This window comes from Lepisosteus oculatus, chromosome 19 (assembly GCF_040954835.1).
Source record: "Lepisosteus oculatus isolate fLepOcu1 chromosome 19, fLepOcu1.hap2, whole genome shotgun sequence".
Taxonomy (NCBI): Eukaryota; Metazoa; Chordata; class Actinopteri; order Semionotiformes; family Lepisosteidae; genus Lepisosteus; species Lepisosteus oculatus.
Genome location: NC_090714.1, coordinates 6,188,856 through 6,333,034, shown reverse-complemented (window position 1 = coordinate 6,333,034; position 144,179 = coordinate 6,188,856). Strand labels below are relative to the sequence as shown.

The following is a 144,179-nucleotide window of genomic DNA, read 5'->3' as shown; positions in this document are numbered from 1 at the left end:
TTGATTGCCTGCCCTCGGGCCCTGACTTTTCCGAGAGAGAAAAGAATCTTAAGAATAAACTTTTTGAGAGGCTGGGGGAACTCTGTCTTCTCATACCTATCAGTAATTCACACATGAATTCCATCCACTCCCAGAATGCCACTTATGGTCTAGTGATAGACAAGAAAACCAGCTCTTCCTACCTAGACATGAGCCAGAAGGGTCATAAGAGGGCCTCAATGAAAGGGATCATTTAAAACAGCCAATCAACCCTAGCCAATTCATCGCTGGCAGGTGGAAGCAAATGGTAATGTGTAATATCATGTAACGTTGCTTTATTAGCCCTATACAATTTCTTGAATTAGGAATTTTCACATCCCCCAGCTTGCTCTCCATGAGACACAGACAGGAGAGAGAAGTTTGGGGTCAGAGCACAGGGTCAGCCATTGCACAGCGCCCCTGGAGCACTTGGGGTAAAGGGCCTTGCTCAGGGGCCCCACGGAGTAGGATTCCTCTGCCGGCTGCGGGATTTTGAACCGGCAACCTTCCAGTCACATCAGGATCAGGATTATCAGGTGTCTGGATCGGTCAGGGACCACCCAGGGGAACATCAGGAGAACGCTGAACTCCGATCATCAAAGAGAAGCTGCCGATTGGCAGTCGCGGTATAAAATCAGGAAACACGAGAGGCAGTGGTAAATTTGGCCAAAGCAAGAATTATTAACACAGATATGCCAGCCATTGTTGTCAATCTGCCGGTTTGGTAGCTGTTGTGGGCATCTCCCTGCAGTGAAGTCAACATTGTTGATTAGTTGACAACAGGCTAAGCAGCTGCATCTGTGCTGACATGATTTGAGCAAAGGCTCATGTACAGTATGATAGCGACTGGGATCGGGTATTATACTTAAATGTTGATGAATCAAGGCATTTTTGTTGAGCATGATTTAGCTCAGGGTGGTGGCCTCTAACTTGCAACATTAAGGCAGCAATGGTCCAGCTTGGGTATATGATCAGAGTTTATCTCCAGCACACTCAAGTTAATCAAAGAAAAAGGCTTATTAAGCTACAGCATACTCTAATTTCATCAGCGTTTTTGTGTCTGCGGGTTTATTCGCGACAACTAAATTGGCAAATAACCCCGAGGTACAAATCAGGTCAGGCTCTTATGATATCTAGCTGAGCGACTGGCTGGTGGAAAGGTGAAATATTTAATTGAAAAGGGGGGGTGTGCCTTGAAGGAAATCTGGGGAGATTAAGATATCTCCATCTTCTGCATGATGCAAAACGAAAATTATGTCAGGGATGATGGATGAGTTATGGAAATGCTCCAAAAAAGGGGGAAGGAAGAAAAACAGCATCAAAACCAAGTCTTATTCCCCTGTTTTCAAAAGGCAATCCGGTCCAGATGCTCTATGGCCCTCATAAATATTAGCTGCTGTTGCTTGTTTCCTTATAATGGGGAAACACCAGTTTTACCAGTGAAGATTCATTCTGACATTATCACTTGTGACAGGGTTAACTAAATATACAGTATATGCAAAGTGCAAACCACTCAATAAGTGCAAAATGAGTGAGGTGTGTGCATACCCATTATATAATATACATCACCTAGGTTTTTAATTTGATGCTGTAATCGTCCTTCTTAATTTTGTCTGCAACACCCTATGGTTGTGGAAGGTCTGGAAAGAGAATGATATATACTTTATCCACAAAACACATTTCTTTGGAGCCTTTGTGAAGACAGTTGGAGTTTCTGTTAAGGTGTTTAGAAAGGGCTCGACTTATTCCCATGAACGCTGTGATCTTCTCGATCTTTGTGATCAGCGGTCCAAACCCCTTTTAAAGAGGACTGTATGTCTCTCGTTCCTTTGGGATTTTTTTCCCCTCTGACTTCTGGGTGGTTCAACCAGTGAAGGCCTATGGGCCTGATGTCCTGGGTTCAAAAACAGGTCACGTCACCTGCCTACTGAGATCTGACTTAGCTGGGCGGAGCGGTGACACTGTGGCTAAGGTTGCTGGTTCAAATCCCAACACCTAATCCGTTGGACCCCTGAGCAAGGCCCTTAACCCCCACTGCTCCAGGGGCACTGTAGAAATGGCTGACCCTGTGCTCTGACCCCAAGCTTCTCTCCCTGTCTGTGTGTCTCATGGAGAGCAAGCTGGGGTCTGCAAAAAGACAAATTCCCAATACAAGAAACTGTACATGGCCAATAAAGTGATCTCTTATCTTATTGTGATCAGTCTCCAGTGGAATAGACACAACTGGCAGAACACCATTAAGTGCTGGGATTAATCAGATAGGCTCTTGTGACCTTGCCAGGCTTGCAGTGATGTCAATGAGAAACACCCCGATCCTCCAGTCTGCACTAACTCTCTTCTAATGCAGTGCGGTAGCCTGCAACATGTCGAATGTCAAATGGTTATGCAGACGAAAGTGTCAGAGAAGCATGGTGACACACCTCTTTCTTTCCTGAGCAGTGACGCCGAACAGATGCTGGCCGGTGTCACGGCGAGCCGATCACCTCAAGGCACCCGTTCCGATCCCTCTCTCGCACACCCCTGGGTGTGGCCTGCCAGGACGGAGCTGGGAGAAACGGAGGATGAGATGAAAGGAAGCAGTAGGTCCTGTCAGGAGGCGTCAGCTGGGCTGTCCGTCATTGCGCTGACCTGGAGGGACAGCAGAGGCGATCAGACTCACTCCCGCACACGATGCTGCTCGGGCAGGGTATGAATGAATGGATGAGCGGAGGTGTGCACAGAGGTGCCACGCCTGCCTAAGTGTTTCTTCGAAATCTCCTCCAGCGGCTTCCTGAAACATCCCAGAGACGTTTTTGCCTAATGTCAGGCATACTGTCTGATGTATTCTTTGCACAATCCTGTAAAGTAAATTGCACTATGCACATTGCACTTTATGGACCCTGTACCCTGGCAGAAATAATAATAATAATAATAATTGCTTACACTTATATAGCGCTTTTCTGGACACTCCACTCAAAGCGCTTTACAGGTAATGGGGACTCCCCTCCACCACCACCAATGTGCAGCATCCACCTGGATGATGCGACGGCAGCCATAGTGCGCCAGAACGCTCACCACACATCAGCTATCAGTGGGGAGGAGAGCAGAGTAATGAAGCCAATTCATAGAGGGGGATTATTAGGAGGCCATGATTAGTAAGGGCCAATTGGAAATTGTATACTGTATACTCAGAAATGAGTATCTGAATTGTCTATACCATTGTCTTGTCAGTATCTGTCTGTATTCGCACTGCAGACCTGGAGAACGATATCTTCTTCCTCTGTATACTTGTATATATGCTGGACTGACAAGTAACCTTGAACCTGAACATCCATCTGTAAAACCGTATGGAGTGCTGTTGTGAAAACTCTCTTTGTATGGAAACATCCAGTCTCATGAAAACAGTCCCCTCACCTCTTCAGAACTTCATTTCTATTATAACACACAGGGAATTTTTGTATATTTAGGTGGGGAGAGAAATGTAGAGGAATTTCAGAATTGATTAACCAGGCACCTGTCTGATACTGTAATTTAGGAAACAGCTTGGCCAAGATAATCAGATGCCCAGTTAGAAGTTTAAATGATGCCAGAGCTCAGTTGTTTATTTTCTGAAGAAATAAAAAGGTCAGGAAATTAAAATGACTAAAATTAAGTCATTTATAAAAAGCTAGCTGGTTTACAGTTTTAGGTATATGAGCAATCGGGTGTTATTTCTGAAAACGAATGATGGGTACTGCTGTATCTTAGGATTGTGATTGTGATCTTACAGAACTTTTTATAGAAACAGTAGCATGCTATGATTAGTGCAAAGTCAACGTGCAAACAACAAGAAGTATGATCTTTATTTTACAAGGAAGTATAGTTATTTTTTAAATATGAAATTTAGGGAGATGAGATATTGGACAAAGTGACTTAAGACACCCAGATAAAGATGTCACAGTGATACTTTGGTTTAGAGTTAGTGAAGCACGATCATTTCAACATTTATTTAGAGAGCATCTTTCACCTACAAGGCTTCATGGATCTTTGATTGACCTTTAAAGTTCAGTCCAGTGACAACTTCATAAGCAAGGTCATGATCAAGAGGTGGCTATTTGGTCCTTGTAGCTCGTCTGGTTGTTTGCAATTAGCTTTCTGAAAGAAGTCAGAGTACCTGCGTCCACAACATAGCTACGTAGACTGAAATCACACTCCCAACACTATTTGTGTAAAACACACCCATAGGCAGTACAGGTCAGCACAGCTTTCAAGAAAGTTTCGTTGAACGTTTTCAATATGACTTGTCCTTCAGCTACATAAAAATAAGGCCTTAAATGGATGGTAAAGCCTGTCTTTTCTGTTACCAACAGAAAATTCAAATTTCATGCTGCGTTGAGATCCAGTATCAATTCACGGGAGACTGTTAAGGTACCTAGTTGTCGGTATTGAAGTGCTCCAGTGGTCTCTCTGTGTAAGTCTTCCTTATGGACTCTTTCTGAGAAGTTTTGCAAAGGAGATACTTGTAAACTGTGAGGGAGAGTCAACTGCGCATGTTTGTGTTCTCAAAAGCAACAAACCCTCATTTCATCATCTCTTTAAAAGAAACACAGCGGCCCATCATTAACCCTAGAGACCCGCTCAGGTGATCTGCTCAAAAACATTTTTTAGCCAGCACTGCCATGTTAGAAATGAACGTCCCTCTACTGGGGCAGCCAGGACGCAGAGGGTATGGCTCCTCCGCTCTGTTGCCTGGCAACGGGGCTCACTAGGCCTCAGCTTGACCTTAGCTGTTGTCCAGCAAAGGTCAGTCAACAGGAAGGGCTGTAATGTGCCCGAATCCCACCTCTGCGGCTCTGAGCCTCAGCTGAGGGGCAGCACAGCGATGGGGAGGGCGGTGCGCTGGATGGTTTCAGCAACAAAGGGGCCTCCATCCAAGCAGGAGGAATTCGGGGAGACAGACGAGGCCCCGCCTCCTCCCCCTCGAGGGCCTTGAAAATACAAGCCCAAGTGTTGAGCACACCATATGTTCCCTCTTTCATGGCTAAACAACTCAAGAAGCGGCAGCAGAGTCTAACGGGTGTGTTCTTTTGTCTGTAGCACTTCGCATCCAGCTTCCCTCCCTGTAGACCATCAAGGTGTGGCTCTGTGCCTACTCAGGCCCCCCCATTCCCAGAGAGCGCTCCAAATGGGAGGAAAGGATCCAGAGTTTTCCAGCGCCACCGGGAAAACGTTTCCCCGTCAGGTCCAAAAAGGAACCGCTCCACAATAAGGTGGAATTGAAAGCCGGAATGAATGAAAGTATCGGCGTGGAGGTTAAAAATAGACAAGTGATATTTCAGAGGGCAAATGAAGGGCAGGATGAAACAGATGGGGTAGTTCTCTGGGACGAAGTCGGAATTTCCCCCCCCCCTCTGGGCTGGAAATTGACCATCACAGACAGCTGTGCTGTGGGCTTGCTGACACTGGACAGGACGTGACCCACACTGGATGCCTTTTGTGTTCCCCTGGTCCTGCGCTCGCACGGGGCCGGACTTCACTACTGCTGGTGGCGGCACTGTGCTCCTGTGTGCGGGGGGGACTAGTACCGAGCTGCCTCGGAAGTGCTCTCACTATCACCGATATTTTCTCCCTCAGTCACGGCCGTGCATTCTGTAGCAAAAGGAAAGGAAAACTGAAAAGACACCATTATGTCAGCATTTGTTTTTTCCCCAATCAGCAATCAAATGAAAACAAAATCTCTGCTGGTGTTCTTAAACAGAACAAAATCTACTCCAGCAGACAGACAGAACCATTTGCATGCATGAGAACTGCAAGCGTGACTTTTTCACAGCTCACAGAGCCCACAGACTTGCGGGTTGCAGGCTGGCGGACTGAATTAGTGGCACAGCTGATGTTAAGACCTGGAACTCACCGGTCCTAACCTTTTTTTCCTTAACCAATGGGCTTCCTAGCTTGTCTGCTGTCGACACCGGTCGCCTCTGATTCTACATGTGGGGAGCCCAGACATTTTGTCTCAGCCCCACTTCCCCAGAAACGCCACATGATTTTTAGGGCAGAATCCTAGATCATGCTAGATGGGACAGGAAAACCACAGTGTAAGGTTCTATTAAAAATGAAAAATCAGGAGAAAAATACTGATGTCACGGCATTGTAATAATAAAAGTCTGGTCAAATAAGGGAGCCTATTATCGTGACCGAAAAAGCCTATAGCCCCTGTGCCAAGTGCCAGATGTGGAGCAGACACAGCCAGCAACAGTGAAAATCAAGTGTTCCGTATTTTGATGACCCTGTTCAGTGGAATGATCCAGGAGCTTATTCATTATTTAAAGGAAATAAATGTGTCTGCTGCCCTCCCCAGCATCTCCTAAGTGCTCGTGCTATATTTCCATTTTGAAAATGTTTATTTTTACGTGATAAATGGAACAGCAATACAAGTTTTATGTGGTCAGCCATCAGTAAGTGGCCGGTAAACGCATTTCAAAGTTCTGCGCTTTTGCGACCTTCTTCTCTAACTGCGCTACAGTGGGCAGCGTGAACCCACAAAAAGATAAACAGTCCAAACCAGGTTAAACAAGGCTGAAGGAAAAGGTGTCGCAGAAACGTGCTTTCCAGTGCAAACGTTTATTGTTGGGAGGGAAAAATAATATTTTCCCTGATGGAAAAAAAAACCCAGATTAAACAGGATGTAAAAAGTATGTGATCACTCTTAAGTTAGATCAAAGCAATTGGGGGGGCAGCCCCCGTAGTGCAAGTGAAATAGACTGTTTTCCAGGGTGTGACATTGGATGCCCGTGGATAGAAATTCAGATCGGAGCAAGGAAGGAAAAAAAAACTCTCACTTCCTCCAAAGCACAATCACAAACTTATCACCGCCATTCTGAACTATTTAAGTTCTCAGGGCAGGGAAAAGCACCCTTTCTTCACTCTGTTCCCAGCCCACTTCATCCTTAATTACCTTCAGCACCTGGGCCAATTAAGCAATTAAGGATGGGGTCAGCAGCTGGGTCACTATTCTGCAGCATTCTGTCAGGAAAGAGCCTTGGCGACCCACCTCTGGTATAGGCAGAGACCTCTAGCCTCTGGAGTGGAGTGCACCAATAGAGATCTGCTCTCTTTATGCGCTCATCTGTTCTTACAAGCGACCTGATTATCAGCAGCAGGTCTCCCCACCTCGGTACATTGCAGGATAAGCAGAGGAAAAGCGGTAAAGAAATAAAGATGGCGTTCGACTTCCTGGAATGAACCGGGGGCCCGGATGTCTCTCTCTCCTCTCCTCCTGCCGCCCCTGACAGGCTGTTCCCCGGCCCTCTCCCTTGACTCATCACTGACCTGCTGCGGGATTGGATCTGCCAGGCCAATTGACCAAATCACTGATCTTTAAAAGCAGCTCCGGGTGGGGGGGGGTTGGGGGTGGGCTCCCGCGGAAACGCTAACGAGAGGCGACAGCTCCTAGGCGCTCGGGGCAACGACCAGCTCGGCTGTCGAGACCGGAGGAAGTCCGCCAGGCGCGCAGTGAGGCGAGGCCTGCTTTCTTGGTTGGGGGAGCGGGGTGGGGGAGTTCCTTGACTCCCCCCCCGTCCCCCCGTCCCTCCACCCCACAACAGCACGCCCCAGCACCACTACCCCCCACTTTCCCCCTGGGGGAGCCCAGAAAAGTGCCAGCGTGACCCCTGACATCGCTAGAACACAGTTTAGCTTCTGTCATTTGGATGAAAACCGTGACTCACTTTCTCCCGAATGGATGTGACAGGCCGGTAATGGACAGGACAAAAAGGGCATTTAGTGGGTATTAGTAAACATTAATAATTTAGAAGGACCAACCTGAAGAGACGTGGTGGCTGCCTGCCTGTCTTTTATGGTTTCCAACACAGAAATATAGGTGCTGTCAAACCTGACATGATCCCTGGGCAGTGTCTGCTGCCACCGGACGAGCCTGATGTCTTTAATTGAGGCAGTCTCTCTCCCTTCAGCCAGTGCTGTAAAAAACACGAATCTCAGGAGCTAACCAGCCCTGTGCTACCGGTTGTCTTCACAAGCCGTCATATCCTCAACGCACATTGTCGGAGTGGACCCACGAGCCCCAGGTTCATGACCTCAGATATCAATTTTCTCCAAGGCAAAAAGATGAGTTAAGCTTTCATCGATTTCCAAATCATTTCACCTGTGGGCCCAGGTTAGTTACTATGCCCCTAAAAACTGACAAATGTGAATGGAAAACACCCAAACACACTTCGTGAAAACACACTTGCTTTACACAAAGGACTGCGGGTGTCTGTATCTAAGCTGTAGTGAAGCAGATTCTGAGAGATTCTGTACTTCAAGAAATAGCGTAGGAAGATCTTACGATGAGCTGCCAGCAACACAAAACAGTCAGACTGTCCACATGCCTTCCACTTGTTAGCAACCTTTCCTATGTTCTTATGGGGTATTTCTGGCAGAAATAGTTCAAGTGGGTGGCTGCATCAGCATGCGTAGGCCGCAAAGGAACGAGTAAAGGTTTATTCCATGCCGAAAAGAGAAGAAAGGAAACACAACGTTTAGGCTGTGGAGCCTTATTCGGATGCGTAATAACTAACCTCAGCAGATCTGACACCAGAAGGCGGCTCCACAGCCGAAACGTTGTGTGTCCTTTCTTCTCTTTTCAGCATGGACTAAACCCATTACTCGTTTATTTGGCAGAAATGCAGACACAAAATAATACAAATACAATACAAAATGTCTCCAAAGCTTGTAGATGAAATATCTTTTCATGTTATTAGCAGTAGTAGCTTTATAAGACTAAACTGTCGGTGTAGCTCCTCCTCTTAATGCAACGGCTAAATTCACCTTATCCCAGCTTTCTGACAATTTCCCACAGAGCAGCTTGTTACTGACCAATTGTCATACATGTATAAATGTATGAGACCCACAGCTGTGAGGACAAGGAGCTCATGGGCTCAGGTATGACAGGGTAGATGACCTACCATTTCAAACTTCTAATTAATGGTGGGAATTCACAAATGGTTGCAGCAGTACCCTCTCGTTTTCATCCGAAACACAGAAGTTGAAGAACAAAATTAAGCGTTTGCCTTCTGCAGTCACGAAGCGACAATGTTGCTATTGACGGGCTGGAAAAGTCCCATAAATCCCAAGTTGCTTCACAACAGGCTCAGGAAAAGCTTCCTGGTATTAACAGGGTTAATGACTCCCCGCTTGTAACCAGCTCTCCCATCGCACTGCACTGGGAGAGACGTGAATTGTAATTAAAATTGGCACAATAGGGGTCTGAGGAGCTGGTGCTTTGCTGGTGGTCTCTCTGGCCTATTAGTGTCCTGCTATTGGCCTGTCAGGAATTTGTTGTACTGACAAAACAAGCCCTGTCAAATTAGCAAGCTGGGGATGTAAGAGAGAGCACCGGTGCTAATGTGGACACTAAGCGAGCCTGACAGCCCGGCGGTGTGCAAGCGAGAGCTGTAGGAGAGAAGTTGCTGTTCAGGGAGTCCGGCTGGAGCCCAGGAACTGTCAGCACCCAGCGTCCTAAAGAGGCTCATTAGAAGGCAGCTCAGCCACGACAAGGCCTGGGCGCAGACCGGGGGCCCTTCTAGGGAAACTGAGCCCGTTCCGAGACACCTCGAGCCAGGCCCATGACAGGCAGGCTGCCCAGGCCATCGCAGACCACAGCCAAGAGCAGTTTACAGGGACCTCAGATGCACAGCCCAGGCAGCATGTTTGTCATTGACTTGCTCTAATTGGTTGTTTTTGTTTGGAGTCTGCTGAGAATTCTGGGAAATTAATTCCCTCCGCTAATCTGTCCTTCAAGCAGGAGATGTATGAACCAGTTTTTTCCATACTTCGTGCTCTTGTCTCCCTGGTTACGGTCATCCTCGATGGGTCAGACTCCAGTCTCATTTGCTGCCTCCCTCTCTTCAGAAGATGCCTAAATGTGTGTTTGATTTTGAGATCGGCACTGAAGGGTAAGATGACATCCATCTATCCATTTTCTAACTCTTTCTTCCAATTCAGGGCTGGGGGGGGGAGCCGGAGCCTGGCCCGGTAAGCAGCGAACACAATGTGGGGTACACCCTGAATGGGACGTCAGTCCCTCACAGACACGGACACGCAAACATTCACACCAAGGCCAATTTTCCCAGAAGCCACCAGTATTAACCTACCAGTATGTTTCTGGGTTCATTTCAGGATCCGGTCCAGTCGGATAGTCAAGTTCCGCTCCTCTTCTGCCTGCGGAGCCGTACGAGGTGCGGCCCCGGTGCTTCAGCGCGTAGACACGTCCATGGGGGTGACGGTCTTCCTCTTGGCGTGCTCGGTGTAGTTGACGACGTCGCGGGCGACGTTCTCCGGGAACACCTCCAGCACCCTGCAGGTCTCCTCGTAGATCAGCCCGGAGATCCGCTTCACTCCGCCACGGCGAGCCAGGCGGCCAATCGTGGGCTTGGCGGTTCCCTGGATGTTGTCGGCAAGGACCTTCCCATGATGCTTTGCGCCTCCTTTTTCCAGGTCCCTTTCCGCCTTTGCCTCTGTCAGACATCTTCAAGCTCTTGCCCGTGAACATGACACAGCTGTTTTTAGACCGTGGGGGGAAAACAGAACTCAGAAGAACACAGGGAGAGAAGATAAACTCCAAACGGTTAGCTCCCCAGGTCTGGGATTGAACCCAGGGCCCCAGCACTGTGAGGTAGTGATGCTAAACACTGCAGCACTGTGGCAGCTGGTAGAAAAACAAGAGTTACAGGCAAGAGAAGTCTATTTGGCCCTTCTAACCTGTTAGTAGCTTTTAGATCCAAGGATTCTTGAAGGAATCCAGGATATTGGGTTGAACGGCATGGCTAGGTAGTTAGGAGTTTGTTCCTTTCTCCCACAACCCTTTAAGTGAAGAAGTTTCTCCTGCTCTCAGTTTTGAGCGCACATTTATAGTTTCTACTGTTGTTCTCTGGTTTGTACTTCAAAGTGGATTCTAAAGAAGTCAGCTAGGTTGACATTGTACTGCTGTATTTATGTACATGCACTATTTCCCTTAAACTAAGAAATCAAGAATATTTTACTACAGAATACATCTATCGGAGTACCGGTGTTGCTACTATGGTATGCTGTAGAGAATTCTACAGTCCAGGCAGAAATCGAGTTACTTTTACTATGTGGTCTGTGAAGGAAGCATGCCCAATCACCTTAATAAAGAACCTGAAAGGTTTTGCAAAGCCAGCAATCTCCATGTTATCATCTTATTACATAGGCACTGAATTTGAAGCATGCAATTTATTTAATCTTATTATTGATTTTTTATTTCCAAATACAAATTCCTCTAGAGGTATCTGCAAGAGTTTTTTTTAAGTGACCTATGAATAAAATCAGGTTAAAACTTCAGATGATCATTTTGGGCATGCAAAAGCACACATTGTTGCTGAATCAGACTTAGTTCCAACCACATGAAAAAATCCATTCCTGCAGTTTTCCAGAAAACCCAAATGGAGTAGGAATGTATTCTAAAAATGTATGAGAGTTCCCAAACACACTAAGCCGATACATCGAAGTGATATCATCTTAAAGAGGGTCAAACAGGACATAATGTACCTGTGTGAGTATTTCATTTCGCTGCCACCCATAAATATTGATAGTCCTTGATCATCCACTAAAACCTGGTCAGATTAAACCGTTCAAGGAGATCAACCACACACTTTGGAATGTTACTATAACTTATAAGCATCCATGAAGGTGTTAAGGTGGCTGCATAAAAGCCACATTCAAATGAATTTGTGATCAATTCTATTAATTGATGAGCTACGTGACGACAGCTTGTCTGAACTTTCTCATGGCAACAGCCAATCACCATAGAGAATCCCTGGCACAAAATACAAGGGTTGGACCAGTTTTGCCCCAGTAAATCCGCCATCATGTTGTAAAGCAGCACGATCCGGACTGCAGGAACCCAGCCCTGGAATGGAGTCCGGGATCAGGGCGACAGAGCCCCCCCAGCGCTCGTGCCCAGCTTGCACCAGCCACGCGACAGCAGAACCGCCTCCTCGGGCGCCGCGGTCCTTCCGGGGGGTCTGCGCCCGCCTTTCCTGCTGGGAGGGGGCTGGGACGGTGGTGGCTGTAGAGGTGGGCCGATTCGCCCGGTGCTGGGCAGGGCTCACCGGCTGGCCGACAGGAGTTGTGCCATCCTGCCTCTGCCAGTTGCTTCGGCTCAGAGGCTGATGCATTGTGGCAGCTCCCCCCTCAGAGCCCAGAGCCAGCCCCGAGCCACTGCAGATGATAGTTTTAATTGCTTGCAATCTTTTAGGCTAGTCCCTGCCAAGAGGGTGGAGAGTGTGTGTGTGGTGGTGGTGGTGGGGGGAGGTGTGTGTGTGTTTGGCTGCAGTGAAAGGCAGCTAAGGGCTTGGTGGACAGACTGTCCTAAACCAAAATGCCCTGGTTCTTTAAACGCTGAAATGAAAACACAGTCAATGAGAAACAAACAAAGGCACAGCTTGAGTGACTGGAAAACACAACGAAGGAAAGAGTTTTGCCCGAACGCATAGGTGACTGTCTCAGCCCAGTTCATTAGCTAGGAGAACCGCTTCCACACAGGGTCTAGAATCTTCCGATTCTCTTTCTTTTCCCCCTTGAGCCCCTTTTCTCTTCTTTGAGAGCTTGTAATCACGGAACATCATTTGGCAGCAGTGTGGAACTGGCCGGGGTGTCACACAGACGGATTACACGTTGTGCCCTGATGGCTCATGTCAATACAGTGTGCCTATCCAAGAGTTCCCTCATCGCCCACGAGTTAGGAAAACAGGGTCCTACATATTTTAAGAAAAAGAAATACCCACTATGCAGGCCCATTAATAAGATGCTTATTGAACCTTAAAGCCAGGCTACATCTATTCTGGAAGCAAAGAAATGTTTTCCCTTTCTATTACTTTTCATCCTGCAGTTTTAGCCCTCACTGGAACCGTATAATCCTGCCGTCTCCTCTCAGTGCGCGCTTTGTGTTTCCTGACTGAAAAGGGCTTTTCGTGAGGGCGCTATATAAAATAAGGTTTTTTTACAGCATTTTTCAACGAGCAGCGGCACACGACGCACGATGCCCGTTCCACGTTCGGAATCCGTATTCGAGAGGAGACACCCCGCCGGCCGGCTCACGGACAGAGCCGGGAGAGGTTTTGGGGAAGAACCAGGAGGGGGTCTGGGCTGACTCCGCTCTCCGAGGTGGAGTCACGGCCGCGAGGGAGTTTTCGGGAAACCGTTAGCGCGATGTTGGAATTTGCTGCTGGAGTCTTTGCTTTTCTCTCCCCGTCCCCTCCGCGGGACAAGAGTGGTGGCCCCGGGGTGTATTAGCCTCCGACATTCCCACAGCGCATAATCTCCATCCATTTAAAAATCTGTAATATTTAATCAGTGACGCGGGCCTCTCTTCCATGCCAGTGCTCAGATGTCGGGGGAGCCTTGGGGCTACTGAGGGGAATTTAGTGCTAAAAGCCACAGAGCAGCAAGTTAAAGTGCTTTTTGATGATGGAGCTGGGGGGGTGGAACAAACCTCTAAGGTTGGCGTGTTTACTTCTCTGAGCCCCCCGCCTTTTCGGGACACAGCCGCCCCCCGGTGCAACGAGAGGACTGGGAGCTGAGACACGAGAGAGTGTTTGGCGCTCTTGGGGGGGCGAAATGGCATTCACACTCAACGGTGGTTGCGAGTCATTGTGCACCTGGAACGCGTGCTCTTGTCGTGACTAGCCTTGGTCCACCTGTCTCCGATCAGCCCGCCTCTAATTACACCTGAACACTGGGCCCCGTCCTCCTGCTTCCCAGCGTGGAACTAACCTGCTCTTGCTCCTTGGCGCCTCTAACTGCTGCCCAGGGTTAATGACATCATAACTGTAGTAAAAATGCTGGTTGTTGTCATGGTCCCATTGGCTGATAAGCAACGTCCTCTTGAAGAACGTTCTTCATTTGCAATCTGAAATGAAAGACTCACATTCTAACAAAATTAGCACCTACTGAACGTACTACATTGGCTTTAATGTTTCTACACTGGCTCCCTGTGGAGTTCAGGGTGAGATTTCAAATTCTCCATCTAACATACTGTACAGGGCTTTGAAGACTGACCTCCAGACCAGGTTTGTGGTCCTCTTTCACCTCCTTGTCCTTCATGGAGTCTTCATTCTCTGCTCTGTGACCCAGAATCTTACAAAGGATATAAGGAACAGGGCATTTCGAAAACAAGACCCAGAAACCCTGCTTTCATACTTATGCTGTTACAGGTTAGTCTCTTTTTATATACAGGATGCTCCTATTGTGTGTGTGTCCATCCATTCATTTTCTACCTGCTTTATCCAATACTGTGTCAAGGGGGATACAGGAGCCTATCCCAGCAAGCAATGGGTGCAGGACACAACCTGGATGGGACACCAGGGCCAGTTTATCCAGAATCCGATTAACCAACCAGCATGTCTTTGGACTGTGGGAGGAAACTGAGGACACCCACATGAACATGGGGAGAACATGCAAACTCCAGGCAAACAGCACCCCAGGAATTGAACCAATGTTAGCCACAGCACCACACTGTGTATGAATGATTTCTCATCATTTTCTCTTATTTTTGTGAAGCGCTTTGAGGGGCCTTTTTCACATGAAAGGACCTAGAGAAAATAAAAATCATTGTTATATTCAAAAAGAGCACTCAGATTTGTCTTCTGGCAAACAGCCATAAATACATACAAGTTCAGAAACAGCAGTATTAGTTGGAGGCTACTTACTTCTGCAAAGTGTTATAACAACCTGTGAGATTTTCAAACCGTGACATGAAGAGTATAAAATGATAACTGAAGGGAGGGCATGTAACTGATGTAGTGAGATAGGGCTTTTTCTTTGAAAACATCTCTTTTCTTTTCTATTTATACTCTATTTTGTTTCACCTACAACACGAAACCAGGAATAGAGTTACGGCCCATCAGCTTAATCAACTAAGGGATAGTCTCCCGAACCTGACACCATACTCGAGTTCATCTTGTTCTCCTTCGGAAATTAAAAACCCTTCTGAAAAACCGCAGGGCATCTAACTTCTCTGGAAACACGGCAAACAATGTAGCATTTTTCCCCCACACTGCCAGGAAGCATCACAAATTAATGCAGAAAAGGGGAACCAGTTTTGGTCCATAGGTTCCTTTTCTTTCTGCCACCTCCCGGCCTGAATTCAGCGACATGTTCCTTGTGTCAAACTCGCACAAGCTCGACGCAAAAGGTCACTCTTCACACCGAGAGGTGTGAAAAAGAGGGAACTACAGGCTGTGAAGCCGGTGTGTGAGGGGGTGAGGTTGTCTCTCTGACATGGGGAAAAGTAAATAATTTTTGAAAGGCCGTGATTTTGTTTTTAAGTGTAACATTTGCGTTGCTAAGCGGTGGAACTGTCAGGCAGAGGCGTTCATAACATCCCCTGCTTCTTGATTCAGTCTGACTCTAATGGGAGCCACTGGTGAATTTTTCATGCAACCCAGAGGGGAAGACCTAGCATATTGTGGAGTTTATGCCATGAATTGTTGCCTAAAGACAGAAGGATTTTTTTTTTTCTTTAAGCTTTCCTCTTTACAGAAATTCCCAGAGCTGAGGGAACCAGAGCCGAGCACTGTCAAAACTTCGTTAAGAAGCAGCAGGCAGAATCACCCAAAGATTTTTAGGATTTTAAGAGTTGTGAAATGGAAGTCAAAACCGTATGTTTTTTTTAAAAAGAGCCAAATTGATATAGTGCTGGTTTGCACTACACAGAAAGGTCCACTTATTTCACTTGTCCAACAAACCTCAGCTCACTGGGGATAAGATCCTCAGATCAATTGATTACCAACAACCGAACAAGTTAGAGGGCTGGGTGGTCTCTCATTTGTCAGCTCTCTTAATATTCTGGAGTTTCTCGTGAGGTGTTTGCATCTGTTCTTGTGTTAAACCCTGCTTGCAGATTAAGGTAAAAGATGCTACGTAACAAAATACCGCCTTTTCACCTGTTTTTAATCGAAACAGGAATCTAAATTTCAAATGTGTATGTTTAGGGGTGAAAGGAAATTAAAAGGTGTACAAGGGTGCAATTATTAAAAATTTTAAAGAGATCTTGCACAATAATCACTAGGTTCGTTCAAGATCGCCATCACTGTGACCTGTGACCTCTGGTGAGACCACATGACTGCCACACGTGTGTAAGTCAAGAGACATGGTTTAGAATAGTTAACTACTTCGGGTATTCAAAAGGGATAAATAAAAAGCACATTTGTTGCTGGAGAGTGTAATAAAGAGAATGGGATGGAATACTCAAATATTTATCTGCCCTAGAAGGATTAAAACAATCAATGGTTCACAAATAATCTTTGCGGAGACTTGATTGGTACTTTCAGAATTCAGGAGGGATTTACAGTCTCAAATACACAGATCCTCTTTGTTGAAATGGGGATTACAAGGAATTAAAGAAGAATGTTTTTTTTTTTATTGAAAGACAGTGAATCCTTTCTGAACAGACATTGATGTTTACTCTGTAGACCAGAGATAACGTGCTCTAACTAGCTTTCCAACTCTGATTTTAGTTACATACAGTAATTATTTGAGCCAGCGCCGGGTTTATTCATGTCTTAGTCAGCTATGAACTGAACAATACCTATAAGAGCTGCAGGGCTCTACGTATTTAAAATTGCCCGTCCCTTTTTAAAGGTGCTTATGCTTCAGGATGTTTATCGTAATAACTGGATAATGTCCTTCAATCAATAAATTCCGGTGCTGGCATGATAGTTTACATGAAATTACCAGGCCTTGGATATTTAATCCATGCAGTTCTGATCATGCTTGGTATGCAGACCTCTGCCACTGCTGCTGAGGTTACCGAGTATGAGTGATACGATGCTCAAAATGTAAAAATGTCACACCGTGTTTACGGATGGGTGGCGAGCAGGCTGTGACCAGGAAGGGAATTTTCGCCAGAGAAGAGTTTACAGAATTAGCGTGCTTAGCTGTGCATTCCCCTTCTGTATTTTCAAGTGATTCACTTTTTAAATGAGTATTTCTTAGTGGAGGGCAAACATGCTTCAGCTTTTGTAAGAAAACATCTCGGAATAAAATGAAACAAACAATAATATTACAATTATAAAGCACCTTTAAATGTAGCGTCTACAGATTATTAGCAATTTGGCTGGTGTTTCATACTAAACCCACCCACAGACGTTATAGTGGCCTCTGGCTCACATAGAAATGTAGGTACTAATTTTTACAGCTGGGTATGCCAGTGCGATTGCGATTAAAACACTGCTCAAGGGCACAGTTACAATTATGGTTGCCTCGGACTTGAATTCATATCCCTGACCACTCCTTTCAGATACTCACTAGGGAAACATATAATAAATCTTCAGTATAATGATACTCGATAATAATGTGTCCTACGTTTCCTGTTCTCACGGTGAAGACTGAAACTTTTTACTGCGTATTCGGTATCATATTGTATATATTTGCAGTTTTCTTTTTGCGCTGCGCGTCCTTCGTTGTTTCAGCCAAGAGGACTAACAGAAGCATTCAATTCATACACGCTCTTTTTTTTTCCCCAGCGAACTTTGTGCAAGAAAGCTTAAAAAATATCCATCTGTTTTCATGCGTACACGACAGAACTGACTCCGATAGCTTGTAGCGGTGTCTTGCGCATGCAAATATGTTTTGCCTGGAAATCTATTTGGAGTTGCTGGAAGGGACCCAGAACGGGCATCCTTCTGTTTTCCCCCCACCGGCTTGTTAAGCTCCTACTTCGTGTCTTTCTCCTTTCGCGCGGAAGAGATTTTACCAGCTTTCACACGCAGAACTACCATCCACAGAGCCGCCCCGAAAAGACACCGCTCACTCTCCAGTACTATTTATAGTACAGTACCCTGTCTCACGGCCTGGTCAACCGCGGGTGGATATCCTCGGACCTCTTACGGGACCGTCCGAAATTTCCATCCATCCATTTTCTAACCCCATTTTCTAAGATTTCACTTCCTAACGTTGTATTAAGACATTTCTTTCTGATCATGTTTAGAGCCAAACTCTGAATGTCTCGTAATGTCTTTTCTTATTTCTTTACAATGCCTCACAAATCACACATTTTTTTGAAGTACTCGAAAACAAAGATATTTTGAAAAAAGGTTCCAATGTATTGGTACGGACAGTGCCAATAGCACGGAAGGCATCAGCAGAAAACGTAAAAAAATGTAAATGTGGGACGTGAGAACAAAATTAATCATTTAGTTATGAAGAAGTGATATCTAGGAATGTTTTCGGAAAATGTGGCAAAGCACAGTGCCGTTCCATGATAAAAACACAAGTGTAGGAGAGGTAGGCATGATACAAGGGATAGGAGATTATGTCAAAGGAAAGTAAATTAATATCAATCGATGGAAAATGTTGGAATGACGTTTTATAAACATTAAAGGCAGGTGCTAAATTATGAGACTTTACGGTATATTGCCAGTATATTGTTAAAGACATGGAAAGGAACTAATAACAGTTTTTTTAAGGCAAACCATCAGCTACAGTATACCCCATTACACATAATCGTCTGGATAAAGCAAATGCTTGGAAATTCTTGGGTACCCCGGTTTTGCAGAGAGACAGCCAGTGTTCCGCAGAAAGCTACAAGAGACATGTTGATTGTATTTTTCCCATCACGAAAAGCTTTTAACGTTACTGTCTGTGTTTAGAAAAGCAGACCAGGTACTAACACACTGAGGAAGCCGATCGTCTCTCTGGGCCTCGCTACAGGACGTGTCACTTTGCTGTTCAGCACAGGGACTATCGAGAAGGGTCTAGAAGGGTCATCTTCTTTTCGCCTTCCGTTTTCGTTGCTCAGAATTATGGCGACCAGCTGTTCGCTTTAGCAGTTTGCTCAACATACCAGGAGTCCGTGGAGTCACACAATGTCTCTCTCCCTGCGATGTGCTCTCCCAGTGCGTGCAGGGAATCCGTTCGCGATGCAGTGGCGTGTACCTGCCTGTAGGGGGGGGTTGGCAATGACGCACGTGTGTAGACGGCGCTCGGGTGAGAGGAACTCAGGAGGGTCGAGGGGCGAGAGGAGAGGATGGGCCCACAGTGGGCTACAGGGCCAGGGAATGTGGTGGCAGATGGCAGAAAGAGGTGGTACCACACAGTGAGTGGGCATTTAGACTAATTCATCGTAACATCAAAGAAGGTGGAACATTTGGCCACTAACCTGCCGTCAAAACACATTTCCATTCCCCTTCTTTCAAGACACACTCCACAGACGGCTGATGAATGATTTTTACTCGCTGAACTATTTTTAGAAACCCTTTTTTTCCCCGCAGGGAGGACTCGCTGCTGTTGTAGGTCTCTGTGGTAACGGGGATCGTTTTTTTTTTCCCCAAGAAAAGTACCGGGCGTTGGAAACGAGAGTCAAAAAGGTACAAAGGGCCAGCATTTCCCCCAGATTCCTCCTGTGTGTTTCTTTTCTACAGGAGTGAAGACGAACCTGGCAGATACACCAGCGAGAGGGGCGTGAGCACTGGAGCTTTCGCAATCTCTATTAGATCCAGCTGAATTGGGGGTGTTGAGGAGAAGACCCCTCACCTCCACATCTCGGACGACAACGTTCTGTTCACCAAGCGCGGAATCAAAGATGAACCTGAGCTGTGTGTTGCAGGAGCAAGTTTCTCCTGCGTCTTGGGGTTGCAGTCCTGCTCTTGGGACCCCCCAAAACCTGCTCGTTTTCACTGCAGCTGAGCTCTTGCTTAAATCCGTAGTTGAACCAACAAACTGCTTAGTTAGAACCTTTGCGAGATGTTTTTTTTACTCAAAGGCTGGAAATTTTAAGTTACTTACAGTAGTTCAATGGCGACACCTGACATGATTACGAACAGAGAAGAGAATTTAAATTAAACATGTTATTAGGTCTATTCGAGTTTAATGAATGAGTGTGCAGGTGGAACAAAACCTAACAGAGGTACAGGACCCCAGGGGCAGGACTGGGAACGCCTGATCCTCATCACACGTGAAACACATCTGAATACGTTTTCCTTACGGGTAATTAAAGGGTGGTCAAGTTAAATGCAATTAAGTCTTCAGTCTTTCGGGATACAAGGTTCCAGTTACATTAAAAATATACAGTAGGCTGGAAAAGCAGCAAAAAAGAAGCCCAGCAGTCACTATTGACCTTCTCGCCGACCACTAGCGCCGGCCTAAATATTTAAATAAAATGAATGTCTACTGCCCTCTAGTGGTCAGAATGAAGACCCTTTCGCAGTTGCGATAAAGTACAGTACTCCCTCGTTTTAACAGGAAGGGGTGTTTGTTATTACCGAATGTCCTTTAAGTCACAAATTACGTTTTTCAGCACCGCAACACGCTATTATGTGAGAAATAAATATCTGTATATTATTTCTTAATCTTTTGACTTATCTTTTTTAACGATTGGAATCCACACAGTCAATGACGGTAATTGTCTCATTGATTTAGAAAACTATGATCAAACATGAATGCAAAATTGCTGAATTGTAACATAATCATGCTATTTTAATTACATTAAGTTACTCCATTCAAATCTAAACATTAAAATTCATTAAAAATTAATTCATTAAAACAAAACATAATGTCACTACACTGTCATTTTGTTATTCTGCGATACTGATCATTCTCACGTGTTAAAAGACCGTGTTGTATAGGTTCTGTTAACGCACATAATTAAGCACCAATTTAAAACTAGAAACTGCAAAACATCTAGGCCGAGTGGCTCTTAAATTTCATTCAAATAATAAAACACATTACTGAGAAATGCCCAGAAAATAACCTGTTTATGGCACCGAGATATTAGACACACAGTTTTTAATATAGCTTTTCGGGTCACATAAAATGCATAAAAAGTCATGGCCTTACGCCTAGATAACGACAGACGACTAAATTTGCAAATATACATCATGTAAGAAGCTCAATTACAGATATTTTGGTAGAAAGTAAAATAAAACAGTCCTAAACATCTCCTTTTAAATAAACCCAGAAGAGATTACATACAACATAAAAATATATTTAAACATTGGTTATTTATAAGCAATTCAGCAATTCAAAAGTACTGCTTTGTAACTCTCTGAATAGCATTAGAAAATGATACATCACGCAACGTCGAGATGAAACCTTCCACAATTCTAAACAGAATATCTAATATAGAAAAAAGGCTTGTGACTGGACCTTCATAAACAGAGTGCTACAAAAAAGTCACAAACAGGACAGTACAGTTTTGGGCAATGAATGTCGAAACCATACAATTGCTTTAAAGCTTACCTTCAACAGCTTTAAATGAAAACAGCAGCTTCAGAGCTTGTTTTTGGATGACCAGAAACACCTGTGAAAAATTGCATTTAAAGCTCCACAAAAGGGTCTGCTTTGTCAACGTCTGCCTGCTGAAAACCCTCAACCAGATTTGTTCCAACCATCAAAAGAGACGATAAGATAACGTTACATCTGTACAGACTCTCTTTTATTACAGCCTTCTGTCCTTACTGCCATCTTGTCATTAGCAGAGGGAACCAGGCTTCAGCATAAAATATAGTGATATATTAGAATCCATCTATCCCTCAGTACCAACAAGGACACTGAGACAAGAGGATGCAAACCAGCTCTAAATAGAACAGTTCTGTGCTTTATAGAAGGGATGACATTCATTTGCAACATGTGTTTCATCACTATGTATTAATAAGTCTCCTGGTGAGACTGTCCAGAAACTAAGGGTCCTGTCCCAGCAGGATAATGCTTTTGGGGAGACTTTTGTGTATCATGTGGCTCTTTTTGACTTGGGAGTCTGTCTTTTCTTTATAGATTGTCATGGATCTCTACTGCAGATACCAAATTCATGAGGCCGAATTGATATGGCAGCCCTGGAGACTTAGGACTATCCCAAAGAGGTTTTTTAACATGCACAACTGTTGTCTTTGGGTGCAAAATAACTTCCAAAACCATGCTTCACAAAAAAAGACAACATAACGCTACTAATTCGGTGTTCTGACGCGATATCATTGATGACACTTACATGTAGCTGTAACCTCTTGGTTGCATCTTCTCCTACTGCTTCTCACCTCAGGTGAAATCTGAACAGTTTCTTCACAGGCCGGGTTCCTTTGAAAGATGAGCTACCTGGAGCTGATTGTAATTTGTTAAGAAAATGAACCCTGGTGCCAGCCTTTTTCAAACCAGCCAATACCACAATCAAAATGACCCTCCCTGGTTGTGTTATAAAATAACCTAGTGCTTTCTGAAACTTTCAAAAATACATCATATCACTGAGAAGCACCTGAGATCTTTTGAATTCAGTTATTTTCTGGTCTATTTTGTGGGGAGAGATCAGCTTTCTAATGAATGTGGTCTCGTAAACCATAAAGTTATTGAGAAATCCGATCCCGGTGTAGAGCATTTTTACCACCTTGCCCACCTGTAGCAATCAATGTGAACAGAAGCAGAGTGTGCAGGGTTTTTTTTTTCCATCGGCCTGAGTCATCTTCTCCTCATACTGAACACAGAGTGACATAACTACCCTGCTGCTTGTTTGGCAAATCCCCTGTACAATACACAGACATGGTCTTGAAGAATATTGTTTCCACAGCGGGATGCATAGCAGCCACATCCTTTCTAAATAAATGAGTTTTTCAAACACATCCTCAGATCTGAGGATTTACTGTATAACTCACCTGGACTAAAACAGGCTTTGGGTTTCAAAATTTCCCATGTATTTGGACCCATGAAGACCTCCAGTAGTTAATGACACCACACTCCTTCAAACTATACTGCGAAGCTCTGCCACTTTACACTTACTGTGTACGAACCATAATTGTTGCAGAGAACAGAATCTTCAACGTTCAGAATCATTATCTTGAGAATGTTGTGTCTATGGTGGAACAAAATTCAGTACACAAATAAGAGGACCAGTGCTTATTTGGTTACTAGACATCTGTTACCAAAATGTATATAAGAGGTGTCAGGATTCATACTTTACTCCCAGTAAGCCAAAGCACCTACTCCTTATGTGCCAAAAAATACAGTATTCTGGATTTTTTTATTGTTATATATTTGGCAATATACAGGTGTGGTCCTAAAAACCGAAGGACAAGTACAACCTAGATGTGTATGAAATCAATACTACTGCATAAACCCAAGAATAGATCAACCAGAGCACCAGTCGCCTGCCACCATATCCACCTCATAACCTGACTGATGGCCCAGATAAAACCCAGGGTTATGGATGAATGAGAACCTCTGAATTCATCGCGCTTAAAGCATGAAAGGATATTTCAAGCAATGTAGACCCAGACAGTTGAAAAACAGAGAATGCAGGGACATTAATAAACTCGATAGGCCTTTTAATCACCGGGAAGCCAAGATACATTACAGGTAAGATCACTACTGACATAAGCGAAGTTCCTAAAACCTGTTCATGAAAAATGTTCACGACAGCTCATGAAAAAATGTTTTTTGTTCACGTTGAAACCAGTGCATCTCGAGTTAGTACACTGCAGTGGATGAGTAGACAGAAAAAGAATGCCTAAAAAGTAAGAAATATGTAATACTGGTGGCTTTGAAAAATAAAACTGAGACCACCAGTATTCCAATTCACTTGCCCTCATCAACAGGTTTGACTAAAACAATGCCATTTGTCTGGTACTGTATGGTATTCCAATCTAAAACATTGCCTGTGGGAGCCTGGTGGCGTGTGTACAATGCTTGAATGTCACTGGCCGGGAGAACATAGTCCCACAGGTTCACATCACTGATTTCGCCAACAAAGCTCTGGGTCACATCAAAGTCTCCAAGTAATTTATCAGGGTCCTGCCCCAGCAGGATGGTGCCTTCAGAGCGAATTGTGTGTCCTTTGCGATAGACCTGTCGGGCGCTTCTCTTCCCATCAACCCAGAAAGCGGACAAGCCCGACTGGGAGTCCCAGGTGACGCACATGTGCGTCCCCAAGGCGCTCAGCTGGGGCAGTTTGAACATCAACCCGTCCCCCGCCAGGTAGAAAGAGAACTGACCGTCCTTCTCGCGCCACACGTTCAGCTCGTCGTTGTCTGCTGTGCGGTAGGCGAACAGAATCACCTCCCGCCCCACAGGCAGCTCAGTGGACAGGCGCATGCAGAGTGTGAAGGCTGACATCTGCAGGGGCTTCTGTGGGGTGAGGGTGACATAGCTTCTGGCATTCTCCACCGGAAAGATGAGGGCTTTTCTGAAGAGGCCTGGTGTGGGGGGTGTGAACGAGGAAAAACAAACACATGCTTTGTGAAAAACCTGTTGAAAACCTGATGAAGGGTCTTAAGGGGATTTACATTATCAACAGGTGGCGTGGTGGAGCAGTGGTCAGCGCTGGGGCCCTGGGTTCAATTCCAGACCTGGGGTGCTGTCTGTGTGGAGTTTTGCGTGTTCTCCCCATGTTTCCAGGGGTTTCCTTCCACAGTTCAAAAAACAGACTGGTAGGTTAATGGACTACCCTGCCTTGTGATCATTGCTTGTTGGGATACGCTCTGGCTCCCTGGTAACCCTAGAAGTTAAGAAACGGATGGATGGATATTCCGAACAATTAAAATATTTTTCCCCAATGTCAGAGGGGAGACCAAATGTCTAACCTTAAAAGCCACAATCCAAAATCTCCACACAGGTGAGATATAGAGCCAAAAAGCACCCTGTTAAACACATTTATGAAAAATATTTATTTTTGAAATTTTCTCCCAACGGTGTGATTGAACAGAGACTCAGCAGCCAAGCCAGATTCTAAACTTGCACTTCTGCTCCCTGCCTATACGCATCTCTCTAGTGCTTGGCGTTTCACTTGGTTGCAGACAGATGTGTTTCGCTTTCTGCTTTGCTGAGACCTGATCTTCCTCACATTCCTTTCCTGCAGGTGAGGACTGGAGTCGCTTTCTCAACCTCTTCAGCCTTTTCAGCTTTAACCCTCCGCCTGCCTGCCTGTCCAGGTTTCCAGAAACCCAGCGCAACTGGCTCAGCGTCCAACCCACGGCACCTATTTGCCCCAGTCTGTACGGTGTTTGTTGTGTTGTCTCCCCCCGACTCCACAATCCTTTCTTTCCCTGTCCCCATAGGAACCCTTAATCATTAATTCCCCACGGGTGTAAGCACATGGTATCTGCACTGGACCTGGGCTTCCTTATTCATTGCCACACTGTCCCTAATGGAGCTCCTTCCACTTCTGTGGAAGCTGCACTCCTCTATATTTACACATGTGCCATGTGGTGCAGCCGGGAGAGACCAGAGAGACCACGCATCAGGGCTCTGAGGAACAGCCCAGACTGTGAGAAAGATGGTGGACTCCCGCAGGAGTCTAAAGAGGAAAAAAAACAGCACTCTCTAAACAGTTTGAGGGACTGAATGGTGAAAAGATTAAAAAAACACTGTTTGGATTTTAAAAAAATGAATGAAGAGTGCAGCTTCACTGTACCTGCACTCTACCTCATCCTGATATTTCTCCTGCCTGTAACAAACACCTAAGGATGACACAGATAAACAATCATCTTAGACAAATCAAATTGCATGAATTGGTAGTATAGCAAGAAGACCTTAAAATTTCCCTTAATATAGGGAATTAAGCAGCAGACTGATCCCTCTTTACCTGTTCTTGTCTGCAAGACTGCACGCCTAACTCCCACTTCAGAAAGTAAGGAACAGTGGAATGACCTCCACTTGGTCAAGCATGTTTAAGCCAGTCTTTTCTTATCAGAGGACTGGCATGGCAATGATTGTGTCAGGAACAGTTCTTGCCGGGCCCTATGCGGACGACACGATCTGGAATGTGAGGATACAATTGGGAAAATAGTCATGCAGGAGAAGGGTCAGGAAACAGGGGGCGTGTCCGAGGAATGCAGGTGTCCCGGGGGAGTGAATCCAGGGCGAACAATCCAAGGGTAAATCCAGAGGGGGAATCCAAGACGGGAGGTTTAATCCAAGACCAGGGGATCCATCCGAAGTTAAAACCAGAACTGGGTTGGCACCGGCAGGGCAGGGAATCAGGAACAGGAAACTAAAACCATAACGGAGCCAGACACAGCAGGACCCTGGGCTCTCACGATGCGGAAATCAGTGAGAAGCCTCAGGCAAACGCCTGCGTCTGGCTTTAAAGGTGAAACTAAAGAGGGGCTGGAATAAGGAACAGGTGTGGGGAATGGGACAGAACGAGGAAGGGCTGGAGCGCCCTTAAGAGGAGGAGTAACGATCGTGACAGATTGAGGCTGCTACGTAAGGTATGTCTTTGTTTCAGTCTTAACCCATCTAAATATTTGGAAGCTTTTTAAACTTAAACTGCCACAACGAACTTCTATCAAAAAGTCTCACTATCAAAAAGACTGTGAAGGTCTGAGTATACAACCTGTCTCTACTCTTAGACCATCGATAGGGTGCAGCGAATTCCCTAATAACCTCCTGTGAATGTCAAATTTCCCAGTTTTGGGAGTGCCACAACTTCATCCTCTGGCTTCTCAATCCCAATTGTATACTCCTTTTCTGGATGCCTTGTTACACAATCAGTAAAGACTCAAACTCCCAGTATTTGGATACAGCTCATCCTGTACCAGGAGCCAATGCTAATGCAATAATATCAACCATTCATAGGTGATTAATATTATGCCTAATGCACACATTTTATTGGATCAAAATTGGACAAAGACTTTTTGCTAGTGCATTTGCAGCTTGATGTTTAGCAAATATAAGAAAAGAGTGGACATTTTGAAATAGCAGGCCTTACACTGCTTAGTTTCCCATATAATTATTTGTGCTGTATATTCTTGCTGTAGTACAGCTGGTCTCTCCTTTTTTTAACATGAAAAAGATCTTTATATAACCTAGTGTTAAAGTTATTAACATTTACATAAATATATAAGAAACTGGGCATATTCTGTGATACAAACTAGAACTGGGATGACCAGATCCAAGGCTTTTCAAGCACAAAAAAGTACAGATTAAGTTGAGAGATGCTGACAGAATGATGTATCAGTCTTTACCTTCAGAAGCTGAGGACAAAGGGAGGAGGCAGGACAGGACAACAGCCACCAGAACACACATTTCAGCAAGGAGACGCTGCCAAGATAAGGGAGACATAAGTAATACTATCTGATGTTTGGGTATGTGTGCTCATTTCTTACTAACAAGTAGGTCTGCATGCCTGCATCTCTGAATAATGGGGCATTTATTCTTCTTCTTGGCTCTTCAACAGCCAGAAGAACTGTGAACCTCTCTCTCAAGGAGAGGTAAGAGTTGCACATAAAATCATTTGGCTGTGAACAAAGTATTGTAGGTCTGGTGATACTCAAGACTCCATAGACAAGATCAAAACTTCCTTCATCTTAACTGTGACAAGACTGAAGTCATGCTTATTGGTACCCCCCACCAACTTCGTAAAGCCAGTCCTGTAACCCTGTCTGTAGATGGCTCTGTACTTGAGCTCCAATCAAAATTGAAAAACCTTGGGGTTATATTCGATTCTGGCTTAACATTCGACCCACATGTACAGCATACTGTCAAAACATCTTTTTTTCACCTTAGAAATATCGCAAGACTACGCCCTATGCTATCATTAACTGTGGCTGAAAAGCTGATCAACATATTTGTATTCTCTCGAATTGACTACTGCAATGCTCTGCTCCCTGGGGTATCTAAATCTACTCTGAACAAGCTGCAGTATGTCCAAAATTCAGCAGCCAGAATCCTGACCAGATCTAGTGCAAGTGTTCACATTACTCCTATCCTGGAGTCCTTGCACTGGCTTCCGGTCAAATTCCGCGTAGACTTTAAAATCCTCATGCTCACCTACAAGGCTTTACATGGCTTGGCACCTCAATACATGTCTGAACTTTTATCGCCCTACTCCCCACCTCGCAACCTCCGCTCTTCAAATTCTGCCTTCCTTACTGTCCCCCAAGCCCGTCTACATTGTATGGGCGACAGGGCCTTCTCCTGCTATGCCCCCAAGCTCTGGAACTCCTTGCCCAAGGATATTAGAGAGTCACCTTCTCTAAACTCCTTCAAATCCAGACTCAAAACCCTCCTTTTCAGAAAAGCCTTTACTTAACTGGTTCCATTCTTCACCCCTCTGCTCTTCTTAATACCATCTTCCACGGTCTCCTCTATTGTTATTGTTGTATTGTTGTAATTATAATTGTGTCCTGTCTTGTGAAATTTTCTTATTTATTGTTGTAGTCTTCTTATTTATTGTTATTGTCATCCTGTAAAGCGCTTTGAGAAGCCACCTTTAAAGGCGCTAAGTTTTTAAATAAGTTTATTATTATTATTATCATAAATTTAGGGTCATTACCTAGAATTCAAGATAGGACCTGCGTTAAGCTTTGGTTTTCAGAAACTGAGCAAACATACCTTAAAACTGTCAAGATATATACCATAGATACCACAAACACCATTCTGTTGATATTAAATGAAAAAATCACATTGTTATCCTGAACAAAAACATTACCAACAGCATTAAACAACAGATATCTGAGCCTACTTAATTCTCTTATAAAAGGGTAAGCTGAAAGTATTCAATTATAATGTAAGGAACTATAATTATTTCTGGAAGAAGTGGACTATGCTTAGTTTAGTATCAGAGGAATGGGTGGTTGAGAGATCTAAGAATCAAGCCTCTGTGCATTACTCAAAAGAGAGTTTTCAAAAATAATATAATTTTTTTTCTTGTCACTCCTGAGAGAAGCAATAAAAAAATTGTAAGGAGAGATATGTGAGGTTTGAACTGGCCAACCTCGGGTTTAGGCTAATAAATAGAGCAAGCCAAGACCCACAATATGGAAGTAAAGCCCAGGAGGACAGAAAGTTAAGCCCATCAAGACCCAGGGAAGCCAGCATGGAGAAGAAGTAGCAAAGAGCTCAACTGGACCAGGGAAGCAATGTCCAATACGCTGCTCCACCCCCTCCAGCCAGCAGCTCATCTACTTGCGTTCCTAGGCAACGCTGGATCTCCTAAGCCGGTTAACAGCACCCCTTGCATTGATGAGTCCTCACAGGTAAGGTGACGCCTACTTCCCCGCTCTGCAGAACACAAAACCTTAACATACACATACACCCCAATGTCCTTTTCAGACTTTGAGGTTTTTGAACTTGAATTCGGTATTCAGAGTCCACAAACATAACAGAAACTCTGGAAAATGAGGTCTACAGTTTCACCAATGAGGTGAAACCAACCCCACCTATGAGGTTCATAGTTTATAGTAAAAAAGCAGCAACACCAAAACATTTTTTTACCATCTTAAGTTCACTCTCTGGTACTCTCTGTGAAGTGAGCGGGATCAGAATGATAGTTGTTCTCGCCGTTCCAGGAGGTTTTATTTAATCTGTTCAGCTGCTCTTCCCTTTATAGTGCACAGAGAATATCTCACAAATGCCCTTGACTTATGTGTGGTCTCTGATAAGATTGTGTGTACAAAAACTTGTGTGGTCTCTGATAAGATTGTGTGTACAAAAACTTGTGTGGTCTCTGATAACATTGTGTGTACATAAATGAGTTACAAAATGTAGAAACCAAGAGATTTGAGTCCTAAGTGTTCATCCGTCCGAGTCCTAAGTGTTCATCCGTCCAGCCAAGCTTTATTGTATGTATACAAGAAGCCACAATAAGGACCATAATAGTCATAGTATCTATCGTAGTTCAAAGGGGATATGGCTCTACACAACTTATACAGTATATACGTTTCTCTACACCCTCCCCCTCCTGTCTTTGAGGTAACTTTCTCAAGACACTCCAGGACTCAGACAGCATTAGCTGAAACACAAACACAAAATAAGGAAAGAAAGTAACTTTCCACAGTCATTGGCAACTCTGCCATTTAGTAACAGCAAGAAGAAAAACTACAACAAAACATATTTTTGAAGATTTGTATGAGACACCACAAGAATGGATGGAATGGACCTGAAGGTTTGAACTTTTTAGTCAGGCAGGCAACTTGATTTCATCCTCAGATGAAAAGCAGGCGAATAAGCTCAAGTGTTTTACAAGGGATGAACCAGACCACATTCTCCACAGACTCCTCTTAGATGAGCAAGGGCAGAGACTTTTATAGCGCTGCAAAAGGCAGCATTGACAGGTATTTCATCATGAAAAGCAATGTCATTTATGAATGTGCAAGATTTAAAACGGGAAAACGGGAAGATACAGAGACAGAAGACGAGATTGTCACTGCACTGTATGCTGGTAGTACACTGTTATCCTGGGCTCTATGATGACAGCTTAGTTGATGGCCTGAAAAATGTCCATTTGTCTGAGAAAATGCAGATGGACAGGGAGCAGCAATTGTGAGGTGTCACCTGGTATACAGCTGAAAGTACTGCAGTATCCTGGCCAGCACCATGTCATTTTGTTTTTATTTTCTTAAGTAATCTGATGCACTACTCTGTAAAACAGCCAGGTGGCACAGTGAATCCTTGACCTATTGCAGCTGTGTGTGCTTATCAGCCAAATTAGTACTGTATTGTGGTACTACCTTTTTCTCAAGCTGCTCTGACCCTTTTTCTATTTCAGTTTCATTATCATGTTCACCCGAGCCAGAGAAATTAAAAACGCTGCTGTGAATGTCGCTGGATTTGGAGTAATGCATCAAGACTTTTCTCTCTGGGTTGGTATAACAATGGATCATAGTTCATACCCTAGTTTGATTCTCATTGGACAAGTGTATCTTTCCAATTCGGTTTGCACATGGGTTAGTAATACAATTAACATAAATATTTCTTCTTCTGGGGTTGCAGTAGTGCTTTAAATAATTTAAAGAATATTTCTGTTGTAGTTGGAGTTTAACTTTAAAATTATACCTTTATTGTCGTTTGGAGAAATTGCATTTGAAGGGTATATAAACTTTAGCTGTAACATACATCTACAGTATATTGTCACACTCACTACACCTAGAGGGCGCTCTAATTTCCTTCTGTTCCTTGTGATTATTCTTTCTGGTGTGTCTTGTTGTGTAGCCTATTTATTTCCTGCTTCTGCTCTGCTACTCGCTCAGCATTGATGTTCAGTTGCCCTGAGACCCATCTAGCACCTGGTCACTCCTGTCCTTGGCCTGAAGGCATAGGTTTCTATACGGCTTCTCCTGAACAGCTGAGCCCGGGCTAACCCCCGTCTCGCCGCTACGCATAGGGTCTTTATCACTCTCCTGCCATTCCACAGTTCGTCCTTTCGGACATACGTGACATATATACTGTATAAGAAATGACGGGAATGAAATTCTCTTTAAAGACATGGAAATATAGCAGTTAAGTCAATGGATGACTAATTCAAGGGGAACCTTTACCCCCAACTCTTATCTCTTTACCCCCAAGGCTTATTGACAAAGTAGGGTTTGCACATGGGTAAGTATTACAATAACCACAAATATTTGAGCTGTTATGTTGTGTAGAAGTAACCTGAACCTGAACCCTTTCTAATCTCAGGCTCAGGTTGAAGATGTACTGCAGCACTGAACCTAGTTGGTCTGCGCAGATCTTTAGCACCCTGGAGCTGACACCGTCAGGACCTGCTGCCTTCCCTGCATGGAGTCTCCTCAGCTCCCTTCCGACCTGGTGAGCTGTGATGAATAGGCAGAGGAGGGCAGGGGAAGGTGGAGTAGGAGTAGGAGGGATCACATGATGGGGTGATTGAGGACATGAAGAAGGTGTCTGGGGTGAAGGCCTGTGAGGTGAATGGACAGTGGACCCTGTATCGAATCTGTTAAAGAATAGATTCAGCTCATTGGCCCTCTCCAGGCCTCCCTCACTCTGTTGGCCACCGGACAACTTGTATCCGGAGATCTTTCTCATGCCATTCCACACTTCTCTCATATTGCTCTCCATCAGCCTGTCCTCCATTTTCCTCCACCTTGCTCCCCCTAACTCTCACCTTCAGCTCTTTCTGCACTCGCCTCAGCTCCTCCTTGTCACTTGCCCGAAAAGCCCTCTTTTTCCTATTTAGGATGGCCTTCAGATCACTGGTGACCCAGGGTTTATTATTGGAGAAGCAGTGCACTTTCCTGGTGGGCACTGCACTGTCAACACAGAAGTTTATGTAGTCAGTGATGCAGTGGGTAAGACCATCAATGTCATCTCCATAGGGCTCACAGAGTATCTCCCAGTCCATTGTTCAAAACAGTCCATCGGTGCATCATTAGCCTCAGCTGACCATCTCCTCACTGTCCTGGTGATCACTGGTTGCTGTAGGACAAGAGGCTTGTACAGAGATAGGAGATAAAAAAGGTTGTGGTCAGATCTGCCAAGGGGGGGAGTGATGAGGAGCTGTAGGCATTCTTGACATTAGCATACAGCAAGTGCAAAGTCTTATTATCTCTAGTAGGGCATTTAACAAACTGACTAAAAGCAGGCAGAGTAGAGGAGAGCGAACCATGATTAAAATCACCAGTTATCAAGAACATGGCTTGTGGGTGACAGTCTGTAGTCCGGCTGTAACAGTGTGTATGACGCCACACGCTGAGGCTGCGTCGGCAGAGGGCGGGACATACACCAGCACAACAATAGCACGCGAGAGCTCCCTAGGCAGGTAATATGGCCGCAGGCTAACTGCTAGTAGCTCAATGTCCGGGGTGCAGAGCTGTTCTTTTACAGTAATATGATTACAGTTACACCATCTGTTACTCACAAACACTCCTAGCCCTCCTCCTCTCTTTTTACTGCTCTCCTTGATTTTCCGATCCGCACGCACCATCTGAAAACCCCCTAGTGAAGCGTTAGCGTCGGGAACCAGTTCATTCAACCAAGTCTCTGTGAAGCACATAATGGAGGACTCCAAAGGCCATTTTTCATTTTCATTTGTCATTTTTCACGTCCTTTGGACAAATTACCACGAAGGGTACGGAACGAACTGTACCTGTAATAAATATTTCTTCTTCTGGGGTTGCAGTAGTGCTTTAAATAATTGAAAGAATATTTCTCTTGTAGTGGGAGTTTAGCTTGAAAATTATACCTTTGTCATTTGGAGAAATTGCATTTGAAGGGTATATAAACTGTAGCTGTAATATACATCTACAGTATATACTGTATAAGAAATGACGAGAATGAAATTTTCTTTAAAGACATGGAAATATAGCAGTTAAGTGAATGGATGACTAATTCAAGGGGAACCTTTACCCCCAACTCTTATCTCTTTACCCCCAAGGCTTATTGACAAAGTAGGGTTTGCACATGGGTAAGTATTACAATTACCACAAATATTTGAGCTGTCATGTTGTGTAGAAGTAATTTAAATCATTTAATTAAGTTTGAAAGAGTTGCATTTGGGGTTTATTTTGAATTCCATATTTTTCACGTCCTTCGGACAAATGACCACGAAGGGTACAAAACAAACTGTACCTGTAATATGTGTGTATAACAAAGATACACATAATTATTTTCAAATCCATCATTAAAGAAATAAGGCAAAACGACGTTAAAGGTTGTCTAAGGCTAAAACTAATTCAAACTGTAGTTCAGGGCTTATTTAATTGTACATCTTTATCAGGACTGGCCCCAGATTTCTGCAAGATCTTGAAAAGGGGCTCCTTCATGTCACTATTTTCCCCTACACTTCTAATCTCCCATCCCGAACATAGTTGAATATTTAGCGCAATTACATCAATTTGTTATCTAACTAAAAAACTTTTATTAACCAGATTTAAAAAAAAACACACAAGAGAAATAACTTACAAAGAAGAACAAGAAGCACACATTTTACAAAGATAACGTTTGAAAGTAATAACTTGTGAAACGTGTATCTGTTACCAATTGCAACTGCATGATTTTAATGTTAATCCACTGTAGTGTAGTCTGCAAATGCAAGTAAAAGTTCACTTTCAACGTTTCATTACATTATTTGATATAGGACCTTTAAAGGGGGCTTCTCGAAGCGCTTTACAGAATAAAAACAGGAACAACAACAATTAAAAATAAACAATAAAAAAGCACCATTTAAGTGAGAGGGGTGAGCCTGTTTAGTTGAGCAAAGCAGATGTGAATTCATTATCCGAGCCTTGATACAATTCACAACAGAGTCTAACAGATTTTAAATCGTCAGGCATTTACTTGACGGCAAAGGTCCCGCGGTGGATGTTGCAATGCGTCCATTCATTTCTGGAGCAACCTCTCTAATTCGTGCAACTACACCGCTGTGTCGGCTTGTCATCGCCCCAGCACCGTCTGTGCAAACTCCAACGCATTTTTTCCAGTTGATGCCATTCTCTTCTATAAATTCATTCAGAAGCTGTCCTCATGGGACGTACCCTCAAACTCGTATCTAACGTAAACGAGCAAATTGGCAAAATCGACTACAGACTCATCTAATTGCAGTGAAAAACATCTGCTCATCTTAACGCGCTCTTTCAACGTACTTTTAATATCATCCGCCATATCAATAATTCTAGGAGTGACTGTCTTTCAGAGGGGGCAGCAGGTCGAGCTGTTTAGCAGCTTTTTTTCTCCACAGACAATACGTGTCAGCTCTTTTGCCAACGGTAAACAAGGTTCTTCAAAAATAGTGTGGGGCTTACCTGCTTTAGCAATCCGCAAGCTTGTATTTTTCCCCGTTTCCGTTTCAGGAGTCTGTCTCAGAAGTAAAAAGAACTTTTGATTTCATGCGCATGGGAGCGAAACACAGAGACGCTCGGTGTATTTTTCTCAAAGTAACCTAGAACAATTCTTAAACATTTTTCTGTTACCTATCACACTTTCCTGTGCTCACACGATTGCCAGCGTGCGTAGCACACATTTCTATGCATTTCTGTGCTTATAACATTGGCATTGTCCCAAAATCACGACCGGGGTAAAGTTAGCTCGAAGTTCGAAAACGATTTTGGCACGCCTGTAGCGCTTTCACGAAACCTCTTAGAGTTGCGAGAATGCTTGTTTTGTGTATAAAATACATTGTGGATGCTTTCTCAGCCTTTACTTTTTCGATTTTATGACATTTTTTTGACCATGCACGAATATTCTTTTGTCCATATCTCCGCAATGGAAGCACAGAACGCCGTCAAACCAAATGCATTTTAAAGACCACGACTTGTGGATATTTCCACAGCCTTTACATCAAACTATCAGTGAGCTAATTATCTTTTTTTAAACCTCCGGTTTTTCATCGATGCGTAATTACGCACGAACTGGAACCCGGGGGACCGCTGTGTGCACACGTTCACAACGCGAGAAATACTGTTCAATACGGCTTCATGGGAAAAACCCGTATATGACCATAGGAAGCAGAACAGCGCAGTCTCCCATTACCCAGACTGTAAGCACGGGAATAAAGCTTTGTTTGATTTCTGAAACCCTTCCTTTACGCCCTGTTTTCATTCAGGTAAGGGTCAACTATATTCACAATACTACTGACAGCAGGAAGATTAAAATATTCTTTTCTCAGCAGCTTATTAAAAACAGCTCCCATGATGTTCAAACCGATTTTTTACACAGAACACTGACACAGCTTTGCATTCTGAATCTCTTTTTCTCATGCTTTTATTTAATATGGCACAATGCACTGGGATAGGGGTATTCTGTTCACAAACCAATAGCATTTAAACTACAGCACCCACAATGCAGCAAGTGTTTTGCACACTAAGCAGGTCCTCTGACTTTTCCCAGCTTTGTTTTGGGTTGTGGAACCTTTCTTTATATTTTTTAGGATTTTCTGAAGATAACACTACAGGTAATACACTGGGATAGGTGGGTCGTCTTCATGGGTCAATAGCATTTCAAATACAGCACCCACACTGTTGAAACCAAGTGTTTTACACACCAGACAGGCCCCCGGACCTCGTACAACCTTGCTGTGGCTGTGGCCCCTTTCTTTAATTTTTTATGATTTTTTGATGATAACACTACAGGTAATACACTGGGATAGGTGGGTCGTCTTCATGGCTCAATAGCATTTCAAATACAGCACCCACACTGCTGAAACCAAGTGTTTTACACACCAGACAGGCCCCAGAACCTCGTACAACCTTGCTGTGGCTGTGGCTCCTTTCTTTATTTTGTAATGAGTTTCTGAAGATTACACTACAGGTAATACACTGGGACAGGTGGGTCGTCTTCATGGCTCAATAGCATTTCAAATACAGCACCCACACTGCTGAAACCAAGTGTTTTACACACCGACACGATTCCATACAGAAGTTCAGTACTTAAGAATAAAGTTTTAAAAATCAGAAGCGACGCATGTGAATAGAATGTGAACTGGTGTAGCCTGGAAAACAGAACAGTGACGAGGATGGGATGACTGGTTTTGCAATCAATGGGGAAACACGTCCCTCCTTATGATTAGTATTAGAGAAGCTGTCATGTAATATACTGTAAATTACTGTAGTCAATACCAGCACCGCACAGGCGCCCGGGGACCAGAACACCCCCCCCGCAAACACACGCCGCGCGCGCCTCCCCCCCTCATTAGGAACCGCAGTCCTGCAGCTCGCGACCACTTGCGCGAGCCGGGTCCGGCCGGGCGGGGCGCGTTCCCGAACCTTCCAGAGCGAGCGCGAGACAGGGCACAGGCGCGGCAGCTCGAGGAGGCGCGAGAGGCGCGCGGGCAGTCGGAGGGCGCGGCGGCAGGGCGAGGAGCGCTTCCCGCCCGGCGCCGAGCGTCGAGCCCTGAGGGCTGCCTCGCCGCCGCCAAACCCGCCCGAAAAAGACCCGCTCGGCTCCCGGGAAGCCCTCATCGTCCTGAGCCGGGTTTTCTCTGGAAAGCAACGGAACAGGTAAAGACATTTCTGAAGAAAACCGCCTTTCCTCACCGTCGCGTTTGTGACAGTGAACGGAAAACATCCATCATCGGGTTATAGTCATTTTCCTTTCTACTTTTTTGTTTCACTACACATTAAAATCGGTACAAAGAATCTTCATATACAATGAATCTATAAAAAATCGACATCTTTTTGATATGTATTTTGCCATTTTGAAAACAGGTTTGAGGTGAAACGTTAAAGCGGTAATTTTGTTTTTCTTACCCACGGAATTTCGTTCCCGTTCGGTTTGCTTTGCCCCGTGACCGAGGGCCCCCCCGCCACACGAGAACAGGACACTAAATCATATTCAGGCATAACTCAACATTTGAAATAATTGACGTTTGTGTTCCAGAGTAATTTTAAATATCGTATGTTGCTCTATCCAGATGATTTCTTGCACGTAAAAAGAAACGAAATTCGGGTCTAGAGGACACCAGTAGCAAGTAGTCTCATTATTTCAATATTTTGGACGAGCCCGGACCGTGTTCCCGGTGTATGAAGAGGGCTGTTTCTGAAGCGAGCGGGCTCGCTGGTGAAGCTCAAGTTTAGTCCTTTCTGGACAGAAAAGAGCAACGTTTCGGCCGCGGAGCCTCCTTCAGGTGCGACAAGTCGTGTCTTTTTGCTTTTCTGCTCGGCGCGGAATAAACCTTTGCAGCTCCGTTATCGGACAGTCGTGTTTTCTCTCGCCTGGTCCCGATGCCCCAGTATAGTGAACATCGGTTTCCCTACGAGATTAATAAAGTATTATCTATCTGTCTAGACTGGAAACAGGCGCCGTCTCTCGGATGAGACGTCAAACCGAGGTCCGGGCTCTCCGTGGTCATTACAAATCCCAGGGCGTTTCTCGAAAAGAGTAGGGGTGTAACCCCGGCGTCCTGGCCCAAAAATGTCCTATGCCTCCTAATAATCCCCCTCTATGAATTGGCTACATCACTTTGCTCTCCTCCTCCTCCCCTCCGACGGCAGGCGGAGCGACGCGCCCGTTGCAGTATTTCTCGGTCGCCTTTAATGGCAACGTCAGCTCAAAGATTTGGTTCAAACCACCAAATGGAGACGGGCGTGCCGATAAGAGGAGCCTGCCGATGTGGGATTAACGCTAGGATGAGAGATTTTCTCTCGCCTCCGCCGCGCCCCCTGCCGGCCCGGGCTAGATGTGCATCTGCTCCAGGTCCCTGCAGGTGGGAGTTTCGTAACTGTGGTTCTGCATCCTGCTCAGGTGACGCTCCGCGGGGGTCAGCATGGGATCAACCTGTGAGAGAGTGGAACAGATTGGAGGATCATGGCCACTCGCCATGGACTGTGTCCACCACGATCTCCACACCACCCATGTCCTCTCGCCTTCAACTCACACAGCAAAGCAGATCCGTGCAGCTGACGCGTGAGTAAAAAAGCTTACTGTATATCACAGTTTTATTATGACTCTGTGATATCAAGTCAACACCTTAACTTCTTCTTCAAAATCCTGGTAATCCTGGTAAAGTACCTCAATCTCACAGAGGGATATAACATCGAGGGGCAATCGTTGCAGTGTGTGCTTCTACATGATCTGGTATTAAAAACACCACAACCTGATGGTCTGAATAAAGAGTAGACTGATCTTGTTTTGTTACTTACTGGTTTAAGGGACAAAAAAGTGTCCAACGGTGTGTTTTTCACAACTCCTCCAACTCACCCATCTTCCAGCCACTCATCACAGGCAGCACAGTCCTGTACCGGAGCAGCAGTGCTGATTGGATGAGAGGCACGTCCCTCCTCCACAGCCCCCCACCGGTGGAGCAGTGCTGATTGGAGGAGAGGCACGTCCCTCCTCACAGCCCCCTACCGGTGGAGCAGTGCTGATTGGAGGAGAGGCACGTCCCTCCCCAGAGCCCCCTACCGGTGGAGCAGTGCTGATTGGAGGAGAGGCACGTCCCTCCTCAGAGCCCCCTACCGGTGGAGCAGTGCTGATTGGAGGAGAGGCACGTCCCTCCTCCACAGCCCCCTACTGGTGGAGCAGTGCTGATTGGAGGAGAGGGGCGTCCCTCCTCCACAGCCCCCTACCGGTGGAGCAGTGCTGATTGGAGGCGAGGCACGTCCCTCCCCACAGCCCCCTACCGGTGGAGCAGTGCTGATTGGAGGAGAGGCACGTCCCTCCCCACAGCCCCCTACCGGTGGAGCAGTGCTGATTGGAGGAGAGGCGCGTCCCTCCCCACAGCCCCCTACAGGTGGAGCAGTGCTGATTGGAGGAGAGGCATGTCCCTCCCCACAGCCCCCTACCGGTGGAGCAGTGCTGATTGGAGGCGAGGCGCGTCCCTCCTCACAACCCCCTACCGGTGGAGCAGTGCTGATTGGAGGCGAGGCGCGTCCCTCCCCACAACCCCCTACCGGTGGAGCAGTGCTGATTGGAGGTGAGGCGCGTCCCTCCCCACAGCCCCCTACCGGTGGAGCAGTGCTGATTGGAGATGAGGCGCGTCCCTCCCCACAGCCCCCTACCGGTGGAGCAGTGCTGATTGGAGGTGAGGCGCGTCCCTCCCCACAGCCCCCTACCGGTGGAGCAGTGCTGATTGGAGGTGAGGCGCGTCCCTCCTCACAGCCCCCTACCGGTGGAGCAGATCTTGATCACAACATGGAGCCCTCAGCACAGCACAGAGCCCTCAGGACAGAGCAAGTGATCTCAGAGTCAATGCACAGCCCTCAGGACGGTGCTGGTGATATCAGACACAGCACAAAGCCCTTAGGACAGTGGTGATGGTCTCAGAGACAGTGCAAAGCCTTTAGGACTTTGCTGGTGATCTCTGAGACAGTTCACTGTCCTAAGAATGCTGCTGGTGAGATGTCACAAAACCCTCAGAACAAACTTTGTGAAAGTACTGTAAATCACCATGTGATCACAAACCCCTGGTCTCACCACGAGCCAGAGGGCTGGTTCCCACGAATGACGGCATGAAGCATTTGGACCTTACAGGCAGACTGAGACATTAGTAATGGTATTGTTCTCTAAAACACAAGTAGTTTCAAGAGTTTTGGGAAATAAAGGTCCAGAGGGTTTGTTTTTTTCTACATTTGATTTTTTATTCTGTATTAATCCTGTAGTAAGTCTTTCAGCAGGCAGCCCAAAGTTTATACTTTAATTCCAAGGTGCACTATAGTTAACACAGAGAAACAAAGGAGCGGCCATGTATAAGCTTTATTTTAGTTATTCAGTGAACCTTACATAAAGTATGATTTAGGGAACATGGTAAGATGTATACAGTTTTAATATGTTTTCATTGGTATTTTGCATTACATTTTGTTATTGATATTTATGTATAGATGTAGAAACAGGACCCAGTGTCCACACCAAATTCAATACAAATGGATAAGGTACACCGATGGTGATTACAAAGATGCCATGAACAGGACAAAAAAAATATTTTTCATTTTAGTTAACAAGGTCATTGATTGTTGTTATATAATATTTCGGGGGAATAACGACTATAAATATGACTGTAAATTGAAGGAGTTTAAACTGGGATCTTTGTTGCCACAGGTAAGAAAGTAATAATTACAACATGCATATGAATAGACTCTGTGGTGAATAACAGATCAGACGAGGTCAATATCTGTAGATTTACAGAAGCTTAAATAAGGTGCGACAGCACAGGCAGGCAGAGACACAGGCAGAGAAGAGAGAAGCACTTGAAAATCCATGGAAAGGAGACAAAACAAAAGGTATGATTTTTTTTATTTTATGCTTTTGAGTTTAGCTCACACCTTGGTACTCGCCTTAGACACAAAGCTGACCATTGTTGCCTCCTGTGCCATGCTCATGCCCTGAACACGGTACCCGAAACAGCACCATGACCTACTGGACCCGTTCTCTGCATTCTCCGCTAAAACTCTGACGTTAGCAACAAAAAAAAGCTTTCAGCTGTGACCGGATGGGAACCAAAGTGCCCCCACGGATTTAGACATGCAGAAAAGCTGAACATGCTGAACTTAGAAACTGGACACAGTCACATTTGACATGGAAATATAAAACGGAGATAGTATAACACTGCGCACATAAACTGGACACAGACAGCCCTGATTTTCCAGAAATGAGAGAATCAGTTACTAAAGTGTGGACATAGAAACTGGACACAGGCATCCCTGATTGTTCAGAAACTAGAGGCTCAGTTACCACAGTCTGGACAAGAAAAACTGGACACAGGTAAACCTGTCTGTCCAGAGACGACATGCTCAGTGGTTTAACACTGGACATAGAAACAGGACACAGGCATCCCTGATTGTCTAGAAACGAGAAACTCAATAAGCATAGTGTGACAGAGGAGCCTGTCATAGGGTAAAGGTAGCACAGAAAATACAACATTGATACACCTTCCATTGAACTGTTGCTAGATAAGTTCCTGAGGGTGCACACTCAGGGCTTGACTTGTAACTGCTATTACCAAATTTCATATACATTCACGTACATAAACATACCTAATTTAATACATATTCATATACTTAAAAAAGGCATGAGTGAATATTGTGGTGTGAATGGAGAGCGCTCTCAAAATGAATGTTATTCACGGTTTGTTGGTTGTTGGTGGTTAGGTAGTGGCATATCAACAAAGAGAGAGAGAGAACAGGTAGGTAAGGAGGATTTACCTTTATTTGAATAATTCGTTTTGTTTCTTTTTTGGGGGTTTTGTTTTCTGGTGTGGGGGACTGGGAGCCATCTGAATATACTGCACTTGTTTTGCTTGGGTGCTTTTGCGGCGGAGCCAGTCTGAGATAAAACAGACCTACTTTAGCCTTGCTCAGGCCATTGTGTGACACATAATCTGGACAAAGAAACTGGACACAGGCAAACCTGGCTGAGGCTCACTTACCACAGTCTGAACAAGAAAATTGGACACAGGCAAACCTGGCTGTCCAGAGACGACATCCTCAGTGGTGTAACACTGCTAATAGAAGCTGGACACAGGCAGCCCTGCCTGTCCAGAATCGAGAGAATCAGTTACCAGTGTCTGGACATAGAAACTGGACACAGGCAGCCCTGACTGTCCAGACATGACGAGCGTAGATACCACAGTCTGGACAAATAAGACTGGACACAGGCAGACCTGATTGTCCAGAGATTAGAAGCTCTGTTACCACAGTCTGGACATGAAAACTGGACACGGGCAAACCTGTCTGTCCAGAGACAACATGCTCAGTGGTGTAACACTGCAAACCGAAACTGGACACAGGCATCCCTGACTGTCCAGATACGACATTCTCAGTTACCACAGTCTAGACAAGAAACCTGGACACAGGCAGCTCTGACTGTCCAGAAACGAGAAAATCAGTTTCCAGAGTCAAGACATAGAAACTGGACTCATGCAGCCCTAACTATCCAGAAACAAGAGGCTCAGTTACCACAGTCTGGACAAGAAAATTGGACACAGGTAAACCTGGCTGTCCTGAAACGAGAGACTCAGTTTCCAGAGTCTGGACATAGAAACTGGACACAGGCATCCCTGACTGTCCAGATACGACATTCTCAGTTACCACAGTCTGGACAAGAAACCTGGACACAGGCAGCCCTGACTGTCCAGAAACGAGAGGCTCAGTTTCCAGAGTTTGGACAAGAAAACTGGACACAGGCAGCCCTGACTGTCCAGAAACGAGAGGCTCAGTTTCCAGAGTTTGGACAAGAAAACTGGACACAGGCAGCCCTGACTGTCCAGAAACGAAAGGCTCAATTTCCAGAGTCCGGACATAGAAACTGGACACAGGCAACCCTGACTGTCCAGATACGACATGCTCAGTTACCACAGTCTGGACAAGAAAACTGGACACAGGCAGCCCTGACTGTCCAGAAAAGAGATGCTCATTTAACACAGTCTAGACAAGAAAACTTGTCACAGCAGCCCTGACTGTCCAGAAATGAGAGAATCAGTTTCCAGAATCCGGACATAGAAACTGGATACAGGCAGCCCTGACTGTCCAGAAACGAGAGGCTCACTTACCACAGTCTGAACAAGAAAATTGGACACAGGCAAACCTGGCTGTCCAGAGACGACATGCTCAGTGGTGTAACACTGCTAATAGAAGTTGGACACAGGCAGCCCTGCCTGTCCAGAATCGAGAGAATCAGTTACCAGTGTCTGGACATAGAAACTGGACACAGGCAGCCCTGACTGTCCAGACATGACAAGCTCAAATACCACAGTCTGGACAAATAAGACTGGACACAGGCAGACCTGATTGTCCAGAGATTAGAAGCTCTGTTACCACAGTCTGGACATGAAAACTGGACACGGGCAAACCTGTCTGTCCAGAGACAACATGCTCAGTGGTGTAACACTGCAAACCGAAACTGGACACAGGCATCCCTGACTGTCCAGATACGACATTCTCAGTTACACAGTCTGGACAAGAAAGCTGGACACAGACAGCCCTGACTATCCAGAAACGAGAGGCTCAGTTACCACAGTCTGGACAAGAAAATTAGACACAGGTAAACCTGGCTGTCCTGAAACGAGAGACTCAGTTTCCAGAGTCTGGACAAGAAAACTGGACACAGGCAGCCCTGACTGTCCAGAAATGAAAGGCTCAATTTCCAGAGTCCGGACATAGAAACGGGACACAGGCAACCCTGACTGTCCAGAAACGAGAGGCTCAGTTACCACAGTCTGGACAAGAAAATTGGACACAGGTAAACCTGGCTGTCCAGAAACGAGAGGCTCAGTTTCCAGAGTCTGGACAAGAAAACTGGACACAGGCAGCCCTGACTGTCCAGAAACGAGAGGCTCACTTTCCAGAGTCCGGACATAGAAACTGGACACAGGCAGCCCTGACTGTCCAGATACGACATGCTCAGTTACCACAGTCTGGACAAGAAAACTGGACACAGGCAGCCCTGACTGTCCAGAAACGAGAGTCTCAGTTTCCAGAGTCTGGACATAGAAACTGGACACAGGCAGCCCTGACTGTCCAGAAACGAGAGGCTCAGTTACCACAGTCTGAACAAGAAAATTGGACACAGGCAAACTTGGCTGTCCAGAGACGAAATGCTCAGTGGTGTAACACTGCTAATAGAAGCTGGACACAGGCAGCCCTGCCTGTCCAGAATCGAGAGAATCAGTTACCAGTGTCTGGACATAGAAACTGGACACAGGCAGCCCTGACTGTCCAGACATGACAAGCTCAGATTTCACAGTCTGGACAAATAAGACTGGACACAGGCAGACCTGATTGTCCAGAGATTAGAAGCACTGTTACCACAGTCTGGACATGAAAACTGGACACGGGCAATCCTGTCTTTCCAGAGACGACATGCTCAGTGGGGTAACACTGCAAGCAGAAACTGGACACAGGCATCCCTGACTGTCCAGATACGACATTCTCAGTTACCACAGTCTGGACAAGAAAACTGGACACAGGCAGCCCTGACTGTCCAGACATGACAAGCTCAGATACCACAGTCTGGAGAAATAAGACTGGACACAGGCAGACCTGATTGTCCAGAGATTAGAAGCTCTTTTACCACAGTCTGGACATGAAAACTGGACACGGGCAAACCTGTCTGTCCAGAGACGACATGCTCAGTGGTGTAACACTGCAAGCCGAAACTGGACACAGGCATCCCTGACTGTCCAGATATGACATTCTCAGTTACCACAGTCTGGACAAGAAAACTGGACACAGGCAGCCCTGACTGTCCAGAATCAAGAGGCTCAGTTACCACAGTCTGTACAAGAAAACTGGACACAGGCAGCCCTGACTGTCCAGAAACGAGAGGCTCAGTTACCGCAGTCTGAACAAGAAAATTGGACACAGGCAAACCTGGCTGTCCAGAGACGACATGCTCAGTGGTGTAAAACTGCTAATAGAAGCTGGACACAGGCAGCCCTGACTGTCCAGATACAACATTCTCAGTTTCCACAGTCTGGACAAGGAAACTGGACACAGGCAGCCCTGACTGTCCAGAAACGAGAGGCTCAGTTTCAAGAGTCTGGACATAGAAACTGGACACAGGCAGCCCTGACTGTCCAGATACGACATGCTCAGTTACCACAGTCTGGACAAGAAAACTGGACACAGGCAGCCCTGACTGTCCAGAAACGAGAGTCTCAGTTTCCAGAGTCCAGACATAAAAACTGGACACAGGCAGCCCTGATTGTCCAGAAACGAGAGAATCAGTTACCAGTGTCTGGACATAGAAACTGGACACAGGCAGCCCTGACTGTCCAGACATGACAAGCTCAGATACCACAGTCTGGACAAATGAGACTGGACACAGGCAGACCTGATTGTCCAGAGATTAGAAGCTCTGTTACCACAGTCTGGACATGAAAACTGGACACGGGCAAACCTGTCTGTCCAGAGACAACATGCTCAGTTGTGTAACACTGCAAACCGAAACTGGACACAGGCATCCCTGACTGTCCTGATACGACATTCTCAGTTACACAGTCTGGACAAGAAACCTGGACACAGGCAGCCCTGACTATCCAGAAACGAGACGCTCAGTTACCACAGTCTGGACAAGAAAATTTGACACAGGTAAACCTGGCTGTCCTGAAACGAGAGACTCAGTTTCCAGAGTCTGGACATAGAAACTGGACACAGGCAGCCCTGACTGTCCAGACATGACAAGCTCAGATACCACAGTCTGGAGAAATAGGACTGGAAACAGGCAGACCTGATTGTCCAGAGATTAGAAGCTCTGTTACCACAGTCTGGACATGAAAACTGGACACGGGCAAACCTGTCTGTCCAGAGACGACATGCTCAGTGTTGTAACACTGCAAACCGAAACTGGACACAGGCATCCCTGACTGTCCAGATATGACATTCTCATTTACCACAGTCTGGACTAGAAAACTGGACACAGGCAGCCCTGACTGTCCAGAAACGAAAGGCTCAGTTCCCAGAGTCTAGACAAGAAAACTGGACACAGGCAGCCCTGACTGTCCAGAAACGAGAGGCTCAGTTTCAAGAGTCTGGACATAGAAACTGGACACAGGCAGCCCTGACTGTCCAGAAACGAGAGGCTCAGTTTCAAGAGTCTGGACATAGAAACTGGACACAGGCAGCCCTGACTGTTCATATACGACATGCTCAGTTACCACAGTCTGGACAAGAAAACTGGACACAGGCAGCCCTGACTGTCCAGAAACGAGAGGCTCAGTTTCCAGAGTCTGGACATAAAAACTGGACACAGGCAGCCCTGACTGTCCAGAAATGAGAGGCTCAGTTCCCACAGTCTGAACAAGAAAATTGGACACAGGCAAACCTGGCTGTCCAGAGACGACATCCTCAGTGGTGTAACACTGCTAATAGAAGCTGGACACAGGCAGCCTTGCCTGTCTAGAATCGAGAGAATCAGTTACCAGTGTCTGGACATAGAAACTGGACACAGGCAGCCCTGACTGTCCAGAAACGAGAGGCTCAGTTACCACAGTGTGGACAAAAGAACGGGACACAGGCAAACCTGTCTGTCCTAAAAGGAGAGAATCATTTTCCAGAGTCTGGACATAGAAACTGGACACAGGCATCCCTGACTGTCCAGATACGACATTCTCAGTTAACACATTCTGGACAAGAAAAACTGGACACAGGCAGCCCTGACTGTCCAGACATGACAAGCTCAGATACCACAGTCTGGAGAAATAAGACTGGACACAGGCAGACCTGATTGTCCAGAGATTAGAAGCTCTGTTACCACAGTCTGGACATGAAAACTGGACAAGGGCAAACCTGTCTGTCCAGAGATGACATGCTCAGTGGTATAACACTGCAAACCGAAACTGGACACAGGCATTCCTGACTGTCGAGATACGACATTCTCATTTACCACAGTCTGGACAAGAAAACTGGACACAGGCAGCCCTGACTGTCCAGACATGACAAGCTCAGATACCACAGTCTGGAGAAATAAGACTGGACACAGGCAGACCTGATTGTCCAGAGATTAGAAGCTCTGTTACCACAGTCTGGACATGAAAACTGGACAACGGCAAACCTGTCTGTCCAGAGATGACATGCTCAGTGGTATAACACTGCAAACCGAAACTGGACACAGGCATTCCTGACTGTCCAGATACGACATTCTCATTTACCACAGTCTGGACAAGAAAACTGGACACAGGCAGCCCTGACTGTCCAGAAACGAGAGGCTCTGTTTCTAGAGTCTGGACAAGAAAACTGGACACAGGTAGCCCTGACTGTCCATAAACGAGAGGCTCAGTTTCAAGAGTCTGGACATAGAAACTGGACACAGGCAGCCCTGACTGTCCAGATATGACATGCTCAGTTACCACAGTCTGGACAAGAAAACTGGACACAGGCAGCCCTAACTGTCCAGAAACGAGAGGCTCAGTTTCCAGAGTCCGGACATAGAAACTGGAAACAGGCAGCCCTGACTGTCCAGAAACGAGAGGCTCAGTTTCCAGAGTCTGGACAAGAAAACTGTACACAGGCAGCCCTGACTGTCCAGAAAAGAGAGGCTCAGTTTCCAGAGTCCGGACATAGAAACTGGACACAAGCAGCCCTGACTGTCCACAAACGAGAGGCTCAGTTTCCAGAGTCTGGACAAGAAAACTGGACACAGGCAGCCCTGACTGTCCAGAAACAAGAGGCTCAGTTTCCAGAGTCTGAACAAGAAAATTGGACACAGGTAAACCTTGCTGTCCAGAGACGAAATGCTCAGTGGTGTAACACTGCTAATAGAAGCTGGACACAGGCAGCCCTACCTGTCCAGAATCGAGAGAATCAGTTACCAGTGTCTGGACATAGAAACTGGACACAGGCAGCCCTGACTGTCCAGAAACGAGAGGCTCAGTTTCCAGAGTCTGGACATAGAAACTGGACACAGGCAGCCCTGACTGTCCAGAAACGAGAGGCTCAGTTTCCAGAGTCTGGACATAAAAACTGGACACAGGCAACCCTGACTGTCCAGATACGAGAGGCTCAGTTACCACAGTCTGAACAAGAAAATTGGACACAGGCAAACCTGACTGTCCAGAAACGACATCCTCAGTGGTGTAACACTGCTAATAGAAGCTGGACACAGGCAGCCCTGCCTGTCCAGAATCGAGAGAATCAGTTACCAGTGTCTGGACATAGAAACTGGACACAGGCAGCCCTGACTGTCCAGACATGACAAGCTCAGATTTCACAGTCTGGACAAATAAGACTGGACACAGGCAGACCTGATTGTCCAGAGATTAGAAGCTCTGTTACCACAGTCTGGACATGAAAACTGGACACGGGCAAACCTGTCTGTCCAGAGAAGACATGCTCAGTGGTGTAACACTGCAAACCGAAACTGGACACAGGCATCCCTGACTGTCCAGATACGACATTCTCAGTTACCACAGTCGGGACAAGAAAACTGGACACAGGCAGCCCTGACTGTCCAGATACGACATGCTCAGTTACCACAGTCTGGACAAGAAAACTGGACACAGGCAGCCCTGACTGTCCAGAAACGAGAGGCTCAATTTCCAGAGTCTGGACAAGAAAACTGGACACAGGCAGCCCTGACTGTCCAGAAACGAGAGGCTCAGTTTCCAGAGTCTGCACATAGAAACTGGACACAGACAGCCCTGACTGTCCAGAAACGACATGCTTAGTTACCACAGTCTGGACAAGAAAACTGGACACAGGCATCCCTGACTGTCCAGATACGACATTCTCAGTTACCACAGTCTGGACAAGAAACCTGGACACAGGCAGCCCCGACTATCCAGAAACGAGAGGCTCAGTTACCACAGTCTGAATAAGAAAATTGGACACAGGCAAACCTGGCTGTCCAGAATCGAGAGAATCAGTTACCAGTGTCTAGACATTGAAACTGGACACAGGCAGCCCTGACTGTCCAGACATGACAAGCTCAGATTTCACAGTCTGGACAAATAAGACTGGAAACAGGCATCCCTGATTGTCTAGAAACGAGAGACTCAATTAGTGTGACAGAGGAGCCTGTCACTGGGTACAGGTAGCTCAAAAAATATAACATTGATACACCTTCCATTGAGTGGTTGCTAGATAAGTTCCTGAGGGTGCACACTCAGGGCTTGACTAGTAACTGCTATTACCTAATTTCATATATATTCATGTATATGAACATACCTAATTTCATACACATTCATATACTTAAAACTGGTATGAGTGAGTATTGTGGTGTGAATGGAGAGCGCTCTCAAAATGGATGTTATTCACGGTCTGTTGGTTGTTGGTGGTTAGGTAGTGGTATATCAACAGAGAGAGAGAGAACAGGTAGGTAAGGAGGATTTACCTTTATTTGAATAATTACTTTTGTTTCTTTTTTGGAGGTTTTGTTATCTGGTGTGAGGGACTGGGAGCCATGTGAATAGACTGCACTTGTTTTGCTTGGGTGCTTTTGCGGCAGAGCCCTTCTGAGATAAAACAGACCTGGTTTGGCCTTGCTCAAGCCATTGTGTGACACATAATATGGACAAAGAAACTGGACACAGGCAGCCCTGACTGTCCAGAAATGGAAGAATCATTTTCCAGAGTCTGGACATAGATACTGGACACAGGCATCCCTGACTGTACAGAAACGGAAGAATCATTTTCCAGACTCTGGACATAGATACTGGACACAGGCAGCCCAGACTGTCCAGAATTGAGAAAATCAGTTTCCAGAGTCTGGACATCGAAACTGGGCACAGGCAGCCCTGACTGTCCAGAAACGAGAGGCTCAGTTACCACAGTGTGGACAACAGAACGGTACACAGGCAAACCTGTCTGTCCTAAAAGGAGAGAATCATTTTCCAGAGTCTGGACATAGAAACTGGACACAGGCATCCCTGACTGTCCAGACATGACAAGCTCAGATACCACAGTCTGGACAAGAAAACTGGACACAGGCAGCCCTGACTGTCCAGAAACGAGAGGCTCAGTTTCCAGAGTCTGGACATAAAAACTGGACACAGGCAGCCCTGACTGTCCAGATACGAGAGGCTCAGTTACCACAGCCTGAACAAGAAAATTGGACACAGGCAGCCCTGACTGTCCAGAAACAAGAGGCTCAGTTTCCAGAGTCTGAACAAGAAAATTGGACACAGGTAAACCTGGCTGTCCAGAGACGACATGCTCAGTGGTGTAACACTGCTAATAGAAGCTGGACACAGGCAGCCCTACCTGTCCAGAATCGAGAGAATCAGTTACCAGTGTCTGGACATAGAAACTGGACACAAGCAACCCTGATTGTCCAGAAATGACAAGCTCAGATTTCACAGTCTGGAGAAATAAGACTGGACACAGGCAGACCTGATTGTCCAGAGATTAGAAGCTCTGTTACCACAGTCTGGACATGAAAACTGGACACAGGTATCCCTGACTGTCCAGATACGACATTCTCAGTTACCACAGTTGGGACAAGAAAACTGGACACAGGCAGCCCTGACTGTCCAGAAACGAGAGGCTCTGTTTCCAGAGTCTGGACAAGAAAACTGGACACAGGCAGCCCTGACTGTCCATAAACGAGAGGCTCAGTTTCAAGAGTCTGGACATAGAAACTGGACACAGGCAGCCTTGACTGTCCAGATACAACATGCTCAGTTACCACAGTCTGGACAAGAAAACTGGACACAGGCAGCCCTGACTGTCCAGAAACGAGAGGCTCAGTTTCCAGAGTCCGGACATAGAAACTGGACACAGGCAGCCCTGACTGTCCAGAAATGAGAGGCTCAGTTTCCAGAGTCTGGACAAGAAAACTGGACACAGGCAGCCCTGACTGTCCAGAAACGAGAGGCTCAGTTTCCAGAGTCCGGACATAGAAACTGGACAAAGGCAGCCCTGACTGTCCAGAAACGAGAGGCTCAGTTTCCAGAGTCCGGACATAGAAACTGGACACAGGCAACCCTGACTGTCCAGAAACGAGAGGCTCAGTTTCCAGAGTCTGGACATAAAAACTGGACACAGGCAGCCCTGACTGTCCAGATACGAGAGGCTCAGTTACCGCAGTCTGAACAAGAAAATTGGACACAGGCAAACCTGGCTGTCCAGAGACGACATGCTCAGTGGTGTAAAACTGCTAATAGAAGCTGGACACAGGCAGCCCTGACTGTCCAGATACAACATTCTCAGTTTCCACAGTCTGGACAAGGAAACTGGACACAGGCAGCCCTGACTGTCCAGAAACGAGAGGCTCAGTTTCAAGAGTCTGGACATAGAAACTGGACACAGGCAGCCCTGACTGTCCAGATACGACATGCTCAGTTACCACAGTCTGGACAAGAAAACTGGACACAGGCAGCCCTGACTGTCCAGAAATGAGAGGCTCAGTTACCACAGTGTGGAAAACAAAACGGGAGACAGGCAAACCTGTCTGTCCTGAAAGGAGAGAATCATTTTCCAGAGTCTGGACATAGAAACTGGACACAGGCAGCCCTGACTGTCCAAAAATGACAGGCCCAGATACCACAGTCTGGACAAAACACACTGGACACAGACAGCCCTGACTGTCCAGAATCGAGAAAATCAGTTACCAGAGTCTGGACGTAGAAACTGGACACAGGGAACCCTGACTGTCCAGAAACAAGAAAATCAGTTTCCAGAGTCTGGACATCGAAACTGGACAATGGCAGCCCTGACTGTCCAGAATCAAGAGAATCAGTTACCATTGTCTGGACATAGAAACTGGACACAGGCAGCCCTGACTGTCCAGACATGCTATCAGCAGCCCTGGCTGTCCAGAAACGAGAGGCTCAGTTACCATAGTGTGGACAACAAAACTGGACACAGGCAATCCTGTCTGTCCTGAAAGGAGAGAATCATTTTCCAGTGTCTGGATATAGAAACTGGACACAGGCAACCCTGACTGTCCTGAAATGATAGAATCAGTTTCCAGAGTTTGGACATAGAAACTGGACACAGGCAAACCTGTCTGTCCTGAAAGGAGAAAATCATTTTCCAGAGTCTGGACATATAAACTGGACAGAGGCAGCCCTGACTGTCCAGACATGACAAGCTCAGATACCACAGTCTGGAGAAATAAGACTGGACACAGGCAGACCTGATTGTCCAGAGATTAGAAGCTCTGTTACCACAGTCTGGACATGAAAACTGGACACGGGCAAACCTGTCTGTCCAGAGATGACATGCTCAGTGGTGTAACACTGCAATCCGAAACTGGACACAGGCATTCCTGACTGTCGAGATACGACATTCTCATTTACCACAGTCTGGACAAGAAAACTGGACACAGGCAGCCCTGACTGTCCATGAGGCTCAGTTTCAAGAGTCTGGACATAGAAACTGGACACAGGCAGCCCTGACTGTCCAGATACGACATGCTCAGTTACCACAGTCTGGACAAGAAAACTGGACACAGGCAGCCCTGACTGTCCAGAAACGAGAGGCTCAGTTTCCAGAGTCTGGACAAGAAAACTGGACACAGGCAGCCCTGACTGTCCAGAAACGAGAGGCTCAGTTTCCAGAGTCCGGACATAGAAACTGGACACAGGCAGCCCTGACTGTCCAGATACAACATGCTCAGTTACCACAGTCTGGACAAGAAAACTGGACACAGGCTGCCCTGACTGTCCAGATACGACATTCTCAGTTACCACAGTCTGGACAAGAAACCTGGACACAGGCAGCCCTGACTATCCAGAAACGAGAGGCTCAGTTACCACAGTCTGGACAAGAAAATTGGACACAGGTAAGCCTGGCTGTCCTGAAACGAGAGACTCAGTTTCCAGAGTCCCGACATAGAAACTGGACACAGGCAGCCCTGACTGTCCAGAAACGAGAGGCTCAGTTTCCAGATTCTGGACATAGAAACTGGACACAGGCAGCCCTGACTGTCCAGAAACGAGAGGCTCAGTTTCCAGAGTCTGGACAAGAAAACTGGACACAGGCAGCCCTGACTGTCCAGAAAAGAGAGGCTCAGTTTCCAGAGTCCGGACATAGAAACTGGACACAAGCAGTTTTTGTCCAGTTTCCAGTTTTGTGTCCAGCAGTTTGACTGTCCAGAAACGAGAGGCTCAGTTTCCAGAGTTTGGACAAGAAAACTGGACACAGGCAGCCCTGACTGTCCAGAAACAAGAGGCTCAGTTTCCAGAGTCTGAACAAGAAAATTGGACACAGGTAAACCTTGCTGTCCAGAGACGAAATGCTCAGTGGTGTAACACTGCTAATAGAAGCTGGACACAGGCAGCCCTACCTGTCCAGAATCGAGAGAATCAGTTACCAGTGTCTGGACATAGAAACTGGACACAGGCAGCCCTGACTGTCCAGAAACGAGAGGCTCAGTTTCCAGAGTCTGGACATAGAAACTGGACACAGGCAGCCCTGACTGTCCAGAAACGAGAGGCTCAGTTTCCAGAGTCTGGACATAAAAACTGGACACAGGCAACCCTGACTGTCCAGATACGAGAGGCTCAGTTACCACAGTCTGAACAAGAAAATTGGACACAGGCAAACCTGACTGTCCAGAAACGACATCCTCAGTGGTGTAACACTGCTAATAGAAGCTGGACACAGGCAGCCCTGCCTGTCCAGAATCGAGAGAATCAGTTACCAGTGTCTGGACATAGAAACTGGACACAGGCAGCCCTGACTGTCCAGACATGACAAGCTCAGATTTCACAGTCTGGACAAATAAGACTGGTCACAGGCAGACCTGATTGTCCAGAGATTAGAAGCTCTGTTACCACAGTCTGGACATGAAAACTGGACACGGGCAAACCTGTCTGTCCAGAGAAGACATGCTCAGTGGTGTAACACTGCAAACCGAAACTGGACACAGGCATCCCTGACTGTCCAGATACGACATTCTCAGTTACCACAGTCGGGACAAGAAAAATGGACACAGGCAGCCCTGACTGTCCAGATACGACATGCTCAGTTACCACAGTCTGGACAAGAAAACTGGACACAGGCAGCCCTGACTGTCCAGAAACGAGAGGCTCAATTTCCAGAGTCTGGACAAGAAAACTGGACACAGGCAGCCCTGACTGTCCAGAAACGAGAGGCTCAGTTTCCATAGTCAGGACATAGAAACTGGACACAGGCAGCCCTGACTGTCCAGATACGACATGCTCAGTTACCACAGTCTGGACAAGAAAACTGGACACAGACAGCCCTGACTGTCCAGAAACGACATGCTTAGTTACCACAGTCTGGACAAGAAAACTGGACACAGGCATCCCTGACTGTCCAGATACGACATTCTCAGTTACCACAGTCTGGACAAGAAACCTGGACACAGGCAGCCCTGACTATCCAGAAACGAGAGGCTCAGTTACCACAGTCTGGACAAGAAAATTGGACACAGGTAAGCCTGGCTGTCCTGAAACGAGAGACTCAGTTTCCAGAGTCCCGACATAGAAACTGGACACAGGCAGCCCTGACTGTCCAGAAACGAGAGGCTCAGTTTCCAGATTCTGGACATAGAAACTGGACACAGGCAGCCCTGACTGTCCAGAAACGAGAGGCTCAGTTTCCAGAGTCTGGACAAGAAAACTGGACACAGGCAGCCCTGACTGTCCAGAAAAGAGAGGCTCAGTTTCCAGAGTCCGGACATAGAAACTGGACACAAGCAGTTTGTGTCCAGTTTCCAGTTTTGTGTCCAGCAGTTTGACTGTCCAGAAACGAGAGGCTCAGTTTCCAGAGTTTGGACAAGAAAACTGGACACAGGCAGCCCTGACTGTCCAGAAACAAGAGGCTCAGTTTCCAGAGTCTGAACAAGAAAATTGGACACAGGTAAACCTTGCTGTCCAGAGACGAAATGCTCAGTGGTGTAACACTGCTAATAGAAGCTGGACACAGGCAGCCCTACCTGTCCAGAATCGAGAGAATCAGTTACCAGTGTCTGGACATAGAAACTGGACACAGGCAGCCCTGACTGTCCAGAAACGAGAGGCTCAGTTTCCAGAGTCTGGACATAGAAACTGGACACAGGCAGCCCTGACTGTCCAGAAACGAGAGGCTCAGTTTCCAGAGTCTGGACATAAAAACTGGACACAGGCAACCCTGACTGTCCAGATACGAGAGGCTCAGTTACCACAGTCTGAACAAGAAAATTGGACACAGGCAAACCTGACTGTCCAGAAACGACATCCTCAGTGGTGTAACACTGCTAATAGAAGCTGGACACAGGCAGCCCTGCCTGTCCAGAATCGAGAGAATCAGTTACCAGTGTCTGGACATAGAAACTGGACACAGGCAGCCCTGACTGTCCAGACATGACAAGCTCAGATTTCACAGTCTGGACAAATAAGACTGGTCACAGGCAGACCTGATTGTCCAGAAACGACATGCTTAGTTACCACAGTCTGGACAAGAAAACTGGACACAGGCATCCCTGACTGTCCAGATACGACATTCTCAGTTACCACAGTCTGGACAAGAAACCTTGACACAGGCAGCCCCGACTATCCAGAAACGAGAGGCTCAGTTACCACAGTCTGAATAAGAAAATTGGACACAGGCAAACCTGGCTGTCCAGAATCGAGAGAATCAGTTACCAGTGTCTAGACATTGAAACTGGACACAGGCAGCCCTGACTGTCCAGACATGACAAGCTCAGATTTCACAGTCTGGACAAATAAGACTGGAAACAGGCATCCCTGATTGTCTAGAAACGAGAGACTCAATTAGTGTGACAGAGGAGCCTGTCACTGGGTACAGGTAGCTCAAAAAATATAACATTGATACACCTTCCATTGAGTGGTTGCTAGATAAGTTCCTGAGGGTGCACACTCAGGGCTTGACTAGTAACTGCTATTACCTAATTTCATATATATTCATGTACCTGAACATACCTAATTTCATACACATTCATATACTTAAAACTGGTATGAGTGAGTATTGTGGTGTGAATGGAGCGCGCTCTCAAAATGGATGTTATTCACGGTCTGTTGGTTGTTGGTGGTTAGGTAGTGGTATATCAACAGAGAGAGAGAGAACAGGTAGGTAAGGAGGATTTACCTTTATTTGAATAATTACTTTTGTTTCTTTTTTGGAGGTTTTGTTATCTGGTGTGAGGGACTGGGAGCCATGTGAATAGACTGCACTTGTTTTGCTTGGGTGCTTTTGCGGCAGAGCCCTTCTGAGATAAAACAGACCTGGTTTGGCCTTGCTCAAGCCATTGTGTGACACATAATATGGACAAAGAAACTGGACACAGGCAGCCCTGACTGTCCAGAAATGGAAGAATCATTTTCCAGAGTCTGGACATAGATACTGGACACAGGCATCCCTGACTGTACAGAAACGGAAGAATCATTTTCCAGACTCTGGACATAGATACTGGACACAGGCAGCCCAGACTGTCCAGAATTGAGAAAATCAGTTTCCAGAGTCTGGACATCGAAACTGGGCACAGGCAGCCCTGACTGTCCAGAAACGAGAGGCTCAGTTACCACAGTGTGGACAACAGAACGGTACACAGGCAAACCTGTCTGTCCTAAAAGGAGAGAATCATTTTCCAGAGTCTGGACATAGAAACTGGACACAGGCATCCCTGACTGTCCAGACATGACAAGCTCAGATACCACAGTCTGGACAAGAAAACTGGACACAGGCAGCCCTGACTGTCCAGAAACGAGAGGCTCAGTTTCCAGAGTCTGGACATAAAAACTGGACACAGGCAGCCCTGACTGTCCAGATACGAGAGGCTCAGTTACCACAGTCTGAACAAGAAAATTGGACACAGGCAGCCCTGACTGTCCAGAAACAAGAGGCTCAGATTCCAGAGTCTGAACAAGAAAATTGGACACAGGTAAACCTGGCTGTCCAGAGACGACATGCTCAGTGGTGTAACACTGCTAATAGAAGCTGGACACAGGCAGCCCTACCTGTCCAGAATCGAGAGAATCAGTTACCAGTGTCTGGACATAGAAACTGGACACAAGCAACCCTGATTGTCCAGAAATGACAAGCTCAGATTTCACAGTCTGGAGAAATAAGACTGGACACAGGCAGACCTGATTGTCCAGAGATTAGAAGCTCTGTTACCACAGTCTGGACATGAAAACTGGACACAGGTATCCCTGACTGTCCAGAAACGAAAGGCTCTGTTTCCAGAGTCTGGACAAGAAAACTGGACACAGGCAGCCCTGACTGTCCAGAAACGAGAGGCTCTGTTTCCAGAGTCTGGACAAGAAAACTGGACACAGGCAGCCCTGACTGTCCATAAACGAGAGGCTCAGTTTCAAGAGTCTGGACATAGAAACTGGACACAGGCAGCCCTGACTGTCCAGATACGACATGCTCAGTTACCACAGTCTGGACAAGAAAACTGGACACAGGCAGCCCTGACTGTCCAGAAACGAGAGGCTCAGTTTCCAGAGTCCGGACATAGAAACTAGACACAGGCAGCCCTGACTGTCCAGAAATGAGAGGCTCAGTTTCCAGAGTCTGGACAAGAAAACTGGACACAGGCAGCCCTGACTGTCCAGAAACGAGAGGCTCAGTTTCCAGAGTCCGGACATAGAAACTGGACATAGGCAGCCCTGACTGTCCAGAAACGAGAGGCTCAGTTTCCAGAGTCCGGACATAGAAACTGGACACAGGCAACCCTGACTGTCCAGAAACGAGAGGCTCAGTTTCCAGAGTCTGGACATAAAAACTGGACACAGGCAGCCCTGACTGTCCAGATACGAGAGGCTCAGTTACCGCAGTCTGAACAAGAAAATTGGACACAGGCAAACCTGGCTGTCCAGAGACGACATGCTCAGTGGTGTAAAACTGCTAATAGAAGCTGGACACAGGCAGCCCTGACTGTCCAGATACAACATTCTCAGTTTCCACAGTCTGGACAAGGAAACTGGACACAGGCAGCCCTGACTGTCCAGAAACGAGAGGCTCAGTTTCAAGAGTCTGGACATAGAAACTGGACACAGGCAGCCCTGACTGTCCAGATACGACATGCTCAGTTACCACAGTCTGGACAAGAAAACTGGACACAGGCAGCCCTGACTGTCCAGAAATGAGAGGCTCAGTTACCACAGTGTGGAAAACAAAACGGGAGACAGGCAAACCTGTCTGTCCTGAAAGGAGAGAATCATTTTCCAGAGTCTGGACATAGAAACTGGACACAGGCAGCCCTGACTGTCCAAAAATGACAGGCCCAGATACCACAGTCTGGACAAAAAACACTGGACACAGACAGCCCTGACTGTCCAGAATCGAGAAAATCAGTTACCAGAGTCTGGACGTAGAAACTGGACACAGGGAACCCTGACTGTCCAGAAACAAGAAAATCAGTTTCCAGAGTCTGGACATCGAAACTGGACAATGGCAGCCCTGACTGTCCAGAATCAAGAGAATCAGTTACCATTGTCTGGACATAGAAACTGGACACAGGCAGCCCTGACTGTCCAGACATGACAAGCTCAGATTTCACAGTCTGGACAAATAAGACTGGACACAGGCAGACCTGATTGTCCAGAGATTAGAAGCTCTGTTACCACAGTCTGGACATGAAAACTGGACACGGGCAAACCTGTCTGTCCAGAGAAGACATGCTCAGTGGTGTAACACTGCAAACCGAAACTGGACACAGGCATCCCTGACTGTCCAGATACGACATTCTCAGTTACCACAGTCGGGACAAGAAAACTGGACACAGGCAGCCCTGACTGTCCAGATACGACATGCTCAGTTACCACAGTCTGGACAAGAAAACTGGACACAGGCAGCCCTGACTGTCCAGAAACGAGAGGCTCAATTTCCAGAGTCTGGACAAGAAAACTGGACACAGGCAGCCCTGACTGTCCAGAAACGAGAGGCTCAGTTTCCAGAGTCCGGACATAGAAACTGGACACAGGCAGCCCTGACTGTCCAGAAATGAGAGGCTCAGTTTCAAGAGTCTGGACAAAAAAACTGGACACAGGCAGCCCTGACTGTCCAGAAACGAGAGGCTCAGTTTCCAGAGTCTGGAAAAGAAAACTGGACACAGGCAGCCCTGACTGTCCAGATACGACATTCTCAGTTACCACAGTCTGGACAAGAAACCTGGACACAGGCAGCCCTGACTATCCAGAAACGAGAGGCTCAGTTACCACAGTCTGGACAAGAAAATTGGACACAGGTAAGCCTGGCTGTCCTGAAACGAGAGACTCAGTTTCCAGAGAGACATAGAAACTGCTCACAGGAAGCCCTGACTGTCCAGACATGACAAGCTCAGATACCACAGTCTGGAGAAATAAGACTGGACACAGGCATTCCTGACTGTCGAGATACGACATTCTCATTTACCACAGTCTGGACAAGAAAACTGGACACAGGCAGCCCTGACTGTCCAGAAACGAGAGGCTCTGTTTCCAGAGTCTGGACAAGAAAACTGGACACAGGTAGCCCTGACTGTCCATAAACGAGAGGCTCAGTTTCAAGAGTCTGGACATAGAAACTGGACACAGGCAGCCCTGACTGTCCAGAAACGAGAGGCTCAGTTTCCAGAGTCCGGATATAGAAACTGGAAACAGGCAGCCCTGACTCTCCAGATACGACATGCTCAGTTACCACAGTCTGGACAAGAAAACTGGACACAGGCAGCCCTAACTGTCCAGAAACGAGAGGCTCAGTTTCCAGAGTCTGGACATAGATACTGGACACAGGCAGTCCTGACTGTCCAGAAACGAGAGGCTCAGTTTCAAGAGTCTGGACATAGAAACTGGACACAGGCAGCCCTGACTGTCCAGATACGACATGCTCAGTTTCCAGAGTCTGGACAAGAAAACTGGACACAGGCAGCCCTGACTGTCCAGAAACAAGAGGCTCAGTTTCCAGAGTCTGAACAAGAAAATTGGACACAGGTAAACCTGGCTGTCCAGAGACTAAATGCTCAGTGGTGTAACACTGCTAATAGAAGCTGGACACAGGCAGCCCTACCTGTCCAGAATCGAGAGAATCGGTTACCAGTGTCTGGACATAGAAACTGGACACAGGCATCCCTGACTGTCCAGATACGACATTCTCATTTACCAAGGTATGGACAAGAAAACTGGACACAGGCAGCCCTGACTGTCCAGAAACGAGAGGCTCAGTTTCCAGAGTCTGGACATAGAAACTGGACACAGGCAGCCCTGACTGTCCAGAAACGAGAGGCTCAGTTTCCAGAGTCTGGACAAGAAAACTGGACACAGGCATCCCTGACTGTCCAGATACGACATGCTCAGTTACCACAGTCTGGACAAGAAAACTGGACACAGGCAGCCCTGACTGTCCAGAAACGAGAGGCTCAGTTTCCAGAGTCTGGACATAAAAACTGGACACAGGCAGCCCTGACTGTCCAGATACGAGAGGCTCAGTTACCACAGTCTGAACAAGAAAATTGGACACAGGCAAACCTGACTGTCCAGAAACGACATCCTCAGTGGTTTAACACTGCTAATAGAAGCTGGACACAGGCAGCCCTGCCTGTCCAGAATCGAGAGATTCAGTTACCAGTGTCTGGACATAGAAACTGGACACAGGCAGCCCTGACTGTCCAGACATGACAAGCTCAGATTTCACAGTCTGGACAAATAAGACTGGACGCAGGCAGACCTGATTGTCCAGAGATTAGAAGCTCTGTTACCACAGTCTGGACATGAAAACTGGACACGGGCAAACCTGTCTGTGCAGAGAAGACATGCTCAGTGTTGTAACACTGCAAACCGAAACTGGACACAGGCATCCCTGACTGTCCAGATACGACATTCTCAGTTACCACAGTCGGGACAAGAAAACTGGACACAGGCAGCCCTGACTGTCCAGAAACGAGAGGCTCAGTTTCCAGAGTCTGGACAACAAAACTGGACACAGGCAGCCCTGACTGTCGAGAAACGTGAGGCTCAGTTTCCAGAGTCCGGACATTGAAACTGGACACAGGCAGCCCTGACTGTCCAGATACGACATTCTCAGTTACCACAGTCTGGACAAGAAACCTGGACACAGGCAGCCCTGACTATCCAGAAACGAGAGGCTCAGTTACCACAGTCTGAACAAGAAAATTGGACACAGGCAAACTGGCTGTCCAGAATCGAGAGAATCAGTTACCAGTGTCTAGACATTGAAACTGGACACAGGCAGCCCTGACTGTCCAGACATGACAAGCTCAGATTTCACAGTCTGGACAAATAAGACTGGAAACAGGCATCCCTGATTGTCTAGAAACGAGAGACTCAATTAGTGTGACAGAGGAGCCTGTCACTGGGTACAGGTAGCACAGAAAATACAACATTGATACACCTTCCATTGAGTGGTTGCTAGATAAGTTCCTGAGGGTGCACACTCAGGGCTTGACTAGTAACTGGTATTACCTAATTTCATATATATTCATATACATGAACATACCTAATTTCATACACATTCATATACTTAAAACTGGTATGAGTGAGTATTGTGGTGTGAATGGAGAGCGCTCTCAAAATGGATGTTATTCACGGTCTGTTGGTTGTTGGTGGTTAGGTAGTGGTATATCAACAGAGAGAGAGAGAACAGGTAGGTAAGGAGGATTTACCTTTATTTGAATAATTACTTTTGTTTCTTTTTTGGAGGTTTTGTTATCTGGTGTGAGGGACTGGGAGCCATGTGAATAGACTGCACTTGTTTAGCTTGGGTGCTTTTGCGGCAAAGCCCTTCTGAGATAAAACAGACCTGGTTTGGCCTTGCTCAGGCCATTGTGTGACACATAATATGGACAAAGAAACTGGACACAGGCAGCCCTGACTGTCCAGACATGACAAGCTCAGATACCACAGTCTGGAGAAATAAGACTGGACACAGGCATTCCTGACTGTCGAGATACGACATTCTCATTTACCACAGTCTGGACAAGAAAACTGGACACAGGCAGCCCTGACTGTCCAGAAACGAGAGGCTCTGTTTCCAGAGTCTGGACAAGAAAACTGGACACAGGTAGCCCTGACTGTCCATAAACGAGAGGCTCAGTTTCAAGAGTCTGGACATAGAAACTGGACACAGGCAGCCCTGACTGTCCAGAAACGAGAGGCTCAGTTTCCAGAGTCCGGACATAGAAACTGGAAACAGGCAGCCCTGACTCTCCAGATACGACATGCTCAGTTACCACAGTCTGGACAAGAAAACTGGACACAGGCAGCCCTAACTGTCCAGAAACGAGAGGCTCAGTTTCCAGAGTCTGGACATAGATACTGGACACAGGCAGTCCTGACTGTCCAGAAACGAGAGGCTCAGTTTCAAGAGTCTGGACATAGAAACTGGACACAGGCAGCCCTGACTGTCCAGATACGACATGCTCAGTTTCCAGAGTCTGGACAAGAAAACTGGACACAGGCAGCCCTGACTGTCCAGAAACAAGAGGCTCAGTTTCCAGAGTCTGAACAAGAAAATTGGACACAGGTAAACCTGGCTGTCCAGAGACTAAATGCTCAGTGGTGTAACACTGCTAATAGAAGCTGGACACAGGCAGCCCTACCTGTCCAGAATCGAGAGAATCGGTTACCAGTGTCTGGACATAGAAACTGGACACAGGCATCCCTGACTGTCCAGATACGACATTCTCATTTACCAAGGTATGGACAAGAAAACTGGACACAGGCAGCCCTGACTGTCCAGAAACGAGAGGCTCAGTTTCCAGAGTCTGGACATAGAAACTGGACACAGGCAGCCCTGACTGTCCAGAAACGAGAGGCTCAGTTTCCAGAGTCTGGACAAGAAAACTGGACACAGGCATCCCTGACTGTCCAGATACGACATGCTCAGTTACCACAGTCTGGACAAGAAAACTGGACACAGGCAGCCCTGACTGTCCAGAAACGAGAGGCTCAGTTTCCAGAGTCTGGACATAAAAACTGGACACAGGCAGCCCTGACTGTCCAGATACGAGAGGCTCAGTTACCACAGTCTGAACAAGAAAATTGGACACAGGCAAACCTGACTGTCCAGAAACGACATCCTCAGTGGTTTAACACTGCTAATAGAAGCTGGACACAGGCAGCCCTGCCTGTCCAGAATCGAGAGAATCAGTTACCAGTGTCTGGACATAGAAACTGGACACAGGCAGCCCTGACTGTCCAGACATGACAAGCTCAGATTTCACAGTCTGGACAAATAAGACTGGACACAGGCAGACCTGATTGTCCAGAGATTAGAAGCTCTGTTACCACAGTCTGGACATGAAAACTGGACACGGGCAAACCTGTCTGTGCAGAGAAGACATGCTCAGTGTTGTAACACTGCAAACCGAAACTGGACACAGGCATCCCTGACTGTCCAGATACGACATTCTCAGTTACCACAGTCGGGACAAGAAAACTGGACACAGGCAGCCCTGACTGTCCAGAAACGAGAGGCTCAGTTTCCAGAGTCTGGACAACAAAACTGGACACAGGCAGCCCTGACTGTCGAGAAACGTGAGGCTCAGTTTCCAGAGTCCGGACATTGAAACTGGACACAGGCAGCCCTGACTGTCCAGATACGACATTCTCAGTTACCACAGTCTGGACAAGAAACCTGGACACAGGCAGCCCTGACTATCCAGAAACGAGAGGCTCAGTTACCACAGTCTGAACAAGAAAATTGGACACAGGCAAACTGGCTGTCCAGAATCGAGAGAATCAGTTACCAGTGTCTAGACATTGAAACTGGACACAGGCAGCCCTGACTGTCCAGACATGACAAGCTCAGATTTCACAGTCTGGACAAATAAGACTGGAAACAGGCATCCCTGATTGTCTAGAAACGAGAGACTCAATTAGTGTGACAGAGGAGCCTGTCACTGGGTACAGGTAGCACAGAAAATACAACATTGATACACCTTCCATTGAGTGGTTGCTAGATAAGTTCCTGAGGGTGCACACTCAGGGCTTGACTAGTAACTGGTATTACCTAATTTCATATATATTCATATACATGAACATACCTAATTTCATACACATTCATATACTTAAAACTGGTATGAGTGAGTATTGTGGTGTGAATGGAGAGCGCTCTCAAAATGGATGTTATTCACGGTCTGTTGGTTGTTGGTGGTTAGGTAGTGGTATATCAACAGAGAGAGAGAGAACAGGTAGGTAAGGAGGATTTACCTTTATTTGAATAATTACTTTTGTTTCTTTTTTGGAGGTTTTGTTATCTGGTGTGAGGGACTGGGAGCCATGTGAATAGACTGCACTTGTTTTGCTTGGGTGCTTTTGCGGCAGAGCCCTTCTGAGATAAAACAGACCTGGTTTGGCCTTGCTCAGGCCATTGTGTGACACATAATATGGACAAAGAAACTGGACGCAGGCAGCCCTGACTGTCCAGAAATGGAAAAATCATTTTCCAGAGTCTGGACATAGATACTGGACACAGGCATCCCTGACTGTACAGAAACGGAAGAATCATTTTCCAGACTCTGGACATAGATACTGGACACAGGCAGGCCAGACTGTCTAGAATTGAGAAAATCAGTTTCCAGAGTCTGGACATCGAAACTGGTCACAGGCAGCCTTGACTGTCCAGAAACGAGAGGCTCAGTTACCACAGTGTGGACAACAGAACGGTACACAGGCAAACCTGTCTGTCCTAAAAGGAGAGAATCATTTTCCAGAGTCTGGACATAGAAACTGGACACAGGCATCCCTGACTGTCCAGACATGACAAGCTCAGATACCACAGTCTGGAAAAATAAGACTGGACACAGGCAGACCTGATTGTCCAGAGATTAGAAGCTCTGTTACCACAGTCTGGACATGAAAACTGGACACGGGCAAACCTGTCTGTCCAGATACAACATGCTCAGTGGTGTAACACTGCAAGCACAAACTGGACACAGGCATCCCTGACTGTCCAGATACGACATTCTCAGTTACCACAGTCTGGACAAGTAACCTGGACACAGGCAGCCCTGACTGTCCAGATACGACATGCTCAGTTACCACAGTCTGGACAAGAAAACTTGACACAGGCAGCCCTGACTGTCCAGAAACGAAAGGCTCAGTTTCCAGAGTCCGGACATAGAAACTGGACACAGGCAGCCCTGACTGTCCAGAAACGAGAGGCTCAGTTTCCAGAGTCTGGACAAGAAAACTGGACACAGGCAGCCCTGACTGTCCAGAAACAAGAGGCTCAGTTTCCAGAGTCTGAACAAGAAAATTGGACACAGGTAAACCTGGCTGTCCAGAGACGAAATGCTCAGTGGTGTAACACTGCTAATAGAAGCTGGACACAGGCAGCCCTACCTGTCCAGAATCGAGAGAATCAGTTACCAGTGTCTGGACATAGAAACTGGACACAAGCAACCCTGATTGTCCAGAAATGACAAGCTCAGATTTCACAGTCTGGAGTAATAAGACTGGACTCAGGCAGACCTGATTGTCCAGAGATTAGAAGCTCTGTAACCACAGTCTGGACATGAAAACTGGACACGGGCAAACCTGTCTGTCCAGAGACGACATGCTCAGTGGTGTAACACTGCAAACCGTAACTGGACACAGGCATCCCTGACTGTCCAGATACGACATTCTCAGTTACCACAGTTGGGACAAGAAAACTGGACACAGGCAGCCCTGACTGTCCAGAAACGAAAGGCTCAGTTTCCAGAGTCTGGACAAGAAAACTGGACACAGGCAGCCCTGACTGTCCAGAAACGAGAGGCTCAGTTTCCAGAGTCCGGACATAGAGACTGGACACAGGCAGCCCTGACTGTCCAGAAACGAGAGGCTCTGTTTCCAGAGTCTGGACAAGAAAACTGGACACAGGCAGCCCTGACTGTCCATAAACGAGAGTCTCAGTTTCAAGAGTCTGGACATAGAAACTGGACACAGGCAGCCCTGACTGTCCAGATACGACATGCTCAGTTACCACAGTCTGGACAAGAAAACTGGACACAGGCAGCCCTGACTGTCCAGAAACGAGAGGCTCAGTTTCCAGAGTCCGGACATAGAAACTGGACACAGGCAGCCCTGACTGTCCAGAAATGAGAGGCTCAGTTTCCAGAGTCTGGACAAAAAAACTGGACACAGGCAGCCCTGACTGTCCAGAAACGAGAGGCTCAGTTTCCAGAGTCCGGACATAGAAACTGGAGAAAGGCAGCCCTGACTGTCCAGAAACGAGAGGCTCAGTTACCACAGTCTGGACAAGAAACCTGGACACAGGCAGCCCTGACTATCCAGAAATGAGAGGCTCAGTTACCACAGTCTGGACAAGAAAATTGGACACAGGTAAGCCTGGCTGTCCTGAAACGAGAGACTCAGTTTCCAGAGAGACATAGAAACTGGTCACAGGCAGCCCTGACTGTCCAGACATGACAAGCTCAGATACCACAGTCTGGAGAAATAAGACTGGACACAGGCAGACCTGATTGTCCAGAGATTAGAAGCTCTGTTACCACAGTCTGGACATGAAAACTGGACACGGGCAAACCTGTCTGTCCAGAGATGACATGCTCAGTGGTATAACACTGCAAACCGAAACTGGACACAGGCATTCCTGACTGTCGAGATACGACATTCTCATTTACCACAGTCTGGACAAGAAAACTGGACACAGGCAGCCCTGACTGTCCAGAAACGAGAGGCTCTGTTTCCAGAGTCTGGACAAGAAAACTGGACACAGGTAGCCCTGACTGTCCATAAACGAGAGGCTCAGTTTCAAGAGTCTGGACATAGAAACTGGACACAGGCAGCCCTGACTGTCCAGATACGACATGCTCAGTTACCACAGTCTGGACAAGAAAACTGGACACAGGCAGCCCTAACTGTCCAGAAACGAGAGGCTCAGTTTCCAGAGTCCGGACATAGAAACAGGAAACAGGCAGCCCTGACTGTCCAGAAACGAGAGGCTCAGTTTCCAGAGTCTGGACAAGAAAACTGGACACAGGCAGCCCTGACTGTCCAGAAACAAGAGGCTCAGTTTCCAGAGTCTGAACAAGAAAATTGGACACAGGTAAACCTTGCTGTCCAGAGACGAAATGCTCAGTGGTGTAACACTGCTAATAGAAGCTGGACACAGGCAGCCCTACCTGTCCAGAACCGAGAGAATCAGTTACCAGTGTGTGGACATAGAAACTGGACACAGGCATCCCTGACTGTCCAGATACGACATTCTCATTTACGAAGGTATGGACAAGAAAACTGGACACAGGCAGCCCTGACTGTCCAGAAACAAGAGGCTCAGTTTCCAGAGTCTGGACATAGAAACTGGACACAGGCAGCCCTGACTGTCCAGAAGCGAGAGGCTCAGTTTCCAGAGTCTGGACAAGAAAACTGGTCACAGGCAGCCCTGACTGTCCAGACATGACAAGCTCAGATTTCACAGTCTGGACAAATAAGACTGGACACAGGCAGACCTGATTGTCCAGAGATTAGAAGCTCTGTTACCACAGTCTGGACATGAAAACTTGACACGGGCAAACCTTTCTGTCCAGAGAAGACATGCTCAGTGGTGTAACACTGCAAACCGAAACTGGACACAGGCATCCCTGACTGTCCAGATACGACATTCTCAGTTACCACAGTCGGGACAAGAAAACTGGACACAGGCAGCCCTGACTGTCCAGAAACGAGAGGCTCAGTTTCCAGAGTCTGGACAACAAAATTGGACACAGGCAGCCCTGACTGTCGAGAAACGTGAGGCTCAGTTTCCAGAGTCCGGACATTGAAACTGGACACAGGCAGCCCTGACTGTCCAGATACGACATGCTCAGTTACCACAGTCTGGACAAGAAAACTGGACACAGGCAGCCCTGACTGTCCAGAAACGAGAGGCTCAGTTTCCAGAGTCCGGACATAGAAACTGGACACAGGCAGCCCTGACTGTCCAGATACGACATGCTCAGTTACCACAGGCTGGACAAGAAACCTGGACACAGGCAGCCCTGACTATCCAGAAACGAGAGGCTCAGTTACCACAGTCTGAACAAGAAAATTGGACACAGGCAAACCTGGCTGTCCAGAATCGAGAGAATCAGTTACCAGTGTCTAGACATTGAAACTGGACACAGGCAGCCCTGACTGTCCAGACATGACAAGCTCAGATTTCACAGTCTGGACAAATAAGACTGGAAACAGGCATCCCTGATTGTCTAGAAACGAGAGACTCAATTAGTGTGACAGAGGAGCCTGTCACTGGGTACAGGTAGCTCAAAAAATATAACATTGATACACCTTCCATTGAGTGGTTGCTAGATAAGTTCCTGAGGGTGCACACTCAGGGCTTGACTAGTAACTGCTATTACCTAATTTCATATATATTCATGTACATGAACATACCTAATTTCATACACATTCATATACTTAAAACTGGTATGAGTGAGTATTGTGGTGTGAATGGAGAGCGCTCTCAAAATGGATGTTATTCACGGTCTGTTGGTTGTTGGTGGTTAGGTAGTAGTATATCAACAGAGAGAGAGAGAACAGGTAGGTAAGGAGGATTTACCTTTATTTGAATAATTACTTTTGTTTCTTTTTTGGAGGTTTTGTTATCTGGTGTGAGGGACTGGGAGCCATGTGAATAGACTGCACTTGTTTAGCTTGGGTGCTTTTGCGGCAGAGCCCTTCTGAGATAAAACAGACCTGGTTTGGCCTTGCTCAGGCCATTGTGTGACACATAATATGGACAAAGAAACTGGACACAGGCAGCCCTGACTGTCCAGAAATGGAAGAATCATTTTCCAGAGTCTGGACATAGATACTGGACACAAGCAGACCAGACTGTCCAGAATTGAGAAAATCAGTTTCCAGAGTCTAGACATCGAAACTGGGCACAGGCAGCCCTGACTGTCCAGAAACGAGAGGCTCAGTTTCCAGAGTCCGGACATAGAAACTGGACACAGGCAGCCCTGACTGTCCAGATACGACATGCTCAGTTACCACAGTCTGGACAAGAAAACTGGACACAGGCACCCCTGACTGTCCAGAAACGAGAGGCTCAGTTTCCAGAGTCTGGACATAGAAACTGGACACAGGCAGCCCTGACTGTCCAAAAACGAGAGGCTCAGTTTCCAGAGTCTGGACATAGAAACTGGACACAGGCAGCCCTGACTGTCCAGAAACGAGAGGCTCAGTTACCACAGTCTGGACAAGAAAATTGGACACAGGTAAGCCTGGCTGTCCTGAAACGAGAGACTCAGTTTCCAGAGAGACATAGAAACTGGTCACAGGCAGCCCTGACTGTCCAGACATGACAAGCTCAGATACCACAGTCTGGAGAAATAAGACTGGACACAGGCAGACCTGATTGTCCAGAGATTAGAAGCTCTGTTACCACAGTCTGGACATGAAAACTGGACAAGGGCAAACCTGTCTGTCCAGAGATGACATGCTCAGTGGTATAACACTGCAAACCGAAACTGGACACAGGCATTCCTGACTGTCGAGATACGACATTCTCATTTACCACAGTCTGGACAAGAAAACTGGACACAGGCAGCCCTGACTGTCCAGAAACGAGAGGCTCTGTTTCCAGAGTCTGGACATAGAAACTGGACACAGGCAGCCCTGACTGTCCAGATACGACATGCTCAGTTTCCAGAGTCTGGACAAGAAAACTGGACACAGGCAGCCCTGACTGTCCAGAAACGAGAGGCTCAGTTTCCAGAGTCCGGACATAGAGACTGGACACAGGCAGCCCTGACTGTCCAGAAACGAGAGGCTCTGTTTCCAGAGTCTGGACAAGAAAACTGGACACAGGCAGCCCTGACTGTCCATAAACGAGAGGCTCAGTTTCAAGAGTCTGGACATAGAAACTGGACACAGGCAGCCCTGACTGTCCAGATACGACATTCTCAGTTACCACAGTCTGGACAAGAAACCTGGACACAGGCAGCCCTGACTATCCAGAAACGAGAGGCTCAGTTACCACAGTCTGGACAAGAAAATTGGACACATGTAAGCCTGGCTGTCCTGAAACGAGAGACTCAGTTTCCAGAGTCCCGACATAGAAACTTGACACAGGCAGCCCTGACTGTCCAGAAACGAGAGGCTCAGTTTCCAGATTCTGGACATAGAAACTGGACACAGGCAGCCCTGACTGTCCAGAAACAAGAGGCTCAGTTTCCAGAGTCTGGACAAGAAAACTGGACACAGGCAGCCCTGATTGTCCAGAAACGAGAGGCTCAGTTTCCAGAGTCCGGAAATAGAAACTGGACACAGACAGCCCTGACTGTCCAGAAATGACATTCTCAGTTACCACAGTCTGGACAAGAAACCTGGACACAGGCAGCCCTGACTGTCCAGAATCGAGAGAATCAATTACCAGAGTCTGGACATAGAAACTGGACACAGGCATTCCTGACTGTCGAGATACGACATTCTCATTTACCACAGTCTGGACAAGAAAACTGGACACAGGTAGCCCTGACTGTCCATAAACGAGAGGCTCAGTTTCAAGAGTCTGGACATAGAAACTGGACACAGGCAGCCCTGACTGTCCAGATACGACATGCTCAGTTACCACAGTCTGGACAAGAAAACTGGACACAGGCAGCCCTGACTGTCCAGAAACGAGAGGCTCAGTTTCCAGAGTCCGGACATAGAAACTGGACAAAGGCAGCCCTGACTGTCCAGAAACGAGAGGCTCAGTTTCCAGAGTCCGGACATAGAAACTGGACACAGGCAGCCCTGACTGTCCAGATACGACATGCTCAGTTACCACAGTCTGGACAAGAAAACTGGACACAGGCAGCCCTGACTGTCCAGAAACGAGAGGCTCAGTTTCCAGAGTCCGGACATAGAAACTGGACACAGGCAGCCCTGACTGTCCAGAAACGAGAGGCTCAGTTACCACAGTCTGGACAAGAAAATTGGACACAGGTAAGCCTGGCTGTCCTGAAACGAGAGACTCAGTTTCCAGAGAGACATAGAAACTGGTCACAGGCAGCCCTGACTGTCCAGACATGACAAGCTCAGATACCACAGTCTGGAGAAATAAGACTGGACACAGGCAGACCTGATTGTCCAGAGATTAGAAGCTCTGTTACCACAGTCTGGACATGAAAACTGGACAAGGGCAAACCTGTCTGTCCAGAGATGACATGCTCAGTGGTATAACACTGCAAACCGAAACTGGACACAGGCATTCCTGACTGTCGAGATACGACATTCTCATTTACCACAGTCTGGACAAGAAAACTGGACACAGGCAGCCCTGACTGTCCAGAAACGAGAGGCTCTGTTTCCAGAGTCTGGACATAGAAACTGGACACAGGCAGCCCTGACTGTCCAGATACGACATGCTCAGTTTCCAGAGTCTGGACAAGAAAACTGGACACAGGCAGCCCTGACTGTCCAGAAACGAGAGGCTCAGTTTCCAGAGTCCGGACATAGAGACTGGACACAGGCAGCCCTGACTGTCCAGAAACGAGAGGCTCTGTTTCCAGAGTCTGGACAAGAAAACTGGACACAGGCAGCCCTGACTGTCCATAAACGAGAGGCTCAGTTTCAAGAGTCTGGACATAGAAACTGGACACAGGCAGCCCTGACTGTCCAGATACGACATTCTCAGTTACCACAGTCTGGACAAGAAACCTGGACACAGGCAGCCCTGACTATCCAGAAACGAGAGGCTCAGTTACCACAGTCTGGACAAGAAAATTGGACACATGTAAGCCTGGCTGTCCTGAAACGAGAGACTCAGTTTCCAGAGTCCCGACATAGAAACTTGACACAGGCAGCCCTGACTGTCCAGAAACGAGAGGCTCAGTTTCCAGATTCTGGACATAGAAACTGGACACAGGCAGCCCTGACTGTCCAGAAACAAGAGGCTCAGTTTCCAGAGTCTGGACAAGAAAACTGGACACAGGCAGCCCTGATTGTCCAGAAACGAGAGGCTCAGTTTCCAGAGTCCGGAAATAGAAACTGGACACAGACAGCCCTGACTGTCCAGAAATGACATTCTCAGTTACCACAGTCTGGACAAGAAACCTGGACACAGGCAGCCCTGACTGTCCAGAATCGAGAGAATCAATTACCAGAGTCTGGACATAGAAACTGGACACAGGCATTCCTGACTGTCGAGATACGACATTCTCATTTACCACAGTCTGGACAAGAAAACTGGACACAGGTAGCCCTGACTGTCCATAAACGAGAGGCTCAGTTTCAAGAGTCTGGACATAGAAACTGGACACAGGCAGCCCTGACTGTCCAGATACGACATGCTCAGTTACCACAGTCTGGACAAGAAAACTGGACACAGGCAGCCCTGACTGTCCAGAAACGAGAGGCTCAGTTTCCAGAGTCCGGACATAGAAACTGGACAAAGGCAGCCCTGACTGTCCAGAAACGAGAGGCTCAGTTTCCAGAGTCCGGACATAGAAACTGGACACAGGCAGCCCTGACTGTCCAGATACGACATGCTCAGTTACCACAGTCTGGACAAGAAAACTGGACACAGGCAGCCCTGACTGTCCAGAAACGAGAGGCTCAGTTTCCAGAGTCCGGACATAGAAACTGGACACAGGCAGCCCTGACTGTCCAGAAATGAGAGGCTCAGTTTCCAGAGTCTGGACATAGAAACTGGACACAGGCAGCCCTGACTGTCCAGAATCGAGAGAATCAGTTACCAGAGTCTGGACATAGAAAGTGGACACAGGTAACCCTGACTGTCCAGAAACAAGAGAATCAGTTTCCAGAGTCTGGACATCGAATCTGGACAAAGGCAGCCCTGACTCTCCAGAATCGAGAGAATCAATTACCAGAGTCTGGACATAGAAACTGGACACAGGCATTCCTGACTGTCGAGATACGACATTCTCATTTACCACAGTCTGGACAAGAAAACTGGACACAGGGAGCCCTGACTGTCCAGAAACGAGAGGCTCTGTTTCCAGAGTCTGGACAAGAAAACTGGACACAGGTAGCCCTGACTGTCCATAAACGAGAGGCTCAGTTTCAAGAGTCTGGACATAGAAACTGGACACAGGCAGCCCTGACTGTCCAGATACGACATTCTCAGTTACCACAGTCTGGACAAGAAACCTGGACACAGGCAGCCCTGACTATCCAGAAACGAGAGGCTCAGTTACCACAGTCTGGACAAGAAAATTGGACACATGTAAGCCTGGCTGTCCTGAAACGAGAGACTCAGTTTCCAGAGTCCCGACATAGAAACTTGACACAGGCAGCCCTGACTGTCCAGAAACGAGAGGCTCAGTTTCCAGATTCTGGACATAGAAACTGGACACAGGCAGCCCTGACTGTCCAGAAACGAGAGGCTCAGTTTCCAGAGTCTGGACAAGAAAACTGGACACAGGCAGCCCTGATTGTCCAGAAACGAGAGGCTCAGTTTCCAGAGTCCGGAAATAGAAACTGGACACAGACAGCCCTGACTGTCCAGAAACGACATGCTTAGTTACCACAGTCTGGACAAGAAAATTGGACACAGGCATCCCTGACTGTCCAGATACGACATTCTCAGTTACCACAGTCTGGACAAGAAACCTGGACACAGGCAGCCCTGACTGTCCAGAATCGAGAGAATCAGTTACCAGAGTCTGGACATAGAAACTGGACACAGGCAACCCTGACTGTCCAGAAACGAGAGAATCAGTTTCCAGAGTCTGGACATCGAAACTGGACAAAGGCAGCCCTGACTCTCCAGAATCGAGAGAATCAATTACCAGAGTCTGGACATAGAAACTGGACACAGGCAGCCCTGACTGTCCAGATACAACATGCTCAGTTACCACAATCTGGACAAGAAAACTGGACACAGGCAGCCCTGACTGTCCAGAAACGAGAGGCTCAGTTTCCAGAGTCTGGACAAGAAAACTGGACACAGGCAGCCCTGACTGTCCAGAAACGAGAGGCTCAGTTTCCAGAGTCTGGACATAGAAACTGGACACAGGCAGCCCTGACTGTCCAGATACGACATGCTCAGTTACCACAGTCTGGACAAGAAAACTGGACACAGGAAGCCCTGACTATCCAGAAACGAGAGGCTCAGTTTCCAGAGTCTGGACATAGAAACTGGACACAGACAGCCCTGACTGTCCAGAAACGACATTCTCAGTTACCACAGTCTGGACAAGAAACCTGGACACAGGCAGCCCTGACTATCCAGAAACGAGAGGCTCAGTTACCACAGTCTGGATAAGAAAATTGGACACAGGTAAGCCTGGCTGTCCTGAAACGAGAGACTCAGTTTCCAGAGTCCCGACATAGAAACTGGACACAGGCAGCCCTGACTGTCCAGAATCGAGAGAATCAGTTACCAGAGTCTGGACATAGAAAGTGGACACAGGCAACCCTGACTGTCCAGAAACAAGAGAATCAGTTTCCAGAGTCTGGACATCGAATCTGGACAAAGGCAGCCCTGACTCTCCAGAATCGAGAGAATCAATTACCAGAGTCTGGACATAGAAACTGGACACAGGCAATCCTGACTGTCCAGAATCGAGAGAATCAGTTACCACAGTGTGGACAAGAAAACTGGACACAGGCAGCCCTGACTGTCCAGAATCGAGAGAATCAGTTACCAGAGTCTGGACATAGAAAGTGGACACAGGCAACCCTGACTGTCCAGATACGACATGCTCAGTTACCACAGTCTGGACAAGAAAACTGGACACAGGCAGCCCTGACTGTCCAGAAACGAGAGGCTCAGTTTCCAGAGTCCGGACATAGAAACTGGACACAGGCAGCCCTGACTGTCCAGAAATGAGAGGCTCAGTTTCCAGAGTCTGGACAAGAAAACTGGACACAGGCAGCCCTGACTGTCCAGAATCGAGAGAATCAGTTACCAGAGTCTGGACATAGAAAGTGGACACAGGCAACCCTGACTGTCCAGAAACAAGAGAATCAGTTTCCAGAGTCTGGACATCGAATCTGGACAAAGGCAGCCCTGACTCTCCAGAATCGAGAGAATCAATTACCAGAGTCTGGACATAGAAACTGGACACAGGCATTCCTGACTGTCGAGATACGACATTCTCATTTACCACAGTCTGGACAAGAAAACTGGACACAGGGAGCCCTGACTGTCCAGAAACGAGAGGCTCTGTTTCCAGAGTCTGGACAAGAAAACTGGACACAGGTAGCCCTGACTGTCCATAAACGAGAGGCTCAGTTTCAAGAGTCTGGACATAGAAACTGGACACAGGCAGCCCTGACTGTCCAGATACGACATGCTCAGTTTCCAGAGTCTGGACAAGAAAACTGGACACAGGCAGCCCTGACTGTCCAGAAACGAGAGGCTCAGTTTCCAGAGTCCGGACATAGAAACTGGACACAGGCAGCCCTGACTGTCCAGAAACGAGAGGCTCAGTTTCCAGAGTCCGGACATAGAAACTGGACACAGGCAGCCCTGACTGTCCAGATACGACATGCTCAGTTACCACAGTCTGGACAAGAAAACTGGACACAGGCAGCCCTGACTGTCCAGAAACGAGAGGCTCAGTTTCCAGAGTCCGGACATAGAAACTGGACAAAGGCAGCCCTGACTGTCCAGAAACGAGAGGCTCAGTTTCCAGAGTCCGGACATAGAAACTGGACACAGGCAGCCCTGACTGTCCAGATACGACATGCTCAGTTACCACAGTCTGGACAAGAAAACTGGACACAGGCAGCCCTGACTGTCCAGAAACGAGAGGCTCAGTTTCCAGAGTCCGGACATAGAAACTGGACACAGGCAGCCCTGACTGTCCAGAAATGAGAGGCTCAGTTTCCAGAGTCTGGACATAGAAACTGGACACAGGCAGCCCTGACTGTCCAGAATCGAGAGAATCAGTTACCAGAGTCTGGACATAGAAAGTGGACACAGGTAACCCTGACTGTCCAGAAACAAGAGAATCAGTTTCCAGAGTCTGGACATCGAATCTGGACAAAGGCAGCCCTGACTCTCCAGAATCGAGAGAATCAATTACCAGAGTCTGGACATAGAAACTGGACACAGGCATTCCTGACTGTCGAGATACGACATTCTCATTTACCACAGTCTGGACAAGAAAACTGGACACAGGGAGCCCTGACTGTCCAGAAACGAGAGGCTCTGTTTCCAGAGTCTGGACAAGAAAACTGGACACAGGTAGCCCTGACTGTCCATAAACGAGAGGCTCAGTTTCAAGAGTCTGGACATAGAAACTGGACACAGGCAGCCCTGACTGTCCAGATACGACATGCTCAGTTTCCAGAGTCTGGACAAGAAAACTGGACACAGGCAGCCCTGACTGTCCAGAAACGAGAGGCTCAGTTTCCAGAGTCCGGACATAGAAACTGGACACAGGCAGCCCTGACTGTCCAGAAATGAGAGGCTCAGTTTCAAGAGTCTGGACAAGAAAACTGGACAGAGGCAGCCCTGACTGTCCAGAAACGAGAGGCTCAGTTTCCAGAGTCCGGACATAGAAACTGGACAAAGGCAGCCCTGACTGTCCAGAAACGAGAGGCTCAGTTTCCAGAGTCCGGACATAGAAACTGGACACAGGCAGCCCTGACTGTCCAGATACGACATGCTCAGTTACCACAGTCTGGACAAGAAAACTGGACACAGGCAGCCCTGACTGTCCAGAAACGAGAGGCTCAGTTTCCAGAGTCCGGACATAGAAACTGGACACAGGCAGCCCTGACTGTCCAGAAATGAGAGGCTCAGTTTCCAGAGTCTGGACAAGAAAACTGGACACAGGCAGCCCTGACTGTCCAGATACGACATGCTCAGTTACCACAGTCTGGACAAGAAAACTGGACACAGGCAGCCCTGACTGTCCAGAAACGAGAGGCTCAGTTTCCAGAGTCCGGACATAGAAACTGGACACAGGCAGCCCTGACTGTCCAGAAACGAGAGGCTCAGTTTCCAGAGTCCGGACATAGAAACTGGACACAGGCAGCCCTGACTGTCCAGATACAACATGCTCAGTTACCACAATCTGGACAAGAATACTGGACACAGGCAGCCCTGACTGTCCAGAAACGAGAGGCTCAGTTTCCAGAGTCTGGACAAGAAAACTGGACACAGGCAGCCCTGACTGTCCAGAAACGAGAGGCTCAGTTTCCAGAGTCTGGACATAGAAACTGGACACAGGCAGCCCTGACTGTCCAGATACGACATGCTCAGTTACCACAGTCTGGACAAGAAAACTGGACACAGGAAGCCCTGACTGTCCAGAAACGAGAGGCTCAGTTTCCAGAGTCTGGACATAGAAACTGGACACAGACAGCCCTGACTGTCCAGAAACGACATTCTCAGTTACCACAGTCTGGACAAGAAACCTGGACACAGGCAGCCCTGACTGTCCAGAAACGAGAGGCTCAGTTACCACAGTCTGGACAAGAAAATTGGACACAGGTAAGCCTGGCTGTCCTGAAACGAGAGACTCAGTTTCCAGAGTCCCGACATAGAAACTGGACACAGGCAGCCCTGACTGTCCAGAATCGAGAGAATCAGTTACCAGAGTCTGGACATAGAAAGTGGACACAGGCAACCCTGACTGTCCAGAAACAAGAGAATCAGTTTCCAGAGTTTGGACATCGAATCTGGACAAAGGCAGCCCTGACTCTCCAGAATCGAGAGAATCAATTACCAGAGTCTGGACATAGAAACTGGACACAGGCAATCCTGACTGTCCAGAATCGAGAGAATCAGTTACCACAGTGTGGACAAGAAAAGTGGACACAGGCAAACCTGTCTGTCCAGGAACGAGAGAATCAGTTTCCAGATTCTGGACATAGAACCTGGACACAGTCAGCCCTGACTGTCCAGATATGACAAGCTCAGATACCACAGTCTGGAGAAATAAGACTGGACACAGGCAGACCTGATTGTCCAGAGATTAGAAGCTCTGTTACCACAGTCTGGACATGAAAACTGGACACGGGCAAACCTGTCTGTCCAGAGACGACATGCTCAGTGGTTTAACACTGGACATAGAAACTGGACACAGGCATCTCTGATTGTCTAGAAATGAGAGACTCAATTAGCATAGTGTGACAGAGGAGCTTGTCATTGGGTACAGGTAGCACAGAAAATACAACATTGATACACCTTCCATTGAGTGGTTACTAGAGAAGTTCCTGAGGGTGCACACTCAGGGCTTGACTAGTAACTGCTATTACCTAATTTCATATATATTCATATACATGAACATACCTAATTTCATAAACATTCATATACTTAAAACTGGTATGAGTGAGTATTGTGGTGTGAATGGAGAGCGCTCTCAAAATGGATGTTATTCACGGTCTGTTGGTTGTTGGTGGTTAGGTAGTGGTATATCAACAGAGAGAGAGAGAACAGGTAGGTAAGGAGGATTTACCTTTATTTGAATAATTACTTTTGTTTCTTTTTTGGAGGTTTTGTTATCTGGTGTGGGGGACTGGGAGCCATGTGAATAGACTGCACTTGTTTTGCTTGGGTGCTTTTGCGACGGAGCCAGTCTGAGATAAAACGGACCTGCTTTGGCCTTACTCAGGCCATTGTGTGACACATAGTCTGGACAAAGAAACTGGACACAGGCAAACCTGGCTAAGGCTCACTTACCACAGTCTGAACAAGAAAATTGGACACAGGCAGACCTGGCTGTCCAGAAATGACAGGCTCAGTTACCACAATGTGGACAAAAAACACTGGACACAGGCAACCCTGATTTTCGTTCATGGACACCACGAGTGAAGAGCTTGGCGATGTGAGGGACCTGAGGCGTGTTCTCAGAGGAGATCAGAGAGGATAGAGACATCATCGAATTTTAGACTGTGAGCCTGAGTTGTCCATAGTGGCAGCCACTACCCTCATTGCCTCACACACCTCTTTGCAATCAGCCAGCTTTCCTTGACTGAGTTCTTCCTCCCTGCTGCTTTCACCAGCTCTCAGAGTGTCCGCCTGAGCCTTTTGCAGTCCTTGGGAGTCTTGTCCTGGACACCATTTGGCTCTGGCGCTGATCCTGCTCTAGACCTTCTTAGGAAATTGTTCATCTCCTGCCAGGTAGGCTCCAACTCTTCAAAAGCACTGGTGGGTCTGTCTGGTTTAGCGAGTGAAGCCATCGTCTCCAGCTCCTCCTGGTCTCTGGGGTCACTGTGGGTTCTTACAAATATTCTTCCACCTCCTCTTTTGTAAACTCCAGCTTTCCTGATCTTGTATCCATTTGTAATGCTTAGGGAAGGGTTTGAAGATTAGAAAAGGGGTTGCACTGAGGTTGAGAAATTTGAATGGAATATGTACAGTAAACTAGTGTTGAAAATCATACTAATGAGTTAAGTAGCTACTGTGGTTAACCAGTTGAAAAAATGAGTTGCAGTAATACAGTGTGGACTAGTTTGACATGAACCAAGTGAAACATGAAAGGATGTCATGGTGAAGTGTATTTATGTTCTTTACACAAAGAGTTGTGGGAGAGTGGCACAGGCATTCCAGCCTTTTTGTTGGAAGCAACAGCCTCTTTACTTTTGAGCAATGGCTCTTTGAGACTATCCAATCAAACTGAAATCAGTAACCAAAAGGGTTACATGGATCAAATACTGTCCTCTCATTTGAACTTTTTCGTGTTCTTGTAACTTATAACATGAACACATCAGCTGCATGACAAACTAGAAGTAGAAAGGTGGTGCATTGAGTGCATGATAAACGTTTACACATGAAAAATCTGACTTCTTGGTGCAGAGTTAAGATAGATCAGGTTATAGAACAGTAATTGTCCTACAAAGAACTTTAAACCCCACAGCTCGCCTACGTATTCCGACATGATTTCATTCACATCATGCTGCTTTCAGATTACTCTGTGATTACTCAGTAGGCTATGGGAAAGATTTTGAAACTTGTAACTCATGGGGGCTTCTGTAAACATGCTCGATTTCTTTAACAAGTTTCCAGGTGGAGCCAAGAAAAACAGCTGCCTGCGCCGTCAGACTGTGGCCACGCCCACCCGCATGACATCTCTCGCAGGCCACGCCCCGCGCACCTGTGCGCCAGCTTCTGCTGGAGAGAGCGGAGCTGAGTGCCTTTGTTCCGCGTCTTTTGTGATTATTTTTATTTTTCCTTTGTTTGAATGTAGATACAATTTGACTCATGTAATTATGTAGTCTAAACCTTACATGAGAAAAGGGTAAAACACGTATTTTCGTTGGGAGCAAAGTAGCATTTTTAATGCGTCTTTGTTCACAAATTTAAGCGTGTGCATTCATCCAAACCTCCGTTTGGAAAGGACTTTGAAAAGCAGCTTTGTAAAGATTTTCGTTATTTTCCAGAGTTTTGTTGTGTGATTATGCTCTTATATTCATGTTAAAATTGTCGCTTGCAACTAACCTTTTAATTGGCTTTGCATTGTAAATTCGACTTTTTGGTGTTTTCAGTTTAGTGTCTTCGGGAAGGATTAGATTCGCACTAAATATTGGGAGTTTAAACGTAAGTACAAATATTTTATTAATTTCTTTACAAGTATCTCATTAAGAGATATTTTGCGCTATCTGCCCTGGTGAAAACAGTGTTTTCTACTCAGAAACCTTGGTTTCAATTATCTTTTAATAATCGTCTAAATACTTGTGTTCTTGTGTTTTCAGTTTGGTGTCTTCGGGCAGGACATGCTTGGCTCAGCTACTGGAATTACCGATGTAAGTATAAACCTTTTTATTCGTTTACACGTATCATTGTGAAGTATCTCCCGAGAATTGTTGTTGGAAATGTGATACACCGCGTTGAAACAAGACTCAGACTTGGAGATACCAGTTTCTCCCGGGCAGAAATCGTTTTGATCCGACAACATTGTAGGCTTGCTGTTTATAAACTACGATCAATTTCGTTTTTTATGCGTCTAATAGAATATTTCGAAACCGCTTTGGCTTTCGAATTGCATCACAACAATTAAAAGAACGGAGCCTATAAAGATATGGATGAATAATTTGTGTTGACTAAATTGTTTCAGAAAAAGAATGCTAGTCTGCAGTCGACACCCCGTAGCTGTATTGTGCTTTGGGTATTCACACTTGAAATGTAACTTCTTCAATACCCTCTTTAAACAGGAGCATTTTCAGTTACACCAGACTAAGCGCTTTATTCTTGTAAATATTCGGAACATGCCAGTCAATACAGAAGCTCGGTCTAACTAGCTGGGATCATTTCGAGATTGTTTGTAACCGAAAGTTAATACTGATTTCCGTTGTTTTACAGGAATTGCAATGAAGTTCCAGTCTTCATTCAGGTCGCTGCCTCGACAGAAGCCTCGGAGAAACAGTAACGTGCTGTGTGTTTCTGTGTTTTTGCTTGTAGTAGCGTGCAAATGTTTTCTTACTCTGTTAACTTGTAACAGTATTTAGCATTAATGTAGCCGTGCTTTGCCACTTTGTAATTGAAATGCATGTTCATTTTCACTTCGAAGCCTGTGCATCCGACATATTGTAATGCTTTGTTTTGTATGCCATTTTCGCTCAATAAATTGTTGATTGAACCTTGATTTTGTTCTTTCATTTCTTGTGCAGAGTTTTGTTCCCCCTTGGCCCTGAAAATCCCCGATGGTGGTGAGTTTTTTGGCGGAGAGATTTTGCTAACAGTTTGTGGCCGCAAGGGGACGCCCTATCGCTTTTTGACTTGAAAAGGTCAAAGGCTACCCCCTTTTTAAGCGTGTCCAGATTTTCCCGCCAAAAAACTTAGTATCTGGGGTTTCTCTCGGGGTGTGGTAGCAATCAAGCCGAGCCTCGCCCACCCCCCCTCATTGGAGAGGGGTAGGCGGGGGCTGGCTGATTGACTGCAGCTCTAGCCAGGCCCACTTGGTCCCTGCAGAGAGGCAGGTCTCCTGGGGTGTGGACTTAGAAAACTGTCAGTTGCAACTGTGACTGATGGGCTGAGTACACCCTGGGTGCCTCCTCTCTCTCGGGCCGAGGCCATCTCCAGCCTGCCTTCCCCTCCTGCTGGGAGTGAGGGGGCTTGGCTAGAGCTAGACCCACGCTCCCTCCTAGGGACCCTATTCCCCCCCAGACTATCTAAAAAGGCGGGCGTCCTCGCACTTTTCCAGGTCAGTGCGATGGGTTGTCGCCTTGCGGTGCGTGGCGCACACTGCAAGACAACACTTCACACCTTCGAAAATACAGGACAATGCAGACAGTGAAATGAGAGTTTTTATTGCAGAATTCACAGCAAATACAATAGCAGCAGTCAACAGAAAACATGCAGGTCAAGAATGAAATACAGCACTGAATCAGGACATTACAGATCAAGCAACTGGTAACAAAAATCAAATGTAACAAAAAGCACGTATTGTCGAGAATAAATTGCTGGAGATCGTCGGAGCGCAGAGAACCAGGAGCCGCAGCACATACAATAGCAACAGTCAACAGGAAACATGCAGGTTAACAATAACATAAATCGGTATACAAAGGGTACACTACAGATCAAGCCACTGGTAACAAAAATCAAATGTAAGAAGCAGCACACATTGTCGAGAAGAACTTGCCAACGCTCGTCGAGTTGCTGGAGTGGAGCTGGAGAGGAGATCGCCGGAGCGCAGAGAACGAGCCGCAGAACTGTAGGCAAAAGAAAAAGGATCAAGTTAACGGAATATCGGACTTGTAGAATCGATTCACTTGAAGTTCTGAAGTCTTTTAACTGATAGTTATAGAAACATGCTCAGATTCTATAACAAACCAATAGGCAACTTTAGGAAGAAAATCAGATACATCCCAATCCCACTACTTCAGGATATCGGACTTGCAGAAACGATTCACTTGACGTTCTTAAGTCTTTTAACTTAGATACGCTACCTAAATAAAGAAATATAAAAAAAACTCAAATGAAACCAATGCATCTCAGTCCTACGAGTCCAATATTTAGAAAATACGTTCAGCCACATAGAAATCCAATGCTACTTGTCAATACAAGACCAGGTAACACAGCGTGTATAATATTCGAATAAACTGCTTTAAAAACCATCGATAAAATGTGTTGGCATTATCTATCTTTACATAATGAATTCAAAAGATGAATAAATGTATCATAAAAAAGAACCAGCGCCTTAGAGTTTACTCCACAAAAGAAGAATGAAACAAAAAGTTATCAAGTTGGTATAAAACTGTTCTTTTGTTAAAATGCTTGGAAATACGTGTTGTTTTACACAAATAGTGTTAGCGGAATGTAGAAATACAACTTACCTTGGAAAAAACACTTTCATAAGTGGAGGTCCGTTCTTGAAATCCTTTTGTCTCCTGGAGAAATAAAGAAAAACTTACGAATTAGTCAATTTCATCTTTACAACACTTGATCATTTCTGAGCGGTAAGCGTTATTATAGCCCGAATCCGAAAAGCAGAGATTAAACAGCTACTGACTTTATACAGCAAATGTTTGAAAATAAATTACAGCATTTTTTTCGTTAAAGGAAACAGAGTTAGAGATACCATATCTTAAATAAAACATGCTTACATGAAAGGCAGTATAAAAACGCTGGATCCAGATCTTTAAAACTTCGAGAGCACGCTCAAACGGACAAAAGACTCTTTCGGCGTCCTAAAACACAAATTAAAGTGAAACAAACGCAAATAACAAAAGTTGCAACGATAATACATTTTTGTCTAACTTTTCTCAAAGTGAAATTTGATTTTTTCAATTTAAAATAAGAAAATTAGAAATAAAACGCAAACGCACCTCACGCCGCAGAAACTCGCCCCGCCGCCATCTTGCCGGGCGCACCTGTGGAGCGCGGAGAACCAGGAGCCGCAGAACTGAAGGCAAAAGAAAAAGGATCAAGTTAAGATATCGGATTAGGAGAATCGAATCGCTTGACTTTCCGAAGTCTCAACGATTTAAATAAGTTGCCCCTATAAACAAATACACAAACACGCTCATGTCAAATTGTCTAAAAAAGCAATAGGAAACTTCAAGAGAAATCACAGATACATCCCAGTCCCACGACTCCAGGATTTAGAGAACACATTCAGCCATATAGAAAAATCATTTTTGAAATGTTACTTTATACATTCAAGATCAAGTACCACTTATGGCGTGTACCATATTAGACTTAACTCCCCGCATTGAAAAGCATCGTGGAAATGTTTGTATTATCCATCTTTATCCAATGGATTCAATAGATGAATAAAAGAACCAGCGTTTCGAGTTTCTTTTTCGATGCAAGAAAAGCACAATAAAACGAAAAGAAGTTATATTGTACTAGTCAGCACGTGTTTTATCGAGTTACACAAGTATAACATTAAAACGTATAGGTAGGAATATAACGTACCTTGGGAAAAACACGTTCTTAGCCGGAGGCCCGTTCTTGAAATGCTTTTGTCACCTGAAGAAATAAAAAACATACGAATTAGTAAATGTAATCTTTGCAATATTTGATAATTTCGGAGCAGAAAGCGTTATTACATCCGAATCCGAAAAGGAGAGAATACACAGCTATTGACTTTAGGAAGTAAATGTTTGAAGATAAACTACAGCTTTTTTTTGTTAAAAGAAACAGACCTTATCTTACAAAACATACTTACATGAAAGGTAGTATAAGAACGCTGAATGCAGAGTTTTAAAACTTCGAGAGCACGCTCAGACAGGACACTCATTTCGGCGTCCTAAAACACAAATTAAACAAGAACAAACGCAATTAACAAAAGTTGCAACAATAATACATTTTCGTCTACCTTTCCTCAAAGTGAAATTTGAGTTTTTGTATTTAAAATAAGAAAATTAGAAATAAAACGCAAACGCACCTCACGCCGCAGAAACCCGCCCCGCCGCCATCTTGCCGGGCGCACCTGTGGAACAGGTGGACGGGGCGTGTCCGCTGAGGAAGGTCACTCTGGGGGCGGGCTTGGCTCCTGAATGACAGCTGTGCACTCGGTTACAAGGGCTCAACACTGACGTTACTGAAGCTAAATAGAAACTTGAACTCACCAAATCATAAATTTAGTATTTAAAGGCTAAGGATTTTCAGAGAACCCAATACAGTGACATTCCCCTACAAAACTGTTCGCCGGACTCATTTATCTTCCGGCCAGCTGGTCGAATCAAGAGAAATGTGCTGGAGAGAGACCCCTGTTGCTCCTAGTTAGGACTGCACCTCTCTCTCACTGCTAGTGCCACACCTGTCCTGCAGGTGTCTCAGTGGTATAAGGGGCTGCTTTTTAGAATTGAATTCCGATCTATGCATTTATAAAGGTCTTAAACCCCCCATTTTCCCTGTTTTGGAAGGCCCCGAAAATGGAGCCCCCCAAAACGGCCGGCGTGGTAGAGAACAGCCACTCCGACAAACTCACCCAGACAGCATGAGAGCTTCACCCGGGGATTAGGTCTCAGTCCGGGGATTAGGTCTCAGACTGACGGGGAGGCTCGGGGCTCGACTTCAACTCACAAGACTCTCCGGGAGTCGATCTGCTCTCTGAGCTTTAGAAGTGTCCGATGGTTCAGCCCGCGGAGCCACCAGGCCGGCCACGCAGAATACCGGCCATGTACATCTCTTATTCAGCCTAAAGCCAAGTCATTGCTCCGAGACGAGGCAGTTCCACCTGTTTGCTCTCTCATCAAGCATTATTTTTTAAACAAAATGTATTTAATGATTCTAAAGACAACTTAAAAAAAACTACATGGACGATTAAATCGGTCTATATGTTTTGTACTCCAGCTGGTGTCCGGGCAGAATATCCCTACAGTTCCTTAAAAACAGCAGGTGTCACGACATAATATATTTATATTTCCATGGGCGTTTGACAAGGTTCCACATAGAAGTTTTAAGATGAAAGACTTAAAAATCAAAAGCAATGGATGTAAATAGAAAGTGAACTGGTGTGTGCATAGAAAACAGAATAGTGACAAGGATGTAATAAAATAAGTTTTGCAATCAATGAAGCATCACTTCGCTCCTTATTATTACTATTAGAGACGCTATTACTTCATATACCCTAATATGTGAAAATTATTGTAGTCAAAATGCAGTCAAATGCACAGAGTGCAGGTGGTGAAAGTGCTGTTTATGAATAGCAGACCGCTGGCAATGAAGTAGTGGAAACAGAGTTTTATATTAACTGATACTGTAAGTGTCTCGAAAAGATGCAAATTCATTTTGATTACTTTAAAAAGTCATTAAAAGTCTATATCGTGTTCCACACTGTATACACGGGTTCTACAGTGAAAAGGGAACCACGGTCAGTGAGTGACGTGCAGTACAGTAATCACAGTACAGTAATCACAGGTGAGACTGACTGTCAAACACTAACAGTATAATTCTTACTGCTTGACCCAAAGCCAAAAGACGGAATTCTGAAACACTGTTTCGGGCGCAAGGGTGTCGCTAACTTCTAACCTTTTACGATTGATGGTAGATGGGGATGGATATAGTATTTTGAATTACACTGAACACAAATCGTAAATCCTCAATTAAAGTTTCGATAAGGTTATTTCATCAGCGGTTCAGTTAAAAGTATGGAACGGGATTGACTCCAGTTACTTGTGTCGGAAAGACTGAGGGATCCATGTCAACTCCAGGATCCAGTCCGTGTTTTAGACATGTCTAATTAATTAACAGTCCACAGTTAGGTGTGATCAATCTTTATCCGCCTTCAATTAGTGTCCTTTTAAAATGGTTCTGGCAGGAGTATTGCGTCTTTGTCCTTAAATGGCGGCTTTGCGGCGACAGGAAAATTCTCCCGGGATGTTTTGCTTTATTTGGTTAGGAGAATGTCGGTCAAATTTGCTTCATATGTGGATGGGAACAGTTCAAAACGAAACGAGAGAAAGCATCAGAATAATTAAGAAGGCGGACAGTAACTGGCTTTGAAAGAGACGTTGAATTCAAACTGAACCAGTAACTTTCGTATCTTTTTCAACAGGCGAAATAGAACGGATTATTGTTACTATTTAAAATGGCTACCTGTATTTTTAATGCTTTCTCGGGTCTGTTGGTGTTTCAGCAGGTGTCTTATTCACTAGTTTCTCCTCTTCAGCTTCCCAGACTTCCTGTCCTCTACAACAGCCTGACTGCCGAAGCGCAGAGCTCCCGTGTGGCGTGAAATCGGACAGATGAGCGGTCAGTTCGAAGGCGAGACTCCAACCGGTCTGCACTCTGCTTACAGAGCCTCTTGCTTTCGGGTTTAAAGAGACCTTTGTGTTCGTAGTCGGAGAAATCCCAGGACCAATGGACTTTTCTCAGTATGGTAAAGCAATAGAATGTGATGAAGAAACCCACAGCTGCGCTCACTTAATCTGAGGGTGGGGGAAATATGGTTGCGCTCCGTTGAACACCTCCCTGCGAATAAATAGGTTATTTTAAAAAACAGGTGCTACCTTTGTATTGTCTTTGGCGAGAGGCCAGAACTTGCGCCTATATGTATTAGAAACGCTTTTTCTCCCCTGTTCAAGCAGCAGCAGTTGATCCCGGAGACCAGCCGCATTCACCTCGCAGTCCCGGGTGGCCACCGTCTCTCCGGCCGGCTGTCCTGACTGAAACGTTTCCTCTCCTGGGGCTCCAGACTGCGGGCCGCCGGAGCGTCTGGATAACAGCCGGTCGTGTTACACCTGTACTGTTTCTATTTCGATTTTTACAATAAACTAGTCTTTGGATTGTTTCTTTAAACCAATTTGTCTGGGTATCTTGGATCACATCATGTTGGAAGTGAGCCTCCACATAAGATCAGCCTCTTGTATCTTTAATGAGCCTGCATCTGTCTCCTTTACCCCTTCAGGCTGCTCAGAGTGCCACTCAGTCATGACTTTAAGGTGCTTCATCTTCATCCATGGTAGCTGTTGCACAAGCTTCTTCCCTGCACTTTGCCTGTAAAACTCCAGCTGTTGCTCAAATGTACACAAAGGCATGTAGCCTGTGGTCAAGCAACTGCTTGATTGTACAACTGATGTTGGTAAAATAATTCTGTAGAGGCATTTGCCTAATGTCATAGCTCTCTCGAAGTGAATATTGCTCTTGCCCAGCCTGCTTCTGGCAATGGGCAGGTTCAGCTCAGAGCCGAGTCCTGCTTGCAGCTTGACTCCTGAGACCCAGAAGGGACAAGAGACTCCACTATTAACCGAAAGTGTTTTGTGTAGAAATATTCAGTGTGTGATTAGCAGGGATTTGAGAGAGAATGTAAAGCCAGCAGAGATGTTTAATGTGCTTTCCTGTGGCTGAGAACACCATGAAAGAACAGTGATCACAGCACTGTATGAGAAAAGCACACTGTCCTTTGAAAGAGCACTAGATGGTTAATTATCACCTGTGTGATGCAATAACACATACCCACAATCTGCTTCACAACACAATAGCTCTGAACACCATTCCACATTTAAGAAAGCATTTTGAGAACAGACTAAATAACTAAAGCAATTTAACAACCAAGGATTAAGATGTGCGTATATTTCAAAGAAGAAACACTAAAACTCTTCAACTGTTTAACTATCAGTGAAAAAAAAAAATCATTTTGAACATTCAAAAAGGAATAAACTTTTAATCTGCAGGAAGCAGAATTCACCTTGGCAGTTCTTCTTTAAAATATTTACTGTTTACTACTTTAGGACAAAAACATATCAAATGTAAATCAATCTTAAAGTCTATCCTGGTCTCTGAGAGATTTGTCTAGTCCCCACAGCATAGACACAATGAAAGAAACTGGAAGTTTACTCAGAAAAAGACATTTCAGAAGGAAAACTATTCTTTGTTTGCTTACAAAGTTAGTTTACATTTCCTTTTTTTCACAAAAGAAAACATGAAACATTAAACTATCCACTGATTCCTTGAAAAACAAGAGACATGAAGAGATACAACTTTCAACATTTGTTACTCCAGGTGCAAAGCTGTTACTGAAAACAGAGAATGTGTATAAAATGATCACTCTGTTGTTTTCATAACAATTCCAACATTTTCATATCAACCTTTCTTAAAAGAATTAGGGATGTGACATATTTTAAACCCCTGAAAGACAAAATCCTACATCAAAACTCCCTCTCAATGACGTAAGAACCTGCTGTTCAGAATGACCTCTCATGCAGGTGAGGCTGCAGACTGTGTTGAGTGTCCAGGTGGTCCTCATGATCCCCCCAGCTCAAGAACGTAGGGGAAAGGCCTGTGATCATCAGCACTGTTGAGTGTTACATAATATAGAAATACAATCAGTCTTCTACTAACAAATATGAAAACAGATTTCACTGTGACATGGCTACTTACTGTAGAAGCAAAACTGCTATGAAACCATAGTCTGCTTCATGTATAGTAATTGATATTGAAAATCATGAGCCTAAAAATCAGTCCTAACAATGTGCCCAACATCCATTTGTAGTACTCAGTTTCTGGCCTTCACCTGACTAGTTTTACTCTGCTCCTATATACATACAGATACACACATTTAAGTGCAGTTACAAACAGATTTCCCACAGTTCAAAGCAACTCATGACAGGTTTTCTGTAGAATTGGGTTGTCAGCAGCAGGGAGGGACAGTTGCTCAAGCCCAGAGGAAAATAGAATCAATACAAAGCCTATTGTTCAATCATTATCTATGATTAATTATATAGCTGTATGTAAAATGTTGTCTTAAATAACTGTGATAGAAACCAATTAAAGCTGTCTATAATAATAGCACAAGTGTCAGTGATGGGTTTCTGCTAGGATGACATGGCTCTCAAATCATACCATTCATGTCCATAACAAGATTTGATCTCAGCTAGAGCTGCATCAGGTAAGGCTGGAAGTGACATGCTTAGTACAAGTCCAGGAGCATGTAAAATTACCTTTCAGCAATCGTGAAGCTCAGGTATACCTTTACGAGTTTGAGGTGAAATGACCTGTCTGAGCGCTGTAGGGCCCAGGATATTTTAAGTTCACTCCAGGAGTCTCTGTACTGGGGCTTTGGTATGGACATTATGGGCCACAGGGAACAGTGCCACCTAAGACCTTTAGCTCTGTAATATCCTCCAGCACCTGAGCTGATGAAGTACTGCCCAGCCCACAGGAGCCCAGGACACTTCACCCACAGGAGAGCCCTTCCTCCAGCCTCAGGGGTGACAGACCAGCTGGAGGAGTGAGAACAGGCCGAGAGCGAATTCAACAGGAGTCTCCAGGAGGCCAGACTCTTGCTGTGAAAATAGGAAAGTGAAAGTAATGTCAGGCTTTCTATTTAAAATAAAAAAGCTAAATCTCAGATTGAAACACGTCGCTCTTAGGTAATAAGTATTCCATGTAAACTAAATGAAAGTGTGATGCCGCGGGGGTTACAGGCATCTGTAAGGTTGATCAGTAGATGGAACCCAAGACCAGAACACACCTGAGGCAAATAGCAGTTAAAAACAGGTCTACCCTGATAAAATAAAACAAACAAACACAGAGCGACTTGTCTCCAAAACACCCTGGCAAACAGATAATGTAGCCATATGAAAAAATACATTTCTTCTCAAAGGAAGAAAAATCTGTCCAATTTCTCCCTCAAAAATAGATCCAATCATGCCTTCTTACCCGTACAAACCTCCCTTCTTGAATTCAAAAAGTAACTATGTGTGCTATTTTATCTTTCCCTTTTTTTCATCCACTTTCAGTTTTTAACTAGAGTTATGCAAATGTGCAGATGTCTTCCACAAACTCAGAACTGTATATATGTCCAGTGACTTTTGGAATAATTTATAAAATACAGGACTAAGCTCTTCATGACTTGTTCATTTTTGCAAAGTATTGCCTTCCAGATTTTGCAGGCACATTCATTTACGAGTCCTTAAAACACAAAAAACACACACTCCACTTGTTTAGATGTTACAGTAAAAGGAGACACACCAGTGGGGACAATCACATTGTTAAAAATAGGTTCTCCTAGTTCTCTACTCTCGAACAGAGCAAAAAAAATTCAGTTCATTTACATATTGGGGTGTGTGCTCAAGCCAGCTCCCATTTCTAAGGGGCACCTGGCCAATCATGGTTTAGATCCTACGCCACGCCTCCTGTACATTATTTCTATTCATTACTTTCTCCACCTTGGAATTATAATCTCTTTTATCATGTTTCAATTCTTCCTATATATTCCTCTGAATCACTTTCCCCTCTCAATCTATTATAGGTTTGAATTCCTGCTCTTTCTTTTTGGATTAGATCAGATCATCATGTCAGTGGTTTGATATGAACTTAAGGCGTTCTTAATGTTACCATAACAGGGATCTAATGGCCTAGAACCTCTTGTGTAGCCTTTTACAAACTGATAATCATTAGGGAGAACTGACTTAAGCAAACAGCCATTGAAATCTCCCAAATGAATTTCTGAGGCAGTTTTATTATCGACATCAGGAGAAATCTACAGCAGAGTTGCAAACGCCTGCCCAAACTCCCATGGCAGGTAGCGAGGTCATAAAGAAACAGAAAGGAGTCCCCGATCTGGTGAGTTAAAGGCGTGTCAGATCAAAAGGTCTGTTTTTTACTTTTTTATCTTATACTATCTGCTATTGATTATTTCTTTACCTTTTTTTTCTTCTTCTCTCTTCTACCCCTGCCCTTTCTTTGTTTTGCTATGGTTTAGTTACATACACAGTCTTTGTTTTCCTGTTGTCTTCCAACACGTTCTCTATGTTCTTTTCCAAATGGGAAATCATGTACTCACCAAATCCAGTCAGCTGTAGTTTGTGTGCAGCTTGGCTTCACTTTGTACTCTCTCTCATCTCTGAGTTTGATTTATATGGCCTGCAGGTACGAGCGCTGCTCTGTCTTGTTCCACTTCGATCATTATTGCGGTGTTTTATGTTGCAGTACTTCAGTTTCGCCATCTTAATGAGATCAAAAGTCTCAGAGATGCCTCCTCTTATTGACCAATAATAAAGCTTGCAATAGAAACAGCTCCTCAGTATACGAACAGCTGACCAATAGGAGATAGAGGTACTCCAGCCACCAGTTGACAGAGTGTGGCTCTGGGTTCTAAACGTTGCCAATAAAAACTCCTCAGCTCTTCAGTCAGGAAGCAGATCTGGAAAAAGAAAACATAGTATTACTACCTTGTAGCCTGATCTCACATTAGGCAAGTCTGAGCCTGCTCAAGACCAGTACAGAAGCTGGAATCCAGACTGTTGCTGCAAGTGGGGTTTGGGGTGGGAGAGACCTGTAGTAGGTGCTCTTCCATCTTACCCCTTGCTCTAAGAGGTTCAGTCATTACGATGTTTAAGGTCTATAAAGATTAAAGTGTAGGGATGTTATGCTGGAGTCCTGGCTAAATTCATGGCTAAACCTAGGCTTGTTTTCCATTAATTTAATTTCTCTTTTCCTCTAACTGGGAGAGGGCCTGTTGGTGCATGTCACCAGTTACTGCTGCATTTTCACGATGGATAAAGTGAATCCCCGCCACTATGTCAAACACCACCTACAAAAGAGGACTCAGCCTTGTGTGGTAGTGAAATAACTGCAGTAGGATGAAACCCTTCTGAACACAAGAGACCAAGATTCTGCAATGTAAAAGGTACAGCGCTGCTTGCACAGTCTATTTCAGAGACACGTCTGCATATATGACACTAATGCAAGCTTTGTGGAATTCCCTGCTTACTGTATTAACATTACATGCCTGCCCCTACAATGCCAAAGTAGTCATACAAAATAGCTAAGGAAGAATGGTAACTGTGCCATGTACCCAGATTAAATAAATCAACTCTCAGTGCAATTTAGTAACAGAACCCTATATGCTCTAGAGTAAATGGAGACTCTCTCAACCACATTTTGGGGGGAGGCTGAGTGCTGCAGTTTCTCTTTTTACCTATTAGAAGACCATTTAATGACTTGGACTAAGCATCCAGCTGATGTAAAATTCTATAGGAGTCACAACAAAATGAGGACCCTTTAAGGAGCTCCTATCAGTGAGTGATCAACTTATGTAACTGCAGTCTCTCCACCCCCCACAGTGGTCCTAGGTAAATAGTGGAGGACATGTAAAGCCACTTCCATTGGTGTTTCAGGATGAGGTCTGTGCAGTTGCACAGATTAAGTAGGCAGAGACTTGCATTACAGGTGTGTCAACTGAAGTTCCTGGGTTAGTGCCAGGTGCCATTTGTCCCTTTAAGACTGACCAGTACATGAGAAGATACAGCAGTTTCCCTCCACATTGCATTGTAGCCCAATGAAAGCTACCCCTGAAGGTACTGATCTTCAGTCCAATAGAGCATCAGGGTCTATACAGTGGCACCACAGAGGACAGAGTTAACAGCTGTACACACACGACTTCCAGTGACACCTTGACTTTATTGTACAGACATGACACAGATGTTACAAGAGCAGGCTCAAGGACATGACAGAAGGTCAGAGGAGCTCTATACAAACCACAGATCTTGGCTCCACATCATAGATGTGGTGCTGAGGATCTCCCATTGCTATTGGAGAACTCCAGTTGCTCCAATCTTCCCAGGAAGGAATAAAAAGCATCACAGCCCACCTCTCCATTCTTCCCCCGTGGTGATCAAAGGGGCTCTTTCAGAAGTGGGGGGGGGAAGAGAACACATCTTGTGAAAGGAAAGATTACATGACCAAGTCCTGACACCACACACACTGGACACTCGTACCCAGGCCAGTCACACATCGGACTCCCAAGCATGGAGAGCATGCTCAACCTCATCCAGAACATTACCGTCACTGAAAGTTGGTTTCCATCACTGTCCAGTGGAGATACTGCTGTGAGGAAGCAGCCTTTAGCAAAAAGGGACTGGATTGTTTGGCTGATGCTTTTATCCAGAGTAGCATCATTTTCTAGTCATTTCAACAGCTGAGCTAAGGACCGCAGTGCCCTACCTGGAATTTCAGTGGAGGGATCTCTCTCCACTGGCTGTGCAGCAGGGTCAAGCTGGGTTTCTGTATCCCAGAGTCAGTAGCATACTGGGCCCTTCCCTTTTCAGCTGTCCTTGTCCCCGGTCCCTTGGAATGGGGTTCTTGTGACTAGGGAAGGGATTCCATAAGAGCATGCTGCCAAGACATACAGGAAAGATCAATGCAATGTACATCCCCAGGGAGACTCAATTGTGCAGAGTGTCAGTCCTGTACTGAAGGACCTACTGCCTCCAGAGGCGGTACAGAAGTACAGCCAGCTAACCCTCATCTAGAAAATACAGAAAGACGAATGTGGACAAGCTCAGCTTGGTTTTGCATACGACACCCAGTGTCAGTGTTGCAATGCCAATTTCCTCCACAGCTCTAACTCACCCCAACATAGCTGACCCATGAGCTGGCACACACATCCTAGCATATGTGGCTCCCCCTACTGGACAGCATCACTTACTGTATTTCCAAACCACAGCTCAGCTTGTCAAGTCCCACAGAGGATCAACTGGCTTCAGGAACAGTTCTGGTTGAGTGTTCCAAACCAGTGACATCTTGCTCTTCTCACCAAACAAATCCCACTACTCCAAAGCCACAGGAGCATGGGCAAAACTCACACTGAATAATTCTCATGTTCCTCTTCAATTCAAAGCACAACATAAATACTTTCCTCCCAAACTTCACTTTTATAAGCCTCTTCGTTAATTACAGGGGCTGGGCTAATTCCATGGGAACCTATCCCAAAAGCCCTACAATCCTCATGTGGAATGCCCAGGTGTGTCCAGCTCGATAGTGCACACCTGTTTCCAGATCCCTGTCGGCTCAGAAGCCATCTTGGCTCAGAGAAACACCACAGCCTGGGCTTGAGCCAAAATGCAAGGTGCCTACAGAAGCTTTCTAGGGACAGTGCAACATTGCTTTAATCAATTTTCCTTGAACGTTATTAGTTCCTAAACATTTCACCATACCTCAATCTGTTTTAGAAATCGTTTAGTAGAAAAAGATAATGATTTCGTAATGGTTTATATATATTCCTTATATATATACAGATTTGTGATGAACTCTTAAACCACTTCTGCATCCCTACCCAGTATTCTTCCTCTTCCTCCGTCAGAACACTTGTCCATGTCTGTTACATGCCTCGATGCCTCCACGACCTCGTGGATCACTGACTACCTGACAGGCAGACCACAGTCTGTGAGACTTCAGAACTGTGTGTCTGAGCAGGTAGTGAGTAACACAGGGGCACCTCAAGTTCTTTCTCCATTCCTCTTCACCCTCTATACTTCGGACTTTAAGTACAACTCAAAGTCATGCCACCTGCAGAAGTTCTCAGATGACTCTGCAATTGTGGGATGTATCAAGGGTGGGCAGGAGGAGGAGTACAGAGGACTGGTCAGCAGCTTTGTGGAGTGGTGTGGGGTGAACCACTTGGAACTAAATGTAACAAAGACAAAGGAACTGGTGGTAGATTTCAGGAGGAAAAAGGTCAAACCTACTCCTGTCTACATCAATGGGAGTGGCGTGGAGATGGTGGACTCGTACAAGTACCTGGGAGTGCAGATCGACGATAGACTGGAATGGTCTAAGAACATCGAGGCCATCTATAAGAAGGGACAGAGCTGACTTTACTTCTTGAGGAGGCTCAGGTCCTTCAATGTGTGTAGTAAGATGCTACACATGTTCTATCAGTCGGTGGTAGCGAGTGCCATTTTCTACGCAGTGGTGTGCTGAGGCTCTGGGATTAGAGCAGTGGATTCCAAAAGGCTGACCAAGCTCATCAGAAGAGCAAGCTCTGTCATTGGGTCTGACCTGGACCCCTTGGAGGTAGTGGCTGAGAGGAGAATGATGTCCAAACTAGAGGCCATCATGGACAACTTCTCCCATCCCCTCTATGACAGGCTTGCAGGAATGAAGAGCACGTTCAGCAATAGGCTGATTCATCCACGGTGCGACAGGGAGCGCTACAGGAGGTCATTCTTGCCTTCTGCCATAAGACAGTACAACGGATCCACCTTGCGTCTTGGCAGAGGCAACATCGACAGTGACCTGTTTCTGGACTAAACACATCTACACATCTACTGCTACATCTGTTCTCTTTCTTTTTCTTTTTCTTTTTCTTTTTCCCGTTTACAACCATTTTTTGTGCAATATATGCCAGGGACCTGTGCAATACATTTATATTTATATCTATATCTACATCTATATTTATATTCATATGTGTGATATGATTTTCTGTGTACTGTTCTGTTCTAGTTTGTTCTTGTGTGTCCGGACTGTGAGTAACTCTTGTATTGTATTGTATGTATTGTACTATTATTATATAATTCGTTACACTGTGGCTGTGTTGTGTGTGTTAAGCTGCTGTTGCACTGCAATTTCCCTCACGGGATCAATAAAGTATCTATCTATCTATCTATCTACGATTGGAGTCTCTTGTATTTAAAAAATAAAAATTATTGTTGAGAGTGTTGAAATTTGAGGTAGCTAAGGAGATTGGGGGATAATATTGAGACATAGATTATGCCATCAGTGTTTTGATGCCCTGTATTGGCTGATGATTTTAACAGTTTTTCCCAGTTGAACAGCTTCCTTCCCTTTGCTCTGAGAATTGGTCTGGTGGTTTGGTAAGCAGGCACTTAAACTTAAACTAGCAGGGTGACTTTTTGAATCACCAGTAGAGTCTGAAATAACATTTTCTTTGTGTTTGCTTAAGGTTTTGGCTTCTCCTCATGTACTCAAAGAAGCCCAGCGCCTATCAGTTTTCAGATTCATCCCTTGATTTCTGTAAATCCCTTCTTCCCCTAAAAATAATTGTTTCGGACAAAACCCATTATGAATGAACTGCTCTTACTGCTTCTACCAGTTTGAACACTTCAGGAATGGGAGATGGACCATGAACATCTTCCTCCAAAATGGTCACATATCCCCTCTCAGAAGGGCCAAAAAACTCGCAAGACATGTCTTGTTAGTATAAATCCTACCAGAGGAGCATTTACATAAACTAACACAGAGGTGTGAAGATATATAACCCTCATTTTCTCCTAGATTCACTGGATTATTTATGGCACATGTGTTGTTACTCAGATCCACTCATAACAGCTCAGGTCTGTCTCCCTACAGCCAAAGCTCACTCCTTGTCATCCAGAGCCAATATCCAGATGGATACTGCACTTACTTGCTTACTGACCTTGGCCGCTAACTTTCTCTTTGCTGCTTGTTTGACACCAAGCAGCCCCAGGCCTCTCCAAAGTGACTGTCCCACAAAACCTCTACAGCCAGCTTCAGCTGGGACACTGCATGCTCTCCATCCATTTCTCTGACACTCGGGGATGAGGGACTGATATTTTTTCGCTCATGTGCCTCCTCTACCCTTATTAATGACCACATTTTTAATGACCACAGAGAGTCAGGACCTCGGTTTTATGTCTCATCCGAAGGGCGGCGCGTATTTACAGTATAGTGTCCCTATCACTATACTGGGGCATTAGAACCCACATGGACCGCAGGGTGAGCGCCCCCTGCTGGCCCCACTATCACCTCTTCCAACAGCAACCTCAGCTTTTCCCAGGAGGTCTCCCATCCAGGTACTGACCAGGCTACTTGGCCAGGAATGAGAGTGAGAGGGAGCTGAAGCTCCACTGGGGGTGGAGGTAGTTCCCAGTGGGGACTGGGCGCAGGAAAGGTCCGCTGGCAGCTGTGTGTGCACAGCCTAGGACACGAGAGTGAGGCACTGAGGGGCTGTGTGGTTCTAACATGAGTGTGTCGAGTCTCAGCCCGACAGTGAGGAGCTGGAGACTGGGTGTGATGAGTGAGCTGAGTCTGAGTGTGAGAGTGAGACTCTGGAGACTCTGGTTTGTGTGAGACCCGGCCCGGAGGTGTCAGGAGACGATGTCAGTGGCTGGAGGAGGACCTGGAAGCCCGAGGGCTGGCTGGTCATGAGAGGACCAGTGGCTACAGGGGGGAGAAGGAGGCTCCTGGAGGGGTGGAGAGGAGCAGGGAGGCTCCTGGAGAGATTGAGAAGTGTCATTGAGGTGCAGGAAGGTCTGGAGGAGAAGCAGCCTCAGTCGTTGCTGAGTCGGCCTGTCAGTAAGGCAAAGAAGGCGATAGAGCAGGTCTGGTCAAACTGGATTGATCGAGTCGAGGGCGATCCGCTGCTTCTCCCTGACAAGGACTAGCCAGAGGGTGAGAGCTGGAGGTGAAGTTCATTGAGCTCAGGACACCACGAGTGAAGAACTCAGCGATGTGAGGGACCTAGGGCTTGATTTCAGAGGAGATCAGAGAGGACAGAGACATCAGCGAGCCTGAGCCTGAGCCAGACATCTGAGCCTGAGTTGTCCATAGTGGCAGCCACTATCCTCATAGCCTCACACACCTCTTTGCAATCAGCCAGCTTTCCTTGACTGAGTTCTTCCTCCCTGTTGCTTTCACCAGCTTCTAGAGTCTCCACCTGAGCCTCTCGCAGTACTTGGGAGTCTTGTCCTTGACACCATTTGCCTGTGGTGGTGATCCTGCTCTAGACCTTCTTAGGAAATTGTTCATCTCCTGCCAGGTAGGCTCCAACTCTTCAAAAGCACTGGTGGGTCTGTCTGGTTTAGCCGAGTGAAGCCATCGTCTCCAGCTCCTCCTGGTCTCTGGGGTCACTGTGGGTTCTTACAAATATTCTTCCACCTCCTCTTTTGTAAACTCCAGCTTTCCTGATCTTTTATTCATTTGTAATGCTTAGGGTTAAGGATTAAGGATTAGCAAAAGGGTTGCACTGAGGTTGAGAAATTTTAATTTATTAGAATGTAATACTGCATGTACTTCAGTCCAGTAGTGTTGAAAATCATACTAATGAGTTAAGTAGCTACTGCAGTTAACCAGTTGAAAAAATAAGTTGCAGTAATACAGTGTGGACTTCTTTGACATGAACCATGTGAAACGTGAAAGGATGTCATGGGGAAGTGTATTTATAAGTTCTTTACACAAAGAATTGTGGGAGAGTGGCACAGGCAAACCAGCCATTTTGTTTAAACCAACAGCCTCTTTACTTTTGAGTAATCTGACTTCTTGTTGCAGAGTTTAGATAGATCAGGTTATAGAACAGTGTCTCAGAAGTCTATGGGGACAAAAAACGACTTTGGAACTTGTAACTCACGGGGGCTTCTGTAAACAGGCACGATTTCTTTAACAAGTTTCCAGGTGGAGTCAGAAAAAAAGCAACCGGAACCGTCAGTCTGTAGCCACGCCCACCCGCATGACATCTCTCGCAGGCCACGCCCCGCGCACCTGTGCGCCAGGTTCTGCGGGAGAGAAGGGAGCTGAGTGCGTTTGTTCCGCGTCTTTTATAATTTTTTCTTATTTTCCTTTATTTGAATGTATATTAAATTTAACTCGTGTAATTATGTTGTCTTAACGTAGCAGATGAAAGGGGTAATATACGATCTTTGGGAGCTAAATAGCATTTTACCGGCATTTTTACATTTTTTAGTTTCCAACGCCTCACTTATTTTTAAAAAGCAACTTGTTGTCACAGACAACGTGTATTCCTTTTACATCAAAGGAAACCTCTGTTATATCAGAATGAAAACGTCGCTTATCCGTATTTTAATCTTTAAAAAAAACCTGGTGAACTTTGTTCATAAAACCACGCGTGTGCATTTATCCAAACAAACAGTCGCCTACCTAGAATTTAAGGGTTTTTTTTCATTATTTTTCAGAGTGGGTCTAGAGATTATGTTCTTATATTCGCTCGGTAAATTAGCTTTGCAGCTAATGATTTTTAATTTCAATGGTTGTTTTCAATGGGGGTTTTCAGTTTAGTGTCTTTGGGCTGGACATGACTCGCACTTAATGGAAGAATAAACGTAAGTATAAGCATTTTATTAATTTCTTTACATCTGTCTTCTATCATATATATTGTGCGCTATCTGCTCTGATGAAAACATCGTTTTTAACTAAGAAAACGTAGTTTAAAGTATCTTTCAATGATCTAAGTACTTGTGTTCTTGTGTTTCCAGTTTGGTATCTTTGGACAGGACACGCTTGGCACAGCTGCTTTAATTATCTGTGTAAGTATAAACCTTTTTATTCGTTTACACGTATCGTATTGAAGTACACTGTATACTGATGTTGTTGGAAAAGTGATGTACTTTGTCAAAAGAAGACTCAAACTAGGCGATACTAGATTTCTCCAGGGCAGAAATGGGTTTGACCCGACAACATTGTAGGCCTGCTGTTTATAGGAATCATTTTCTGCTGAAACTGCGATCACTTAAGCTTCTGTGATTAGCATAATCCAGATTCATTACAAACCGTTTTAGCTTCCGAATTGCATCACAACAATTAAGATAACAGAACCTCAAAAGATGTGGATTGGTTATTTGTGTGTTAAATACGTTGTTGCAGAAAAAGAATATGCTAATCAAAATGGAAATGATATTTCTAATCGACACGCTGTAGCTGTATTGTGTTTCGGTCTTCACACTTCAAATGTAACTGCTTCTATACCTTGTTGAACACGAACATTCTCTGTTGCACCAGGCTAATCGCTTTATTACTGTATCTTTTGAACTAGCTACATCCTGTTTTTAACCGAAAGTTAATACTGTTTTCTGTTTTTTTACAGGAATTGCAACGAAGTTCCAGTCTTCATTCCGGTCTCTGCCTCGACAGAAGCCTAGGAGAAACAGTAACGTGCAGTATGTTTCTGTGTTTTTCCTTGTAGTAGCGTGCAAATGTTTTCTTACTCTTTTGACTTGTAAAAGCTGTTGTTAATATAGCCGTGCTTTGACACTTTGTAATTGAAATGCATGTTCATTTTCGCTCAATAAATTGTTGATTGAACCTTGATTTTGTTCTTTCATTTCTTGTGCAGAGTTTTGTTCCCCCTTGGCCCTGAAAATCCCCGATGGTGGTGAGTTTTTTGGCGGAGAGATTTTGCTAACAGTTTGTGGCCGCAAGGGGACGCCCTATCGCTTTTTGACTTGAAAAGGTCAAAGGCTACCCCCTTTTTAAGCGTGTCCAGATTTTCCCGCCAAAAAACTTAGTATCTGGGGTTTCTCTCGGGGTGTGGTAGCAATCAAGCCGAGCCTCGCCCACCCCCCCTCATTGGAGAGGGGTAGGCGGGGGCTGGCTGATTGACTGCAGCTCTAGCCAGGCCCACTTGGTCCCTGCAGAGAGGCAGGTCTCCTGGGGTGTGGACTTAGAAAACTGTCAGTTGCAACTGTGACTGATGGGCTGAGTACACCCTGGGTGCCTCCTCTCTCTCGGGCCGAGGCCATCTCCAGCCTGCCTTCCCCTCCTGCTGGGAGTGAGGGGGCTTGGCTAGAGCTAGACCCACGCTCCCTCCTAGGGACCCTATTCCCCCCCAGACTATCTAAAAAGGCGGGCGTCCTCGCACTTTTCCAGGTCAGTGCGATGGGTTGTCGCCTTGCGGTGCGTGGCGCACGCTGCAAGACAACCGTTCACACCTTCGAAAATACAGGACAATGGAGACAATGAAAGGAGTTTTTATTGCAGAATTCACAGCAAATACAAAAGCAGCAGTCAACAGAAAACATGCAGGTCAAGAACAAAATACAGCACTGAATCGGGACATTACAGATCAAGCAACTGGTAACAAAAATCAAATGTAACAAAAAGCACACATTGTCGAGAATAAATTGCTGGAGATCGTCGGAGCGCAGAGAACCAGGAGCCGCAGCACATACAATAGCAGCAGTCAGCAGGAAACATGCAGCTTAACAATAACATAAATCGGTATACAAAGGGTACACTACAGATCAAGCCACTGGTAACAAATACAGCACTGCATCGGGACATTACAGATCAAGCCACCGGTAACAAAAATCAAATGTAAGAAGCAGCACACATTGTCGAGAAGAACTTGCCAACGCTCGTCGAGTTGCTGGGGTGGAGCTGGAGAGGAGATCGCCGGAGCGCAGAGAACGAGCCGCAGAACTGTAGGCAAAAGAAAAAGGATCAAGTTAACGGAATATCGGACTTGTAGAATCGATTCACTTGAAGTTCTGAAGTCTTTTAACTGATAGTTATAGAAACATGCTCAGATTCTATAACAAACCAATAGGCAACTTTAGGAACAAAATCAGATACATCCCAATCCCACTACTTCAGGATATCGGACTTGCAGAAACGATTCACTTGACGTTCTTAAGTCTTTTAACTTAGATACGCTACCTTAATAAAGAAATATAAAAAAAACTCAAATTAAACCAATACATCTCAGTCCTACGAGTCCAATATTTAGAAAATACGTTCAGCCACATAGAAATCCAATGCTACTTGTCAATACAAGACCAGGTAACACAGCGTGTATAATATTCGAATAAACTGCTTTAAAAACCATCGATAAAATGTGTTGGCATTATCTATCTTTACATAATGAATTCAAAAGATGAATAAATGTATCATAAAAAAGAACCAGCGCCTTAGAGTTTACTCCACAAAAGCAGAATGAAACAAAAAGTTATCAAGTTGGTATAAAACTGTTCTTTTGTTAAAATGCTTGGAAATACGTGTTGTTTTACACAAATAGTGTTAGCGGAATGTAGAAATACAACTTACCTTGGAAAAAACACTTTAATAAGTGGAGGTCCGTTCTTGAAATCCTTTTGTCTCCTGGAGAAATAAAGAAAAACTTACGAATTAGTCAATTTCATCTTTACAACATTTGATCATTTCTGAGCGGTAAGCGTTATTATAGCCCGAATCCGAAAAGCAGAGATTAAACAGCTACTGACTTTATACAGCAAATGTTTGAAAATAAATTACAGCCCTTTTTCGTTAAAGGAAACAGAGTTAGAGATACCATATCTTAAATAAAACATGCTTACATGAAAGGCAGTATAAAAACGCTGAATCCAGATCTTTAAAACTTCGAGAGCACGCTCAAACGGACAAAAGACTCTTTCGGCGTCCTAAAACACAAATTAAAGTGAAACAAACGCAAATAACAAAAGTTGCAACGACAATACATTTTTGTCTAACTTTTCTCAAATTGAAATTTGATTTTTTCAATTTAAAATAAGAAAATTAGAAATAAAACGCAAACGCACCTCACGCCGCAGAAACTCGCCCCGCCGCCATCTTGCCGGGCGCACCTGTGGAGCGCGGAGAACCAGGAGCCGCAGAACTGAAGGCAAAAGAAAAGGGATCAAGTTAAGATATCGGATTAGGAGAATCGAATCACTTGACGTTCCGAAGTCTCAACGACTTAAATAAGTTGCCCCTATAAAGAAATACACAAACACGCTCATGTCAAATTGTCTAAAAAAGCAATAGGAAACTTCAAGAGAAATCACAGATACATCCCAGTCCCACGACTCCAGGATTTAGAGAACACATTCAGCCATATAGAAAAATCATTTTTGAAATGTTACTTTATACATTCAAGATCAAGTACCACTTATGGCGTGTACCATATTAGATTTAACTCCCCGCATTGAAAAGAATCGTGGAAATGTTTGTATTATCCATCTTTATCCAATGGATTCAATAGATGAATAAAAGAACCAGCGTTTCGAGTTTCTTTTTCGATGCAAGAAAAGCACAATAAAACGAAAAGAAGTTATATTGTACTAGTCAGCACGTGTTTTATCGGGTTACACAAGTATAACATTACAACGTATAGGTAGGAATATAACGTACCTTGGGAAAAACACGTTCTTAGCCGGAGGCCCGTTCTTGAAATGCTTTTGTCACCTGAAGAAATAAAAAACATACGAATTAGTAAATGTAATCTTTGCAATATTTGATAATTTCGGAGCAGAAAGCGTTATTACATTGGAATCCAAAAAGGAGAGAATACACAGCTATTGACTTTAGGAAGTAAATGTTTGAAGATAAACTACAGCTTTTTTTTGTTAAAAGAAACAGACCTTATCTTACAAAACATACTTACATGAAAGGTAGTATAAGAACGCTGAATGCAGAGTTTTAAAACTTCGAGAGCACGCTCAAACAGACAGGACACTCATTTCGGCGTCCTAAAACACAAATTAAACAAGAACAAACGCAATTAACAAAAGTTGCAACAATAATACATTTTCGTCTACCTTTCCTCAAAGTGAAATTTGAGTTTTTGTATTTAAAATAAGAAAATTAGAAATAAAACGCAAACGCACCTCACGCTGCAGAAACTCGCCCCGCCGCCATCTTGCCAGGCGCACCTGTGGAACAGGTGGACGGGGCGTGTCCGCTGAGGAAGGTCACTCTGGGGGCGGGCTCGGCTCCTGAATGACAGCTGTGCACTCGGTTACAAGGGCTCAACACTGACGTTACTGAAGCTAAATAGAAACTTGAACTCACCAAATCATAAATTTAGTATTTAAAGGCTAAGGATTTTCAGAGAACCCAATACAGTGACATTCCCCTACAAAACTGTTTGCCGGACTCGTTTATCTTGCGGCCAGCTGGTCGAATCAAGAGAAATGTGCTGGAGAGAGACCCCTGTTGCTCCTAGTCAGGACTGCACCTCTCTCTCACTGCTAGTGCCACACCTGTCCTGCAGGTGTCTCAGTGGTATAAGGAGCTGCTTTTTCGAATTGAATTCCGATCTATGCATTTATAAAGGTCTTAAACCCCCCATTTTCCCTGTTTTGGAAGGCCCCGAAAATGGAGCCCCCCAAAACGGCCGGCGTGGTAGAGAACAGCCTCCTTTACAAACTCACCCCGACAGCATGAGAGCTTCACCCGGGGATTAGGTCTCAGACTGACGGGGAGGCTCGGGGCTCGACTTCAACTCACACGACTCTCCGGGAGTCGATCTGCTCTCTGAACTTTAGAAGTGTCCGATGGTTCAGCCCGCGGAGCCACCAGGCCGGCCACGCAGAATACCGGCCATGTACATCTCTTATTCAGACTAAAGCCAAGTCACAGCCCCGAGACGAGGAGGTTCCACCTGTTCACTCGTTTTCAAGCATTAAGGCAATTAAGATGCTCTTGTAATGCGCTTTTCTTGCCTATTTTGCGACTTGACATGACTTGATTTTCTTTTCGAATGACAGTGAAAAATAAAGTGTCAAAATATGCAGTTGCGGGAGCCTGTATGTTATGTTTCAGACGTGAAGTCTGAGAGGTTAAAATGCTGATGTTTTTATTTTTTAAAAACAGAATATCTGGAATTCTAAAGACAACTTTAGAAAAAAAAACTATATGAACGATTAAATTCATCCAAATGTTTTATACCCCAGCTCGTGCCTGGACAGAGTATCCCTTTAGTTCCTTTATACCAGTAGGTGTCACAACATAATATATTTAATTGGGCGTTTGACAAGGTTCCGCATAGAAGTTTAATCCTTCAGTTTAAAGATTTAAAAATCAAAAGCAATGCATGTAAATAGAATGTGAACTGCTGTATGCATAGAAAACAGAATAGTGATGAGGATATAATAACTAGTTTTGAAATCAATGGAGCATCACTTCGCTCCTTATGATAACTATCAGAAAAGTTATTGAATACACTATAAATTAAGAAAGTTATTGTAGTCAAGTGCAAAGCGTACAGGTGGTAAAAATGCTGTCTATGAATATCAGCCGGATGGCAGTGAACTAGTGGAAACTGCGCGACAGGTATTCAGTAACTTTATATTAACTCATAACTGTCATCTCTAAGAGAGAGGTGCAAATTCATTTTGAATAATTATAAAAGTCATTACAATTAATAATACCGTGTTAACAGTGAACAGTGTTGGGGAACCACAGTCAATTTGTGACGTACAGTAACCACGGGTGAGATTGACTATCAAACACAATATAATTCTTACTGCTTGATCCAAAGCCAAAAGACAGGAATTCTGAAACACTTTCTGGCGCAAGGTTTACGCTAATTTCTAACCTTTTACTATTTATGATCTGAATCCCTGCAGATGAATAATAGATTTTGAATTGAAACCAAACTGTAAATGTTCAGTTGAAGTGTTTTCAGAATGGTTACTTCATCAGCGGTTCAGTTAAAAGTATGGAGTGGGATTGCACTCCAAATTACTTGTGTCTGAAAGACTGTGGGCTCCAGGCCGAATCCAGGATCCAGTCCTTGATTTAGACATTTCCAAATAATTAAAAGACACAAGTCAGGTTTAATTAATCTTATATCAGCCTTCAATTGGTCTCCTTTAAAAATTGTATTAGCAGCTTTTGTGCGTCTTTGCCTTTTAAATAGCGGCCTTGCAGCTGCAGAAAAATAATTCCGGTGCGTTTCGTTTAAGTTGGGTAGCAGATTTTCGAACAAAGTTTTTTCCTATTAGGATAGGAACAGGTCAAAATGAAATAAGAGGAGGCCGTCTGAGCTTCAAAGTAATTAAGAAAGCGAATTTGTCGCGGCCACGAACTGGATGTTAGAAAATGACTTCTAGCATTCAATGAAATGTTGAATTACGAAAGTTGGTGGTTTAGTTTCTTCTTTAAAAGGAAGAGAAACGCAATGTATCGTCTTTATCCCTATACGACATTCCTACCTAGACCTGACCAAGCGTTAGAAATGTTAATCGTGTTTCAGCTGATCTCTTAATCATTTTTTTTCCCTCTCTAGCCCCCCTCTCCTCTACAACCGTCTGGACGCCGAAGCCCAGAGCTCCCGTGTAGCGTGAGACTGGACAGAGGAGCTGTGGTTTCAAAGGTGAGAAGAGGCTTATCGAGCCTTTTGCTTTCAAGTTTTTTTTTTTTTAAAAAAGCTTTTAAGTTTTGTACTTGGAGGAATCTCGGTTCCAGTTGACTTTTCTCAATATTTAAAAGCAGTATCATATGAATTTATTGGAGGGTGGGGAAAAATTACCACGGAGAAATGAAGCAAAGCCGCATTTTACCCGTCCTGACCGCTTAACACCTCCCCGCGAATGAATAAACAGCTTATTTTTCCCTTCGGAAAGGGGTGCTACCTTTGTATAGGCTTAGGCGAGAGGCCAACACTTGTGACTACATGAATTGGAATGCGAAACGTTTTTTCTATCCTGTTCAAGCAGCAGGTGATCCCGGAGAACAGCCGGACTCACCGTCTCTCCGGCCGGCTGTCCTGACAGAGGAGCGCTTCCTCTCCCGGGGGTCCAGACTGCGGACTGCCGGAGCGAAGTCCGATACTGCATATCACCTAGACTGTATCTTCTTGTTCACGGTTCTGCAATAAACGAGTGTGTCCTTGGATGGTTTCTTAAACGTGTAAATGTCAGGGTTGGGTTCGGGTAGCTGTAGCGAAGAGCGAGTCTCCATGTCTCGTCATCCTCGCATTTCTTCAATGAGCCTTCACGTCTTTCCTTTGCCCCTGCAGGGTGTTCCGAGTGCCTGTTGCTTGTGCATCTATGCCTAGGGTAGCTGCTGCAGGAGCTTCTTTCCTGCCACTCGCTTGTAACGCTCCAGCTGTTGCTTGAATGTACAGAAAGGCATGCGGCCTGTGGATAAGCAACTGCCTACTAACAAAATGATCTTGCATAATTACAGGTGGTAAAATAAGCTCATTAGACATGCTTGACTTGCTTAATAGCACAGCCCCCAATTGGTAGAGACCGTTCATGGCCAAACTGATGCTGGCAGTAATAAAGATCTAGCACAGCAGCTACAGCCTTGAGCTCTACTCCTGTCAGGTACAGGGAGGAGTCTAGTCCTGTGTGCAGCTTGACTCCTGAGGCACTGGCAACTCAGAAAGGATAAGAGACTCTAATGTTAAGCATGAAGTGCTTTGTGTAGAAATGTTCAATGTGTCATTAGAAAGAATGCAAGAAAGAAAAGCTTAATGTTCTTTCCTCTGACTGAGCCCACGGTAAGAAAAATGATCCCACTAGTGTATGAACATATCAGAGTGTCCTGTCAAAGAGCATTAGATAGTTAATTAGAACCCATGTGCTGCTATAACACACACCCACAATCTTCTGTGCAACACTACATCTCTGAATGCTGTTCCATATTAAAGTAGGCATTTTGAGGGCAGACCCAAGAATTGAAGCAATTTAACATTTAAAGATGAAGATATGCATATTCTGAAAGGAAGAAGCACTCTGAAACTCTTCATGCATTTAACGATCAGTCAATGACAGAAAACCATTTTTGACATTCAAGGAATTAACTTTTAATGTGCATGAAGTAGAATACAGCTCAATAGCTCTTCACAACAATATTCACTGTTCACTACTTTAGGAGAAGTATCCATAAAATGAAAGTCAACCTTAATGTCTCTCCACTTCTGCTAGATATCTGTATAGTACCCACAACAGAGACACAACCAGGAAGAAGCTGGAATTTTACCCAGAAAAGAAAAATTTCATAATGAAAAGCATTCTAAGTGTGCTTAGTAAGCCAGTTTACATTTTCTTTTTTTCACAAAATGAAACATGAAACACCAAACTATGAACTGATTCTTTGAAATCCAAGAGACATAAAGGGATACAATGGTTGACATTTGCAGAGCTATGTTACTGAGCACAGAGAATGCACATCAAGCGATACAATGATCACTATCTTGTTTTCTTAGCAATTCAATCTTTTTCATATCAACATTGGTTAAAAAATAGGAATCTGATTTTTTTAATTCCCTGAAAGAGAAAACTCTGCATCAAAACTTTCTCTTAATGATGTAAGAAACCACTGTTAAGAATGACCTCTCATGCTGGTGAAGCTGCAGACTGTGTTGACTGTCCAGGTGGTCCTCATGATCCCCCCCAGCTCAGGGACTCAGGGGAAAGGCCTGTGATCGTCAGCACTGCTGAGAATTGAGAAATACAATCAGAAATCATTGGAAATGCAATAATTCTTCCATCAACAAATATGAAAACAGACTTCGCTATGTGATGAGGCTACTTGGAAACAAAACTGCTATGTAACCTTTTCCTGTCCATTTAATCAAATAGTAATTGATACTGGAAAATCATTATAAGCCTGAAAATCAGTCTGTTTCACACAAGTAAAAGTTAACAACCTGCCCACCGTCCCTTCGTATTACTCAGATAGTTACTGGCCTTCCCCAGGCTAGTTTTACACTGCCACAGAGCACCAATATACTGTATATATACAGACACGTATTTAACTGCAGATACAAATATACTTCTCAGGGTTCAAATCAAGTAATGACAGGTTTTCTGTGGAATGGGGCGTCAGCAGCAGGGAGGGACAGTTGCTCAAGACCAGAGGATAATATAATCAATACAAAGCCTATTGTTCAATCATTATCTATGATGAATGATATAGCTGTATGTCAATGTGTGTACATTATTAGCTCAAATAACTGTGATAAATACAAACTGGCAGACAAACCTAACCCAATTAGAGCAGTCTTAAATAATAGTAAAAGTGTCAGTGATGGATTTGCTAGGACAAAGTGGCCCTAAAATCATACCATTCATGTTCATAAAAAGCAGTATAAGGTAAGGCTGGACTTGACATGTTTAGTACAGTAGTAAGTCCAGCAGCATTTAAAATGACCTGTTAGCAATACTGAGTCCCAGATAAAACTCCAGGAGTACGAGTTGAAATGACCTGACTGAGCCCTGTAGAACCTAGGATATTGAAAGTATACTTCAGGAGGCTTTGGTATGGAAACTGTGGGCCACAGGGAAGAGTGTCACCTACTCACTGCTATTTAAAAACTGACAGCAGCCATGCAAAACAGAACACATTTTTCCATAAAATCTTAGCAGGTAAAATCAATACATTCAGTTACAGAAGACCTTAAGCTGTTAAATGACCTCTTGCAGTTGCGCTGATAAAGTACTTCTCACCCCAAGAGGAGCCCGGCCCCTCAGTGCAGCAGCTGCTCCATCAGCACAGACCAGCTGGAGGAGTGAGAACAGACCGCGAGTCAATTCAACAGGTGATTTCGGGAGGCCCGACTGTTCTGCAAGAAATAGGAAAGTGAATTTAATGTCAGGCTTTCCATTCAAAATTGAAAAAGCTAGACTTTGATTAAAATGTGTGGCACTTAGGTAATACGTATTCCATGAAAACTAAATGAAAGTGTGATGCCGTGGGGGTTAGAGTCATCTGTCGGGTCGATAAGTAGATGGAACGTGTTAAGCCCACTTAATCTTTCCCTTTGTTATTGTCCTCTTTCAGTCTCTTCTAAAGAGAACCATTCATTGAATAAATGAATGAACCTTTATTCGTCTTGCACATCAAGAGCTCATGAGCATATAACAAGAATTCAGCACTGCAACAACAGTACAATACCATGATACAGAACAACATTTAACAACGTTGCTCTGCCAGAACTCAGTCCAGTATGATAAAACTAAAAGCAAACTATAAGCTAGTAAAGTGTATAAAAGAACAACAGTAATAAGATCCCTACGTCCAAATGATCTTTTCGTTGTTCAACAATTGAATGTCTTCAGGTATAGAGAGAGTACATGCTCTCTCAATCTCAATATCCCCCTGGGAAATTTTTAGAATATCCCAGAGGGTAGGATATTCTAAAAAGAGCTGATGAGAGGAGTCATCTAAGATTTTATGTGTAAGATTAATAATATGACTCTCTATTAGACGTATAATAGACATAGAACATACTGTATATTGAGATTTGTGAATATAGTCACCAACCAGTTAGAAAATGTTCTATCCACACAGTAATTATACAGTATGATGTACTCTCATTTCCAAAGTTTTCCCTACCTTCCCTTGCCTCAATACTATTAAATGCAGATGAGGAGTCAGCAGAAAGTACTGTATGTGCACATAGGATGATAGAGTTGCTTGTACTCTTGATTTAACAAGGCAACATTCTCACCTTCCACTCCTCGTTTCACTCTAATGAAATCTGATAGGGGTCCTCGAGTGCACTGTTTCCAGAACGAAGATGGAACAAAAGCTTTTGTTCACAACATTTCTTTGCGGCTAAAACTAATGCTACTGGACGACAATCTTTGAATTCAGCGGGTTTTGTTTTTTTTCAGGTATAGATAGAATTCCACAAACTCGGAACTCGAAATACATCCAGTGATGTCAGAAAAAGTTTACAGAACACAAGACTTAGTTGTTCATGACATTAGATGGACATATTATTAGATTAAGCCAGATCTTAAAGAAACAGACAGGAGTTCCAGATGTGGCGAGTTATAGGCGTGTTAGATCAAAAGGTCTGTTTTTTTACCATCTTATACTGTCTATAGGTTTCTTGCTTAATACTTTATTTTCTTTACTTCTCTCTGCTTCCCTTCGTTTTGCTATGGTTTAGTTTAATACAAAGTCTTTGTTTTTCCTTTCTGTTCCAACACATTCTCTATGTCCTTTTTGAAATGGGAAATCACATACTCACCAAATACAGTCGGCTGTAGTTTGTGTGCAGCTTGGCTTCAGTTTCTACTCTCTGTCATCCCTGGGTTCAATTTATATGGCCTGCAGGTTGGAGCACACCTGTGTCTTGTTTCACTTCTTTCATCGTGGCATGTGTTGCAGTACCTCTGTTCTGTCATCTTAATGAGGTCAAAAGTCAGTGAAATCTATGACACTCGTCTTAAAGTACCTCTCATTCAGTACAGTGCCTGTAGTGGCATCACAAAAGTTATAAAAACAGAGATGCATAGTACAGAATAAAGTGATGAGAAACCAAACATCAAAAGTTTACCTTCCATGAAAAACCATTTTACAGGAACATTCACACATTCTACCAGTGAAGCAGGTGGACAGAGTGATACTTGGAGAATCCAGTTCACATCCAGACACTGTTGGAGAAGGACAGTGGCCCCATGATCATGACAGAGACAAGAATACACAAGGGAAGAGCTGTTACTTTACAAAGTGCTTGACGTCTGGCAGGGTGTTTTGTGCAAAAGAACGTGGACTGTAAAACACAGGCTGTGTGCCGGCAGAACCGAGATATTCCTACCTGCATTGTGTCAGCTGTGTCCTCCAGCGACCTCAGAGTGCAGGATCTCTCCTTCCCAGAAGAAGAAACCATCTGGTCTGGAATTAACCACACTGCACACACTCGATTAAAACTGGATAGAGCCCTCTCATGAGCAACTGAACACTAATGAGTTTCAGTTTCTCTCATTAGAAAGTCAACATTGCCACACGTATAAATTCTCTCAATTCACATGCACGCTCTTGGTGCAAATCTTGGCATTCTGCATGAACATCCTGGCCAAGCTATGCTCAATCTTCCTGTTATGGAGGAGTCTGGGTTTTCTTAATTTCGTGTCTTGTGTTTGTACTGTGGCTGTATCCCAGGACGTCCAAGGGACTGTTCCAATTTTTTAATTTCTGCATGAATGTCCAAGCCTGCTTCAAGTGTAGGCGACAGCTGACATCGTTAAATTGTTTTTATGAATTAATAACGGAACTAGGGTAAACATGCAAAAACATTTTATTCATTTTAAACATTTCTTAGCTTTTAAATGACGTACTTCTTACTTATTTTTCAATGCATTTACTTGATTTAGTGTTAGTTATACATTAGAAGTTACAGTTAAAAATCTAAAACAGTCTCTCCAGCTTCAGTGACCACAGAAACACTGACTGAGTCCTACACTGTTAAAATTACGCGCAATATGTACACACTGTGACGACCGCACCTCTCGGTCACAGTAACACACAGCTCAAGGCTCTTATCTCTTATTGAAGTTAAACCGAAACCGACGAGTTTGCACTAAAAACAACGTCCACAGCGGACGAAAAAAATATACAAGATACATACGAGAAACTTTTATACGCATCCACATACCCACACCCACAACATTTGCTAAAGGTGGATTCTGTTATCAAACATGATAATTATAAGAGCTCTGCTTTAACTCGTTCGTGGTCATTATAATGCTAAGAGTATTTATGAAGACGTAAAAATGTCCCAGAGGACAGAAGGTTGCCTTCTATTTAATTTAAACAAATTGTGTCTTTGTAATTCTACTACTTCTGTATTTTCAGGCACGTCAAACATATCCTCTTTCAGAGAGGAGTGTATGACGATTTTCAAAGAGGTATGATGATCGTCATCTACCCTTCTCACGGGTTACCTAGAAAGCCATATGATTGGCTGATCAGCCTCCTTACATTTGGCCAATAGGAATTGAATAGACGCCTCCTCTTATTGACCAATAGAGACAGCTCTTTAGTTTATGAACAACTGACCAATAAGAAAACAGGTGCTTTCGCCACCCAGCAGACAATCGAGCGGCTCTCCGGCTTCTGAGCTTTGTCCAATAAAAACACCTTACCTCTTCCGTCAAGAAGCGGATGTGGAAAAAAATAAGCAACAGTATTACTACCCCAGAGCCTGATCTCTCATTAAGCACGTCTGCGTCTACTCATGACTGATAAAGAACCTGGAAGTCCAGGCTGTTACAGGAAGAAACCTGTAAGTGGTGCTCTTCCATCTTACCCCCTGCTGTCAGAGGTTCAATCGTTTGGATGACTTGTTTAGGCAAGGTCCATAACGTATTAAATATAGGGATTTTAACCCCTGAGTCCTGGGTAAATTCCTGTCTAGACAAACAACCTGGGCTTCTTAATGGTTCTCATTCACTTAATTTCTCATTTTTCTACCTAGTCGAGGGTATATTGGCACATCTCATCAGATACTGCTGCATTTCGATGACAGATAAACTCAGTTCCTGCCAATAGGTCCTTTCTGTAGGTGGTGCTTCAGTTTTGTGCAGTAGTGAAATGATAATGGGATAAAACCCTTTCAATTATGAAGATTAGACTATTAGGTTCTGAAACGTTAATACATTCCTGCATGTGAAGTGACATGAAATCCCCTGCATTCTGCTTTGGTTAAATTACCAAGTCATTACAGGTGGGTAGCTACATCAGCATCTGTAGGCTGCAAAGGAACAAGTTATAGGTTTATTGCATGCTGAGAAGACTCCACAGCCAAAATGTTATTTCTTAACATGAAATAAACCTATTACTTGTTCCCAAATAATTACATGCCTTCCTCCAGCTCCACAAAGCTGAATGTGAAGACATTAAGCAAAATATCTATGGATGTACAGCAACTCTGCCATGTATCACACAGCAGATACATCAAATAAGTAACTAGAATACATGCATGCATGCTATCATTGCACTTCAGTAGCACAGCTGTACATGCTCTAGATTAAGCCAAGACTCTTAACCTTGCTTTTGGGGAGCCTGAGCACAATAGGTGCTACACGTGAGTATTGGATTACTTAGGGACCTGGAGTAATTGCCCAAGTGATGTAAAATTATGAAAGGGTTGCAACAAAAACTAGAAGAATTTAAGTGAGCAATCTAGATTACAGAATGGCATATTTGCCACTCAGTGCTCCTGAGGAGATAGGACGTGACTCATGACCACCTTCATTGGTGGCTTTCAGGATGAGATCTGGAGATCCTGCCTTCAGTCCAGCCTTCTGCAGAAAGGGAACCTTTAAAAGTTGAAGGGTCCCAGCCAGGCTCATGGCAGGATCCTTACACATTGAGGAAGGCCAGTTAAGCTACTCCACACCTTTGGAGAAAGAAGCTGGCATAACCATCTCGTTTACTACAAGGTGGGATTTGTCTCCAAGAACAAATAGTACCTTCCCCTCATTAGCCATGTTAAGAAACATTTACCACCAGGTGGCCCTGTTGCACAAGAAAAGCTGACCCTGTAGGTACCATGATCAAGTACTGTGCTACCACTGATCTTCAGTTGTCAAAGCAGAGATTCAGTAGGACCATGGCACTGGAGGACAGTTCACTGAAATTAATGACTGTACAGAAGACTCCTGGTGACACCTTCACTTTATTTTACAGACAATACAGTTGTTACAAGATCAGGGTCAAGGACATGACAGAAGGGTAGAGGATCAGCATACAGACCAGCTTTGCTCCACATCACAGATGCCATATTGAGGACACTAAATTCCTGGTGGAGAGCGGGTGCCAGTCTATTCCCCCTCCTCATGATCAACAGGGAACCAGGCAGGAGAAAAAGGTACAGTGCACCTCCATTTCTTGAAGGAAAGTAGCTACATGACCAATTCCCCATACTACATGCAGTGGGCTCTCAGGATGAGACATCACCATTACACACTTGTCAAGTTAAGATATTGAGGTGAGGAAGCTCACTGTAGCACAAAAAGGCTGGGGTGGTAGACTGATGCTTTTATTCAAGGTACCTTCAATTTCAACAGCTGAGCCATGTACAGCAGTGCCCTACCTGGGATGTCAGCACAGGGATCTCTCCCCACTGCCTGTGCAGCAGTGTCAAGCTGGGTTTGCAACTGGGCTCTTCCTGGTATACCACTTTCCTCAGGACCCCACAAACCTAGCCCATTGGAAAGGAGCTCTTGTAGAATCTCATCTTTGCTGCAACAACATACAGAATGATCAGTTAGCTTCAGTAACAGTGTTCTAATTAATTTGTCCAAGCCATTTGACCAAACAAAGAAATATACAGCTCACAATTAACAATTCTCATTTTCTCTCCAATTCAAAGCCCACACTAAACATTTTCTGCTCAAGCTTCACTTTTATAGGTCTCCTCATAGATTAAATGGGCGTGGCTAATTCCATAGGAACCAATCGCAAAAGCCCTACAATCCTCATGTAGAATGCCCAGGTGGGTCCAGCTCAATAGTGCACACCTGTTTCCAGATCACTGCCTGCTCAGAAGCCATCTTGGCTCAGAAAAGCACCATAGCCTGGGCTTGAGCCAAAATGTCAGGTTCCTACAGAAGCCTTTAGATAGGTAAGACTTTATGGATCCCGTAGGGAAATTGATGAAGGCATACTTTGAGGTATTCTTTTACATTGCTTTGAGAAATGTGTCCTTGAATGTTATCAGGAGTGTGTTCTTCTATTTCAGAAGTAGATTAAGAGAGAAAGATAATTATTTGATTATGGTTCCTGTATATACCTTATATTTGTGATCTTAACTCTTAAACTGAACTCTTCCTACGTCAAAATGCTTGTCGATGCCTGCTGTGACAGGAATGGTGTTCTCAGCTGATGGATCGCAAAGGAGAATGAAATGAGAAATGAGGTTGCATTGAGGTTGAGAAATTTGAATTCAACTGAATGTATTATGTGCTTCAGTACAGTGCATTAGTGTTGACAATTATGCTAATGGCTTAAATAAAATCAGTTGTTGTAAAACAGTGTGAACTACTTTGATATGAATCAAGGGAAAAGATGTCATGAGGAAGTGTATTTAAAAGTTCTTTACACCAGGAGTTGTAGGAGAATGGCACAGGTGATCCAGCCATTTTGTAGAGACCGGCAGCCTGTCTTCTTTCGAGCAATGGCTGCATGAGATTATCAAATCAATCTAATACAGGTAACCAAAAGGGCTACATGGATTGAATACTGTCCTCTCATTTGAGTTTTCTCATGTTCTTGTAACTTCATAAATGAACACATCAGCAGAATGTCTAATAAGAAGTACAAAGGTAGTAAGTTATTGATGAAAACATCTGACTTCTTGATGTATCCTTAAGATAGATCAGGTTATAGAACAGTAAGTCTCCTGCAAAGAACTTTAGACCCCATAGCTCCACTACATATTTCTAAATTCTTTCATTCACATTCCTGTGGCTCTCAAATACTAAGGATTAAATGTGCAAACTGTGATTACTCAGATGGCCATGAAAAAAAGGATTTTGAAACTTGTAACACATAAGGGTTTTTTGTAAACATGCTCGATTTCGTCCACATGTTTTTATGTGGAGCCACGGAAAAAGCTACCTGGCCCGTAAGTCTGTAGCCACGCCCACTCGAATGACATCTCTCGCAGGCCACGCCCCACGCACCTGTGCGCCAGGTTCTGCTGGAGAGAGCGGAGCTGAGTGAGTTTGTTCCGCGTCTTTTGTGATTCTTTTTTTATTTTTCTTTTATTTGAACGTAGATAAAATTAAAATAAATTATATAGTCTAAGCTTCGCAGGAGAAAGGGGTAAAACACGTATTTTCGTTGGGAGCTAAGTAGCATGTTTTAATTTAAGCTTTCTCTTTTACACTGCTGCATTGGCAGAACGAGAATGCCGCGTTCCGTCTGTTCCTTTATCTTAATGTTTTATTTTATCAAACACTTCTTGAACTTTGTGCATTTATCCGAACCGAAAACAGCCTACCTATAATTGTGAAGTTTTTAATCTTTGAAACATTTATGTTCTTATATTGCTGGTAAAAAATTAGCTTCCAACCGATACTTTTCTGTGTCAATGGTCTTTAAATTCTAAATTCTGCTTTTTTGTGTTTTAGTTAAGTGTTTTCGGGGAGGACATGAGTCGCACTAAATCATGGAAGTATAAACGTAAGTATAATCATTTTATTCATTTCTCTACACGAGAAACCCTTGGTTTTCATTATCTTTAATTGCTCGTTTAAATACATGTTCTTGTGTTTCCAGTTTGGTGTCTTCGAACAGGACACGCTTGACTCAGCTGCTTGGATTATCTATTTAAGTGAAAACCTTTTTATTCGTTTAGACGTATCGTTTTAAAGTACAGTTTATACTGTACCTCCCGAAAATTGAAACGAACATAAACTAAGACTTGCATTAATCACGTGTTATCTAAGTTGTTTCAGAAAAATAATATGTAATCTATGTGGAAATCCTAACAAATAAATTAGAATGTGGTAGTTTCTATCTAATCGAGACACTGTTATTATACCACTTGATATAATAATGTAAGCACAGCTAATACTGATTTCTGTTTTGTAGGAAATGCAACGAAGGTCCAGTCTTCATTCCGGTCGACAGAAGCCTCGGAGAAACAGTAACGTCCTGTTTGTTTCTGTGTTTTTCATTGTAGTAGCGTGCAAATGTTTTCTTACTCTTTTGACACTTTGTAATTGAAATGCATGTCCATTTTCACTTCGAAGCTTCTGCATCCGACGTATTGTAATGCTTTGTTTTGTATGCCATTTTCGCTCAATAAATGGTTGATTGAACCTTGATTTTGTTCTTTCATTTTTTTGTGCAGAGTTCTGTACCCGCTTGGCCCTGAAAATCCCCGATGGTGGTGAGTTTTTTGGCGGAGAGATTTTGGTAACAGTTTGTGGCCGCAAGGGGGCCCCCTATCGCTTTTTGACTTGAAAAGGTCAAAGGCTACCCCCTTTTTAAGCGTGTCCAGATTTTCCCGCCAAAAAACTTAGTATCTGGGGTTTCTCTCGGGGTCTGGTAGCAATCAAGCCGAGCCTCGCCCACCCCCCCTCATTGGAGAGGGGTAGGCGGGGGCTGGCTGGTGGTGGCTTTGGTCCCTGCAGAGAGGCAGGTCTCCTGGGGTGTGGACTTAGAAAGCTGTGACTGATGGGCTGAGTCCGCCCTGGGTGCCTCCTCTCTCTCGGGCCGAGGCCATCTCCAGCCTGCCTTCCCCTCCCCCCAGGGCTAGACCCACGCTCCCTCCTAGGGACCCTATTCCCCCCCCAGACTATCTAAAAAGGCGGGCGTCTTCGCACTTTTCCAGGTCAGTGCGATGGGGTGTCGCCTTGCGGTGCGTGGCGCACGCTGCAAGACAGCCCTTCACACCTTCGAAAATACAGGACAATGCAGACAATGAAATGAGTTTTTATTGCAGAATTCACAGCACATACAATAGCAGCAGTCAACAGAAAACATGCAGGTCAAGAATAAAATACAGCACTGAATCGGGACATTACAGATCAAGTCACTGGTAACAAAAATAAAATACAAGAAAAGCACACATTGTCAATCAATTGCCGGAGATCGTCGGAGCGCCGAAAACCAGGAGCCGCAGCACATACAATAGCAACAGTCAACATGAAACATGCAGGTTAACAATAATATATATCGGTATACAAAGGGTACACTACAGATCAAGCCACGGGTATCAAAATAAAGTTCAAGAAAAAGCACACATTGTCAAGAAGAACCTGCCAACGCTCCTCGAGTTGCTGGAGTGGATCGGAAAAGAGATTGTCGGAGCGCAAAGCAGCAGGAACCGCAGAATTGAAGGAAAAAGAAAAAGGATCAAGTTAACAAGATATCGGACTTGCAGAATCGATTAACTAAGTTCTGAAGTCTATTCACTTTACAAATAAGATGCCTGAATTAAGAAACATACAAACACGCTCAAATTCAACAAGAAACCAATAGGTAACAACATGAGAAATCACAGATACATCCCAGTCCCACTACTCCAATATCTAGAAAGTAGCTTCAGCCTATCATGAATAAAAGAATCCATAAAAAAACAGCGCTTTTGTATTTCCTATTTGTATTCAGCAAGAGCACAGCTAAACGAAAAGTGATAACTTTAAAATAAAACCGTTCTGGTGTTAAAAAGCTGTGAAATACGAGTCGTCTTTAATACACAAATATAAACAGTATAGCAGAAGATAAGGATAAAACTTACCTCGGAAAAAACACTTTCTAACTGGAGGCCGGTTTTTGAAATCCCTTTGCCAACTGGAGAAACAAGAAAACATACGAGTTAGTACGTTTAATCTTTTCTAAGGTGTATCATTCGGGAACAGAAAGCGATATTATAGCCCGATTCCGAAAGGCGGGGATACTAAATTAGATACAGTTACTAACTTTATACAGAAAATAACTGAAGATGAATTACAGCTTTTTTGTTAAAGGAAATAGTACTAGATATACCATGTCTTTAAAAACATACTTACATGAAAGGCTGAATGCAGACTTTTGAAACTTCGAGAGCACGCTCAAATAGACAGGACACTCATTTCGGCGTCCTAAAACACAAATTCAACAGAAACAAATGCAATTAACAAAAGTTTCAACAACAATACATTTTGTCTAACTTTCCTCAAAGTAAAATTTTAGTTTTTGCATTTAAAATAAGAAAAGTAGAATTAAAACGCAAACGCACCTCACGCCGCAGAAACTCATCCCGCCGCCATCTTGCCGGGCGCACCTGTGAAATCAAGAGTTCTTATTTCACAATTCACAGCAAATACAATAGCAGCAGTCTACAGGAAACACTCAGGTTAAGAATAAGGCAAATCGGTATACAAAGGGTACACTACAGCCACGGGTATCAAAATAAAGTTCAAGGAAAAGCACACATTGTCAAGAAGAACTTGCCAAAGCAAGACGAGTTGCTGGAGTGGATTGGAAAGGAGATCGTCGGAGCGCAGAACTGAAGGCAAAAGAAAAAGGATCAAGTCAACAAGATTTGCAGAATCGATTCACTTGAAGTTCTGAAGTCTATTAACTTTTTTTTAACAAACTGCCCCAATAAAGAAATATACAAACATGCTCTAACAAGCCACTAGGTAACTTTTAGTGTGGATCTCAGATACAACCCAGTCCCACTACTCCATTTAAAAAAAAATACGTTCAGCCTTACGGAAGAACCATTTTTGAAATTCTACTTCTAAATTTAAATCAAGCACCACTCATAGCGTTTATCATATTCGATTTAACTCCACGCATTGAAAACCTTCTTGCAAATATGTTGGTATTATCCGTCTTTACCCAATGGATTCAATAGATAAATAAAAGAACCAGCGCCGTAGAGTTTCAATTTCGATTAAACAAAAGCACAAGGAAAGGAGCAGAAGTTATATAGTCAGTATAAACCCGTTCTGGCGTTAAAACGTCGGGAAATACGTGTTGCCTCGTCGAGTTGCACGAATTCCAACAGTAGAGTGCAAGGTAGAAATAGAACTTACCTTGGAAAAACACTTTCATAACTGGAGGTTCGTTCTTGACATGTTTTTCTCACCTGGAGAAATAAAAAAAACATACGAATGATTAAATTAAACCTTTACAATGTTTTATTATTTCGGAGCGGAAAGCGTTATTATAGCCCGAATCCGACAAGCGGAGATTTCACAGCTACCAACTTTAGAAAGCAAATGTTTGAAGGTTAACTACAGCCTTTTTTCGATAAAATAAACAGACCTTATCTTATAAAAACATACTTACACGAAAGATAGTATGGGACCGCAGACTTCTAAAACTTCGAGAGCACGCTCAAACAGAACATTCATTTCAGCGTCCTAAAACACAAATTAAACAGGAAAAAATTAAATTAACAAAAGTTGCAACAACAGTTCATTTTGTCCAACTTTCCTCAAAGTGAAAATTGAGTTTTTGTATTTTAAATTAAGAAAATTAGAAATAAAACGCAAACGCACCTCACGCAGCAGAAACTCACCCCGCCGCCATCTTGCCGGGCGCACCTGTGGAACAGGTGGACGGGGCGTGTCCGCTGAGGAAGGTCACTCTGGGGGCGGGCTCGGCTCTTGAATGACAGCTGTACACTCGGATATAAGGGCTCAACACTCACGCTATGAAGATAAATAGAAACTTGAACTCACCAAATCATACATAAAGTATATAACGGCTAAGGATTTTCAGACAACCGAATACAGTGACATTCTCCTACAAAGCTGTGCGCTGGATTCATTTAGCTTGCGGCCGGTTGATCGAATCAAGAGAAATGTGCTGTAGAGAGACCCCTGTCGCTCCTAGTCAGGACTGCAGCTCTCTTTCACTGCTAGTGCCACACCTATCCTGCAGGTGTCTCAGTGGTATAAGGGGCTGCTTTTTCGAATTGAATTCCGATCTATGCATTTATAAAGGTCTTAAACCCCCCATTTTCCCTGTTTTGGAAGGCCCCGAAAATGGAGCCCCCCAAAACGGCCGGCGTGGTAGAGAACAGCCCCTTCTACAAACTCACCCCGACAGCATGAGAGCTTCACCCGGGGATTAGGTCTCAGACTGACGGGGAGGCTCGGGGCTCGACTTCAAGTCACAAGACTCTCCGGGAGTCGATCTGCTCTCTGAACTTTAGAAGTGTCCGATGGTTCAGCCCACGGAGCCACCAGGCCGGCCACGCAAAATATCGGCCATGTACATCTCTTATTCAGACTAAAGCCAAGTCACAGTCCCGAGACGAGGCGGTTCGCCTGTTTACTCTCATTTCAAGCAATAAAGCTACTGAATAGCCTTTGTAAAGCGCTTTTCTTTTTTCTTTGCGACTGGACATGACTTGTTCATCTTTTCGAATGACAAATAAAGCAAAATGTGCAGTAGAGTTGAGGGAGCCTGTATTTCGAGTGTCAGACGTGAAGTCTGAGAAGTAAAAATGTTGATGTTTCTTATTTTTTAAAACAAAATTCTAAAGACAACTTTAAAAAAATTTACACGAACGATTCAGTTAATCTGAGTGTTTTATACCCCAGCTGGTGTCTGGGCAGAGAATCACTTCAGTTCCTTTATACCAGTGCGTCTCACTGCGTACCGCTCGACACGATTCCACACAGAAGTTCAGTATTTAAGAATAAAGTTTTAAAAATCAGAAGCGACGCATGTGAATAGAATGTGAACTGGTGTAGCCTGGAAAACAGAACAGTGACGAGGATGGGATGACTGGTTTTGCAATCAATGGGGAAACACGTCGCTCCTTATGATTAGTATTAGAGAAGGTGTCATGTAATATACTGGGTTACCGCACATTCTCTTACCTCCCTATTTGCTGGAGATAACATTGTTTAAATACAATTGGCCGCTTTCGTTCGTAGTACACATTCCTATAGAGTGATATAGAATTACATTTTAGCTGTGTCCACACACGTATTAGCGCCCGCTGTATCGTAGTACGTAGGCTGCGTATTCGACACGTATTAAAATAGAGAATATGAAAACCCGTCCCGATTTTTCAGTGCACACAACAAAGATCCAGGGTCATATGGCGTACCACCGGCGTACCATAGTTTGAGCACCACTGTCCTATATATTGCAACGTGGGCCATGTACGAGAGGGAATGGAAATGCTCTGCTATTCATCAGAATAGCGTCGTTTCGCTATCTGTAAAAACTGCTCTCAACAACCAGTGAGAAAAAAGCCCCTGCAACATCCAGTGAAGGGGGGGCATTATTTCGGGTTGGGAACCTGAGACCTCACACGTACACTCACATAACATGTACACGTCATTGCCCCCTGAGTCCGAGAAGTTCACACCATCCCAGTTATCCCAGACACATTTCCATCTATCCCAACACGCTCTTCTGGGGCTGCCTTCACCAGTCCCACTGCTTGTCTGCCCGGTGCCCCGTCCCTGCCTGCTGAGGGCGCTACAACAGGACTTATACATCAGTTTGTAAACAGGTGTTCATACTCGTATGCCAACATTGCGAATAGACCTTTAATGTGGAGTGTACGGTGAAGGTTTGCGCTAGGCTTAGAATAAAGACAGGTTAACACAGTTCAAGGCTACGTGATTTAACATCCCGGCTTCGATTGATATCAGCTTCTTACAAATATATGTTTCTGGTCTTATAGCTGTATTCTGCCTCGGAAGAATCTTAATTTGCTTTTTGATAACCGCTCTCTGCTGGCCAATGAGATCCACGCGTCCTGGCAGGAAATGTACCACAAGCAGGAAGGAGGGAGAGGCTAGAGCGACAAGCTCCTACTGTTAATCGGGGTTGCCTGGGCCATGTGTTTCACTGCATAAAGAACGGGTCTGCACAGTGAAGAAAAAGCAACAAAACTTCACGTACACTTCGTTTCCGCCTCTGTAATCTGCTGATGGCGTCGTACTGCGCGCTGCTGAAGCTGTCTGTCCTGCTGGCGTCGGTACCGGCGACCTGGCAGAGAGGGGACACGGAGGACGCGCCGGCATCCCGCGATGGGGGCTGGTAAGTCCCACACTCCCCCCGGTTATAACAGTTTGGGGCATTAAGTTCTGCCTGAAAGAAGGAGACGGCATTTTCACCGACGTCTGCGATTGCATGCAACGCGTGAAAAGAAAAGAGAAGACACGTCTGTGGCGCTATCCTGCGTAGCGGTTGTCCTACATACTGCATAAAAACACTTCTGCCTTCACTTGTTTCTGCACTTTTCTGAAAAAAAAAAAAACCGGATTCGCTTCCCTTCTGTTCCACACAGGTTGTCCGACACCGATTCCAGCCTGGATGACGAGGGACCCTGCAACATCGACATCTGGGACCGCTCACTGACCTACGCGGATTTCATTGAAAAGTCAGTGCGATGGCCAGCGGCCGCTTGCGGTTCAATAACTGACACTCTCCTCTCTCTCAGGTGTTTATCCGTGATCGCTTTTGATGTCTAAGCGGTAGTTGGCCTTTTTTGTTTCCCACCCGCAGATATGCTTATTCCAGACCGGTAATACTGAGAGGCCTGTCCGATAACACAGTGAGTACACGATTACTTACAGTATATCTAGCAGACGCCACCTACTGTACATTGTGCCCTTTTCATAAACACTGCACAGCAATAAAGGCGGCGCCATGGTGCCGATGTACACGTATTATATAGACATATACAGACATATCAACCTGAGCCAACTCGCTTAAACGAGGAAGATGTGTCGAAAGTCACTTGGTCTTATGAAAATATTTTAAAAAAAAGCAGACGGTCATTCAGAATCCGGTCGTCTTTGTCAAATGAGTCGGGGTGCTCTCACGAGAAGGGTCTGTCCGATGGCGACCGGTGCTCGGGAGGAGGGCAGTCGTGAATGAATACCTGTAGGAAGGCAGCCCCTCTCAGCGGCGCCGTTGCTCCTCGTCCCGCAGAAGTTCCAGTTCCTGTGCTCCAAGAGCAGCCTGCTGCAGCAGTACGGGCACAGGCTGGTGCGCCTCAGCACGGCCAACACCTACTCCTACAGGAAAGGTCAGTGGCGCTCGGGCCCGCCAGCCGCCGTGGCTCATAACTATTCAGTTCAGTAATTGCAATACTGGGAACCAGGCTCTCGTTATATACTTACCTGTGCTTTTAATGAAACCTATGTTTTCAGTATTCACCTGTTTAAGACCTGTATAAAAATCCTATATACGTCAAAGAAAAATTAGGTTATCAAATTGAATACTAAGATTTGAACAAAAACCATAGGCTTGAGACCCCTGGCCTGTATTTAATTTTCACCTGCCAGCTGCTTGCTAGTTTCCAGCCTTCCCTGTAGCTCCAAATTTATTTTCCCCATCTCTCAGGTTTGCTTGTTGCCACATACTCTGTAACTTACCTCTGCCTAGACCTGCATCATCGTCCTTGCCCTGTACAGTACGAATTCCTATTGCTAAAAAAACGCAGATGGAAGGTGTCGCGACGAAGCCGTGAGCCCGACGAGTCGATCCGTTTGCAACAAATGACATCTTCACCCCCTCTTCCCTGCAGTGGACGTCTCGTTCCGGGAGTTCCTGACACACTTCCTCCGGCCACAGTCTCTGGACACTCTGGGAAGCGGTCGGTGTCCTTTTTCCTTATCCACACCCCTCCCATGCGTCCCGAGTCAGTTCGGGAGGAAATCGCAGGGCCCAATCTGAGTCACCTGTTCCGTTCAAGAGTTGTAGAGATCACTTATAAAAATATGTAGTCTTTATAACAACATAAATGAAAATCTCTGTTAGTCCCTTGAGAACGGTGCAGTACGTCATTGAGTTGCCCAGGTGTTACAAGAATGTCGGTTGAGACGGGCCTGGATTTTCGTCATTTACAAAGAATGCAAGCTAAGACGCTCCAAGAAATTCCACGAGTGTATCGCACCCGGGCTGATGCTCTAGCTGTAGATTCTGCTGCAGTTCCTGTTCACGCAGAGGCAGTCTGACGCTATCCTTCATTTATCCCGACAGACACGCTGTACTTCTTTGGTGACAACAACTTCACGGAGTGGCAGAGTCTGTTTGCGCACTACCGACCTCCCCCCTATGTTCTCCCTCACACCAGCGGGGCCTACAGCTTCGGGATAGCAGGTGAGTGGAGCCGGCCACAGCAACTACAATTAACAAGAACTACAATTCCCATTAGCCCGCTGGGCAACTTCCTGCTGGCGTCTTCCTGATGAGTCCCAGGCTCATGAGACTGTATCAGATGAGCGTCGGTACCTTTTCGAATCTTTGTATACCCCCTTTCCCTCACAAAGCCCGGCATGGAGACCATGTTTGTGGTTTTCAAGCTTTAAAGATGACGAGTGCCACATGCTTATCACTTAACGGCCAGCAGCCATATCACTCTGCAACTCACAACTGGCAGTCCACTGAAGCTCAGCAGGTGTGAGCCTGGTCAGTACCTGGATGGAAGACCTCCTGGGGAAAAACTAAGGTTGCTGCTGGAAGAGGTGTTAGTGGGGCCAGCAGGGGGCACTCACCCTGCTGGCCATGTGGGTCCTAATGCCCCAGTATAGTAACATGTATACATTTAGTGAGACGTAAAACCGAGGTCCTGACTCATTAAAAATCCCAGGGCGTTTCTCGAAAAGGGTAGGGGTGTAACCCTGGTGTCCTGGCCAAATCTCCCATTGGCCCTTATCAACCATGGCCTCCTAATAATCCCCATCTATGAATTGGCTTCATCACTCTGCTCTCCTCCCCACTGAGAGCTGATATGTGGTGAGCGTTCTGGCGCACTATGGCTGCCGTCCCATCATCCAGGTGGGGCTGCACACTGATGGTGGTGGAGGGGAGTCCCCATTACCTGTAAAGCACTCTGAGTGGAGTGTCCAGAAAGCGCTATATAAGTGTAAGCCATTATTATTATGATTGTCCTTGGATTATGTTATGTCATCTGATTTGCTTCCTTTCATGAAGGTTTTGTGCAATCTGTCACCAGCCCACTGTGCTGCCTGTGCTGTGACAATCGTGGTTTAGCTCCTGAAGGAGATGGCCGGCTCTGTGCTAAAGCTTATTTCCCTGTTCCCTGCCTTCTCAGGTCCTGGGACAGGAGTCCCCTTCCACTGGCACGGCCCTGGGTACTCCGAAGTCATCTATGGGAGGAAGGTACTTAGTCCAAAAAACCAAACAAACACTGTTGCGGAAGCAACAGCAAATCTCGAAAAAGTGATCCAGACATGTCAGAAGGAAAACTGGAAAATTAAACCTGATTGAGTCTTACACATCCTGGAGTAAGCAGTTATGGAAAAGGCATTTTTGCTTTTTAACACGTTTTAAAGAGCATTTTCTAGATCCACCACCTGATTCCTTGTATGCGTTCTCTACAGCGGTGGTTCCTGTACCCACCAGAGAAACAGCCCCATTTCCACCCCAATCGGACCACACTGTCCTGGGTAATGGAGTCATATCCAGAGCTGCCCCCAGATGAGAAGCCTGTGGAGTGTACCATCCGTCCAGGGGAGGTCAGTAAGCACTGCAAAATCTCACCTGTGGAACATACCATCCACCCAAGGGAGGTCAGTAAGGACTGAATTGCAAACACTAGAGCCAGCAGCCACTGTTGGTCTGTGCTCATGGAACCCCTAGGGAGTTTTTTCACATCAGTGAATCAAGTTTGAAGTTCTACAAAGTGTACATGTATACTAACTCTTCTGATTAGACTGCAGAGTAGAGGACTAGATTGTAGGATTTTGGATACAAGAAATCTATAGCCTTCACTGCTATGACTCGATCTTAATATTTATTTTTCCTATTTATTACCACCTGGAGCTTCTTGTTTTCAAGTACGGCTGCAGGATTCAAATTAGGGAAACTAAATTCAAAAAGCAGTCCTTCACCAAAATAGCCTGGCTGGTTTTATCCATGTTGTAAGTACCTTGAAGTAATCAACGAGGACTGTGAACTTATTTCAGTTAAATCAAAAGTTTAAAGCAAGTGTTCGAATTGGAATGAAAATCAGTGGAATTTGGAGTCCCTGACTTAGATACAGGGGCTGCACAATACAGGCTTTTTTTCCACGGAAGTACAAAAGCAAAGAAAGTAGGTTAATTCCAATTAGAGTTAAAAATCAAAAGTATTTGAAGCTGGCCTTGATGGACATAAGTCAAAGTACAACTACAGTGCAAGCTGTGTTCCTCTGACCTTTGACTCTTGACCTTTGGCAGGTGCTATACTTCCCTGACCGCTGGTGGCATGCCACCCTCAATCTGGACACCGGCGTCTTCATCTCCACATTCCTGGGATGAGTGCCTGGGATATCACAGTTCCTCCAAGGGAAGGCCAAGTCTCCTCTTCCTCTTGGGTTCTGGGAAAAAGACTTATTTATGGTGTCAGGGAGCAGATTTCCTGACCTGCGGTGGACACTTGAAATTGCAGCGAAGAACTGGACTCTCACTCATGATCTGTTACCAATTACATGATTTCCTTTGGCCGTTCCTTTCAAACAGTGTTATAATACTTACAGTCCAGGGTAAGACTCCTTTTACTGAATTCACGCTCATCGGCTTAATAGTTAAATGGAGCCCCCTTTTTGTTTTAATTGGAGCTCGAAGCCCTAAATGTCTATTACAATGTCCAATTCCAATTTCGGGATCTGCCTGTGAATTTTTACATGACTTCAAACTTCGAAAATGCAAGTCTGTACAAGTGCTGTAGCACGTAGCAAATCAGAGCTCTCGACACAATGTTCTGTTCCTTAAAGCAGGAGATTTAAAAATAAAACAAAATGATGAAACCCTTTGTTGTTTTTAAATATATTGTATAGTATATTAAATATTGTTTAAATACATACATATCGACAATATATTTAATATAAACTGATTGAAAAAAGAGACGCCACACCTCCTCCTCCACACTCTGGCCCTCCCGTCTGTGTGGAACAGGCTGAAGAGTGACTCATCAGTGAAGAGGACCTGATGCCACTGCTGACGAGTCCATCACAGCCCCTGTCTGGCCCAAGCCAGTCGGGTGTGACTTCTAGGAGGTGTGAGCAGAGGGCCTCTGACAGGTCGCCTTGCTCTAAGGCCAGCAGCATGGAGCCTCACTGTCCTGTCACTGATGTGGGCATTGTGTCTGCTGGCAGTTTCAGAAGCAGCACGGGTGGCAGATCCGAAACGATCTCTCAGATGGACCAGTCTGATGTGTCGGTCCTGCTCTGGTGTGGTCACTCGAGGGCGACCGGATCTTGGACGGTCATCTGTCCGTCCGGTCCGCTGAAACCTTCTCTGCAGTCAGGACACAGTGGAGCGGCTCACTCCATAGTGTCTGGCAAAGCTGACACATGACATGCCTGCCTGCAGCATACCAGTGGCCCTCTCCCTTGCTTCTGGTGACATTCGAGGCATTATGGAATGCACAGAAAACTGACTAAGTGTGGCCTTTTTCTTGCAGTGATCTAAGCTCTGAATAAGGCCTTTTTAAAGGTGACCTGATCAGGCATTGTTCCACCTGGACCTCGTTGGGTTAAAGTGCACCTAACGAGCTGTCGTGTGATTGGCAAGCTGCAATGCCTCACATTTCTTAACCGTGAAGGCTAAGCATGAGGATGTGTGAAGACTTCTTCAGCTCATACCTGAAGAAGGCTCCACGGCCGAAACATTGTTTCCTTTCTTTTCAGCATAGAATAAACCCGTTACCTGTTCCTTTGCAGTCTCACGCATGCCGACGCAGCTCCCTGCTTGAACTATTAAATGTGTGCTTACTTCCTCTCACTTCTACACATTATTGAATGAAGGAATATTTTATATGTATATTTCAGAAATCCTATCCCATAATTCACAACTGAAAGGTTTAGATCAGGCAGTGTGGAGAAATCTCTCAGTGCATGACCTCTCTGGGTGCGACCGATGATTAAGAAGACTATGACAACCAACCAACTACAAAGCAATACTCTGTCGGGTGAAGAACAAGACATTGATACTCGGCCATCACTCGGTATCAAAGCGATTTTTAATTTGGCAAACCCAGCAGACTGAAGTCCTCAATCGGCTACCTCACTTGTTTGCAATGTCTACAGCCCATCTCATTAAGACTTTATCAATGTCTGGTCAGGTAGCCAGCTGGCCAATTAGTACAGGCTTAAGAAACAATTCACTTGCTTCCAAGTCTGTTTGAGTATATTCACACTTACAGTAAATAAGAAAAAAAAAACCTACTGGAACACCTTCACATCGAGAAAAAGCGACGACTGAAAAAGCAGTCCTCACGATCAATCAAATTTAAGACAGATGTCGACAGTCAGTACTTCACGTACAGCCTCCGATTCCAAAACAGGAGACCCAAATTACAATTCTAACAAATTACTTTTTATCCCGATCTTTCAATGTAGTACAGGACCCACAATATAGAACATACTGCTCTTCCTTACTTTCGACTTAATAAAGAAATGGTACTGAAACCATTAAGATTCCATAGTCCTCAAAGCCTGAATACCTTAATTTAAACTAGAATTCTGAATCAGAGTGATCCTTTCATCCCCAAACAAATACTGTATGTAACAATGGTCAATCTCAAAGTCTGAGTTGTGATTTGCAGCACTGATAATTTCTTTCCCTGTCTCAGGGTGCATTCACTAAACATGTCTAGACCGCTGTTTACCCTGGCCGCCACAAACCACTCTAAAATCTTTTAAATTACAGGGTTTGTTGAGAAGAGAATTGTAAATTAGCAAAATAGGATAAAACAAAATAAATAAACTGTTTTCTCCTTTTCAGTTTAAGAATGGAGCATTTAAAAACAATTCCGCAGATTATATGAATTCTTTGAGCACTAAATAAGAACTAAAGATTGATCAAAGAGTGACCACAGAACAGACCACAGGCGAGACTCAATAACATATACTCTTCAAAGACTGCTGTAATCAAGGCAATTTCACACACAAATGACACTCAGTGAAGGAAATGTTTGATGGAAGTTTGGGAATTAGATTATGAATTTGTTAAGACTGGGGAAAAAAAACAAGTTTTGTGATATGGCACTCAAAATTGTGAAGGAAGTTAAATTTAAATCTGCTACAGCAATGCATGTGGTACATACCGCTTAAATACCATTGCCTGAAGGAGATAGTGGGTGTATTAATCAAGCAAAGACTATATTCCTAGGATCCATCAAGAATTATTTCAATGAGGTGCAGTTACTATTAAGCAAGCACCAAAGTGGATCTCCCCTAATTCCTAACCTTCTTACATGCTTCATGATTATTACATGATAATCTTCGGGATTACAGCATGATTAATACATATTTCGTTTTTACATGAATGGTTGTAATGTCTCAAAGACTGACTGGAGAAAGACTGGGCAAATTCAAATATTATTCAGACATTAAAATTACACAATATTTACAGTTATTGCCAGAAATCTATAGCTGACTTAAAAGCAGTCTTCACTGCCTTGTAGTAGTAGTATCCATGAATACGCATCATCAGAAAGCCCATGTGAATCAAAGCAGGAGAAAATAAAGCCATCTTTTCAAGCAATTTATTTACAAAGCAAGAGAATTCAAATGGTTAAAACTAAAACAACAAAAACAAACCAGTTAAATAGCCATTTCTGATTCACAAAGCTGCATTGAATTGCATTCAAATCTGTATAGCAGAAATTTCCAAAAATAACACATGGGCTGTTTTTTTATTTGGTTGTAAGCGAAAAATAAATCTATCCTATCTTGAAATCCCCTCTCTCCGTTATGCTTTTTATATCCCCTGAAACGGAATCTTTTTAATTAGTTGCAACAGGCTCTTTTTCTTTCACAGCTCATTTTAAGATTCCCAGATGTCAGCACTAATCAGAGCCTTAAAGCAATGCTATTTCAAAGCTGAGACCTTGCTTAAGTAATTCCTCTTATGCATTTCCAATTGTGTAAAAGCAAGTCTAGGAAAAAATGTTTCCATATCAATCCTGGAGTCACTCGCTTCAGCTGTGATGTATAGGGGAATCCTAGTTACAATCTCAAACCTACTGCCGATTTCACGGGGGATACATTCGTGTGAATTCAATTACTGTGGTTAAGCAGAGCTGAGTATAGCTCTCAGCACAACACAAACAGCCACCACGTTTACTGAAAACCGTACCCTACTAGCGTTACTACTCAATGCACTTGCGTGAAATGGATTTTCAACCGAGTGGAAGGCAGCCTGAATGAAGCAATCATCCAAGCATGGTAGGACAGTGGCCAAAACCTTGGGCTGCTGCTGTCACTAGATGGAAATACGAAATCTTAAAACTGGCCAACCCAAACCAACACTGCAAGAGAGGAAACTTCCAACAAGGACTGGGACTTGGAGATCCAGTTTTATAGGGAGGGAATGACATCCTTTGAGGTACACCAATGTCCCTGCGGAGGAGAACACTCTTAAAATATTGCCACCTGTGTACGTCAGCACATGCACGAGGTACATAATTGCAGACGACTTTGTTTTGTTTCAGGTTTAGGGTGTCGGAGCTCAGTTCGCATTTTCAACAACTGTATTTGAAACCTTACCGACGTCACGCCACGCAGGGAGAGCAGCTGCACAAATTAAGCCACTGAAGTACAAAATGGACGACACTATTACAGCCCGACGAACGCCGAAACAATCTGCCAAGACGCTACAGGGCAAGGGGAACCAGAAATCCAGGCGCTTCAATGTTGACTTCGAAATGACACAGGTACAGCAACTTTTCCTACATTTCAAGCTTCTTGACATCAAGAAAAAAAAAAAAAACACCACATTCCCATTTCTTTTTTTTCTGGGCAGCTCCCGTTCATTATCCAAAGTAACAGATGAGTTAAAAAGATTATTCATTGGGAGAATATCGGCATCAGAACTGCAGTGAGCTGCTTACTAGGCATCGGAACAAGGCACACCACACACCGAGTTTGTGATGAAGTGACAACATTGCCATTATGAAATCATCATGAGATGCATTTTTCTGGAATTAAAATTGTCCCGTTTTCTACTTGCTGTTGCCTGTCCTATGATCGGATCAGCTAACAGGGCATGCCTATGCCTGACTCATTTAGGCAGTGCATACAGTATATTTCATACATTGACAATGACACAGGAGGTAAAGAAGCTTTTTTTGTAAGAAAAAGACTGCCTTCTAGGCAGTCGTTTGTCATCTGTCGAAACACTGCCTCCACACTTTTCCTTGCATAATGCAACACTATAAATCTTCGCGCTTTATCACGCTTTTACAGACAAGACTGAGAAAGGGGCTCTCACCACTATCACGTCCCTTACTGCCATGAAAAAACTACATTTGCTGACATTTGCTTGGAAAAGGAGTGTTACGTACAGTACACTGGGACGTCACAGGGAGGATCCCAGAAGGTCAAACACTGTCCCCCAAAAGTGACTCGAGTCGTGCTCTCCAAACTGTGATAGAAACTGGAGAAATGAATTAGGCCTTAGAAGTTTATTAAACAATATAACAGGATATAATTAAAGATATACTCCAACATTTACTATTAATCCATTTGAAATATTTAATAGATCTACTAAACATGCTTATAGTTCAATTCCAATTCAGCACTGAAAATGCTGGCATTTCAATAAATAACATCCTTTTAGAAGCAAACATCTTCCTTTGTTCTCTGAAACAGGGTAGTTCTGGGTCTCCTGGCAGTGAAAATACACTAAACGAACTACAGGTGTCCACATAAAGCGCAATGTAGGCCAGAATCCTGTGGATATTTTCTGAAGGAGATATTAGACTGCGTTCAACAGCGATACCAGCATCAAAGTATTTCCTTCAATAGACGGGTTTCCTTCCAAATCCTGCAGGTGTGCATCTGAAGATTAAGCTTCCTGCAAAATACGAAAATGTCTTCACACGGGTCTCACAAAGCCGTCTAGAATTGAGCCGGGAACGCGTTCCAAACCTGTGGTGCAGAATCTGGGACCACACAAACAGGGTCAAGAAAAGAGCCAAAGATAGCGATTCCAAATCGGTACTCTGCTCTCCGCAGGAAGAGCGTGTCGGGACCACCGGCATGCGTCTCAGTGCACCAAATCTTATCCGTTCTCCCACGTGCCAAACAGCGTACAAGCAAAATATTTTTTTAGAAGCACATTTCCACGGAGCCAGGCAGCTATACAAACCTTTTCACTCCTGCTCCTCTGCTCGGAACATACATAACTCAAGTATGTAGAATTCAATGGGTGAACGGACATCTCCTACTAATGGCCTGGGTTCCTCTTTTAATTTCAGTCACTGTGCGTTTGTTAAACAAGAGTCTCCTGCATACCCATCTGGTAATCAAGGGAACAGTCCAACCCCCCCCAAAAAAAGAGAAATTATGCCTGTGCACTGCAGAGGGAAAACGAGACTCTATATGGCGCTAGACTTGCATTTAGAGAGCCTGCTCGTAAAGGAATATACGACTTGAATTCCTCAGCCTTGGTTGTGTGGTGCTCTGCCAACAGGCCAGTGAAAATCAACTCGCAGTCAAAACCTGTTAACATGCCCCTAAATTTCCAACCAGAAAACTACAGGAGTGTTCAACTTCGCTTGTAATGGGATTCCAGTCATTCATTTCCGCCAGCAACAGACCTACCAGCTCCCTGGGCTGCGAAATCCAGCATTTGAAACTCTACTCCACAATATATATTTATATTTATATACTTTATTCATATTTATAGACTTATATGTTTCTAGGTTCATCTTCCCATTCCTGGACGTTTAAAAGAGGGGTATATATGCTTGTACTCAGGTGGCAAGGAAAAGACAGAATTCCACAATCTCCTAAATAAAAAAAAACAAACTTAAAAACAAACAGGTCCCGAGGACACAGATGGTGAAACGGTTAGTGTGCATATACAGGCGAGTACTAGGGAGACCTAGGACTGAAGAGTTTAGAACGAGTGACTTGGTTTTCATTGCATTTTGCTTTGCAAGGGGATCTTGTTGCCCTGGCAGGCATACAGAAGAATGGCAGAGTTACATGAAGTATACAGCCGGCCCGCGCTCTGTTAAGGCAGTCTCTTGCGTGGCTGGCTGTGATAAAGTGCAAATCCAGGAGGGCATATTGGTTTGTTTCGTTTCTCTTTCGTTGTTTCTCCTCCCCGCCGCGCCAGCTTCAGTAATCCTCCACCCAACCGTTCTCCGCGATAAAGGCGTCGATGACCTCCTTCATGGCCAGGTTGGGGATGAGCTGATCTTGGGTCAGAGGGCTTCGGGTCACGGGGTCAAAGTGTCCGACTCTCTGCAACACCAAAGATACCCAAAGTGCTGCACAGGTTAAACACTAGAGGGGCCCTGCTTTACAACTTGCCCCATCAGAATCACATCCCGATTGGTTATTTAGCGCAACCCAGTGAATAGTCAGCTTTAAAAAAAAACCAAACCCCCTACAATTCCTCTCAACAAGGTTTCATGCAACACTAAGAGCCTAAGTAACCATAAAACTAACCAGCGGGACCAAATGGGTAAACATGAACCAGGCAATTGTGTTACAGCCCAATTTAATTATTCAAAGTAAAAAAACACATCCCAGTCAACATACCACAAGCTGTGATCTAGAACCGACAGAATCTACTATGTGAAAGGAACCTCATACTTTGAACAACTGGGAAATTCCAGAGAAGAAGAAATAATTAAAACCTGTATTTTATTGCATATAGGGCACAGAAAGTGTCATCTTTACCTGTAGATGCTCCTCTATGTCTTTGCGGTCGTAAGTGATCCCACTAGGGGTGATGCAGGGCTCCCTCATCAGCTCAAAGCTGATCTTTCCACAAAGGTAGTCGGGAATTTCACGTTTCTGCATGAAGCGAGACGCAGATTACACGGGCTCAATGCAAGCAGTTCTAAAAGCTCACGGTGAAATAAGGTCAGAACTTCACAAAAAGCAGGGGTGGCTGATGAACTCTGCCAGTCAATAAGTGCAGCAGCAGCTCTCGAGAAGAGTTGGAAAGGTTTGATACAAATACAGGTCAGCCAGTTTTACATAGGTTCAGTTTTTGGAACTTATTGACTTGTGTTTTTTTCGTATTCCAGAAAAAAATGGAATCGATTAGTTATACTGTCTACTTAGCCTGAAACGTGGGAAGTTTTAGTACAAGTGACAATGATTCCATGCGGGGAAGCTTAAATACCTGTATTGCACCATTACTGGAAACAGAGGCTGCATTATAATTGGGTAGTGTGATGTAGAAACTCACCTTTCTTTTTTCATCAACCTGAGAAAACAGCTCATCCATGTCGGACAAGTATTTATCCTATTGAAGACAGACAGAGAACTACCATCAAGGGACTAGAAGCACAGTAAAACACATCAGCACATCAGGAGAAATGGCCCGTCAGAGACAGCCAAACCTCAGCAGGGCCATCAAAAACATACCCTCAATTCCTAAAGTGCCAACATCACAAACGTTTGTAATGTTTTTTTCCCCTCTGACATCCAACAATGATGACAAGACTCATGCGGTCTCCCATACATCACATACTCGCAGTCTGAACTCTACAATTCGCTCAGCCAGAACATCCTGCTACCCCTGGCTAGAACAAATGAGTGTTAAAAATATGTAGAAGATAATTTACCAAAATACCCATCACACTTTTATATATTTAACAACTGCATTCCCAATTCTACAGAAACATAACCCTTATGGTGAGCTTTCTAGGAATTGTTTATTTAAAAAGAAAGCAATGAGGGAAGGTTAATGGATTTCAAAACCTATTTTTTTTATTTCTAAAACCTTTCTTAACCAAAGGTGTTTTTTAAATGCCTTTGGAAATTTAAAAATAGTAATCTTTACAGATTAAATATTAGGTTTATTATTACCTAATACCTCATTTACCAAGTGAAATAATAAAACAGCACATTCCCTTCATCATTCACATGTGAAACAGCTGATGTTCCTGAGAGGTTTTTTTATGCTTTTAAAATTCCTATTAGACTGGGCACTTGGTTTTATTTTGACCATGTTTGACTGATCCTTGTCAAAACCCGAGGGTCCAGACTCAGAAATGAATGTCTCTCCTGCAGGCACTGTGTCCAGAGAAAGAGACCAGCCCTGTGCTGCAGGGTATAGCCCTACTCACATGCTTCGCCTGGATCTTTGCTAATTCATTCCGGCTTCTGTTATCCTCCGAGTTCTCCTCCTGCTTCTCCCTGTACTCTTGCAGCTCCCTGTGGACATCGATTCACGACTTTAGAACTGGCGCAGCCTTCTTTTCTACCTTCGATCTTGCCCAAACGCACGAAACCGTTCTAATATGCAGAATCAGACTCATATAATACAACAGTGACCACCACTTACATTCAAAATTGAGTCTGCTTTATCAGCCACATCTTAATTTCAATTGATTTCACAACACATGTAGATGATAAAAGCACTTGAATTGATAAAAAAGGACAGTTTTAACCATGTCATCATATAGCATCATCCAGGTGGGTGCTGCACATTGGTGGTGGTGGAGGGGAGTCCCCATTACCTGTAAAGCACTTTGAGTGGAGTGTCCAGAAAAGCGCTATATAAGTGTAAGCAATTATTATTAATTATTATTATTATTATAAGCAAGGTTAGGCCTGGTTAATACTGGGTGAGAAATCTGCAAGGATAACTGCTGCAAGTGTTGCTGGTAAAAATTTTCTCTCTGGACCAGCATTTGCAAAGCAACACCCAAAAACTGTGCTGTAGGCAGTCTTTCATTTGCAACATTAAACCAAAGGCCTGTTTAAGTTTTAAGGTTTAAGGACAAAGGCATTTTAGTCATTAAAGCATGTTGGCTAAATCCTACTGAGAGCCTCTATAATCTGCGTGCCCTAGAGCTCCCCCTAAATTCAGTTTGTGACACAGATTCTCACTCCTCCACCTGATCTACTGCGCAGTGGGGCTACTGGTACAGAACGGCTACCAGCATATCACCTGGGGTGGAACTGCACTTCAGTCGTGGATGGAGTTAGGTTACGCCCTTGCATACAGTTCTTTGTGGATGAAACGTTGTATATAGAAACACCTGGAACTGTCTGAACTAGGAATCGGCAATCGGGAGAGAATTAAGAAGCTGCAGCAGCTTTCATGGTTGCAAAGTGCAAACTGCGCCCGTGTACCTTTCTTTCTCGGCGAGGATGAGCTTGGTGAGATAGGCGTGGAGCTCGTTCTCCTGGTTGATGCGTTTCTCCTCGATGCTGTTCCAGCGCTTCTTCTTGGCTATCCTGAGAGCGCTGGGGATGTCGTCCCCAAAGTTCAGCCGCTGTTCCTTCGCCAGGTTGTAGGCTGCAACACAGAGGCGCAGCTTTCACTCCGGTTTTTGCGGAGATCAGCTTTTATTTAGGGCAACCGAGTGCAAGGAACGTGCTCACAAAACACAAGTCTGCCTCTGCGTAGCAACAGGGTTTACTTTGGTATCTTACAAAACGGGGAAAAAAAGAGCTGAACTCTTCCTAGAACGCAGTCGGACAACACGTTCAATAGCAGCCAGAACTTCTAATTCAATTTTTAAATGGGCACTCCAAGTGAAGGGAGCTGGGGGAGGGTCTGACCTCTCTGCAGGTTGCCAATGGCTTCGTCGTAGTTCTCCATCTCCAGGTGGCACTGGCCCAGGAAGAAGTGGGCCTTCACAGACTGGCTGTCCAGCTCCAGGGCGTGCTTGCAGTCCGCCAGGGCCTTGTCATGCTGCTGGAGTTTCACATAGCAAAGGGCCCGGTTGGTGTAGTACACAGCCACCGAGGGGTTCCGGTTCTGGGAGCGGAAATGAGAAAACCGAGGTTAAAAGAGGGAGGCAGCACCTTTCCAACTTAAGCTAGCAAAGACACGAGGAAAACAAAACAAAGAGCACAGCATTACCAAAGGGCACTTTCACCATGCAAAGGCTCCCTGGGTACTGCAAAATTGTTTAAAACTAGAATCACCTAGTCTCATAAGGCATTTAATTTCATATCCAAATAAGCCTTAATAATTAGAAAAGACCACTTTATTGGCCATATACAATTTCTTGCATTAGGAATTTGTCTTTGCGCAGACCCCAGCTTGCTCTCCATGAGACACACAGTCAGGGAGAGAGAAGCTGGGGGTCAGAGAGCAGGGTCGGCCATTTATACGGCGCCCCTGGAGCAGCTGGGGTTAAGGGCCTTGCTCAGGGGCCCAACGGAGTAGGATTCCTCTGCCGGCCGCGGGATTTGAACCGGCAACCCTCCAGCCACGGGCACAGATCCGTTGCCACAGTGCCACAGCTCCGCCCACAGGGACTGGCATACAAACATTCCCTTTCTGTCTCAATGGAATCTGCTCACAAGGGATAAAGAACTCTGACTGGCGGGAAGCTACGGGTACACTCGAGCGATCACAGGGCCACGGCTACTCACGATGGCTTTGCTGTAGCAGGCGGCAGCTTCCTGGTACTTGCGGCTGAGGAAGAGCCGGTTGCCCTGCTCCTTCAGCTCCTGGGCGGAGGCACTTTTCTCGGGGCTGCCCGCCATCTTCTCCGCGCACCCCGCCGCGCCCGCTCCACTCTGCTTCCCAATCCTGCTCCCCGTGTCTCCGGCTGGGCACCCCCCCTCGGGCTGCGTCAGGCTGGACACACCCCCCCCCCCCCCGCCCCCGCCCGATCCCTGCAAGGCAGAACAGAGCAGAGCATCCTGGGATTGCGCGGAAACAACACGTCCGTCACACATCTCTGTTTCCCCGACAGGACGCGGCAAAGACACTTCCCGAAAGCCTGAAAGGGGGAACCGCAGTCCCAATTTCTCAGACCTGAAATTTTACGGCTTCCAAATTAAGCACAAAAACGTGCCCTTTGTGAAAGCACCGGAAATCGCCATGTTGTCACAAACTCTCATCCGAGTTTCCACGAATTGTGACGTGAAGCGGCCCTTCCTGCTCACTAGTCACTATAATGACTAATGTAATGGGATGTATGAGCAATTAAATGCAGGTTGTGCAGCAGAAATTTCATCGCAGGAATGTTCCAACGTGCATGCAGATTTAACAAGCGAGTGGCATTTGTTGGGGAAAAAATAACAGAGAAATATTTTTATTGGACTAGAAGGAGATGTATTCACAAGCCTGCTTCTCTACAATATAAGAGGGCCGCAACACGTCACTGAAGTTTTGTTGCCTTGTTCCGAAACGCACAATATAGCGCATACCTGGAAATGTCCTCTATTTTGTGTGATGTAAATTGGAGGTTTTACAAGTTACTGTGGAGATTTTACTTTTTATTGCGGTTTCAAACGCACTCATCAATGGTTATTCTAGCCCCGAAATATAAAGATAGTGTTGCAGTTCCCCTATAAATATCCTGTTAAAAACACAAAAAGTGTGGCATCACCTATGCCCAAAAAGCTTTTCTAGCAAACGCAACAAAACTTTTCTATGTCGTGCCATTCCTGCCTGAGCACCCCAGGGTGCTTCACAAAATATCAGCAAAAGCAAAGCAAATAAAAGTCCAGGTACTGTAACTGTGAACACACTGCAAAGTAAAATATTCTCCTTCTGCATCAAAACGAAAAAAACTCAAAGATATGTGCTTCATCAATGGTAGTGCAATCCCTAGCTTTCTCCTTCAGTGCTCCTCAAGAGCACTTAAATAGATGAAGATAAAGAAATAAGGACACCATTGTCAATGCTTGGGGAAGTCATTACTTGAGACAAGGGTTGCATTGACCCCAATTATCACCAATTTTGAGCTACCTTTTGCAAATTCTTAGAATATCACTAATTAGGGTCTTCAAAACGGAAAAAAAAAAGTTTTAAGCCGCACACCTGTCAGTAGCTTAATTACAGCCAGTAAACCTGTGAAGGATGCTTCAATTGTGGCACTTAAAGGTTCTGCAGTCCTGCTAGAGAAAATGGTATTTCTAAAATGAATTTATGTTAATCTGATATACATGGAATATAGTTGTTTTGCTCCTACTTTATTGACTGAAAATAAATTACATTTTGCAAAGCTTTTAACTTCTTTTGTGATTATTCACATTTCAAAAGTTTGTTTAAATTGCACATCTCTAGAGATCAGCTGCTTTAATTGCTAATTTGCCAGAATGGAACTGTTTATCCTTCTAAACAGAACTCTATTGCTCAGTTCTGCTATGGCAGATTCAATGAAGACTCTAGAAGAGGAATTAACTATATATCTACCATCGACATGATTAAAAACAGCACAATGCATTGCTGTCATGTGAAAAAAAAACATACAACAGTTCAGGACAAACTAAAGCAATGCAACTGAAGATAAAAGCACACACTGAATTGTAATCCATAATACAGTATTAGTTCATTTCAATCAGGAAAGCCACATGAGATATAACCTAAGATGGGTCAGCATTTCAAATAATGGAAATTCTTTCATCGAGCTGCACAGCCAATGAAAGGAACACCAGCCTCTCGGGTCTCTCTTGGATACCAGCGATAATGATGTTTGCTCAATCTTGGTAATGCAATCAAAGGGGGTTACAATTCAATTATGTCCAAACCTGCAGCCAGATACTCTTACCTACATCTGGGTTTAATTAAAATATATGAAACCTTTCCCTGCATGGCTTTTACACTGTACCTCAGGGACCTGTACTTTTTACTCTCGTCTATATGAAACGTTTCGACATACTTACAAGGCTACAGCGGTAGGTTTCATAGGATGTACTAACAACGTTTCCTTCTTCAGGAAGGAAACCAGGAATAAGAGCAGAGGCTCTTAAGTATTTGATCTCATATATACAGTACATGTCAGCAGATCCTTCAAACATCAAAACTTTATCAAAGCGAAGTGAATAGGGCCGGAGGCCCTAGTCTATAATCTTGGCCTGGTCTGGTTAACAGATCGCTGGCGAACAAAAATTATGACAAGAATTAGCCTATTTTTAGAACCTCCATACTATTGGCACAGTCCATTGGGAAGCACATCCACACACAAGCCCAACGAGATGCCAGTTAAACCAGCAAGCATGATAATTATGGGGGACACGCAGACTCCACACAGAAGGCACCACTTCACCATGAGGAAAGTAGAAATTTCAGAACACTTCTAGTCGTTTTGCCTCCTAATTTAATGGCATAAAAGAGCCATACATCTATAGAGGGAAGTCACTAAAACAATCGTGTTATATTAGTTACCATCACTGGGCTTCCGGAGAAGATCCCAGGACTGACAGATAACCACATGGGTGGTTATCATAACTAAAACAAACGTTTTTTCCACGTGGGGTCGACTAAAATATACATCTGGAACTAAACAGGACTCTACATTAATTACTTCGATCATCCCTATGACAATCGATGCGGCTGAGAATTTAGGATCATGGGTTCTTTGGCGAGTTGTAGGCTTCATGTAATCAGCCTCAGGAGACCAGTTATCAATGAGATCTGCCCTGCATTCCCATAAAAACGCGTGTACCGAGAGAAAAAACGCTAAATTTCACACACTCGCTGTGGTCTGCTGACTAATCAGTCACCGACGGGTCCGGGGCGATATTCATTTTAAGCAGAAACACTTATTAACTGGGCTGCAAAACACGTCACGTCTGCTGACCATCTCGGCCATGCTTATACGTGAAGTGCCTCATCAACTAACCCCAAGATTTCTAGAATAAGGATCTGCAACATGTATTTCAGAGAGTTAAAAATAATAATTCACTCTGGGGGGTGTCTGAAATAAGGTGTAAGGTCTCGTTACTTATCATCAGTACACGTAGACGAAAATTAACGGCAATATCCCCAACAGAGGTTTTTCCTTCTATAAAGATGGAAAAGAGATGGCACCGGGACTGTGCAACGGGTCCGTCGGTATCAACACCATGACATTTTCGGTACCAAATTGCTGTTTACAACAGGTAGCTACCATATGTCTGCAAGCGTGCTTTCGCCCACTGTTGGCCACTAATACGTATATTTCATCGCTTGGTTTGATCTATTGCTTCTCCTCTAAAGCTGATGAATCGCTATCCCAAAGGGAAAGACCGGCACCCCATCCCTCCCTCCCCCGCCTTCCTGAACCTACCGGATAGCTGAAGCGCAGCCTTCCCCGCTGCCGCAGAGGTGTCCCTCGGCTGCTGTCAACAGGCAAGGTCGGGGTTCCGCGCAGCCAGTTGGCCTTGACGTCCGCTTCACCTCACGTTTTGCGGGGGGTTTTTCTTCCCAGAGAAATATGTAGACTCACACTGTGGAGAAGAAATGGGCGATCATGGGTCAGGGGTGCTATACTCGCATTGCGTTTCTCAGAAAATAACGGCATTTGGGGCTTTCACCCCACTCCCGGACTACGAGTCTCATCCGTCTCTTGTTTTGATGGCTGAGCCGCTGTCGGAAGTTCCTGCCCGAAGAGAGTTCGGGTCAAACTCGGAAGTAAAACAACGGAAGACGACCATAGAGTGCAAAGCGATTTACCGCTGTCGTTTAACCCTTTATTTTTGCGAGAAAATGGATGAAATAGAGCATAGCGGGTGTGCTTTGCCGGCTGATTGCATTCGTTAGTCTTAACGAGCGGATTTCAAACGTAAATCACCGCTCTAGGTTGATTTAAAATACAAAAACATAGACCGGGAGAACGTTTGCAAACCGAGGAAGGGATTAGTCTATAGCCAGTTTGGCAGTCACTAGTCAATTGATCCGAGGATGTCATCCAGCCATTTCTTAATTTGTAATTATAATTTATGTCTAGGCTGACAATTCAAATATGTGTTCCAATTCAATTCAATAATAAAAAAAAAGCTGACAGTAATTCTAGACATTTTGGAAGTGTGGACGGTCAACACAAGCAACAGATGTGCTGTGCTTATGGTGGACCTGTTGACTTTAAATATATACTCAATAGCGTCATGATTTAGTATAATTATAGCAGCATAGTAACTTAAAACTATAGACCAGTCAGAGTTTGTTACAATTAACGGTTTGTAATGGAACGGGGCTTGTTGAAAACATAACAACATAAGAAAGACTCATCTGGTTTGTAACCAACTCAATTGCTACTGTAGCTAGTAGTCAATTAGTTATCACTTAGTAACTAATTGATGTGAGGATCTTATCCAGCTGTTTCCTGGCAACCAGGGTATCAACATGGATAACACAGCTTATTCCATTTCCCCCACAAATCTTTATGTAAAATGCCTCCTGTTGAAAGTTTTTACTGTCTATTCTGAAGAGACATTTCTCTTAAGCCTGCAAAACATTTTGTAACTTGATGATCAAAACTGCATGTACAGTATTCTTAACAATGTTATCTTTTAATATAACATCCCTTGATTTATATTCTAAAGATTTAGTTAATTCTCTAACTTCTAAGTGGCTGCTTGTGCCACCCAATAATACTATTACACCCAGCATTATTTTAGAACCGAAAAGCTCAAACCTTGAACAAAGCTCTGAGCAAGTAAAAACCATTTAGCCAGCAGCCATATCACCCTGCAACTCACAACTGGCAACCCACTGAAGCTAAGCAGGTGTGAGCCTGGTCAGTACCTGGATGGGAGACCTCCTGGGAAAAACTAAGGTTGCTGCTGGAAGAGGTGTTAGTGGGGGTGCTCACCCTGCGGTCCATGTGGGTCCTAATGCCTCAGTATAGTGACGGGGACACTATACTGTAAACAGGTGCTGTCCTTCGGATGAGATGTAAAACTGAGGTCCTGACTCTCTGTGCTCATTAAAAATCCAAGGGCGTTTCCTGAAAAGAGTAGGGGTGTAACCCTGGCATCCTGGCCAAATTTCCCATTGGCCCTTACCAATCATAGCCTCCTAATAATCCCCCTCTATGAATTGGCTACATTACTCTGCTCTCCTCCCCACTGAGAGCTGGTGTGTGGTGAGTGTTCTGGCGCACTATGGCTGCTGTTGCATCATCCAGGTGGGGCTGCACACTGGTGGTGGTGGAGGGGAGTCCCCATTACCTGTAAAGCGCTTTGAGTGGAGTGTCCAGAAAGTGTAAGCAATTATTATTATTATTATTAACATCAAGCAAATACTGATCAAATACTTCCCTAAGGAAGAAAGTTCAGTCCTGTCCAATATCAACATAATTGTTAGGCTTCAGGAGACCCATTGACGTGGAAACTGAAACTGCTAGTCTTTGCACATTCACTCACACACGTGCATTTTCTGGGAACAAGGTGATGACAAAATTATGATACCCTGTATATACATCAGATTCAGACTTTTATTTTACAGGTATCAATGTGTACAGAAGTTTAGTATGTGATTGAATCCAAGACAGAAATAGCAATAGGCAACATGAATCTTCAAATTAACCTCTTTGCTTGTTAAATATGAGCAAATGCTAGCTAGGGTGCCAGGCTTCAGTTGTGTTCTGTAATATTCCAGCACTCAGACTGTGCTCCAGGGGGCAGTCTTGTCCTACTTCAATACACATCCACACGCCTTTCATGCAGTGTTCTGTATCCCAATGACCTTGCATTGTTTATCTCCGAGGGACTGACGTGTCTTTCTCCCTGTGGTGCTGTCTCTTGTGTAGTTTGTGGTATTCAGCAGATCATGTCACTGTCGCGCTGCGCTCGGTCTGAAGTGATGAGCTTCCTTTTTCATAATAAGCGTGAACGGACTGAAGAAAACAAAATGCATTTAAGTTAAAATCTCAAAT

General features: G+C 44.9%; 3 protein-coding genes and 6 long non-coding RNA genes across 12 annotated transcripts; 4 read left to right on the top strand and 5 right to left on the bottom strand.

Annotated features, from left to right (window-relative positions):
• Positions 1–23,283: 23,283 nt before the first annotated feature.
• crp1 (C-reactive protein 1) lies at positions 23,284–29,280 on the bottom strand. The gene is made up of 3 exons (XM_015360002.2): positions 29,191–29,280; positions 26,940–27,015; positions 23,284–24,167 (listed from the first exon to the last, which is right to left on the bottom strand). Exons 1-3 carry the CDS (start codon positions 29,191–29,193, stop codon positions 23,551–23,553), a joined length of 696 nt encoding a protein of 231 aa, XP_015215488.1. The 5' UTR covers positions 29,194–29,280; the 3' UTR covers positions 23,284–23,550.
• Positions 29,281–81,544: 52,264 nt separating this feature from the next.
• LOC138224269 (uncharacterized) lies at positions 81,545–84,221 on the bottom strand. The gene is made up of 7 exons (XR_011182687.1): positions 84,148–84,221; positions 83,929–84,009; positions 83,676–83,729; positions 83,084–83,160; positions 82,862–82,945; positions 82,592–82,645; positions 81,545–81,967 (listed from the first exon to the last, which is right to left on the bottom strand). It is a non-coding gene; the product is annotated as an uncharacterized lncRNA (long non-coding RNA).
• A 1,810-nt stretch (positions 84,222–86,031) lies between these two features.
• Positions 86,032–87,005, top strand: LOC138224288 (uncharacterized). Of its 2 annotated transcripts, none has more exons than XR_011182723.1 (3): positions 86,032–86,101; positions 86,377–86,459; positions 86,795–87,005. It is a non-coding gene; the product is annotated as an uncharacterized lncRNA (long non-coding RNA). The 2 variants fall into 2 exon arrangements; XR_011182722.1 differs by having other exon boundaries at positions 86,792–87,005.
• Positions 87,006–98,837: 11,832 nt separating this feature from the next.
• LOC138224224 (uncharacterized) lies at positions 98,838–100,124 on the top strand. The gene is made up of 4 exons (XR_011182595.1): positions 98,838–99,028; positions 99,182–99,232; positions 99,790–99,862; positions 100,039–100,124. It is a non-coding gene; the product is annotated as an uncharacterized lncRNA (long non-coding RNA).
• A 532-nt stretch (positions 100,125–100,656) lies between these two features.
• LOC138224227 (uncharacterized) lies at positions 100,657–120,547 on the bottom strand. 2 transcript variants are annotated; one of them, XR_011182603.1, is made up of 11 exons: positions 120,176–120,547; positions 119,964–120,037; positions 119,708–119,760; positions 119,099–119,172; positions 118,903–118,947; positions 103,084–103,168; positions 102,831–102,884; positions 102,239–102,315; positions 102,017–102,100; positions 101,748–101,801; positions 100,657–101,123 (listed from the first exon to the last, which is right to left on the bottom strand). It is a non-coding gene; the product is annotated as an uncharacterized lncRNA (long non-coding RNA). The 2 variants fall into 2 exon arrangements; XR_011182602.1 differs by having other exon boundaries at positions 119,118–119,172; positions 120,176–120,544.
• On the top strand, positions 105,337–106,331 carry LOC138224208 (uncharacterized). 2 transcript variants are annotated; one of them, XR_011182564.1, is made up of 3 exons: positions 105,337–105,372; positions 105,712–105,798; positions 106,142–106,331. It is a non-coding gene; the product is annotated as an uncharacterized lncRNA (long non-coding RNA). The 2 variants fall into 2 exon arrangements; XR_011182563.1 differs by lacking the exon at positions 105,337–105,372 and adding an exon at positions 105,387–105,476.
• On the bottom strand, positions 107,678–108,980 carry LOC138224323 (uncharacterized). The gene is made up of 2 exons (XR_011182784.1): positions 108,884–108,980; positions 107,678–107,868 (listed from the first exon to the last, which is right to left on the bottom strand). It is a non-coding gene; the product is annotated as an uncharacterized lncRNA (long non-coding RNA).
• A 1,727-nt stretch (positions 120,548–122,274) lies between the features above and the next one.
• jmjd8 (jumonji domain containing 8) lies at positions 122,275–127,404 on the top strand. The gene is made up of 9 exons (XM_069180960.1): positions 122,275–122,684; positions 122,935–123,027; positions 123,153–123,201; positions 123,582–123,678; positions 124,180–124,248; positions 124,635–124,754; positions 125,710–125,777; positions 125,999–126,133; positions 126,836–127,404. Exons 1-9 carry the CDS (start codon positions 122,575–122,577, stop codon positions 126,914–126,916), a joined length of 822 nt encoding a protein of 273 aa, XP_069037061.1. The 5' UTR covers positions 122,275–122,574; the 3' UTR covers positions 126,917–127,404.
• A 5,851-nt stretch (positions 127,405–133,255) lies between these two features.
• Positions 133,256–141,697, bottom strand: stub1 (STIP1 homology and U-Box containing protein 1). Its single transcript, XM_069180708.1, has 8 exons — positions 141,591–141,697; positions 137,962–138,207; positions 137,140–137,338; positions 136,708–136,873; positions 135,696–135,783; positions 134,813–134,869; positions 134,296–134,412; positions 133,256–133,854 (listed from the first exon to the last, which is right to left on the bottom strand). Exons 2-8 carry the CDS (start codon positions 138,073–138,075, stop codon positions 133,729–133,731), a joined length of 867 nt encoding a protein of 288 aa, XP_069036809.1. The 5' UTR covers positions 138,076–138,207; positions 141,591–141,697; the 3' UTR covers positions 133,256–133,728.
• Between the last annotated feature and the right edge of the window lie 2,482 nt (positions 141,698–144,179).

What these genes read in the sequence shown, in the direction of transcription:
- crp1 (XM_015360002.2), bottom strand. An exon ending in TTTGTCCTCAGCTTCTGAAG is followed by an intron (nt 24,168 to 26,939) that starts GTAAAGACTGAT and finishes CCCCCACACCAG; the next exon opens with GCCTCTTCAGAAAAGCCCTC.
- jmjd8 (XM_069180960.1), top strand. Translation starts at nt 122,575, where the DNA reads ATGGCGTCGTACTGCGCGCTGCTGAAGCTGTCTGTCCTGCTGGCGTCG. An exon ending in GCATCCCGCGATGGGGGCTG is followed by an intron (nt 122,685 to 122,934) that starts GTAAGTCCCACA and finishes TGTTCCACACAG; the next exon opens with GTTGTCCGACACCGATTCCA. An exon ending in AAGTCATCTATGGGAGGAAG is followed by an intron (nt 125,778 to 125,998) that starts GTACTTAGTCCA and finishes CGTTCTCTACAG; the next exon opens with CGGTGGTTCCTGTACCCACC.
- stub1 (XM_069180708.1), bottom strand. Translation starts at nt 138,075, where the DNA reads ATGGCGGGCAGCCCCGAGAAAAGTGCCTCCGCCCAGGAGCTGAAGGAG. An exon ending in CCTGCTACAGCAAAGCCATC is followed by an intron (nt 137,339 to 137,961) that starts GTGAGTAGCCGT and finishes TTCCGCTCCCAG; the next exon opens with AACCGGAACCCCTCGGTGGC. An exon ending in ACATAGAGGAGCATCTACAG is followed by an intron (nt 133,855 to 134,295) that starts GTAAAGATGACA and finishes TTGGTGTTGCAG; the next exon opens with AGAGTCGGACACTTTGACCC.